Source organism: Cajanus cajan, chromosome 1 (genome assembly GCF_000230855.2).
Source record: "Cajanus cajan strain Asha chromosome 1, NIPB_CcT2T_4, whole genome shotgun sequence".
Classification (NCBI taxonomy): Eukaryota; Viridiplantae; Streptophyta; class Magnoliopsida; order Fabales; family Fabaceae; genus Cajanus; species Cajanus cajan.
This window is the reverse complement of record NC_138517.1, coordinates 84,944,994-85,049,884: the sequence shown is the minus strand read 5'-3', so window position 1 is coordinate 85,049,884 and position 104,891 is coordinate 84,944,994. Positions and strand designations below refer to the sequence as shown.

Genomic DNA, 104,891 nt, shown 5'->3' with positions numbered 1-104,891 from the left:
CGATCATAGCAGTCCAACCACATGGAAACAACAAAGGGTAAGCTAGTATAAAAAGGTCAACGTCTAGCAAGATTTTAAAAAAAATCAGAAACAACTTCAACTATCAACACAACATCAGTCTACATCTATCGGTTATACAACAAATCAGCCATTAGCAAAATAATGCGTTGTCACGCGTATCACCTCGGAGATCTCCTACAACAACTTAGCCTTTATGGCCTACAACAACACAGCCCTTATGGCCTACAACAACTCAGCCCTTATGGCCTACAACAACTCAGCCCTTATGGCCTACAAAAACTCAGCCCTTATGGCCTACAACAACTCATATCAACATTCAACACAACACAACTTTTACAACTCAACATATCAACTTGCAACACAACACAACTTTGCAACTCAACATATCAACTTACAACAATATACACCTGATACAACTCAACATCAATCAACCAACATCATCTACTAGTCATCACATTATATTTATCCATTTCAACTCAACTCAGCATAAAACAACATTAACCAACATATAGAAAAATCTCATTTCCGCGCCCGGCGCACTCGTGGTTGCGCCCAACGCAGTGCAACAGAGAGCACCAGGGGGCCAGCGTGCCCAGCGCAAGCATGCCCGCGCCTGGCGGGACTCAGCCAGAGAGTCCAAGGCTCTCTCGCGCTTGGCGCAATACCAATTGCGCCCAGCGCAGGTGAGGCAGAGACTCCAAGGAGTCTCGTGTAACGCCCGATTTATATAATAATAATTATATATTTCCTTATAACATATTCTCGCAATTATATCATTAATAATATTTTTTTTAAAGGTAAAGATAAAGAAAAAGAATATTTTGTAAAATTATACATGACATATCGTTCTAAAATAGTTACAATAATTTACTATTTTACACGTTATTTATTTCTTCCACTTCTATTACAATAATTACATTGATAGTGAAAATAATTTTACAATCAAATAAAATTATAATAGATTCATCAAATCGCCTCCATATTCCAATTTCTCCCAAGTAGGACAGCAGTAATAACAACTGTAAAAGAACCTGGTATGGCCGGTAGATCCATCTATGTTATAATATATTAAATTTTAAAAACAAAGAAAAAAGAGGAGTAAGAACAATATCCAATAAATACAATAATTCAAAAGAATACACAGAATTATATATAATCAATACTAAACACACACACACACACACATATATATATAAATATATATACAGATCATATATTAGATTTTCATGATACAATAAAATTCGAATTATATTTGTAGTGACTAGTCAGGATAAATGAGCATCATCATAATACCAACCAACAAAAGGATATTTCACCTTAACCCACAATAGGATATTTCACCTCCATTTCTTACTCATTTAAATCCCCAAGGTCAAACCTCCAGCTACAAATAATTCAAACTTTATCTTCTATGGCCATAGAACAATATTTATCTTCATAAATACGTGAAGAAATAATAACAAGACAAGTCCAAAATATCATAACTATATCATAGTTGATTATAAATATATTTACAATAAATATATTTACGTAAAAAGAATATATTAAGAGTACCAATGATATAAATAAATATGACAATCATTATAAAATAATTAAACAATATAAAATATGCACCTTAATAATTATTATAGATAAAAATAATCATAAGTTAAGCAAATAGATGAGGTTAGAGACACCTCACTAAATAAATATATATATAAAATAACATAAATAAATATACACAATAGTATATAAAATTTTAAAGAGATAAGGTTCTCCTCCTCCTTATCTTAATAAATTTGACAATAATACAGAGAAAAGAGTCGCTAGTCTGCTTATGCTTCAATTCAGAAACCGTTGTTTTCTACGTAGTGTGTCTCTCATTTCTCAATTCTTGCATCTATTTATAGGCGAATTCTCACGCGTAACGTTATGAAAATTATCATATATTTTTTTTATTACTGTCATGATTACCTAGTTCATTTCTAAAACTTAGTTAGCTTGGTTTAGTTTACTTCATTTAATATTGGCATGTGCTTCCGCAGATAGATAAGATTTTCATCTCATCCATACATCAACTTTCTGTGCAAGTTTATCAAATTGAGTTTAATTTTGTTTTTCTTTTCCTTTAATTCTCATACGAAGTAACGTAATGCCTATCTAAAGTACATTGCTACAGGATATATATATATATATATATATATATATATATATATATATATATATCTTTATGATTAATTACGTAGTTTGTTATATATATATATATATATATATATATATATATATATTAATATATAGGTATATATAGATATATAAATTTATATTTATAACTGATCATGATAAAATATGTATATATTTAATACATAAGAAAATATAAATTCAACTAAATACTAATATTAAAACTTCATATCATACTATATACAATTTTACTAAAAAATAATAGTCTTAACTATAAAAGTAAGAATTTAAAATTGAGAATTTAGAATGTTATAAATATCATACTTTTTTTATTGGTTCTTAAAATATAATAAAAAAAATTGATTACTATTTTAAGAATAATAATATTATACCTGAATTTTAGGATGTTACAATTCTAATTTTCATAAATAAAATAATTAACCATTGTGTAAAATTTGGGATGTTACATCTCGCGCGCCCGGCGTACCTAACCCAGCGCCTAGCGCGGGAAAGGCAGAGACCTCCCCTTGGTCTCGTGCCCTGCGCAATTCAAATTGCGCCCAGCGCCCACAAGGCAGAAACTCCTAAGGAGTCTCACGCCCAGCGCGACAAGGGTCGCGCTCAGCGCAGAACCAAAAACCCCAAAACATGTTTCAACTGGTATCGCGCCCAGTGCAGTCCAAGTCACGCCCAGCGCGAGCCAGTCAGAGACCCACATTCTCAATCGCGCCCAACGCATTCATCATTGTGCCCGGCGAGCTTGGCTAAATGGGGTCTCCTGGTGGTCACGCGCTCGGCACGAAGAACTGGGCTCAGCGCGAGGCTCGGCAACAACACTCCATTTTCGAAAAACTTAACCAAATCCTGCAAAAATCCACCATTTCAACACATGCAAACCATTCAAGATGCCACATTTCCAACCAACAGCTCAAAAACACCAACCTTTTTCACATGCAACCATAAAACAATCAAAAGACCCAAAATTTGTCAAACCCACAAAACCCCCCAAAACTTCCATTTTCAGCAATTCAACAAAAATCATCAAACGTCAACCAACTTCAACAGCTAATGAGTTTACAACAACTCATTCTCAACCAAAATCAACCACAAAAACTAACTTCCCTTACCTCGGTGAAGAATCTGAGCTCCGAAAAGAAGACAAGCTCAAAGGAGAAGAAGAAAACGGACGGAGAGAAAGAAGGGCGGGGAAGGAAGGAACTTCAGCTAGCTTCCGACTCCAAGATCAGCACCTACACCCAAGAATCCCGAAGGAAAACCGAGACCAAGGCAGCAAGGGTAGAAAGAGTGAGTAAAAGAGTGAAAGGGAGCTGAGTGAGAAAAGAGTGCGAAAGAGAAAAGGGAAAATAGGGGTCTCACAAATAATAGTTTGTCAAAAATTTGATCTGTAAAAAATATTTAATATTCTATGAAAAATTACATTCATCAGAAATGTTTAATATTCTGTTCAGTAACAATAAAGATGATTAAAATTGACAATCATATATTAAAAAAATCAATAAAATTTTAAGTGTATATATATATATATATATATATATATATAAAGAGAGAGAGTGGAGAAATCAAATGACTCACAATGTAACTCTCGCTAAAGTTATTACGCTCAATAACTCATAATGTATTCATTAATTCAACTGCTAAATTAAAAGTTATTAAATTTTACTAATAATTAATATAGAGAAAAATTGATTAACCTTGAAATAAATTATTTACCAACAATATATTTAAAAAATTAATTATTTTAAATTATTTAACTAGAATCTTATTGACAATTTACTGTATGATCTTGATATTTTTGTATAACTAATATCTGATTTTAAATTTGATATGAAAATATTATGATATAATTAGATAAGATTTTAAATTAGTATTTTATTAATAGAGTATAATTAGAAAATAAAACAAGGATAAATACATTTTTTGAATTTTATATCTTAGATTTAAGATAAATAAATATATTAAGTTAATTAATAATTTATTTAAAATATTAAAAATTAATTTATAAATATGTAATAAATAAATATTTATAATTTTATAAATTATATTATCATTATAAATTTTAAAATAATATTTTGAAATATAAAAATTATTATTTAAACTTTTAAATTTATAATAAATAATTTAAATTGCATCATAATATTAATTTTAAATAGAAATAAGTAGATCGTTAATTATAAAAGTAAGTATATATACAAATAAAGATTAATTAAATATAATATAGCTATTATTATTATTATTGGTTAATATAATTAAATATAATATAATTATTATATATTATAATATTTTTATAACAGTTCAGACATAATGGAATGAGAGGGATTCACAAATACTAAAAATATGAGATTGTATAGTTGAGGATAATTCAAATGAATTAATTTGTACTACCTTTACTAACAAGATGCTTCTACTTTTTTTGTAACTTGTTTCATTAGAACTTCACAATTAAGCGTGTTTGACTTTGAGTAATTTGGAGATGGGTGACCTTCTAGAAAGTTTCCTAGAAAGTGTGCGAGTAAGGACAAAACATGTTGAAAAGTGAAGTGTTGTGAAATGGAGCCCTTGAAACAAAGCAAAACACATTGAAAAGTGAAATGTCGTGAAATGAAACCCTTGAGAGGTCAAATATGACAGGTGTTACATTAATAAGTTTATTAAAATTAAACAAAAAAATTTTGACAGATTTATCCGTCAGAACCACATAAAGATTTTCAAACAATATCGGTAGAATATATGTCAGTTATCAAAAATTTCTGACGGATATTTACCACAAAATCATCCGTTGGAAATTTTCGATGGGTTAAATTGTTTTTGACTGTGTTTTTTTTCAAACGTCTTTTTTTTTACGGATTTGCATCCGTAAAAAAAATTCGACGGATATTCCTTTTTACCGATGGATTATGTTCGTCTGAAATTTATAATTTTCTTATAGTGTTATATCTGGTAACTAATTATAAAATATAAATTATTAATAAACTATAATACCCTCCCCCTCAAGGTGAGCATTATAGATCGAAAACTTCAAACTCAGATATTGTAGGTTAAAAAGTTTTAACTAACAGAGTTTTGGTTAAGTCATTTGCAAATTGGTGAGTTGATTCCACATGAACAAATTTCAACTTGGAAGATTGAACTAATTCATGTATGAAATGATAATCAATATCGAGATGTTTAGAACGATCACCATGAGCAGGGTTGGATGTCATGTGAATAGACGATTGATTATCACAAAAACCATAGTGGAAGAGATAGAGAGTTCAAGATAACAATCTTTGTAAACAAATGACTTCACTTGCTACAGTTACAAGTTCTCGGTATTGAGCCTCTGTTGATGATTTAGAAACATTGGATTGTTTCTTAGATTCCATAAAATCAAGGGATATCCTAAGAAAATACAAAATCTAGTGGTTGACCGCCTAGTATCAACACAACTTCCCCAATCAGTATTAGTAAATGCCGATAAACATAGTTGATTGTTGTAAAAAAAAAAATCCTTGGCCAAGAGAAATATTGAAATAGATGATGAATGGCTTGTAAATGTGATTTCCAAGGAATAGACATATACTGACTTAGACGATTGACAATATAAGTGATATTAGGCCTTGAAACTATGAGGTATATAAGTCTTCCAATTAGTATTCTATAAAGAGAAACATCCTCAAGTAATTCACCTTCAATTGAAGATAAACACATTTTGGGATCCATAGGAACTGATGTTGGTTTAGAACCCAAAAAACCAATATCATCAAACAATGATAATGTATACTTTATTTGGGATAAACAAATGCCTTTGCTTAACTTATTTATGTGAAGAATGCCCCAATAGTAAGTCCATATAAATTTCTTCAAATAAGTCTCCATGAAAAAGAAAATATATTATTTATGTCCAATTACAAAAAATTATACTTTCTAATAGCAAGTACAACAAGCAAAATTCAAAGAGTAGCTAACTTAACAATGAGAGATAAAATATAAAAAAAAAATCCTTTCCTATTAAGTATAGCCTTTGTAACCAATCTAACTTTATAATATTCTACAAAGTCATCTAACTTGTATTTGATTTTGTATACCCAATAACATCCACTTTTAGTAATCATGTAATGATTTTATAATTTTAAAAACTAATATAAAAAGACATTTTAAATTTAAGGAGGAAAGTTGATATTTATTGGATATATATAATTTAGATGTGAAAAGAATTGTAATATATAAATTATTCTAAAATGAGTGATGAGTGTGGAAGAGTAAAAGGATGAATCCCATCCATTAGTTGAGGAAAAGATGGGACCCAATGGAGAAAAGATTTGGTGATGGGACGTGACAGTGTACAGTAGAATGGTAGAGCAACAGCATTTTTCTTTTTTATTGGTCACTGTCAAACTTGTAGTACGTGTAGTGTTGTGAAGCAACTACCAAACCGTACACGCAATGCGTATTACCCATTACCCCACGCGTTTTATTACTATTGCTCCTACCATTTAAATCTATCAAATATTTCAATTTAAATTAACCCTGATTTGTTTTTTTGGTACAAACTAATATATCATAATATTTCCTATTTTAAAATGCATAATTTAATCATCAGCAGATAACAAACAACAATTGCCACTGGTGGTGGTATCCACTATCCATGCATTCACTTTGTCCAAATCATTAACGACAAAATATGTGCATCAGTGTAACCATCTTTTGCAGTTAATTTTTCTACCGCAAAGAGCACACGTCCTAATCTTAAAAAAAAAAATAGCATTAATATAAATCGCGATAATACTACAATCTTTTAAAAAAATTAACCACAAGATGCTCACCTAGGTACTTTGCAGTTGAACTAGATGGACCTTTTATTAAGTAAGGTAAATATTAAAATTAATTATATAAATGTGTCTCTTTTTGAAAATTTTCTACTTTGAAGTAATTAATGAGTCTTGTTGGTCAACACAATAATATCTAATTTTATATAATTTTTTTATTTTAAAAATCCGACTCAAGACGCATATTATTAAAATGATTTTATCGTGATTGTAAACGATATTATTATTGTCACACATAACTATAATAACATTATTTTTATATACATTTTGTCCAAGTGCACACGTACTTAATAACATCATTTTTTTAATATATTTTCTACAAGTATAATTGTACCCAACAATATCACTTTTTTTTTTTATATATATACATTTTGTATAAGTGTCGTTGTATATATCATATAATAACACTCTTTTACTCTCTCTTTTTTTTTTTCCTTCTTCTTCTATGTAGCTGGTGCCAATGCAATGGGTAACATCACTTGTTTTTTTACATAGCGTATATTCGCTAGTGATATTTGTTGTTATTTTTTTAATAGTTGGTGTGTCACTGTTCCCCAATGCAGGACTAAACTTGTACATTTCTTTTATTTTCTTTCTTTGAATGTGTTGTTATACTGGAATGAGGGGCTATTTAAATTATTATTTTTTTTATATTTATTCTCATGTGTGTATATATATCCATGAATAAATGTTAATTGCTTCGGTGTATAAGTTTGAATGGGTTATTTTAGTTTGTTTTGTAAAAAAAGAAAAATGAGTTTTATACTTTCTGTTATTTCTAACAAAAGAAAAATTACAAGTGATCCTAAAGAAATTACATATGAATGTAGTACTTCTAAGTTATTTCGGATTGATGAAGGCACTATAGAGACACCATCCAAAAAAAAATGTCACCTTTCAAGTGACTTTACCCACTATAGGGGTACTAGCTAAAAAAGGTATAAAAAAAAACCATGTGTTATCCACTATTCCACTACAATAATACCATCTATATATATATATATATATAAGTAAAAAACATATGGTGTTACACATAGGAGTGACCTCAGCTAAAAAAAGTATTAAAAAAATGTGGTGCTTTTCACTATAACGACATCAACTACATCGAAAAAAAAGAGAGTAAAAGAGTGTCGTTATATGGTACAACACTTGAACACCATATAAAAAATAAGTGGTGTTATCAGATATAACTGCACTTGACAACATGTATAAAAAAAACAAGTGGTGTTATTGGATACAACTAAACTTATACAAAATATAAATAAAAAAAAAAAAAAAAAGTGGTGTTGAGTACAAGTGCACTTGCACAAAATGTTAAAAAAAACAAGTGTTATTGTAGTCATACGCAATAATGGTAATCTCGCTTGCAATTACAAACTATTTCGGCATCATGTCTTCTTTGAGCGGATTAAAAATGATATTTTTACGTGGAATTGAGTGTCATTGCGTTAACCAACAATATCTATGTTGACTATTTCAAAGTGGAAAAAGTTTCAAAATTGTCCCATTTGTATAATTAGTTTTAATATCGATCTTACTTGAGTTAAAAAAATATTAGATGACCATGTTTGATATACACATTTTTTTTTACTCTAAATCAATTACTTTTATGAAAATTATTTTTTTTAAAAAGTAGGTTTTCTAAAATAATTTATTAAAATATTTATTTTGGTCAATTATTTCTTAAGTTTAGAAAGATTTGATAGTCCTTTTAAAATAATGTTTATTTCTAATGTTGGGACATGATTTTAAATTTTTTTGACTAATTTAAACTTGAAATTCATCTCATTAAATTGACTTCTATAAAAACTATTGAATGCATTTGAAATTTAAACCAATAAGTTCTATAAACATAATAAAAATTGTATAAAAATAAGTCTAAAGAACAATAAAAAAATTTAAAAAAAATCATATTATTTTATAGTTGATATATTTTTCATATGATTTTATGTTTGAAACCCTTTTAAATTCAAATGTGAATTGAATTTCATAATTTCTATATTGATGAATCTAAAATTAAAATATTCACATGTTGAATTAGTAAAAAAATTGATTCGAAATTATATCATAACATTAAAAATAATCATTATTTAAAAAAATTAAATTAATTCACATGTAAAAGATAATGAACCAAAATTAATTTCAAATAAAGAATCAAAATAAATTTTAAAAATAAGATAAAGTATGAAAAGTATATTTAGAAAAAAAAAATTATAATTGCCTATCACATAACCGACTATATCAATATAAAAATTAGAAGAAAAAGCTTCAAAATAAGTAAGGATAATTCGGTCAATTAAAACATACTTTAATTTTTCTTTCTTATTTTCTTACCTATACTATCACACTATTGTTATCTTTTATCAATTCATCACTTTCATCTCTTTTTACTTCTCTTAATTCATTTGTATATCAAATAATACTAATTTTCACCCTATACAACATAACTTAAGGTTAACCTAAAACTAATTGTATTCCTATGGATTGTTGTTTTCTTCAACAAAAACCTAAACATGCAGTTAAGGATAAAAAACATTTGATCTATCTATATATATATATATATCCAACAAGTACGTCAAATTAACAATAGTGAAGTATACAGTAAACTTTTAATTAAATTAATTCAATCGAAATGCACTGCACTATCGCAATCAAATAATTTCCCTCTTCGGATTTATTCAAGTACATTTGACATTTCTCCATGTCGGCTTAGAAAATTCATAAGATATATATATATAATTATATATCTTCTGGCAGTCCAGCAAAAAACTATATAATAATAACAAAGTAACTACAACTTTTTCAAAGGTGCACATACTTTTCATAACATGTTCCGACTATAATTTTCTTTATTACACCAGATATGATAACCCATGTACCACACGTCCACACGTACATGCGCGATTTTCTTAAGATTCGCTGCTTACGAGAATATTGAACAGAATAGATGCCAACAAAACCACACATTGTGGAGTCACCTTCATCATATCATGTACATGTGTATATATTAGCCACGAGGGAGGTTTGAATTATCACATATCAAGTACAAATTTCCACATTCAATTCAATCACTAGAAACTCAGAGGTGAAGGAGAACACAACCATTATTAGTTGAAACATCAATGTCCATTGCACAGCCCCGTTTGCCGTGGGAGATTTTTGGCGCATGCCACATATCACTACCAAGCACGTCTATCAATTAACGTAAATTATTTTAATTTAATCGATAGTTTTAAATTTGAATACTAAGTATGCATCTATGTTAAATGATCTGAATGTAAATTTTGTGAGTCATCACATGGTTTTACCGAATTCAAACATAACTATCTCTAATTAAAAATACACGTGATCTATATTAAAAATCAAAAGATAAGAAATGGTTTTTTTCCAACAGTGCAAAGCGAACATGAACTAATTGTAGAAGGCATAGGATTTGTCTAGGGCATAAGTGGCAAAGAAACTCGTTGGGAATATAGCAAAACACGAGGTACTGGAAAAGCTTGGCTAGGGCTTCGTATATAATTCAGTTTTTGCAAGCAACATATGGCCTGTCTTGATGGAAGAACACTTAGTACACGGAATTTGAGAGTGTGTTGTAATTTATGGTGAACACCGGAAAAGTGGAGATAGAGTATGTGTCAAGCGTGTGGTTGGGACATTGCCCATGATCTACTGTGTACATTTTCCTCATTTGTATATAACGTGGTCCATTTTTGATGGCAACTTTACAATACAGATAGAGAATGTATCAGAAACCCAAGATTGAAGATTCATGTTTGGAATACTCCTTCACGGTAACTGAATCAACTTCTAAACCTATGAAAATGGTTCAATCATTCTTTAACGTGTGATATTGTCGCTATACCACATGGAAGACAAAAAGGGGACAAAAAATGTGACTGACTGACTTACAAAAGAAAAATCAAATTTTTACTTGCATACTATATATATATATATAAGATGTTATCATATTAGTTTTTAATTAATGGTTTATTGTATTATTTTGATTTAACATATGGAATATATTATTTAAATATGAATCAATTTTTATAATTGAATTAAATATTTATAGATATTTAACTTATCTACATGACGACCATTTTCCATTTGTGCAACATTAAGGAAGAGGCCGGAGGGTACCCGATCGAACATGGCTAGGCGAATAAATGTGGCATGGGGACTTCCATATACATGCCCTTAAAAACGACTATTCTAATTTGATAGTCATAAACTTAGTGGGGAAGATTAGATAATAATTAAAATTTGGAAGTTGGAAGGGGTGGGGTCAAGGATTCAGATTCATATTTATAAATGGTTCCACACCCTAGGGTCGGCTTCTTCTGGATAACATCTAAATATTTAAGGCTGTGTATAATATTGTATATATACTCCGTGGATCCCACAAGTTTATTTAATTATTACACATATGATTATTCTTATATTATAAAAACTTAGAAAATATAATTTAGGTGTGTTTGAATCACAATATTGAATTTGATAAACATAATTATTATTTCACGTTTAATTATAAAAATAAAAATACGAGACAAGACAAATCAGATAAAGAAAAATATTGAGAGAGTTTGGAAAGATATATGGCCTTGTTTATTATAATTGGAGAGAATTTGCACAATACTTGCTACTCATATCATATGCACGTTGATTCGGTTTTAATGTGGATATGGAAATATACAGTATACAAAGTTACACTTGATTTAGACCAAACCACTAAAAATATAGTATTAAAAGGTGTGATATGTATTCAAAAGGCTAATAATAATAGACCCATAGTTCGTGCGTGTGAAATACATATTAAACCGTACGTGCTTTAATGGTCCATTTTGATGAAAGTATGATTAGCAATTCTAATATTCTATGAAACAAGTAGCCAGGCATATTTATTTTTCACTTTTTATAAAATAAAAAAAGTATCTCCTTTTACCTCGAAAGGTACGGCTTGATTTAAAAGTATTATTATTTTCTTTGTTTTTGGTTAAGAGTCAAAAAGCCTCATTCAACGATATGTATAACTAGGTGCATACCTACCTATTATTACCTATCTCAGATAGAGAAGTTCAGAAGAGACAAAATAAGATGTATATCTTTGTATGATACAGATACAATTAGGCTTAAACATGATGAGGAAAGTACTACAAGCCAAGGTGGCAAGGTTATTTATATTTTAATATAAAACATGCCTAAGTTAGAAACACCGCAAAAATAAAACATGCCTAAGTTAGAAACACTGCAAAATGCGAATATCTCGTCTCCCTTTGTATAGAATCTAGTAGTATATATGTAGTGCAAACTCTTATTTTCTAAACCAAAAAAAGTATTAAAAAAAACTTTTTTTCTTCTTTTACAGCAAAATCTATGTTATAATCACGTACAAACCATTGTTATAGCATGGTCTTATTAAAAATTAACGTTTTAAACTGTCTAATTAAAGTGATCGCTTAAAATCAAGTATAGTAATTATAATTAAAGTCATTTTTCTAAAAGTATTTTGATACTCCAGACAAACTAAGAAAATGATGTCTTGAAAGGAATTAGGAATAAAGGGATAGAGAAAAAGACACCCTTATTTGTTAATACCAAAAGAAGTTTAAGGTAAGAGAAATAGAAAAAAAAAAAAGTCAAATAATATATCATGTTTTTCTCATTATATTTAAAATTACTGATTTATTTTTCTAAAATCATGTGTACTTTTTTTTTCAAAATTATGACTAGGTTTTTGTTGAAAAATAAAAATGTCATCTATTAATTGATTAAGTTTTTTTTTGTGATTATTTATTTTTTATATTAATTTTCTTATATAATTTAATTATGTAAATTTTATTTTAATATTAATATAGACAAAAAAAAATGGCATCCCATTAAAAATAAAATCCTAAATGTCTATCTTAACCGTACTTAACACTGCTATTGATTATAACACTTATTATGAGATATGAGATCGATTTGATACTATTAAATTTAATTTTTGTTTATATTATAATATTTATTGAGCAAAATCACATCCTCACCGCACAAATAACATAATCTTGTACTTATTCAAAATTAAGTTTTGAACTTTCAAAGATATACAAGCCATTACACACAGAGCTTGATGCATGTTGAGTGGAAATATTAATTGAATCGCACAAGAAAACACAGCCTTTAGTCCTAAAAAGGCATATTATGTATATCATGGATTCTGGAAAACTCCTCAGACAAAGATGCAGGGCCTTCACTTTGATGAGAAAATTTGTGCATCCATCCCTTGATTGTGACAGTTGCTACATAAGAGTGCCAAGCTAGTACCAGACAGCCTTTAAGCCGCTGTGGTCCTGTGGATCTACAAAGAATAAACTTTGAAACCTCATACATTCACTATTTTAGGTGCTGTATAATGTTGCAACAGATTCATCGCATACCACTATTAAATGTGCCAATCTTCATCAATCACGAGGAAAAGCAGCAAAAAGATTATCATATAGCGGCTAACCAACCTTTATTAATTTAATCTCGTACATTATTTGCCTCCACATCATAGAAATGTGGTCTCTCATTAATTATAATTGTTTGAATGTTCAAACTCTGAAAACAAGTGGTTAGTGTCCTATAGATTTTTTGATCTTCAATTATTAATATTGCTCTCTGATTAAGTCCCCTTAGCATGTGACAAGATATCAATTCAATGAAAACTTAAATTCCACAATAAGCCATATTACTAATACAATTATATATATCTATCTATCTATCTCCTAAGTCTAACTCAATTATAATATCAGGTGCCTCTGGAGGTGTCTTTCAAAATCCGATTGGAGTTATCTTACTCAACAATCACAATATCACATCAGAAGGATGGAGCTTATCTTATGCACTATTCTCAAGGAAATGCGAACCATTCACACGTGCAAACAAATAGACAGATTCTGACTGGATTCTGCAGATATATATGAATATATGGGGCTGGATGTAGGTCCGTGGAGTTCAGTAGACAATCTTAATTCTTGTATGGGCCAATATTAATTTAAGAAATGAAGCAAGTAGATTGAAACTCACCAACTAGTGGGTCCTTAATAATTAACGATGACGAAGACCACCCACTAGACTACCATGCATCCATCCATCTCAATTTTAATTTTCCCTCTCCTTTAAATTTTCTCATAATATATTTTTATTCATAGTAGTATTCATTAACTAATGAACAAAGCGAATAAAATAATTAGTCACAATTAATACAAGGAAAAATTAATTAATAATTAACATTTTCATTCTCAAACAAAGAAAGTTGGAGGAGACAAGGGCATTGAAGTTAAACGAATGCTTTTGCATGAATGATGAAGATGATTATTTTTTAATTAAAGATTGTGATAGATTTAGTTCTTATATATAATTCAAACTCTAGAATAGTTAATTAAAAGAATAGAAATGGTGACTAGTTTTATGAGGTGTTAATTGAAGGATGAAGAGAGTGCATAGAAAGAGAAAGAGAGTGTGGAAAGGAAAAGAAAAGTGAGAAATGTAGAAAAGCAACAGGTGAGGTCAAGGCTTAGATTTGAGGGTCCCACCAAATTGGTCTCTCTGGATTTGGTAGTTTCCCTTTTTGACGCGAAGCCTTGGCTTGGAATTGGATCACTCGCTTATGCCTTATGCCTTATGCCTCGCTTTTGGAGGAATTTAATATATCACACCTCATGTCTACTTCACCAATACATTCACTTTATCTCCTTAAATGTTCCACTAAACTCATTTATTTATTCAATAAATAAATTCATACGAAATTCAATTTCAGATTATATATTTTTAATCAAATTTTACTTACCCATCAACTCAAATTAATTTAAAATAAAACCATATAACATTTCTGTGAAATAATAAAATAAACCAACAACTAACCAATGAATAAACTTTATAAAAAAGTACCTTAAATCAAAATAAATCTTTTTTACCCGGCTTGCTTAGTTCGAGAGACCGAATAGACTTAACCAAATTGATTCATATTCTTCAACTTGGCCCAACCAAATTGTTTTTTAAAAAAATGTTAGCAATAATATTGTAATATTAAGTAATAGACGCTAGACAATAATATATATATATTAAAATCGATACACCATACTAAACAAGGTGATTGACAAAAAATCACTACTCACACTCAACAAGACCTATTGCTAACCCCAATTATGATAGTATCATGTGTATTACCACTTTAACATCATTAAATCAAGTTTGTTCAAAAACACTATTAAATTAAAAACAATAAATGATGATAGATGTACAACTAGCATTGGGACAAAAATTACAATTTTTATGTCTTAAGTTAAAATGCACGAAAAAAGAATTTAAGCAAAATGACAATTTTTTTATAAATTAAAAAGTACAATTAAACCTTAAGAAATATAATAGTAACTCTCATTCAATTGTTCCTTATCCTCTTTGTAGATACAAGAGTGCGTTTGCGGATCCACACACACACACAACAAATCTAACTTAAATCTCTTGTAAGCAACACATTGTAAAAAGTTCCATCGTGGTTTTGCAGCTCATTTACATTTATTTATGTAATATCCACACGATGAGTACTACTACTATACTTGGTTGGATTGAAATGGATCAAGATCTAGTAGTATCTTGTGATAGATCAAAAGTCATATATCTCATAGGAGAAAAGGAGTCACATCTTTAGGCTCATGGTTTTCAATAAATGAAGCTGAAAATACGAATGTACAATCTAATGTACAACCCTTTTAAGGGGAAATAATGCAAATGAAGATGCTGGCAAAGAGACAAGGGATGTAAAGAAACTAAACAGAAAACATCAGAGTCACGATAATCGCCTAATTTTAATTTTGGAAGACATTGATTGTTGTGCAGATGAGGAAAAAAAGGACATGTTATAATAGTGGGGGAGGGGTGGCTTTCAATATGCAATAATTTCGAGGATCTTGCGGAATTTGTGACTCCAATATGTCCACTAAGATACCTTCTTTTCCACTCGTGAATTCTTGTCAGGTAGCAAACGTAGGTATCATACGTCAAACTACACTTAAAACCTTTACCTTCTCAAAACATAAAATATCAACACAATTAATATTCAATGTATTTAAATCCTATTATTTCTGAAATAAAAAATATCCATCACTTGTGTTTTCAGAATATTCAATATATTTATTTTTAAGAGAGAAAAAAAATTATAGGATGGTTTTCACTTTGTTCTACGCAGTATATCATACCACCACATGCAATATTTTTTGGTCATCGTGTTATAAATATAAAATATTTTATCAATTTTGAGATGTTTAATATCTATAAATGGCTGTAACCGATCATTTTTAGGGACATTTTTCTTTTCTTTTAATTATATTTTTCTATTTACATATTTTATTTTAAAACCTTATTTACGGTGGCAGAACTTGAATAAAAAATTTGAAAGTGTCAAATTAATTTTTTTATATATGAATTAAATTTTTTTACTAATTATAAAAATAATAAAAATGTTAATTTTTTATTCAATTTTTTTTAATTTTATTACAATTAATAATATAATAATATACAAATATAATATATATATATATATAAGAGAATTTTGAAAAGTTTGGGAGAGCACCCAGCCACAACAAAGTTCTGCCCCTACTTATTTACAAAATTCAAGTAGTACGTGAAACATCTCTATAAACATGGTGTAACGTGATCCTACATTATCATTTTTTGAGTAAAAAACAATATACAGTTAATGACACACTGTCCTTCTAAGATCGAAAGATTATAAATACTTATTTTCGGTTTTATTATGCACATATAGTAAAACATGATTCAAGCAATCTGCTAATTTGTTTGGGAGTGTTACATGTCAGTATAAGTAAACTGTGATTTTCTATGAATTTTATTTATATATTTAAAATTTAGCGTCGTGATTCTGAAAAGGAATTTACTTAATTAATTACTATCACTAGTTTGAGAGTTAGGCTTATAAATAGATATATACTCATTAGATAAAAAAAATTAATACATTACTATGTCCTTAAAATTTTTAAGAATTTTTAATTAAGTCTTTAAATTAAAAAATTGTAACTAAATACATGATCGTTTACAATTTTTTAAATTAGTTCCTGGAGATGATAAAATTATCATAAATTATTATTTTTGTGACAGTTTCAAATTAACCAGAGACTCAATTATAAGAAATATAAAACATCAAAGATCCAATTATAAAATCCTTAAATTTAGAGGCCTAATTAAAATTTTTCGAAAAATTCAGGTACCAATTAATGTATTAAAATTAAAAAAAAATAAAAATATATATATATATATATATATATATTGGATTTTTCTTTTTAAATTCTATAACTTAAACAAAATAGAAGTGTACTATTGGCTGTGTTAACATATACAAGGTTTTTGATCAATTTAACAACAAATTACTAATTAAGCTAGTTTTGAGAGTTGGTCTTATTAAAAGATGTCATGAAATAAATTAAAAAAAATTCCTCTATTAGTTTTCTTTTTAAATTTTATAACTCGAACAAAATAAGAAGAAAAAAAGTGTATTACTCAATGAGTCTATCGATTAATGAGGTTTAATTGTTTTAATTTAATTAATAATATCAAATTTAAGTCCTTAAGTTTATCACCCATACTATTTTTATTTTGTTTAAAAAATATATCTTTAAAATATACCTATGATATGTGTATGAAAAAAATAGAAGAAAATGTGTTGAGGTAATATGTACAAAATTTTAGGATGGAACATAATAATGTATAGGCTAAAATATATTTTTTTGTCTCTTTATAATGTCTAATATGCAAAACTGGTCTCTTAATTTTTAAATTTATAATTTTGGTCTCTTTTATTGAATTTTCTTCAATTGATATTTAGAATTAACATATTGGATATAAGTCGATATTAAGCAAATGATATAATAATTAATATTTAATAATTTAGATTAAATTACACTTTTAATTATTATTATTTTTATCTTATTATACCACTTTTATCAGATAAAAAAGATGAATTAAGAGTAAAATTTAGCTTTAATATTATTAAATATTAGTTATCATATCATTTATTTAAATTTAAATTATTATTAACGTTACATTTTAATAATTGACGAATAAATATTTAGTTAGATGGTCAAAATTTGTGAATTTTGTAAATTATGATTATGGATTAAAAAATTAGAAGATTGAAATTGTGGATAAAACATTATAGAGAGACTAAAAGAACAATAAATATATATATATATATATATATATATATATATATATATATATATATATATGAGGAGAGTTCAAACGACACCGGTATAATTTTAACTAAGTGTTACACCGCTCAATAACTTTATATTAAATGTGAAGTTTGTAAATCCAACCGTTAGATTAAAAGTTCATATATATATATATATATATATATATATATATATATATATATATGAAGAGGGTTCAAACGACACCGGTATAACTTTAACTAAGTGTTACACCGCTCAATAACTTTATATTAAATGTGAAGTTTGTAAATCCAACCGTTAGATTAAAAGTTCATATCTCTTAGATCATATATGTCAAATTTTATTAAAATTGAACAACAACTTGAAGGTAATCAAAACGTTCATATTTTAGTATATTTTGAAATGTATATATTACGTCAATTTTATTTTATGAGAATGAAGTATCAAATCATCTTAGATTAATATAAAATTTGACATATATGATCTAAGAGATATGAACTTTCAATCTAACGGTTGGATTTTCAAAATTCACATTTAATATAAAGTTATTGAGCGGTGTAACACTTTGTAAAAGTTACACCGGTGTCGTTTGAACCCTCCTATATATATATATATATATATATATATATATATATATATATATATATATATATATATATATATATATATTTATTTATTTATTTATTGTGTGGAAATTATTCAAGCTAATTAGTGTGGCAACCATACGTTTCATACGGCCTAAAAAACAGCTGTCTAATTATTGCCAAATTCTTCATATTTGCACTGATATATTATGATAAAAATATGGGAAAATCTAAATTAACTTTAGCAAGTTGAGGTTTTTTGTTTTTTTTAATGCAAAATTTTACACTTTGAGTTGAGAATGGGACGTGTAGGGATGAGATTTTGCTCAAGCCATCCCTGACCCTACAATAAAAACAATAAAATCCACATTTTATCCCGTTTCAGTATGTGCTTAAGGATTTTAAAATTATTTTATACAATAGTGATTCATAATTTTAAATCATGAAAGCAATCTTTATTAAATTATTTGGAAAATAAAAAAATACATCTTCATTTGATATTTTTTGGTCTCTATCAAGTCTTTCATAGGTGTATGGCATGTTTGTTGCTCCTTTGGGGGCAAGGTTGTTAGACTAGCATACATTTGAGGATTTTAGGTTTTGAATTGGCCAAAATAATTGTGACATTGAGTGAAGACTGAAGAGTGAGATTTCTGATAACTCCTACGAGGGTTCGTATCACAAAGTAAGGTGATGATACAATGATTCCTGTAGTGACGCTCTCAAACTCTAGTGGTGCTACATGCAAAAACTCTATGTTTATTTTAGATGTTTTATGTTTATATCATAAATGAGAAATGAATGTGTATCTTTGCAAATGAGTCTTCTTAAATAGGATTCTTTGACGAGAAAGTTAGTTACATTATTTTGTTATGTCACGTAGGATGCTTGATAAGCAAGAAAATCGTTAGGTTGCCAAATAATTTTATTTTATTTAAAGCTATTTCATTTGTTATCCAAGTTCCCAATTTAGAGCTTCTTTTTATAAGTATCAAACTTGATGTAGGCCCTCTAAGGTTTATTAAAGGATAGTTCAATTATTATTGTTGATTTTATTTTGGGTAATAAATATCTTTAGAATAATTGTCCCAAAATGGTATTACTCAACAAAATTAATATTGATTTAAGAGTCAGAAAATCGAGATGACCCTCTAGAACATGTATTATGTTTATAATACGTATTGATTAGAAAATATTAACAATTATAATAAAAACCCTAAACTAAAATAAATTAATTTTTACTTCAATAAAAGGTATAGAGTAGAATTACATTCATTAATCCCTTTTTTTTTTTAGTAAATCCATAATACCTTTGGTTAAGATTAATGAACTAATTTCACATAATATTAAGATCTATTCAATGGGCTAATTTTTTTTAACAAATATATATATATATATTTTTATACACAAGCATAAGATCAAATTTATGACCACATACGTAATCTTTTGTTTGAATATGGTGAAATAGAGAAGATGGAGTTAAATAGGAGAAAAACGAAGAAGTAGAATGTTTCATTATTTAATTTAAGTGCCAACCATTTAAATTAAATAGGCAAATACTTTATTATTTTGGAAATATGACACATTGGTTTATGTCTATAAATTAATGTCATATATTTATAAAGTTATTTCTACTAGGATAAGTTTTGTCTAATAGAATTATGAAACTACTAATGTAAATATTGAAAAGAGATGCTAAGAGTACAATACATTATATCGACAAACTTTTTTGTTAGCATTGAAAATTAATTTACTATTATTGTAAAGTTTTTATATTATCTTTCAATTATTTTAAAATCACATATTTAAATAATTTTTAATTAGTTGATAATAATATATGAAAACTAATGATATATCATATACCATTAGTGTAAATCTATAATATCTATGCTAATATTTTAGTTCCCGTTATGCTGAATTTATATCAATGAATACATATGAAATGACATACCATTATTATAATATATGCTTTTTTTCTTCTTCTAGTATATCTTCATTTTCAACATTAGAAAGGAAAAAAAAAACTCTAAGCAGATAAACAGAAACGTCAAAACCCAATGAATTATCAATTGAAAAAGAAGAAATTAAAAAACGTGCACGAGCCATCTACAAGAAATAATAACAATAATGAAGGTGGACAAATTGGTGGGTTTTCAAGGGATTATGTAACTGAATAATCGTGGCCATTGGGAACAATACCGTAATATATATTTTGAACTTCAATATAAGATGGAGTCAACATGAGTGCTTAGTTGAATTTAAAATAAAGTTGCAAATGAACGAAGATATTAAAATAAATCAATTATAATGATTCTTATTATAGTAATTATGATAATTAAAAAGTAGGAAAGTTGTGATTACAGCACTAAAGAGGGGAGGCAAAGAGAAGAGAATAATAATAATAATAATAATAATAATAATGCGGGGCCCATCACTTAATCATTTTGGTCTGTAGCATGAATGCGACTAATTAATGATAAAGAAAGGTTGAGAGTGTCACTAACTAACCATAATTATTAGTAATCAAAAGAGGTTTAGCCATAAGTGTCTCTTTTCAAACATAGCATAACCCCCCAAAGAAGAGCATAAACATTGCTAGAGAGAGAGAGAGAGAGGAACACAGACTGAAACATGTTGACCAAATGTTTGTGTTTTTCACCCTCTTTGTTTGCCATTTCTCAAAGCAAGAAAGCAAGCCAGCAACCCTTTGGATTTTTTCTTGGCCATGTTTTGGGTGACATAGATCAAACATAACCCATTAACAGTTTTTGTTTTAATTATAATACATGTTTGCTCCTAATCATTTCTATATCATCTGGGTTAGTGAAAATGGACCTACAACTCCTACAATAAACATTCTGTCTTCCAAGTCAAATCTCAAATTCCTTGTCATTAGATTAATATTTCACCTCTAATATATTTCTCTCTCTTACACACATCTACAGGTGGCAAATTTTCATTGAATCAACAATATTATCTACATGACCATGCACCACATGAGTCCCCTTGAACAGTGAAATATATAGTGGGGAAAATTTTGGAGCACCTGTGCTGAAGATTTTTGGGTAGTGTTATAAACATTAAAAAATAAAAATTGTACACCACTTGAGATGGGATGGTCAAACATTTTTTTTTCTCCTTTGAATATAGCTTCGAGGATATGGGTATTCTACAAGGGATTAATTTAAAACTACTGGAGTATCCCTTAAGATACATTTGAAAGGTTTCATGTTCTTAAAAATGTGTCAAAGATGCATTTGAAAATGAAGCCCAAGTAGGAATCCATCTATTATTAATGGGACCACATTCCAAGCAAGGCAAGTGGGTTGGACACATTTCTTGGTATAGAAAATGTTAGACATCAATGATGCTATTAATTCTGTAGAGAATTATGACTATAAAAGTTCATTATAATATTGATAGTAGTATTTTTTTAATAGAATACCAATTGGCCATGCTGGGAATTTAATAATACTAGAAGGGATGATATTTTAATTTATAGGGCACTTTTAAGATCTAGGAGAAGAATCAGTTGGATAGTGTAGGGCATAGAGAATAAATTATTGCGATCTAGGGGTAGAGAAGAACACACCTGGGCTTTTGAATAGATTTGGTTTTAACTAGACTAGATTTCACTCAAATATGCTCTGGAAGTCACTAAGATCCAAAAAGAAAAGAAAAAGCTGTGCTTATTCTTGATGATAATAAATAAAATTATTAATGTGATCCTAAAACAAAGTTGAAGTGAAGGTAGGTTGAGAAAAGCTCAATAGCTGCAATGCAATCTCCTTAAGCTGGAAGCACTTTTTGAGGGTGTAAAATTTTTCAGTGATAGTTCATATTGGCCTCTATTATTGGGTTGATTGTGACAAGGTTTTATATTGTGATGAACAGTGCTTCGTACAACGCAATAAGAGCACATGGTTCAGTCAAACATGAAATTATCACAAGTGAGCCAAAATAGTTATTTGCCGGTGTATGCAAAAAGCGAAATACACGCGCAAACAGTGCTTCCTAGGTGATCTATGACATTTGTAAAATAAGTTCCATTAGGACCCGGAATTAGCATCTTTTATATTTGTGCATCTTTCAAATATGGAACTATAAAAATATTATAAAAAATGGTCATGGCGTCTGTCTTTTATAGATCACTGTCAGATTTGTAAATAATAATTTACGGACAGAATAAACTATGCAATTAAAGAAATTTTCAAACATTAAAGGATGGTTCGACATGGGATTTTCAAATTTGAGGATATGCACCCAATACCTAACCTAACCCTCGGATTGAGTTAAGAGTAATCGAGATTCCTTTCTTCAATTTAGGGAACTTAATTACTTCTTTTTCATTTTTTAATTATGAATCAGTGGGATGCTGATACTTCAATTTCTTTGTATATATATTTGCCTAGGCAAGCCAAGGACATCATTGGATAATTTGGATTTGGCTCTTGCAAAATATACACCTTACACTATTTACCAAAACGAGCTTTGAGAGAGTACAACTTAGATAGGCCCAATAACATGTTTCAAACGTTACAATTTTCCACCCTTTACCTCCTTCGGCCCATGTACATTTTTTTACCATTGAAAAGTTTATCAGCAAAAATTTCTTCTTTTTTATTTTTCGACACTCCTGATGGTCCAGGCAACCCTTTTGGGGCTGTTTGAGTCCAATTACTGTATGATGTTTTGGGAAAATAAACTGTAGAAAAGGCCTGAAATGAATATTAAAAGGGGTAATATGCATTACAAAGATATACGAATACCCTTTTCCCCTAAAAATATTGTCCACATTTATCATCTTTCCAACGGTTCTACTTCCTAAACCTTGATTTTAATTCCTAACAGATTTGTTACTTGAAATATACCTCATCTAATGACCACGAAAAAAATCAAACTTCAATCTTACGTGTTCCAAACCTAAGCAAACTTTGTAGTAAGAACGTTGAAAACATGATTGATCAAGTTCATATTTATACGTAAAAAAAAATTAATTGTATGCATAGTAAAAATTTCAAGTACAACAACAACTGATCCATTTTTCCAAACTAAAGTTAACAATTGCATCTAAAGTCTTCCACATGCCTTAAGCAAAATCTGCGGGAGTTTGTAAATCACAATAAACGAGGACATCGTTACTTGAACGACTTGAGAAAGAAGATACGTGACATAATATAGTAAATTCTAGTTTACACCAAGATTACAATATGCACCAATATATTACATATTGGAATGGTCACTCTCCTAGTTAGTTTATCTTCTAAGCTCCGTTTGAAGACTGAGATATCAAAATTGTTTATGTAGACAGGTGTTGGAAACAACTACTTAACTGAGTATTAAAGGGAATAGCTCATGTGGAACCTTAACTAAGTTAATATAATAGAACCCTTGACCACCCCATCCATCGAGGAAAATGCCAAAAGAAGTTACTGAGAGTTCAAGAAATTTGATAAGGAAGACTAACAACGAAACCTTCTATTCTTCTGTCTACAATGCAATACATCACTTGACATGGAATGCTTCACAAGGCGACATGTCATTCTTCTTCTTCAAAGTCCATGAGGAAATCAGTCAAGTTCTCTGAATCTTCTATGGCATCATCCAGTGACAGAGAACCGTCTTTCTTTGGTTTTGGCTGCATGATCAAGGAGAGGAAGGGGTGTTTTGTTGATTACACATCGTTACAGATGAAGTATGAAACATGCGGAAATATAAAATTATATATCAAAGACTTCCATTTGGATAGTTGTCCCAATAGGAGATACCTGAAAGCCTTTGATCCACCTAGGACTACTGTCTTTAAAAGGAAAACTGAAGAAAGCTTGATTGTTTCAAAACCTACTAAATGAGAAAATTTCAGATTTACATGAATACCTTTGACTTGCGAAGCTCAGGAGTACTTTTCAACACACTCCAATAATCAGAAAGCTTTTCTTCCTCTACCTCTTCCTCTCCCTCATCAAGATCACTGTCCTCTTCATCCTGCTTTAAAAAGTAAGAAACAAAGGGGGAGGGGGGGGAGATGTTAATTACAACAATCATTTAGGAATGGAACTCACTAGTCACTATACAACCACTAGCAGACTGCAGAGGGTGGTAAATGAAATTCTATAAAGATGGTGAATTGAAGCTCACGTCATTTTCTCCAATATCAACAGCTTTGGCCATAGCATCATCCATGTCTGTCATCTATCATATAGCAAAATAAAGGGTATCAGACTATGACAAATCAAAGGTAGTGTTTGAATGAAGGCTGAGGGTGCAAAAGAGAAAGTAATTGTTATGAGATTCATTATGTATAACTTGACACTTGAGTAAAGTATGAAGTTCAAGGGAAAACCAACATGGGAAAGAGAAAACACTTAAGTAATTCCATAAGAATTCTGTTGTCAATGAATTATAAAACCATGTCCTCATTCCAATTGCTTTTCATCAGCTTCAATGGAAGCTGGAAGAGAAGCTAGGCTAGCAATGTAATAGCAGGCAAAGGAAAACAAAACAGAAGTTTCACGTAAAGGTAATGGATGGTTGATGATACATGTTAGATTGAATTATTATTTATGAAAGACATTACTCCAATTTTTATATAAAGAGGACACATCATTCCTTCAGTTCATTCATTAAGGCAGTCTACATATCAGGACGTAGAAGATTAAGATACTAAGCCTTCCAACTGATAATCTTATATTCATAAATCAATAGACTTCATCCAAAAAGGCTAGCACCTGACAAATTAATACAGGTATAAAACAATGCTTGTCTGCAATTAACCTTCCAACACCCAATGCAAATCATATAAAACTAATCAATAAATCACTTCAAGAAATTAATTCCCTATATGCAACTCATGTTTTTGCAAAATAATACACAATTAGTATTATAAAGTTCAAACCTTCTTACCTCAATTTGTTCAGTCTTTTCCTTAGCCATAATCTTGTCAAATTCCTCCCTTGAAATGAGTTTTCCTTGCTGATCATATAATGAAAAAAGTTCAGAAATTGTACACAATTCACAATCGTTATAAATTTGGTGTGGGCGTGTATATATATATATATATATATATATATTTGAGGATAAAATTTAGCCACTGTAACTGCAGTACAACACTTGTAAAAGGCTGTCAACTATCAAGTGCTTTGAGGATTATCCTCATAGAAGCAGCGAGCAACAGTGAAATTTTCGAACACAAAAAAATTAACTGGCAACAATTCAATGTTATAACCAACAGGAAGAATTGTCTTTCTTCTTTTTATTTTCTTTGAGAAAGAGAGAAAATGTGAGACAAGATATCTTAGAAGTTAGAGAGATGATATTATTTTGTAATAAATAATAATGAAGTTATGAGATGGATAAAAAAAACCATCAATTACCCTATGAAGCTTTTATTCTGGAGACAGGATAAGCAGTATTCAAGCACATCATTTATATAGAGAGAAAATTTATCCCCAAATTATTTTGAGCACTTCATCCTGGAAATACGTTCATATTCTGTACTCATTTAAAAAGAAAACAAGGAAGAAGAGCTTAGTGTGATTAACCTCCTTCAGATAAGCCACCATATTTGGCGTTGGTTCATGAAAATCTGCCCCCCTGTAGTCAATCACTTCATTTGGATCTTGAATATAGTTCACAGTTGGGTAAACTGGATCTCCACCCCATACTGCAAGAAAGAGAATTTTTTCAACTACTATTCTGGGTTAAAATATTTAAGTAGAGTGAGCAAAACTATTTGAAAAGTAGACGCCTATGCATAAATTATGATGACATATGGGCAATTAATGAATAGTTTCATAATACTTGGGAGTTACATTAAATAAAGTAACAGGAAATAAATGTATGTCAGGAGTTTCCAGGACAAAATGAAATGTAACAAGCTGAAGACTTCTTCTAGTTATTATTATGAAATTGATATAGAATAATAAAAGAAAGTAAAAGAAAAACAGATGATCAGTAAGTTGATATAATAACAAATGGAAGTCAATATATCCTTTTTTTCTTTCCTAAATACATTCAGAAACTAGGTCCAAATAACAGCACAATAATATTTATAAATACAGACTATAATTGTTTCCTTGGAAAAAAGTTACAATTAAATTAAATTAAATATTAGAAGAAAGTAGTGTTGATTCTCAACTATGTAACTATTCACACCTAGTGGATTTTCATGTTTTTTTTGGGGCCCTTGTCTGACAGTATAAACTAAAAAGTTTAGGTTGAGTGGTTCTTTAATAAACAATGCTAATAAAGTGGAATAAATTTAGAATCATAAAAAATAAGAGCAATATGATGTGAGATAACTAAAAAGTTAAATAAGATACAATTATGAAACAAAAATATTTAATTTTTGAAGTCAATACTTTGCTTTATCTGATCCTCCCTCATTCGCATTGCTAAAGGATCCCTTTGGATACGAAGATCAGTCCCCATCATTATACGATACTCCCGATCAGTTTGATGGCAAAACATTTCAATTAGTTGAGCATTTTCATCTTCCCCTGTCTCTTCAAAATACTTCTGAATAGCTTCACGAGATGTGTCCCTTTTCCATGCTTTCACCCATTCTGAATAGTATGCAATTGGACCATCTCTTTCCAGTCTATCTTGCTCAGCCTGAAGCCTGCAAAAATCAGGAGTTTTTTCAGTTTCAATTGCGAGTCAAAATGCTACAGTAAGCTTTAGTAATCAACATTTTGCTGGTTTAAAGCAACTATTACAAAAAAAATGAAGCAGGAATTTCTCGTGACTATTTATGTGCAAGTGATTTTGAGTTTTAAAATTAATTTTGATATATGAATTTTACAATTATGGGTAATTAAATTTAACTCTATACAATCATGCTTAAGCACACTAAAACCCAACAAAGCTAGAGTAGGTTTTCTCTTTCTTTTTTCTTGAATCTGACTCTGCTTTTATTATTAGAGGGGGAAGAGGCACTATGTGCCTCCACATATTTATTTAGAAAGTAAAAAATAAAAAATAAAAGAAAAAGAGTTCATTTTTCTGTTGAGTGGTTAAGGAATAAAAAAAAAAGTTACAACTTACGTTTTTTTTAATGGGTGGTTAAAGTTCATAGTTCATTATTTAAGTTCATAGTTCATTATTAAAAAAGTGGAAACCAAAAGAGGGAATATCTCCTTTATATATTTTTATAGATTACCTTTTAAAAATAAAAATACAGCAAATCCTGTATTCTCTTTACCTTTTGAAAAAATACATCTCGAAAGAGTCTAACATTCACATAACTGGATAATTCTATCGCTATCTTTTGAGTGCCCTGAATACTGTCACTCACCCAGTAGACCTGTTTTAACAAGGAAGCAGAAATCAAGCTTCCACCTTTTAAATAGATGAAGCATATTGACTGTTTTTTAAGTCAGTTTATTACATAATGCACCCTTAAATGAAAAGGCTTAAACAAACTTGTAGCAGCATGTGTTTGGTAAGGACCGCAAAAACTTTTTCAGGTTACTCTCCTTAAAGTTAATTCAAGGTGTGTATTGTGTCAGGTAGTCTTCTTAGCATACAAAGGTTATTCTCATGCATTTTCTCAGTCCTTTCAGAACTTTGTCAATCTTCAAGCGACTGTTGTTTAACCTTTCTATTTAGTTTATTGCTTGCAGTTCTTATACATCATACATTCAGAATGCACCAAAAATAACACCCCTTTTATTTTTAGGCTTATCAGACCTATCAGCATTAGGCAAGAATACCTTTCTTCTTTATAAATTTCACGCCTTGCTCTGTAAAGAGCAGTTTCAGCTAATGTTGGGTGTTCACCGTGAAGCTTTATTTGCCCAGTTTCTGCCATAGCTTTCAGGAAAACCTGAAAAATGGTAGAAAAGTTCAGACTCAAGAAGTAAGACTTAATTATCAAAAATGGAATTTCTGACTTCAAATAAAACTATCAGAGATGGGGACTGAGTGCATCTTACAAGAAAAATGATTTTACAGCCCAAATTCCTGAGCCTATTTAGTTGTTATTGTTAACCAGATTTCCAAAAAGGAAAAGAAAAAATGAACTGGCCACATGACCCTTTAATCCGTAAATTTATCATGGTGAATTAATCCATATATAAAACAAATTCCAGTCATAAGCCATAAAACCAACAAACACACTAACCGTTTCAACATCCGGTTTCCTCCTCTGCCACCTGGACCATTGTTCTTTCTCCGGCTGTCTCCAATTCCACCACAGCTCGTCATTCGAAAGCGTTCCCTCTATCGGCTTATTAACCTTTGGATCAACAAAGGGATGAGGAAGTCCAAGTCTCTTATCCATCTCATATTCACTCAACACTTCCTCCTCAGGTTCAGACTGATAAACAACAAAGTCAGACAAATCATCCTGAGAGTCTTCCACAGAGTCAACCAAAACCTCAGTGGAACCGGAGGCAGTGGATTCAACAACTGGCTGAGAGGAAGCAGCAGCAGCAGCAGCATGAACTGATGTCTTGTAATTCTTCCTCCTACTTCCAGGCTTGGCTCCATAAGATGGAGAGGTTGATGATTCAGCAGTTGGAGCAGGTGCCCTAGCAGCCCTCACACGGCTAGCAGTTCCCTCAGGCCAATACTCCTGACTAGGAATACTCGCTCGGGCGCCGGAAGCCGGCTCCAGCTGCCCGGAGGTGGAGTCCATGTAACTGTAATAGGGTGGACGCTCAACTGATACATGCTCAATGTGTTCATCATCTTTCTTTTCACACTTTATGCAGCTATATGAAGGAACCCTCTTTCTACAACTGCTCAAACTAACTCCACGTTGCAAAATACCAGCACCAACCAGATATGATGATGGTGTCTACAAGGTTTCAAGTTTCAACCAATGTATGATGCAAATTAGCTCCATTTCACATACAATAAAGGCATATAATGTAAATGGGACAAAGAAAAATGTGTAATTCGTCACCTCAATCACTTAAAAATTGATTTTTTTTGTTTTTTTGTTTCAATAGTATAAAAAGTAAAGTGGAGATAAGGTATGAAGTTGAAGTTAGAAGGATAACCTGGAAGTGATTGAAGGACAAGTTGGGGAGGAAATTGGAGTGAATGGAAGCCATAATCTCCCACCGAAATCTGGGTTTCGACCAAATTCAAACGGCGTCGTAATGATAAGAATAAAATTGGGAAAACAGAACTGAGACAGTGTCTCGCTTATGCTACCACTGACACTGTCATAGTGATCGAGTTCCTTATCATTTTTCCTCGTCTTCCGTCGTATCACGTTTCTTCTAAAATGCTACATTTTATTGTGTTATGTTTTGGTACTAAATAAGAAGTTAAAACGTTAAAATTGTGACTAAATTTTGGGGATTAGTCTCGAAATCTTCTAGGGATATATCAAAATTTCACCGTAGAACCAAAGTTCGAACAACAATGATACATAAAATACAATAAAATTGTAAAGCTTTTATGATAAAATATTATTAATACATTTTTCTGATTTTTATAAATTTTAATGTAAGTTTTAATAAGAATATGTTATTTATTCATACCCTAATTAGTAGTTTTTATACAATCTTAACTTAAAATAATTCTTAATTATTTTTCTTTGTTTAGAATATTAGACTTATTTTTAAATCACTAAATGAATAGGAGAATAAAGTAATATGACTTCATCTCTCAGATTTTTAGTTTTTACAAATTCGTATAAGTGTTGAACTATTTAAATTAATAAATTTGAATCATACTATGTAAAAAAAAAAAATATCACAACAACAAATTATAAAAAAAATATAATATAAATCACAAGTTTGTGTTAAATAACTATGATATAACCCTAATATAAAAGTTATATTGTATTGTTGAATTTATTGTGAACATTTGTATTTTTATTAAAAATTTAAAATTATCATAACTTGTGTTTTATAATTTAGATTGAGGTGTGATTTATCATTATATTTAATATTATATTTATTTTGTATTTGGATTTTATTTAATTTAAGGGTTTAATTAAAATACATTATTAGTAATGATATTATCCAATTATAGATTGTTATATATATATATATATATATATATATAATTTTATTTTTTTTACAAGTATCGTTTTTGAATGCAATCTTGTTCAGATAATTATGAACTTATCTATGTAACAGATTAAATTTAAAGTGCAAAAGATAATTTATTTATTTTTTCAAAAAAGTGCAAAAGATTAGATAAGTTCCTAATTGATAATATTTTCAAATCAGTTATATATATATATATATATATATATATATATATATAATTAGATAAGATAAATAAAATAAAAAAAAGTACCTCAAACCGGTAGAAAAGTTATCATCTTGTTGATTTGAGTTGATAGTATATGAGAATTTGTGAAGAATGTCTTGCATGTAAAATTTCATTCAAATAAGATATATTATTATTATTATGCATGCTATTGCTAACTAATTATCGGATGAAAGATAGATAGAGAGAGAGAGAAACACAACATAAGCGGAATTTGGAGATAGCTACGTTAACCGTTTTCGTCGCTCCTTCAGTTACTACTCGCTTCTTGTGTGTGTGGAGCATCATCACTATTCTTTTTTTCTTTCTCTTCCTTTTCCTCTTCACCCTCCTCCACCTTTTGTTTCCCATGTCTCAATCTATGAATCTTCAAACAGCAATATCCTATATCAATTAAATATATATCATGACATTCATGAAGTTGGGATCAAAGTCTGAACCTTTTCGTCGAGAAGGCCAAACGTGGTGATCATTCATCTGTCTCTAGATCAATTTTCTAATGGGTCCTCATACCCTTTTTCTTATTCTTTATTTGTTTATGTTCCCACATAAAAAATGTAACCTTTAATACATTTTATTTGCAAATGCCCCTGATTTTTGGATTATTGGTCCTAATCTTGTTTTACATTCAGGGTTTGCACAACAGGACTTCCAAGTGATGTTACCATTGAAGTTGGCGAAATCTCTTTTCTCCTACACAAGGTGACTGTTTTGATTCAGCATAATACATGCATTTTGTTTCATTTTCTTCCCATATATGTATTTGCCTCTTTTTTTTTATGTTGGTCCTCAGTTTGTTTCTACCTTTGTGATTTTGATGCAGTTTCCATTGCTTTCTAGAAGTGGCCTACTGAAGAAACTCATTGCGGAGTCCTCAAATGAGGATGGATCAAGTTGTGTTTTGCAACTTCATGATGTTCCTGGTGGAGCCATAACATTTGAGAATATAACCAGGTTTTGCTATGGTGTAAAAATAGATATCACATCATTGAATGTAGTCAGTCTCAGATGTGCAGCTGAGTACCTCCAAATGACTGAAAACTATGGTGAAGGGAATCTTGTTGCACAGACTGAGGCTTTTCTCAATGAGGTTTTCAGCAATTGGCCAGATTCCATAAAAGCTCTTGAAACATGTGAGGAAGTGCAACCCTTTGCAGAAGACCTTCATATAGTTTCAAGATGCATTGATTCCTTGGCTATGAAGGCATGTTCAGATCCAAGCTTATTCAAGAGGCCTATGTCTAAACGTAGTTTCAAGAAGAATCAATCAGACAATGAGTTATGGAATGGAATTTCTTCTGAGATGAAACCATCTCAATGTGATGATTGGTGGTTTTATGATGTGTCTTTGTTAAGCCTGCCCCTCTATAAACGACTGATTATAGCCATCGAAGCAAAAGGAATGAAATCTGAGGCTGTTGCTGCATCTCTCATATATTATCTTAGGAGGTTTCTCCCATTGATGAATAGGCAATCAAGCTTCACTGATACAAGCCATGCTACCATTCCTAATACTTCTGAAGCAGATCAAAGGGCACTATTGGAGGAAATTGTGGAGTTGATTCCTAATAAGAGAGGGGTGACATCCTCAAAGCACCTGCTTAGGATGCTCCGCACAGCCATGATATTGAGTGCAAGTCCATCATGTAGAGAAAACTTGGAGAAAAGGGTAGGAGCTCAACTAGACCAGGCTTCACTTGTGGATCTTCTCATACCAAATATGGGATACTCGGTGGAGACACTCTATGATATAGACTGCATTCAGAGGGTTCTTGATCATTTTTTGTCTATATACATGCCTGCATCTGTAGCAGCTTCTCCATGTATAATTGAACAGGGAGCATTAATAGCTGGAGCTGATGCATTGACACCTATGACAATGGTGGCGAATTTGGTTGATGGATATCTTGCTGAGGTGGCTTCAGATACTAATTTGAACTTGACCAAGTTTCAAACACTTGCTGTTGCAATTCCAGATTATTCTAGGCCACTTGATGATGGTATATACCATGCAATAGATGTATACCTTAAGGTTAGATCATTTTGGATACCCTAGCTTGCCCTAGAAATGAGTTTATACTTTATACACCCGTTTTATGTTTCTGGTTTACTAGATGTTTTGGTATATAAATAGATAGATATTACAACTTCTGAAAAAGAACTGAAATTGAGGAAGACATAATGGACCATAATAGTATTGGCGATATTTGAAAGCTACAGTAGCTATATTGAGAAAGAATATAAAATTGAATTCATAACAAAGAAAAAAAGAATGCTTAACAAGCCTATTTGGTGAATGAATCTCTCAAAGAATAGAGCATAATGGAATAGAACATAAATAGGTTTTATGGTTCAGACTATTTAAAATGTGATGGAATGCATTAAATTCCATTTCATCCGGTATCTTTCTTTTTCTTTCCCTCTAATTTGGAGGGTAGGGAATAGATCCGACTTTTTCTTTCATTCCGTCATAAATCTAAATAATGGAATGGTGATTTTGTTTTAGAAAAAATGGATTATGCACAGTTTTACACTCATCCAATCACAGATTCACAAATAATAATATGTAGTAAATTTATTGACTTATATAATGTCTTAAAAATCATAACAATTTTTTGATTGGTTAACAATGTAAAATTATTTTAGGCAGGTAATAAATGATCATTAAGCCCTTTGTTTTATCTCTTTATGTTTGACTTCACTTTATTTCACTGACTTCTTACTAGATATCCTAACACCATAGATTTAGCACAAAGATCTTACAATAAAGTACCATTTCAACTTTATTTTGTTTTCTTTTGTGCCAAACTGTTTCAAATATGATAATTCTAACGTGAAACTCTTACAACTACAGGTACATCCGTGGCTGATAGATTCTGAACGGGAGCAACTTTGCAGATTGATGAACTGCCAAAAGCTCTCATTGGAAGCGAGCACTCATGCAGCACAAAATGAAAGATTGCCTCTACGAGTAATCGTTCAAGTCCTGTTCTTTGAACAGCTTAGACTCCGCACATCAATATCAGGCTGGTTCTTTGTTTCTGAAAACCTTGAGAACGCACAAAACCAAGGAAATCTTGGCCTCCCAAATAATGATACTTGTCAACGGGACTCAGCAGAGGGAACTGAAAACTTGAGGGAACGTCTTTTGGAGCTGGAGAAGGAATGCTCAAGCATTAGAAATGATCTGCAAAAGTTGACAAAGACAAAGAAAAGTTGGAATATTTTCCCAAAAAGGTTTGGCTTTAGAAAAAAGTCAGAGCGTCGCAATCAAAAAGAATCAAATAGCAATGATACAAAGACATCATCGTCCACTACGAATGGAAAACCAGATCATGAAAATGCTTGAGAGGGTTCAATAAACTTCATAGCTCAAGTAAGTGGACATAATTTAATTTCTTCTACCATGCATTTATCTGTTTTTCTTTCCAAATGTGTTTGTAACTTCCCAATCAAATTTGTGGGTAGAATAACGTGTTAGTACAAAAAAAAAATTAAAATTCAGGGAATTCTATTCTCACATTTCTACATTACTCTGTGTGACAGGAGAAATTGTGGCCATCACTCCTTATGGTGTTGAAGATTTCTGAATTCTTATAGCATCATATGCTCTTCCTGCTTTCTCTGACCACTTTAGTTGTAAGATGGTTGTATACAGTCAATGTTTTAGATCTATTTATTCATTAGCTTGGTACATACAAACGTGAGATCGTGTTAGATTTGAAACTCTAGGGTGACCATGATGCACTTTCTAATTGAGGCTCTCAGGGGTGGCCACTCCTATTTATTCCTTAGCTTGTTACCTGTCTAGATTAACTTATGAGGTTTTTTCTTGTTTGAAGGACACTTGGCTCACTAATGACAAAGTACTAACGTATATATCCATTCACTCCCGAAGGCTGTATCTGACCATGTTGTTAATGAATACTAGGATATGGCAGCCTGCAGAAGTTGTGTTTTGATTAGGTAGATGATATAGACACTGTAAATACAAAACTACATGCACATGCTATAGAGCAGAGAAACAAAAATAATCTTTATTTTACATTTAGTATAATGACCAACCAATTTTAGATTTTTGCGCATGAAGACAGAGAATTGCAATCGTGAAGATGAAAATGAGTTTATAATTCATTAGGTATATGCAGAAAATTTATTTATTTTAATTAATCTTTATTTTAACCGAACAATGTGGTAACCACCGGGATATATGATACTAATACTAATACAATTCCGCTTTGAATAAAATAAGATTCTGCTGATTGTATTCTGTCCAGTCCACGCACGAGTATCCTGAAAACGTGTAACATGAGAATTGAATACTTGGATATTACCTAATGTAAAAATCACCAAATAATAATCTTAGTTATTTTAAAAAAATAGTTTTCAAAATTATTTTCCGAAGAAGCTAAGTATTTTTTTATGAGAAATTGACATTTTGAACATTGTGAAGTGGTAAAGTGTGCACAACAACTAATCATGTGCCAACCCTACCAAATACAAAGCCAACTTGTCACCTACCCTCTTCCCCGCCACCTCTGATCTCGTGTGGAATGTCATGATTGCTGGTTATGCACAGAATGAGCGATGTGGTGGTGCCATTTGATTTGTTGACAGATGCAACAGTGTGTAGCCTGCTTGTGCACTTGATCTGGAGAAGTGGATATATATAGGTTTATAAGACAAAAGCAAGAGGAGTAAGGGCTGTTTTGCGGGAATGCTTTAGCGGATATGTATGCAAGTATGGGTACATAGTTGATGCTAGGGTGGCCTTCGATACAATGCGGAAGAAAGATGTGATCTCTCCAAATATTACTAATTTATTATCATTGACTTGGCGATGCCTCGCATGCTAATGAAGATTTTAATTGTTTTAGAGAAATGTTTAACATGAAATGAGCTAGATAATATTTTTAGGCTTAATATATTTATAATTCTCTAAATTTGAGTGAATTTGTTTTATCTGTCAAATTAAAAATTGATATTTTGATCTTTTAAAATTGATTAGGCCAGCTTAAGTTTAATATGATGATTTTAAACAAGTGTTTAATGTAATGTTTTAAAACAATGACGCTTCTAAATAAGTTTTATTTCACAAATTCATTAACAAATTTTCAATATAGGAATTACGATAAAAAAAAATATAAAATTAAAAAATTACATTTGAGAACAAAATTGAATATATTTGTAAAGAACTAAAAACATATTTAAACAGTTGTTTTTATGAGATTGGAAACAGCATGTACTCATTTTGGAATGAGGGATAAGGGGCTTGAGTAGTTAGATATGGTAAGTGTATGGAATTTCTTCCAACAAGGTTATGTGGTGGATTTTCTAAGTAGCATTGCTCGTCTGGATGAAGCAGAGAAACTAAAAATGTGTTTAGAAACTAGTTGAATTAAGTTTAATTGGAGTTTAAAAAACTATACTCAAACTTTTTTTTTATCAAAACATGTGTTTTTGCATTGAACGTAACTTTAAATTGGTATCCAAACAAATATTAATTAGCTCAATGTCCATGAAGCATAATTACTTGACTGTCGAATACAAAGTTGCAGAGGGAAACGTGTGGAGCAATACATTTTTTAATTTGAGACATCCCATTCTGGGGCTTTGTTTAAAGCGCCAATATTTATGGTTCAATGGGAATTCTAGGTGAAGCAGCAGCGTGCATATTGAAAATGCGATTTTTTTTTGGTATACAAATGCAATAATAGATTGATTGAAACACCTGGCAGCAGTTGGGTAGAGATGGATAACACAGTTCATGAGCTCTTCATGGATGATATCTCGAACCATAAAATATATTCAATGGTTAGAGAAACAAGACCCAGGACTGAAGCTCGCCGGTTACAAACCAACGGCAGATCTTGCGTACACATGCGGATAATGAAAGGGGGAAGTTTTATCCACTCAAGGTGAGAAGTTGGCAATCTGGTTTGACCTAATTTGTATTAGTCAAGGTATCTCAATTAGAGTAGTAAAGAGCCTGCGAGTCTCTAATGATATCGCTATGATGCAATAAAGGTCATCTCTGAGCTTTGATCGAAAAAGAAATCATTGTTGAAGACAAGGTCGCTTCCATCATTTCAAAAACGGAAAATGTTCTCGAAGATGAATTTCAGTAGGCAAATACAAAATTATCGGTTAACTTTTTAATAGAATCATTGGTCACGTTGTACATTTTGTGCATTCAAGAGTCAAATATCAGTATAAAGAATAAAGAATCACTCAACCACGAACTTCATGAATAGAATGAAATGTCACTTTAAACACCTGATTCCATCGAGTTAACATACTAATCTTGATTCCAGATTAACTACTATGAGAAAAAGTAAAACTAAAACGCAAGTCAAATATCAATTTTCAACATGTATGTTTCTATTATATCAGTGGTTTCCAATGGGTGGCCAAAACAATACAACTACAATTAGAATTACCCAAGGCAATTTTATACAGTGTATTTATACCGCGAACCATGAATCTAATGCAAATTAAACCACGTAGAAGAAACTATTTTCTCACGGCCTTTTCATTAATTATCGAAACAGCATATATATTAAACACATAGAGCACTGTCAATTTGCCAACCATTATGTCAAATATCCATTGTCCAGTGAATTGAAGTAGGCAAAGTAGTTGATTGATGACCAAGCAATTGGTAAAATCAAACACTTGATAGATTGAATAGATAGACATAGACTCTACAGGAAGAAATAGCGCACCCAAATGAAGCTAGAAACAAGTCATCAGATATAAGTTATAAGAAAGCATCGTAAGGTGTCAACGGTATATAAACCCAATGTCATGGGGATGTACATTATTCAAAGCAAGGGGTTTTTCGCAAGTCAAAATTACATTCGGCGCTTTTCCCATTCTCAGCGCATAGTATATTCTGCATAAAACACACCTGAAACAAAAACCAAAATTCAATACTATTGTTACAAAAGTAAACGAAACCTCTACGTTAGGATTGAATACCACTCAGACATCGGTAGATAATATAAGATTGTGACAGCAAATTGCAGAAATCAAAAGTGGGAAACCCTAATAGCATGTCTTTAGAAAAATGAAAAGGACGAATGATTGAGAAGGGAATGGACCTTGAATTTAGTTGTAGTAGAGTTCGAGACCCATGCCGTCGTGGATCTCGTAATCCTTGAGAGTGATGTGATCTTTGTAGATGGTGTACCACTTCTGGATGCGGATCTTGTCGGCCCTCGTGCCCGTCTGAGCCGCCACCAGTTTCTTCAGGTCGCCGATGGTGTCATCGTCGTTGCACTTCACGCGCACCTTCTTCCCCAATCGATCGTTCAACACAACCTCGATCATCTTCGCTCTGAACCCTAATCCCCAATTCCAAACCCACAGGGGTCTTTCAATATCAAAAATCCAATTTATAGTTATATTATATTCACCGCCACGTATACAATGCGTGCCAAGCAAGTTTGACTTCTCATAACTAAATTATTCGCATGTTATAAATATTTTAAAGGTTTAAATATCTTTTTTAATATTGTAAAATAGAGATAGTTTTTTTTATTTTTGGAATTTGTAAAAAAAAAATATTTGTTTTTATTTTTAAAAACTTTATAAACATTGTTTTTTATATTCGTAAAGTATTTGACTTTTTAAAATAAGTGATTTTTAATTTTAATTTTTATAAATTTCTATTTATTTAAAATCTAAAATTATTATTTTTCATCTTTAAATTTTTTTAATTAGATAAATATTATCTTTGATCCTAATTATAAGTAATTATTATAAATTAAGATAAAAAAAAAGTAATTAAAATGATTGTTTTAAAACAAATATTATAAATTTAAATTTTATTTTTAATGTATCATTTATTTTAATTTGTTGTTATATTTAATATTGGTTATAAATGAATGCATATAAAGTAGAATTAAAAAAAAATTAAGGGTATAAAAGGACAAGAGGTAGTAATATTTATTTTAAAAACCTATAAAAAAATTTAGAGGTAACTCACATTGATATGATGTTACTAACTACTGTAGATAACACGTGAGATGGTCATTTGATCTTTTAAGAAATAAATTAGTGAAAAATAATTATATAATAACATGAATTAAAGATAATACTTCTAAATTTTAGATGATGAAAAACAAAAAATATTTTTTGTAAAGACTAAAATCAAAATTTGTTCATTTTGTAAGGATTAAAAACATGTTTAAGCATATTTTAAATTTGTATGACATTAATATTTTAGCATGTTCAATACACATGTTAGAGGTTTATTATATGTAATTAAGATTTTTTTTAAATTATGCATGTAAAAAATATAAATTATATTTAAAATCTGAATAAATAAATATTTTTAAATATATAAATTATACTTTAAATTTATGATGAATGATTTATATTGTAAAATAATATTATTTTTAATTATTAATAATTTATTTTAAAATTAATATAGTAGAAGTTGTAAACAATGGAGATTGAAAACAAAAGTCACCACTATAAAGTTAAGGGTCATTAAGAATTGTTGTTTATAAATAAATATTATTACTTTTGTTCTTGTATATATATTTTTTCACTTTTTTTTGTTTCTTCTTTTTATAGAATCTTAGATGGATTACAATTATAAGTTATACATATATGTATATACAGTAATAATGGATAGGTAGCATAAATCTAGGTTGTCAATCAAACAACTACAATAAATATATATAGCTACACTAGGTTAGCTCAACAATACCACCATCCTCTAGCATGACTCTCAACATGTACTCCTCAAGCATGTTCCTACCCTGCTTCTATAATGAATATGATCATTGTAGTCCAACCATGTAGGGGTAAACTTAGATTCAAAAGAAACAACATAGTATAAAAGCATAAAACTAACAATACACAACTCCAACAAACTCCATAGCCATCACAACACAAGGTTCCACTTAATCAACATAGATTAACATATCAACAAAAGTTTATAACTTGGCAACACAACATTTTGAATTACTACACAATAATACAACTTCTCAACATAATCACCTAACATATGTACAACACAACATATCAACACTACAACATATGCACAACATGACAATTATATGTGTTATCACATATTTCAACTAAGAAATCTCCTACAATACAAGTGAACAATTTAAGTAACTTGACTCTATCAAACTAACTTAACAACACGATCTTTTTGAACTTGCTATATCAGCAACAAATTTGGATAGAAATTCACAACTCAACACGATTTCTCATATTTTGCTACTTAATTAGGGAAGTTCAATATTTTTGTCAGAGTAAGATAACTTGAGTCCGAGCTTATCACAATCTTAACATGCATAACTAAGTCTATTATAGAATTAGTTCGTTGACTACCCTCTAAATCTATGTGTGGCCTTTGACCTTGTACCTTACTCGATTTTGGTCACTTCATACATGTATGACCATGCCCTTATGCAGATTTATATTTGGTTGCTTACAATCAATGTGGTTTGATCTGACCCCATATTGTATCAACTAATATTTTATAGGAAATTCAACATCCCACTTCAAGAGTTAAATTTTTAAGAAGGATTTTTAACAACTAAACTTATAAAGTATCACAACATTATATCCTTGTAATGGGATATTCAAATTTTAAAAATATATCTTCTTTAACCTTAAGTTAATCAATACAACTCAACTACATGCCTTAGGCATTGTCAGCACAATTACTATAACACTACATAACATATAACTTTACTATTGACCATAAATACTAAAATAAGTCTTCTTTTTTTTTAAATTACAATGACTAAAATAACTAATTTTAAATTTGAGGAGAAAAATAAATTTAGCTTAGTTTTAATAGACTTAAAAACATATTCAAACTTTTCTTTTTAATTATATGATGGTGGTGCAAGTAACTTGAAAAAATAAGTTGAAGACTGATAAAGGTTGATCCAATTGGTAAAAAATAAACTCATATCTCAAAAGAATATGACCTCAACTTCTTGCTACTGATATGAAGATCTTATTGATAAGTAATCTATAAATATTTTTATAAGTATTCATAGAGTTTTGAGGTTTATCTTATCCTAAAGAGCCTCTAGAATCTAAACTCATTTAAACCCTTTTTTACTTGAAAAAAAGTAAGTTGAAGATCTTAATATACCTTTTTACTAAGGTTTTGTAAGAGATTTTTTTTTTCAAACTAACAAAATTATAATGATGATATTAGATTCAAACCTTTGACTCTATATATATTATCTCAACCCCTACCACGAGATCAACTCTAACGATTCCAAAAGTAAAAAAGAAAAAAAAATTCATGAAAATAAGACAAATCCTAATCCCAAAATAAATTAAAAAAATTCTAATAACAATTAGATGTTTAAACATTTTTCCTTTCAACGAAAGAAATTTGAGAAATTATATAAATAAGTGAGGGCTCATTTATTTTATATTTTGATATAATTATTGTTTTAGAAATTCTTATGTTTAAATAATGTTAAAAAATTAAAAAGTAAATTTACAAAAAAAAACTGATTTCCATAATATTATAAAATTAGTTTCAAAATATAAAAGGTATGTTTTAACTTTTTAACCTTAATAAAATGGATTTAATATAAAGATATTATTATATTTTTGAAGGCTAATTTATCCTTGCAAAATGAATTTTATAAAACTATGACCCCTTACTCAAACGGCCTTAATTGCAACTTTCCAAGTGTATAAAAATTATTTGACTTGTTGTGGCATTCCAGCCAAACTTATCTATCCACGCTGCGCCTGCCCCTTTCATTCCCTTCATTCAAAGCAAGTTATCATGTACTTGTGTAAAACGCTAACAATATTAATAATAAGTGAAAATTGGATCTTTATTATGACTATTTTTATAATATTTTTTATTTTAGTAAAAAATTGGTGTGTCTAAAAATTAATTGAGTTGAAAAAAGAATTTACGTGTTTTTCTCTTGATTTTAAACAGATATTAAAATATGTAGTAAGTGTATATTTGTAAACTCGTTAGACCGTAACATGAATCTATTTACTTTCTACGTGTATCCATTGAAACGTGTGCATCTTCCATTTGAAGGATTATAAACGGATATCCAAATACAATAATAAATTATGAAAGTATTGTATTGAACGGTTGGTTTAATTATGGATGCAGTTTTTATAAACTCGTTACTTTTAACGTTTATCCATGGGAACGTGTGTAACTTGTATTTAAAGGCTTAAAAAACCACAAAACTAAATCATGAAACCATCGTATGGAATTCAGTTCTTATAAGATGTAACAGGGACGAAGAGTTAAAATTTATTTGTTTATTTATTTTCTTGGACAGTACCTTCCTTGAAGTATCGAATGAGGTAGAGAGGGTGACATGATTCCACCCCAACACTGAAGACCAATTCCAAGATCTAGGCAGTACCTTCACCATTACCATTACCATCTTCTGCAGATGCTGCTTCCCACACTGCGCCTCCCACGCCAATGCCCTGAAATGAACTATTGTGGCATTGGTTGATTTCTTTTCATTTACATGCAACTTTGATTCTTTTCCTCAACCCACCAACCGTTGTTTTCCTACATGTCGTTTTCCTTCGATTGGTGGGTTTGCCTTCAGCTTTTGGGTTTTTTGAGGGGCTTGTTGTAGACTACATTGTACTCTTGGTTTTAAAAAAAAAAATTGTTTTTTGGAAGATGAAGAGATTGAAAAGCGAACCTCCCAATTCGAGGAGGTTTAGATTGTCACATTTTTTGTTCGGTGTTGGGGTGTTGTACTTGGTTTTTATATCGTGTAACTTTTCACACTTTATGAAAGTTGTGTCATCGTTGAGTGGGGATGAGAGTTACGATGGAATTGGATTGGATAGGGTGGCAGCTATTGGGGACACTGAAGATGCAGATTTGAGCAAACCTTTTGTTAGTTCTGTTTATAAAGATGTATTTCAATGGAGGTTAGTGGATAACAGGGATAAAGATGCTCCCTTGAGGCCATACAAGGAACCAATGAAGGAGGAAGATCATGGCCATGAATCTGTGAAGAAAAACCCTCAAGGATATGGTAGGATTACCGGGGAAATCTTGCGGTATAGGAATAGGACTGGTGATTCATCTGTGTTTCAGAGAATGGCAGATGAGGCTTGGACATTGGGGTTGAAGGCCTGGAAAGATTTGGACCAGGTTGATGATAAGGAGGCTGTAGAAAGCTCTGTAATTGAGGGAAAGGCTGAGACGTGTCCTTCTTGGATATCGATGAGTAGGGAAGATTTGTTGAAGGGGGACGGGTTGATGTTTCTTCCTTGTGGTCTTGCTGCTGGTTCTTCAATCACTGTGGTGGGGACACCCCATTATGCTCACAAGGAGTATGCTCCTATGCTTGCTAGGAAGAGGAAAGGGGATGGATTGGTATTGGTTTCGGTTTCGCAGTTTGTGATTGAATTACAAGGGCTGAAGTCGGTGGAGGGGGAAGATCCTCCTAAGATTCTTCACTTGAATCCTAGGTTGAGAGGGGATTGGAGCAAAAGTCCAGTTATTGAGCATAATACTTGTTACCGGATGCACTGGGGAAAAGCTCAAAGATGTGATGGTCTGCCATCTGAGAGTTCTGAAGAAATGCTTGGTATGATTTTATCATGTTTTTTATTCATAAGCTTCTTTACTCTCATCGTGATGTAGAATGGGAAGAAAATAGGAAAGTAGATAGGTTTAGAGCCTCTTTAGATAAGCTTCTTTAGAAGTACTTAGACGAGAGAAAAATAGGAAAGAAAATGAAGATAAGTTTCTCCATAAGTTAAAGCTCACATATGCATGACTTAAAAATGAGATTTTGGAAAAGTTAATAGGAGAGAATTTCTACAGATTAGTTTATGCATAAGTTAATTTTAACTTATGAAGAAACTTATTTCATTTTTTCTTCATATTTTGTTCTCACAGAAGTGGTTTTAGAAAAGTTTATCCAAACAAACCCTTAGTAATCTCAAAATTGATGGAATAAGGAGAAAAAGGTGACAAATGAGCATGAAAATAAGGAGTATTTTGTTGCTTAAATTATTAGCAAAAGAAAACTTATTGTTTGTTTGCTGTGTGCTGCTAATGGAAACACAGCAGATGTAATGCTTATTCTTGTTATAAGTTATATGGTTAATATAGTAGTGAAAGTTTGGATTAGCTTGTTTTGTATTCTGAAAAGCTTTTGATCAAAATTTTGTAGTGAGTTTGCGACTCAAAAGCTGGTTTTGGGTAAACATTGATCAAATCCAAACATACATTAAGAATCAGATTAGATGCAAGATTGTTGTGGCATGAACAGATTTTATAGATATAAGGTCCCGTTTCCAGATTTCGTTGATGTAAAATCCGAGGATGTTAAGACTATACCATAATGACAACATATTTTGGCTGGCAGTGTATATCCATAATTTTGCAGCTATGGATAATCAGTTTGTAGAATCTATAATTTATTTTTAACAATATATAAAGGGCATACCCCTTTTTGGTGGGTTATATTCTAATTTTTTTTTCATCAATATATATTTAAGGATAAAATAGGAAAAATGTATATATAAAAAATAACTACCCACTATCTTTTTAAAAAAACTTATTTATTTTTTTCATGAAGGCTACCTTTTTCCCTGATAATCACAAGAAAGTATATGACTAAAGAGACAAGGATGATAAATTAATATAACTCCTTTAGTTTTGTGATATGGGGATTCATTTGATCTTTATTTTTATTTGATAAATAACAGAATGGAAGCTCTGAGAAAATAATTCTTGACTGTTCGACTATTTTACAATGTAGTGGGATAATAGCTTTATATAGAATAGCATTACGTCTAATATAATGATAAAGGTGTTCCATAATCCTTTAATTTATTTTTCTGCAGAATTCGTTGATCTTCTTTGAGAGTGTTAATTTAATGTACAAGTAAACCTTTTGATCATGCTTGGCAGTTGATGGGTATAGGCGATGTGAAAAATGGATGCGGAATGACATTGTAGACTCGAAAGAATCCAAGACCACATCATGGTTCAAGCGGTTTATAGGGCGTAAGCAGAAGCCAGAAATGACCTGGCCATTTCCTTTTGCAGAGGGTAGAATGTTTGTCCTTACATTACGTGCTGGTGTTGATGGATACCATATTAACGTTGGGGGACGCCACATGACTTCATTTCCATATCGTACAGTAAGTAAATTGAGAGATGACAGATGTTTTCATGTTATGTTTGCACTAAATATCTCGATGGAGTGAAATTGTGTGATTAAGTTATTCATGACAATCATTATTCAAGGGGATGGGCTTCTTTGTGTTGTTCATTTTATTTTACATATTGTACATGGTTGAAAGAGAATTATTGAGAGAAGTTTGTGCTAACGGACTACACTTGATCTCTTATTCATAGCTTGATTACAATCAATCACCGGAGTAATCAAGGAGGTAATTAGGAGTTAACTAGAAACTAAGTTACAGCCTAATTATTAGCGACTAACTTGTGTGGCCTAATTACCAGCTAATGAACATGATACATAGCATAAATATACATTCTAGCATAAATAGCATGATTTAATATTCAAACAGACTTCAATAACATGAAATTATGAATTTCCTGGCGGCAAATTCCTCTTGCATTTTATGTGGTGTTCTATAGACAGAATTTGGTCTATGGTGTACATCAGCCATATTATAATTTATACTGGTGATATCTCTCTTACCATTTGTAGAAGGATCATGCTTAGATTAACATCAAGAATAATTGGAATTAATTGTTGTATTCTATAATGCATGCTACTATGGTTACAAAGTTTGTCTAGCTGACTTTTCTTTTCCACTTTATCATCAGGGTTTTACACTTGAAGATGCTACAGGATTGGTAGTTAAAGGGGACCTAGATGTTCATTCAGTTTTTTCTACTTCTCTCCCTACTTCACATCAAAGTTTCTCACCTCAGAGAGTACTGGAAATGTCAGAGACCTGGAAAGCCAATGCTCTACCTAAACATGCCATTAGACTTTTTATTGGAGTTCTTTCTGCTTCAAATCACTTTGCAGAACGTATGGCAGTTCGGAAAACTTGGATGCAAGCAGCTGCAGTCAAGTCCTCAGATGTGGTAGTACGATTTTTTGTTGCCTTGGTAAGGCTTCTGGCTTTATTTTTATTTGGCGTAGAAGCGTATAGTGACTCATGAACACAACCTTTATTTTAATCTGGTGTGTGAGTGAAATTTTCGTAATACCATGATGCAGATTGGATTTTGTAGTTTTATTATTTTATTTAGGCTTTGATTGTCACAATAAGAGTTGTTGATTGGGATAATTTGTTATGTCTTATTTAGGCATTGTATTCTATTTTGAATTATCTTATTCCAGCTTAGAATAGGAGTAACCTATTACTAAGATAGATCTTTAATGTAAACATTTGAGAAACTTTTTGATAATTACATAATATTGGGTTTCCTTCATTCAAAAGAGAAATTGAGTTTCTGATATTTGAGTTGGAGAACAATCTGCCAAGATGAGTAATTTTGGTTTGTTTATAAGGGAGAACCCTGTCAAGAGATCGCCCTTGGATTGTTCTACATCATACCAAGCATGCCATAGAAGTAGAACTGATTTTATAATTTCATGGAGAAGAGAATCACAAGCTTTTTTGCGAGGTCATTCACTTCAAAATTTAAAATACAATAAACAGAAAAGTCTGTGACACAGAAGATAACTTCAGCTTTTTATACATTTCTCACATAACAAAAAATGCTAATAATGATTTACTGGTTGTCTTGCTATAATTTATTGCCAATATTTGTTGAAATAAATTTAGATACGACAGTCATACCTCCTTGTTGGCTGCTGAAATTGATTATAGAAAGTAAAAGAGAAGATGAAATGTGCTCTAGGATCAGGGTTTCTTAGGCATTAAATGCATAGTTTATATGGGAATGAGATTGCTGTTTTGGGTTACATTGGTTGGTTTAACGAAACCTTTATTGCTTGTGCAAATTACTTCCTATATTTTTAATCCTCCTGAATCAGTGAAGAATAATTTTCCCTTTGGACTGAGTAACATAATAATGTAAATAAATGCAAGTATATCAGAGTTCTATGAAATATAATGCAATTTGTGAAGAGAAAATCATTTTTTCAATTCAACCACAACTAGTTAACCACTAGGGTTGACCTAATGGTAGGTAAGTGGAGTAGATGCATGAAGACTTAAGTTTGATCCTCATTGCCATCATTAGATTCTACTGATTAAAAAAAAAACAGTTATGTAATTGTTTGGGATTGAAGGGCATTCTATGTATTTTAAAATTTTCTCTTCTTCACTATTATTATTCTTGTTGATATGATATGGCTGATTTTTCTGTGTTTTTACCTGTTCTAATTTCTAAACATCAACATGAAGAATCCAAGGAAGGAAGTTAATGCAGTGCTGAGAAAGGAAGCTGCTTACTTTGGTGATATCATCATTTTGCCGTTTATGGACCGCTACGAGCTTGTTGTGCTTAAAACCATGGCTATATGTGAGTTTGGGGTGAGTTCATTTTTAAATTTTTAGTCAGATATTGCGTTTCTTCTATTTTTGTACACATGTTGGGGGGGTAGTTGAATTGCATTTGTCCAGTCACATCCCTCAAAATGTGCAACTCTTGTGGCTCCGAAGTCTTTTTTCTGTTCTCTGCAGTTATACAAACCAATTTTCTTTCATGCAGGTTCAGAATGTGACTGCCGCATATGTCATGAAATGTGATGACGACACTTTTGTCAGGGTGGATACTGTCTTGAAAGAAATTGAAGCTGTACCCCGGAAAAAGCCCCTTTATATGGGCAATCTCAATCTCTTGCATCGGCCTCTAAGAAATGGCAAATGGGCCGTTACTTTTGAGGTATGATAGTAGTTACATTTAGTTGAACTTGCAGGTAATGAGCAAGGGTGCACATTTCTGATTGATTTTTGAAATGATAGTTCTCCAGCGCTTAGAAGCTTATAAATATAGATTATGTTTAGTTACATGTGTATTCCAACAGATCCTTCTATGCAAGTGAAACTCGTTTTGCCCAAAATAGGGTCATAAACAAAGGCGGGGCAAAAAAATGTAGGCTTTTAGCTATCAACAAAGTCACTATACATGGTTGTTTATGATTAGCTTTATATTGTGGGTTCATAACTTATTTTGTCATTTATATTTACCACCTCCCTTGTCATATTAATTGGTGCAGGAGTGGCCTGAAGAAGTATATCCTCCTTACGCAAATGGCCCTGCATACATAATTTCCAGAGACATTGTTACTTTCATCATATCTCAACACAAGGAGAGGAGGCTGCGGGTTTGTTACCACAATCTTTGTCCTTTAACATTGCATCTTTATACATATTCTATAACTAGTTCCAGTTCCAGTTAGTTATTGAATATTGATTGGTGAAACATTTGTTTGTGGTGGCAGCTCTTTAAAATGGAGGATGTAAGCTTGGGAATGTGGGTTGAGAGATTTAACAAAACGGTGGCCGCCGTTCAGTACTCCCACAACTGGAAGTTTTGTCAGTACGGATGCATGGAGGGCTACTTCACTGCACATTATCAATCACCAAGGCAAATGCTCTGTCTATGGGACAAGTTGTCAAGAGGTCGTGCAAGATGCTGCAACTTCAGATGATTTCCCATTCTATCATTGTTACCTACTTCACAAAGACTAGTATTGGAGAAAGTTACAAAACGAATGATGCATTCAATTTTAAAGAAATAGAATTTAGCAATGTGTTCATATGCCCATCAATTTTGCTTGTCAATACCAAACCGTATTTTACAATCAAATGAATTTTACAAATCAGATGAAACCACGAGGCTTCAAGGACTCAATTAAATTGAATTTACTCCTTCATTCGGTTTGATGTTATGATTTATTGATGCCTTAAATTTGGTTTTGGAGTATCAATATTGACTTGGTGTATTCAAAAATAAAAGAAATTAAAACTATTAATTTATGCGATTTCATGTGAGTCGTTTACTTGCTCCAAGCTTATAAACTATTAATTCGTTAGAAGCGGTAAGACTTTGTTATTTATGAATGCATTTGAATTTTTTTCCTAAAATTTCATACTGAGTTTAATGTTGATACATTATCTTTATTAATATATAATTACTTTTTATCTCTATTTTTTAAGTAAATTATTATATTTCTCAGATATAAATTATATATATATATATATATTATTTAAATAATTATCCGTAATATTATAATTTTATATTTATGTATAATTATTAGAGACACGAGTGAATATAAAGAATTTTACATTATGAATGTTTTTTAATTAAAACTTTCATACTATTGCCATTTGTTCCTTTTATTTTAAATAATCATTGGGCTTTAGAAAACGTATTCGGCCCACCTTGATAAAATAAAATAAAAGAAATGTGAGAAAAGTTGTTTAGTTGAGTGTTCATAATCAGTCCGCGTCGAAGAGATCATTGCGCCAGCATTCCACCATCTTGGACTTATTAGAGTCATCATCTCACTGATTTTTTTATCAGTAGAATTCCTGTGATGTTTTAAAATAATGGTTAAAATATTTTTTTTAATCTTTATAATTTTACTTATTTTATTTTTTAGTTTATATAATTTAAGATAATTTTTTAAGTTTTTATATTTATAATTTTTTTAATATTTTTATTTCTTCTTATTAAATTTTTTATAACATTAAAAATAAATTAAAAATAAACACATAAATTATAAGAGTTAAAAAAAAAATAAGTAAAATTATAAAGACTTAAAAAATATTTGAATTTTAACTAATTTGAAAGGTAGAAAATATAATATTAAAGAAAATACTGGAGACGATTTTTGTTATTATACATTATACATGTGTTACTGTGTTCTTAAAACGTGACATGAAAGCTAACTAAAAACAGGTAATGTTTAATGTTGAACTTTTACGTGTTTTTTTTTAATACAAGATTTGAACTCGTGAGTGTTATTGTTGATTGAACACCTTTAATTAGTAAATAAAATAAAAAGCAGAGCTGATGAGCTGCAAATAAGAGAAATGTTGTGTTGATGAATCTATCTGTCATGAAAATGGGTCCACTAAAGTAAAGATAATCCACAAAAGAAAGGGATTGGATGTTTTATCTGTTATCTGTTATCCTTTGAGCCGTGTCCACCGCGTGTTTGAGTTCCAATAACTCTACGCACACTCCACTAATGTTGCTTTTAATGAATTTCAACAAATATTTTTCACAAATCGTAATTAGATGTTTGAATAAGAAAAAAAGAATCTATGAAGCATATGAAATGATGACTTTGGGAGCTGGCTGATTCTATTTATTCAGTATGTGGTTGGGTCCTGTTCCGTGTCCAGTGTCCCTCTGTCGGCAGAACAGCCATGTGCCACCTGTCTCATGTGCCACTCACACGTGTCCGCTAACACATGCCGTTTCCTCATTCCTGAGTGTTTGGGTAAAGGATACCTACGTCCACAGCAACATGCGTGTGTCAGAACAAATCGTCAATTCACCAAATTAAATTACTTCAATGCCCTTTCCGATAATCACTCTCTTTCTCTCTTCTCGGTTCTGGTTCTAGCCCCACTTATTCTCTGCTATTCATAACCCATCAATTTGCTCAAATTTCTAAAGTTTCCTATATCTTACTTACGAAATGGGAAGAATCACATTGATTAGGCTTGGAACAAAAGTAAAAGTCTGGTAAAGATCATTTGAACGTCAATTTACATATATATTTTTCAGAAGAGAAATAAAAAAATGCTGCCTAATGTACTACTTTACGCAACCCTAAATAAAATGCTGTACGCGTACTTACGCCGTTTTGGTGATTTTGAAAAAAGTATATTCAATTCGTTCAAAAAATAAAAATAATAATAAATTGGCAGCCCTAGTCGACATATTTATATTTAGGGTTATTATGGAGAAAGGTAGGTGTAATAGAATCACACAATAAAATATCTTTTGACTTACTTCAGAATCGCACGGAGAACACGTGACTAGGCTCCGTCTCTTCCCCATATTATTTGAATTTTAACAATTATTTTGACCTTTTTTTCCTACTATTTATTAGTTACTATGCCAACTGCAATAGACATACTCTAGACTAAAAATTTGTTGAGATGAGGTTTTAGATATATTATATTGAGTTTTGTCCAAAAAAAAAAGAAGAAGAAAGAAAGATATGTTATAGTGAGGGAGAAGAGTAGTGAATTACTAATGATATATTGAATATCTTTAATCTCAATCTAAAATTATATAACAAGAGTAAAGGTAGTCCGAAGCAACTTTTAATTATATAGGTAATTAAAAATTATATTTAAAAACGAAGTTTTTTTTTTTGAAGATTTGAAACGAAGGGTTAATAGTGTACAAATCAAGGTAACTTAGTAATAATTTATTTTTTTGTTGACAAAACTTAGTAATAACTAATGAGAAAAGGAAAGAGATGACATTGATTTGTATTTATTTTTTTATTTTATTATGTATTGAACAAGTTTTTTTTATCAATGTATTAAATAAGTTAAATACTAATTATTAACGAAATTTTAATGATACTACTACTTTTTACGTATTTTATGTATGAATTTGAATATAATTTTTAAAATCAAATATTTACTTTTACATGTATTGGAATTGGAGCACCTGTGAATTCCAACAACAATGGTAATTGGTAATTTGAAGTAACTTTTGGCACTTGACCGTTGAGAAGAAAGAGAGAAAAATAACGAATATGATTTGGTTTTTGACAAGAAAAGTAGAATGACAGATTTATCCTTGAATGAAAAGCAAAAAATAATAAAATAAGAGAGAAGAATAATTAATAAGAATATAGTTGCTATAATTAGGTGATTTAAAAGTGGATCAAGAGAAGCAGGGGATCCGAATTATTGAGGGGTAATATAGGTATTTAGATGAATGATAGTAAGTTTTTGTTGACAGAGGGAACAGGGAGATGACAAAGTTTTGTCCTTTTCAAGAGCCATAATGCCTCGCATCAGCGTTTTCCATTATTTCCGTTCTCACACACACACTCATCCCACTCTTTCTTTCCACGCAACGCATTCTTCAAACCCAAAACAAAACCTTCTTTACATTAATTCACCCAAAGCGTTACAAGGGTACCCCACAACAACTACCACCTTCGCCATTCGCTATTCAAAATATCTCCTTTCATCTTCTTATTAACGGAAACCACCACCCGTAACTGTTGCTTTGAATGAGGGAAGTAGTAACGGTTGGGGGGGCATTGCATTGATGTGTCACAACAAGTGAGGGACTTTTGTGATTGTAGTAGAGAGAAGAAGAAGAAGAAGAGGCCAAGATGGAATTTTCTTCGTTCTTGACGTCTTTGGGAACTTCGTTTGTGATATTCTTGGTTTTGATGATTGTGTTTGCGTTGCTATCGAGTAGGCCTGGGAACAATGTGGTGTACTACCCCAACAGGATCCTCAAGGGGTTGGAGCCCTTGGAGGGAGGCTACAAGACCCGCAACCCTTTCTCTTGGATCAAGGAGGCCGTCTCTTCTTCAGAAAAAGATGTTATTGCCATGTCAGGGGTCGACACTGCCGTTTACTTTGTTTTTCTCACCACTGGTTTGTCCTTTCTTCCTTTTCTTTTTTCCTATCTATGTATCTGCAATTGCATAGTGCATAGTGCATACCACCTTCTTTGTCCAAGCTCATGAGACAGGACAAAACGTAGATGCAGTTTTATGAGAGTGTTTTTGGTGTTGTTCTTGTATTAAGATTGGAGTTTTTCTTAGATAATAATTAATGTTTACATTAAACAGCAACTGTTTCTATGGTGAATTTTCAATTTTGATCAAAGAATAGCACCACAAGCACATAAGGAGTTGCCTCTAAGTTTTATTTAAGCTTTGATGTATTTTTTTTTCTTGGGTGAGGGGGTGGATTAGGGACAGTTTACAAAATGATATTGATAACATGGAAATAATCTTGGTAACATTACCTTTTTTGTTTTTATTTCCTTCTTTCACTAATAATTACAATAACAGTGTCTTTCTTCACTTTGTTTTCTGTTTTTGATGGCTTGTATGTACAGAAAACAACAGCATTTCATTGTATCACTATTAACGGTTTAGATGCTAAGATTTTCATGTTGGTTAAGCCTTTAAGGGGGTCAGACAGGATTCTTGAGAATCACGAATACTCAGGAATGGGTTTTCAATAAATTTGGGGAGCTGTTTTAAGTCATACTTGAAATCTCAAGCTTGGGTTTTTATCTCACGTTCTTACAAAATGTAAAGGACAAGTTCCTGGTTCTATTTGCTAGATTGGTCTATTAGAAAACCAGGAAAGAAATTTTGAATTATAATAAGGAAGTCCTATGTTATTCAGTTTGCTTTTGTAGTGATTGTGAGTTGTTTCCTGATTCTAAGGAACATAAGGTTATCTTGCAACTCCGGTTATCTTTTTGTAAAATTTTATTCTGAAAGAGTGTATTTTTTCTGCTATGCCTTCAGCATGCTCCAGTTTTAAATGGTTTGGTTATGACAATTTGATTCTTACTCTTACTTGTTTGGACAAAATGCTACACTATGTAGTTTGCTTACTTGTGATCTTTGTTGCTTGTAGACTATCACATTGCATTTTCGTTCTCAAAATATGTTTTCACATCACATGACATTGAAAGAAAAGAGAAACATTTTCCAGTAAAATGTTTTTTTCCCTATAAATATGTTTGTCTGGTTGTAAACTTTCATATTTTCCAGTTGTTTGTTGTATCACACGTTTATGGGATCTTTAATGAATCCAGCATTCAGTTTTTAATTATTAGTCTTCCTGTTCTCGTCTAGTGTTGGGTATCCTAGTTTTATCTGGAGTTATTCTGCTACCGGTTCTTCTGCCCCTTTCTATTACTGACAATGGTGGGAAGAAACAAACAACTAGTGAAGGAACTTTCAATGAGCTTGACAAGTTATCAATGGCTAACATCACGGTAAGATCAGTGTTGGGTAGCATTTTTTCAATAGTATAATAGTAAACTTTCCTTTTATTCAACTAATTAAATGTGTGTATGTGTGTGAAAGTAATGACCCATATTTTTTGAGTTAAACAGCTAATCAGTTTCTTTAATACCTTCAAATGATAACAATGTAAGAGACTGAATGACTTTTTGTGTGTGCAGGCAAAGAGTTCAAGGTTGTGGGGATTTCTCATTGCCTGCTATTGGGTTTCAGTTGTTACGTATGTTCTCCTATGGAGGGCTTACAAACATGTGTCATGGCTGCGATCTGAAGCTTTTAAGTCTCCTGATGCAAAGCCTGAACAGTTTGCTATAGTTGTGAGAGACATACCTCCTGTTCCTCAAGGTCAGACTAGGAAGGAACTAGTTGACACTTATTTTAAAGCCATCTATCCTGAGACATTTTACAGGTCTATGATTGTAACAGACAACAAAGAGGTATGGGATTGTTCCATTTCCTTTTCCCGTACCCTCTTGATTAACTTCAATATTTCTTATTCCTTATCAGAGTTTCGATAGGTGATGCATGCAACACCCATTTGATATGGTCATACATCATAGATATGAATAGAGATGAAAGGACACGAGGGAAGCTCCACAAAAGTAGCCCGTTATATTGATTAATATGAAAAGAAGCAAATGACTGTGATATACATGCTCTATTTATAGAGCTTATTGGATTAGTTACTAACAATCAGCAAGCTAATTAACCAACTAACTTACAATCTATGACCAACTAACATAACTGATCCTATAGCACAAGCCTTGCATTGGAGTGCATCTTTCCTTTTTCTGATTTCTGTGGCATTTAAGAACCTAAGAGAGAATGCAGAATGTCTAATGATTTTGACCCTTTAATGTAAATGTATTATTAGTCTATGATGCTTCTTTCTAGTTTTTCCTTCTTTTTAATTTAATTGCTCTAAGTTTATTACGAACAGGTGAACAAGATTTGGGAGGAGTTAGAAGGGTATAAGAAGAAGCTTGCCCGCACTGAAGCAATATATGCAGGGTCTAAAACAACTGCCAAACCAGAAGGAACAAGACCTACAAACAAGACTGGATTCCTTGGACTGATTGGTAAAAAGGTGGATAGCATAGAGTATTACAATGAGAAGATTAATGAACTTGTTGCCAAATTGGAATCTGAGCAAAAGGTCACGCTCAGAGAGAAGCAGCAAGATGCTGCTCTGGTATTTTTTTCAAATAGGGTGGTTGCAGCATCTGCAGCTCAGAATTTGCATGCACAAATGGTTGACACTTGGTCAGTCTGTGATGCTCCTGAATCCCGTCAACTAATATGGCCTAATTTGAAAATCAAGTTTTATCAGAGAGAGTTAAGGCAGTATTTGGTGTATGTCATTGTGGCACTGACTGTATTCTTCTACATGATTCCAATTACCTTTATATCTGCAGTGACTACTTTGGATAATTTGGTGAAACTTCTTCCATTCATAAAGCCAATTGTTAAGATAAAGGTTTTGAAGACAGTGTTGGAAGCATACCTCCCTCAACTTGCGCTGATTATTTTCTTGGCTTTGTTGCCCAAGTTGCTTCTGTTTTTGTCTAAATTTGAAGGCATTCCAACTGAAAGTCATGCAGTTAGGGCTGCATCTGGAAAATATTTTTATTTTACCGTGCTGAATGTTTTCATTGGAGTTACTATAGGTGGAACCTTGTTCAAAGCATTCAAGACAATTGAGAAGAATCCAAACGAAACTGTATCCTTGCTAGCTGAAAGCCTCCCAGGCAATGCTACTTTTTTCTTGACCTATGTGGCCCTGAAGTAAGATAACTTCCAAACTTTATTTTATTTAGTTTATCAGTGTATTTATCTCTGGTGATACTTTGTTGTTTATTTTCAACTTAAAGGTGGATAACCACTTTCTGGTGATGGTAAAAGGAAAAGTAGAAGGCACACTTCATCTATAAATGGTGTTCCACATTATATCTTGTTATTATCTTTTCCTAGATTCTTTTGAAGTAGGAGTTACTTGGCATTCCAAAAGCATATCTATAACAAATATTTCGTCGCATGATTTTGTGTAAAGTGTAAACTATAAAAATTGGACTATTCCTACTAAACATATATAGAGGAAAAGATTTCACCTTTTTATTTTCAAATACTTGACATGACACAAATTAAATTTTTTTTTTATCTCAGATTTTTCGTTGGCTATGGCCTTGAACTGTCCCGACTAGTTCCTCTGATCATATACCATTTGAAGAGAAAGTATCTTTGCAAAACTGAAGCCGAGTTGAAAGATGCTTGGTCCCCTGGAGACCTTGGTTATGGAACTAGAGTTCCTGGTGATATGCTGATTGTCACAATTGTCTTATGTTACTCTGTCATTGCTCCTGTGATAATCCCATTTGGTGCTCTATATTTTGGCTTAGGATGGCTTATACTGCGAAATCAGGTTAAGCTCTTCGAATTTTGTTTAATGAACCCAGTTTTATGTATTTTGTGAACTTTTTTATGGCTAAATTTTACTTTGTATCAACAGGCACTCAAAGTCTATGTACCATCTTATGAAAGTTATGGAAGAATGTGGCCCCACATACACAACCGTATACTAGCATCTTTGATATTGTACCAAATTACCATGTTCGGCTACTTTGGGGTGCAGAAATTCTACTATACACCACTTTTGATTCCTCTTCCCATATTGTCATTGGTCTTTGGTTTTGTCTGTGCAAAGAAGTTTTATCCCGCTTTTCAACATCAGGCACTTGAGGTTGTAGCTCATGCGCTTAAGGAAGCTCCTAATATGGAATTGATTTTCAGATCTTTCATTCCACCAAGCTTGAGTTCTGAGAAGATAGATGATGACCAGTTTGAAGATGCATTGTCTCAAGTTTCGAGGTCAACATCATTTGTTTAATGTAATTATCCGAATTTCAACTGCTTTTTACGTGTTAGATGATGTAGTCTTGTAGGGATACTTTTATTAGTTGTTCATAATACGTCTTAGGAACCAGGGGTGTTGAGTGTTGTGAATGTGTTCATGTAAGAAAATGTTGTGTGGGTCTGGTATATTATCATGTAATGTTATGTTTGTTCCACTTGTAATAATAGTTGCCATCAGTGTTCTCGTGTTCTCTGTAATTCAAGATTTTTTTTATTGATGCTAAGTGAGAAGTGAGAATTGATAATGACTTTTTATTTTGCATCAAATTAACAATGTCGAATGATTCTTTTTATAGAAGTTTGTGGTAGGTCTTACCACGTTATGCCATGTGCTCTGCCAGCGGGGATGGTCCCAAATGTGAAGGGAAAATGGAAGGAATAAAAGTGGGGAAGTAAGATGTGACTAGAGAGACTAGAGAGAATGAAAAAGATGATTTTTTTTTTCTTTTTCTTGGTACAACATAATATCAGTTGAAAGAATATAAGTGCCACAATATGTACACAGCTTTTTACAATTGCACGGATTCACAGTGTACTATTTTTGTACAATTGTTAACAATCTCTACTTCCATGAAAAAGTTTGATTCTATAGCGGAAAGAAATATGTAACAAGAAAATCATTAAATATGTACTACTGGCCAGGTAGTTCGTTTTTGAACTGCAGCAATAATGTAACTGGCAATTCTGTTAGACCACCAATAAAAATGTAAAGTAGGAGAAATGATATTGGGCTCGGTTCTTGTGGACCTACCTCTGCTAATTGAGGCTTTTTAAAAGGTAGAAATAGCATGGTACAACTTTTTTTCTTCTTAAAAAAATTATTAATTATACTGATTTATATGATAAAATGATTTTGTTTGATAAAATTATCCTTATGAAAAAGTTACAACGTAGTTATGAATTTATTTATACATTTAGATGAGACACCAATAGATTAGTTTTATTAAAATATCCTGTTAGTTTTCTAAAGTGACAGACATTTTAAAGCAAAATAAAACACATAAAGAGACATATAATGAGATGAGACAGGGAGTATAAATAAGGAAGTGGGAGAAAGAAAGTCAATTTTGGAAATTCATAGAAGTGAGAACAGGCTCTCTGAAAGTTCCGAAATACTTGCATCTTATTACCTTTAATCTCACATTCCCACCTACATGTTTTTTCTTGGAATTCTCCAACAGACTGCGAGTGAGGGTTCCATTCTTATATTTTTACAGTATTAGTTTTTTGTCCAATTCTTAACGAGATCCTTTTTAGAATGGAGACAAGTTACAGTGATAAAAATGTAAAATAGGGTTAACTTGAAGAAATCTTCCGGTTCCAGCTATATAAGCATTTTTCGTGCATCACTCTAGCATGACAAATTGGCATTGGTATTTGCAATCAAGTGTTATAGTTCTCCTTGAGAAAGACATTGAAAGAAACAAGGGTCTTTAATTACCTTGAGGAGCTGGGCCATCATATTCGTCTCCATGTGGAAACTGGAAATGGCCTTGCAATTTGATGGTAGATGGAGCTAGGTAGAAATCCTCTAAGGTTGTCCCTGAAGTGGCAATGAATATTAAGAGAAAAACTGATTTTTCTAATGTGTGAAATGTATTTTAAACCAGTGTTTGGTGGAGAGGAAGTAGATAGAATGAGGGGAAGTTGAAATTTTTAGTGTGCTAAGTAGAAGAGAATTGAGTGGAATGGTCTTTTTTTACCCATAATTGAATGGAAATGTAGGACTGTAGGGAATATTTTTTACACATTTGTATTTATTTTATCATTATCTTGATGATAAATTTTCAATTATCAATTACCATTTTGTATTTTATTTTCTTAAAGACAATTGCTATTTGCACCTCCCTTTATTTATACACTCTTCTTAAAAATATTCTCTTTCAGAAAACCTAGTTTCAGAATTTATTTTGGTAATGGTACAATGTTCAGAAAATTAATTTCTGAAAATTTTGAAAGTACTTAAATTTTAACACATTCTGAAAAAGCATTCTTTAAAGATCAGGAAGTTGAATCACTTTGAGTTGCGGTCCAATGACTAGGTTCCCCAGTTAGCTGAGGAGAAGGAAACTGGTGTACAATCAAAAGTTTTATGAACGAGATCATGAGGCTAAGAAGTGGTTTGGTGAAATTGTAAACTCTGATTGTGATACTGATGAGGCCACCTACGCTACTCTAGTTCTGTTCCCATACCAGAAGTGTTATTTGAAGACGACCATTGAGATGTGCAAGGACAAGGAACCATTCAGTAACCGGCGCGAGGGAAAACCAATAGGTACTATCCCTAAGAGCAAAATTTGCAAGTAGAATAGTAGAATTACTACTTACTACACTACTCGGTCACGCTTTTTTTCTTAATGGTGAACTGGCAGTTGCCACCAAGAATGGATTTTGTTTGCCATTGTGAGCTTCAAAATGGCTTATGCCATCTGGTCTTTGACTCAGTTGAGCTTTTGGAAAAAATAATAAAAAGAGGGCACTTAGAAAAAGATGGAAGGGGATATATAAATAAAAAAGACGCAAAAACTGCAAATAGCAATTGCTTTTCAAAAATACATTCTACACTTTGAAGGATGTAAATCCACCAAGAAGTTATTTCCTTGTTTATCACCGAGAGAAAAAAAAAAAAAAAAAAAAAAAAGGAATCCCTCTCTTAAAGGATGCAAGGAGTAAAACTAAAAGGAGAAGATCCATGATAATTTTGTCAACTATGTATAGCTTAGCCTTTGGCTATTGTCATTTAAGATAAAAACACGAAACTACAATCATTAGTTAAAAATTCAGTAATTGAAATTTCAACAATTGCCTAATTTGATTACACTTGCATCCATTGTATGGCGAGTTAACTTTTCAATCAAGAATTATACTTTTTTTCCCTTTAAATTGCAATCCCTTATTTTTAAAGAAGCCAAATCATCATTAATTATCACATAGTGACTCCATGAATCAACATTTAGATCTACAAAAAAAAGAGGGGGGGAGGACAAGTTGGAGCTCAAGAAAATAATGCATTGACCTCAACCTCAGCTTAATCGGGCATCGCCAATTGCCAAAGCTCTAGAATTATTCCGGATAATTAATCAGTCTCCCATATTCGCCTCATAAATTAAACAAGTGGCAACCTACACAAACTTCTCTCAATTTATATAAGAATAAAACATTATATATCCTTCTCGTTAATACAAACCTTCCCTGATTTTTAATGCAATTATATAAATTAAAGAAGATCAAACTATGAAACTAATGGCATAAACAGAGAGATGTTGATTGTAATTGCCCTTTTATTTATGTTAACAAATGAAAAGATTTCTTAAACACTATATAACCTATAAGCTAATGGAACCCACAATACATGTAGCTAAATGCCAACAGATTAACATTATAAAGATTAACACAATTGCATAATAGAAAATATGATCATCATTGTACATACATTGAGTAATTCTGTTTTATTCAGAAGATACAAGATCTTACACAATGTAATTTCCCCCATGTACCAGCAAGACTAGTTGGGATATTCGAAACCATGGAGGATTAGGGTTAAAAGATAAATTTTTGTAACTAATACAGACAAAAGATAAATGCTAGCAACTGTAAAACTGTCAGTAACCTCTATTTCAGATGAATTCATGGAGCAAAAATATGGACAAGGAGCAAGATGCCACCAACAAATAACAATCAGCCAAATCTTAGGTAGCTGTAGTTGTTTACAAAAAACCATAGGATCCCCATCAATTCCAATAAACTATCCATAAGCAAATTTTGCAAGGTTGCATCACAATGGCATTAGATGGAAATTGCACACCAGTATTTGCTCCCCCTGAAGTATCATGTGGCCCTGCAGTCAGCAGCATACATCCATGCTCATATTTTTGCCATTAGCTGGCCCCACTTCAATAGAAAATGACCTTTTGCCAGTTGCCACCATACCATCCATATCAGCAGCAACAGAGAGTTAACACCAAATCAGGTGCCCCCTCCATTGACAATGCAAATTAAATTAGTCCGCCAGAAGTTGAGAGCAATTCTCCAAGCACAATGCAACTATTTATCTGCATTCAAAAGAATCAGCTGTCTCATACAGTAGTATATCACATGTTCAATACAATTCAGAAGCCTCCATATTTATCCGTCCAAAACAAGTCGAGAGCAATTGTTCAAGCAAGATGCCTGGACTCATCTCTTTCAAAGGAAGCAGCCATCTCCAATGAAGCTCCAGAAGCAGGACAACAACCAAGTTTGGCTCCAACAAATCAAACATTTCCTGCATCCTGAAGCAAATGCACCACCACAGAACCTACTCGCGACACACAACGTACAATTCATTCAACAAAGCCTTGTACATCTTCTCACCCATGGAAGCATCCCTCTTCTTGCATTCATCAAGCAGTTCAAAGGCTTCGTCGGCCCTCCCCTCCCGGCACAAGCCTTCCAAAACCGTCTTGTAAGTGAGATGATCAGGCGACCTATGCTTGCCCAACATATCAAACATAACCTCAATCGCATCCTCAAACCTTCGCTCCAGGGCAAGACTAGAAACAATTATCACATAAGTACTAGTACTAGGCACAAGACCCTTCCCTCTCATCTCTTTATAAAACCTCAACCCCTGGTCCACCCTCCCTTTCTCACACAAGCCTCTAGCAATGTAGCCATAACTATAAGCATTAGGCTCACATCCATACAACCCCATTTCGCGAAAAACCCTAATGGCCTCATCCACTTCTAAACACTTAGCATAAGCCTTGATAATCATGTTCAACACAAAGGTATCGGGGATTACACCGGAAGCCTTCATTTGTTTAGTCAAAGACCTAACCGCGTGCAAATAGACGTAGCAGACGTTCAACTTGTTGAACCTTCTGAGGAGGGAATTGAACAAGAGGGAATAGGTTTCGAGGTTGGGTTTGGAATCGGGGGAAGAGAGCATTTTTTTGTAAACGTCGAAGGCGCGGTTGAAGAGGAACTTGCGGCCGCAGCAGAATCGGATGATGGAGTTGTAGAGGGGGAGGGAGACGTCGCAGGCGCCGGCGATGACCTCCTCGACGAGGGTTTCGGCGTGGCGGTAGCGGCGGCCGGCGATGAGTTGCTTGATGAGGGTGAGGTAGGTGAGGGAGGTGTGGGAGTAGTTTCGCTGCTGCGCGGTCCAGCGGAAGATGTCGAGGGCGAGGTCGGGGTCGGATTGGGCCTGCAGGGCCTGGGCCACGTCGGAGGGGGTGAAGCCCGGTTTCAGGCTGTGGACCCATGTCTCGAATTGTTTCTCGGATGGGGTTTTGCTGCGGCTGGTGGTGGTGGAGGGTTGCGTCTGCGTGGGTGCGGTGGAGGAGGGTCGCGCGTGGAGGAGGGGGCGCGTGAGTGCAGAGGAGAAGATGAAGAAGCGTTTGGGGATGAGGGCCATTTCATTCACACAAGCACACAAGGCAGATGCAGTATTTGTGAGTAGCATCCACGAACCACACTAACTCGTGAATAGAGTGAGCCAAAAACTAATAATAAGGGTAAGTTTATCATTTATACTCCTGATGATATTTCTTAAAATATACTAGTTCTGATCAATTGTTCTCGGTAAATAAAACTAATAATAAGGGTAAGTTTATATAATTTTTATTTCCTTTCATTTTTAATTAGTTACTTTTGTATGTATAAAAAAATTTAACTCTTATTCAATAATGAAGAAAGTATAACAAAAAAAAACTACTTTGAATGTTGAGACGTAAAAATCTGTTTTTTTTTTTATTTAATGTGACAATGTTTTCTAAATGCCAATAAAAATTAACTAAGGTCGTTGAAAATTAACCCCTTAATGTTTATGCTTGTTAATTCATTTTTGTCACAAATTTTTTTGGATATATTTTTATTCTTCATCTTTTAACATGTTTTTCCTTTTAATTTTATCTAATGTAATTGATACTTTGATTACATGTTTTCATTCATTGTTGAAAAATCTTTATTGACTACAATTAACAAACTCTAAATTTTTATTATTATTTTAATTTTTATTGTGGTGATTGATTATCTTTAGTATCATCCTGATTGGTTGTTGCATTTCCATTACAAAAATTGTCCGCAGCCAAGCGGGAATGGGATGAGAAGTGAGAAGTGAGAAGTGAGAATGAGTATTAAAATAAAAAAAGAGAAAAATAGAATAATAAAAAATGTTTAAAATTTAAAAAGTGACCTAACAATAACAAAGGATCTGGCTTACTGGTAGGTGCGTTGGAAGAAAGAAATAGGCGACAGAAGAAGGGGGGGAAGGGTGTGAGCACTGAGCACTGAGCACTGAGCAGAGAAAACGTAGAGGCGAAGGCATGTCTGGTGGGAGCAGGAGCAGGAGCAGGGTTGAGCTGGTGCTCAAGAACAGATTCCTGAGATACTTAATATGGCAATCCATCCCTTCCTCACTAATCTTCATCACTCTTCTCTCTCTCTCCTCACCTCACTACCCTCTCTGCTCCTTCCTCCTCTTCCTCTCCTCCAACCTCCTCTTCTCCCTCACCCTCTCCTCCATCGCCACCCCCCACCCCCGCCCCCGCCTCCCCCTCTCCCTCTCCCTCTCCCTCTCCCTCCTCTTCGCCGCCGCCGCCGCCTCCTCCTCCGCCCTCTCCCTCGCCTCCCTCGCCCGCGCCTCCCCTCACTCTGCTCGATTAGGGTTTAGGGGTTTCCTCCTCGGCTCCCTCTTCTCTCTGCACTACCTCTTCAACCGCCGATGCCTTCTCCATTTCCCCATCATCCAGGTCCCATTTCTCTCTTCTCAAATGCATTCATCGTTTCCAATCCTTTTTCTTCTTCTCATTCTGCCTGCTTCTGTCTCTGTCAACAGCGTCCTCCCTTTTTCAGCTTCAAGATGGGGCTTCCTTCCGCTGCCAGACGCGCTCTCAAGCTTTCCGTCGTTGCTTTCGTTTCTTCCGGGATTTTCTTGGAGCTTCTGCCGCATCCCTTTAAGTACAGCGTTGCCACCACGAGATTCTTCGCCGACCAGATTACCTCCTTTGCTGCTTCTTTTGCTATCTTCCTCTCTTGGGAACTGACTCATCATTTGCATTGGGTTCCTTTTTCTATTCTGCCACTTCTAATAAGTTCCAACCTGTTTACTTTGTTTTTCGTGTTTTGCTTTCTTATAACTACTGTTACATGTCATGCTTCATTTCTTGTATGCTAATCCCAAAATGAAATGCTCGTCATCTTCTCTAATGATCCTACTTGTTTGTTGCCTGTTTTAGGTTCTGTTCATATTTTTGTCACGAATTAGTCGTTGTTCAGTGATCTTTGGGATTTCATGTACCTATTTGTTGGAGATTCTATGCTAACTAGTGATATGGTTTAAATAATATATACATATATAAGTGGGGAACAATTCTTGCATCATGAGCTAACTTCTGGGGTTGAGTAAGGCTTATACACAATTCTTAAAACATTACAATTTGGTTCTATGTACACAGAGTACTTTAGTATAATGCTCAGGAATCAGGATATGTACCAGAACTGATAATCTAAGTCCACATGTTAGTCGTGTTTTCTTCATTATAATATTGTGTAAGACTTGCAGAAAAATGTAAAATTCATCTTGTCTGCATGTACATGCTACATTATATAAGAAGCACCTGTGCAAACAACTGATTCACAATTTTATCTTAGCTATCCGTTATGAACCCTGTATATTTGTCACCTTTGTACTAGTTTTAGATATATATATATATATACAACAATATGTATATTCCCCAGCCTTTAGAGGGGCAGCATTGTTATCGGCTGCTGAAGTCTATGTTGGTTGAATATGGTACATAGGTTTTGCATACTAAGAGGTCCATATTTGCACCCCCAAAAGGATCAGCAGCTGCAGAAACAAATCCAAGTGAGCATCTCCTTTCCGCTTTGGAGGAGAGCAATCCTACATCTCTTCTTCGGTATCTTGCATATCTTGATCTCAGTATGGTTTGTGAGAACAATGTTGACAATTGGCGGCGTGCGGGGTTTTTTGAAGAAACTGGTGAGACTTACAAAAGAGTAGTTGCTGTGTGCTTGAGGCCATTGGAGCATCTTGCCACAAAATTAAGTGAAGGCTCAGGAAACACTGTTGACAAAGCCACACAATTGTCAAATCAGCTGTTGTCCCCAACAGAGGCAAGGCCAGATGTGAAGTACGTTGAAGAACTGTACAACTTCCAGGTACATGCATAATTTCATTCTTTGTATATTGTTTATCTTAGCAAACATACATTTTTTTTTTTTTGTTTTGTAAAATTGGAATAAATTTTAACTACACTAAACTCTACAAAAAAATCCTGATTGTTATACAATGGACCAGGGAAATGGATAATTTAATGAAGTTCTTGTAAGTTGTAACATTGATCAAGAATCATCCATAAGCCTCATCCTGATTTTGTTTTAACCACTAACTCCTGCCTTCAAAATGGGGTGTGTGCACATTGAATGTCGAGACTAGTGAGGAAATGTCTTATGTTCCCTGTGAGGAAAGAACATATTTAAGTAATGGGATTCTAAGTAATAATTACAATGTGTTGATGTGATGTACTAACCTTAATTTTAGGCCTATTAGAATTGTAGGATAACTACTAACTAACTAGTCCAAGTCCATTCCACTAGCACATTAAACAGAACGATTATGATAATTATAATATCCTAATGTTATATTGAATTTGATCTGTAGTGAATGTAAAAATTGCTCCCTCAACCAATCTTTCTGTGGTTGATATTTAAGCCTTCCCTATTAACTTGTAAGGAAAAAAAATGAGAGGATTAATTTGACCATTTTACTCCTGTTAAAACTCCCATTTTTTTGTTCTAGTGAGGATAATGTTGCTCTTTAGATAATGCAATAAATATAGTTGGATGCACTTACAGAGGGAAAAGCCAACCCATGAATCCTTTGGGCTGCATAAATATCTACGTGGGTCATTGACATGAATTGCCAGCATTATGAAATTGTAGATACATATTAAATGCATTTGTTTGGTTAAATGCAGCTATATGCATGGTGTTCTAGGACTGTTGCCTCACTAACTGCCTGCTCACGCAAAGAAGACAAGTTTGGGGTTGCCCAGCTTTCTGGGAGTAATGCTGCCGTGGTTTCGACACTGTTATCCTGCCTTCTTGCTGTTGAAAATTTCATGGGCAAGAAAACAAACCTGCAATCCCCAAATCAGTTGTTAGGACCCGCTGGTATCAAATGGGCAACCGTTAATAGTGGAAGAGTTGATGTTGCAGCTGGCAAAAGAAGAAGTGGCCCAGTAAATTCAAAGGCTTATGCTATTGCTGACGTTCTCAAGACTTCAATCTACCAAATAGTCTTTGCATTCCATGATGAGATGTTGGCTGGTGCTAAAGCAAGTCTTCTGGAGAAGGACTGGGTCACAAGTGAGAAACCACTTTTTGGTACTCGTGAAATGCTTATACAAAAACTACGTCTTTTCCTTGATTTTCGAGCTACCTAACGGATGCATTGTACCGAGGCTTGAATGCTACTTGTCTGAATTAAGCATTCTTGTAAGACATTTTACACACAGGATGTTGTCAAGTGAAGATATAGATGGAATGGAAGGAAAAAGTTCGGTTTTGATGTCACAAATTTGAGATGGATATTAATGAGATTTTGTTGAATATATCTGCATTGGCAGGTAAGCGATCATTTGGATGTGCTTTTTGTTGACAATTTTCTTAGGGTACTTCAATTATATCGAGTTTGGACTTTGGATGAGCAATTTCAGTGATGCACAAATTCGTTTTCTATGTTAGATTTTTGTGCTCATAAAAAGTTGTTCATATTTTGTACATTTGCATGCAGCTACATACAGATATCGGTTTATTGCCATTGCATAAGGGGTAATAGTTCAAAAATGATTAAATTATACTTTTGGTGATTTATTTTAGTTTTTTATCTTTTAAAAGATTTTTTTGGTTCTGTATTTTTTAAATTTGGGTCAATGTGGTCCTTCTATAACAATGATTTTTTATTTTGAGCTACTATTTTGAATAGTTTTTTGACTAATGTAAATTTTGATACATGTTCCATTAGATTTATTTACATGAAGATTATTTAACTTAAACTCATGTTTGTGCCAAAAGAGATTATAAATATAATGAAAATCATATAAAAATGAGTTTAACTAACTAGTAAATTAACAACAAAAAAAACTCCTATTAGATTCTTTTTTGGCCGCTTTTGAGACTTATTTTCATGTGATTCTAGTCATGTTTGTAACTCTTTTATTTAAACTACTAGGCTAAATTGTTTTGATGTTGGAGAATTTAGTGAGACAAGTTTTATATCTTAAAGTAATAAAAAAAAATGATTCAAAATTGTTTTTTTTTAATCTGAAACAATCATTGTTATAAAGGGATTAAATTTATCACGATTTAAAAGATAAAGAATTAAATTTTTTTTTTTTAAAGATATGAATCTTCAAGATAATAAGATTAAAAGTATAATTTAATTTTTTAAAAATAATTTTGTTGGAAATAACACGGAAATGTATTGATAGTGAAAACAACCTTAAGGGCGGGCTCATATAAACAAGTTTAGGCCGAACTGTGTTGCAGACTTGCAGTTCAAATAGTCAAACATTTCCCTCCTAGCATGCATGACATATTGGATCTGACATCTTGTTGCTTTCTTTAAGATTATTTTATGTTGAATTAAAAAAGTTTAGCTTATCTGAAAAGTGAAAACCATTGAATTTTAAGATATTTTACTTGATCAAATTTATATTTTGTCGACACATGTTTTTGTTGAAATTGAACTTTAATTTTTTTAATGTTACATTGGTCATCTACTGTTGTTTCACCCATGGTAATGACTAAATATTATCCTAATCTTAATGCTGCTTTTTTAATCATTATAACGTTATTTTTTAAATGGAGTAACTTCACTAATTGTCTTTTTATTCTTCTTCTCAGTGTGATGTAACAAATTATTCTTTGTTGTTCTGTTTCTTAGGCCCATCCCAAAAGAGTAAGTTAAATTTTAGGAAGAATTTTACGATATTAAATCCATCATGTAGCGGAATGTATCTTTAAGGACAATATTTTTATTATATTATATATGAAGAGAGATCCTTTTATTCCAAGAGTAAGTCTACTTATACTTATTCTGTTCAATAATTCATGTTTTACATCAAATTTCAATGATCTAACCGTTCAATTTAAAGGTTTTAATGTATAGATCAAATCTGCAAATTTTTAGAAAATTTAAAAATCATTTGATACTTCATGTCATTAATTCAAATTAATGGATAATCATAAAATCATTTTATACATTGATTCGAATTAATGAAACAAAGTATCAAATGATTTTTAAATTTTTTAAAAATTTGTAGATTTAATCTATACATTAAGAACTTTAAATTGAACGGTTAGATTATTAAAATTTGATGTAAAATATGAGTTATTGAACGGAATAAGTCCATGTAGACTTATTCCTAGAGTAAAAAGATCCCTCCTCATTATATATATATATATATATATAAAGATAGAAGGTATCCTTAATAATAAGGGTGATAAAATGGGTCATGTTCTGCAGATAGGCTTGCTGACCCACCAAATTTTTTTGGATCGGACCAGGTATTTTGGTCCACTAGTCTGCCTAGTTCGTCAGCCTGTTGGATCAAATGACAGGTTGCGATGGATGACCCGTTAGTCTTTTTTTAAAATTATTTATTTATTAATTATTTTTAATATAAATTTAATTAAGTTATTTTAGATTTATTTTGTGTATAATTTTTAATTTATTGTATAACAAATTTGTTGTGCATTTCATTTATTTTATTATATGTAATTTGAGATTTTTTTTATTATTTAGGTACACTAATTTATGTAAGTCATTTAGATATCGAAAAAAAATATGTTAAAAGAATAACTCAAAATAAATATATATTTTTTTTTCCTATTTTTTGACGGGCCAACAAACTAATAGGGTAGACCTAAATTTTTGGCCCATTTTTTTGGTAGGTTTGTTCGACTCGACCTAATTTTGCTGGGTTGACGACAAGCTAAGTCTAAATAGATTGAACTAATTCATTTTGTCGTTCTTACTTAATAGAACTCAAAATATATTTTACAATTATTCTCTCAACAATCTTAAGAATTTATTGAAGACCACAATGTTGTTGTCAACATGGTCTTGCAAGTAACTATGGTGGCAACGATTCAAACACAAATGCAATGTGTGTTGACCTCCGGCCAATTATTATCGTTGTCTATGCACGGCCATATTTAGACATCTCCAAAGTTTGGGTCTTTTTTGGTTACACTAACATTTTTTGTTTTTCTAAGGCAATGTGTCAAAACTGTGGTGTAAAACAAAACAAAACAAAAAAAAACCTTGGAGCATTGCCTATCCTTCCTATAACAATTTTATTAAACATAGGCAAACTAAGAAAAGGCCATAGTCGTTGTTATGATGATACACAACTGTTTTCAAATTGCACTAGTATAACGGTTTTTTTAACTATTGTTGTTCATTACAGCATAGTAAATTGTTGCACATGATTATTAAAGAGTATGCAGATAAAACAGTTGTTAATTGTTATTAACTTTAGAACACAATTTTTTTTTAAAACTTTGGCATAGACGTTTTTATACGTTAAGGCAACACTTTTGTTGGTAAGACAACACTTTTACATATTAGTATAGATTGACTGATGACTGATGAACCGACAAACCAGCCAAGTATCTGGTTTGGTTGACGCATGAAATTACAAATGCTTGCAACTTGATAATTGACTCAATTGTTTTGTGAAAATAATAATAAATTTGGTTGCGCCCGAGTTGCACAAACTGAATTGAGAGGATTTAGAGAGTGACTATCGTGCTTGGTGCTTCAAATCTCAAACTATTTGATCTATATTTGATCAAAGAAGTGTGCTAAGAAGCCGAGTAATGAGTTTCAGAAAGTTATTAGATTGACCAGCTTTAGCAAAAAGCCAAAAGACACGTTATTTTTGGTACATTATTTTATATCAATAGTTTTGAAAGGAATATAGTAAAATGCATTTTGACACCTTTAAAAATGAATTTTCAATTTATATTAATTATACGTACAGTTTGATGAACTCGACCAATAATTCCCTTGTTAGGCTAGTAAATCAATAATCTACTGTCTTGATTGAATGGATGACTAATTGAAGTTTAATATGATTATTTCACATCACCACCTAGCTATCCTTATCATATGACAACCATGATCCATTTGGCAAGTAAGCCTCATTTAGTCCAAGTGTTATTCAAGTTCCCTAATCATGTAATAAACTTTTGCAATCCAATCCTTACTCTTATATATAACCTAACAGCAAGTTGTTAAACCTTATCTTTCTATATTAAATAATTGTACATTAGTCTACAAGCAAACCCACAAAAAGTCCAGAAGACAGCGAGCTATCCAACAGCGTGCGATGGATTGACTTGGACTGGAATCAACGGCCAAGATGCAAAATGACTACTTTTAAGGTAATGTCACTTTTGGCCTTTTTCCCTGCCTACTCATGAAAACGAAACTAATGAAACACAAACCACCACATAAAACGAAATCATTCAACATAAACCAACCATGAGAGATGGCTGAAACCGCAATGATAAGAACTCAAAAACCCTAGTCCAACGGGAACCGTCCACCTGTCCGATTTGACCTCAATACGCTCATTGACACGGTTCCTTCAACTGTCGGCAATCTTAGCTGTCACTACACACAAGCTTACTGACCCGGACACGTGGCACGCCTCTGATTGGTCCAAGGTTCTCGCGTTCTAACCCGCATGAGCACCATAATTTTATTTCCACTCCTCATCCCTTCCTTTCGTACCGTATAAAACCCCCACACCCGCAAACATTACACCCTATTTGTGTCGGCAGAGACTAAACCGTTTTTTTTTCCTCACTCCTTCTCCTCATGAGTTAGATATTTTCTTTTCCCTCATTTTCTCCGTTTTTTTTTGCCGGGAAAACTCAGTTCAAAATGATGAAGAAGAAACCGAGCGCGACGGAGAATTCTTCGTCCTCGTCGTCGACGGCGAGAGAAGAAGAGACGGAGTGGGAGATGAGGCCCGGAGGAATGTTGGTGCAGAAGAGGACCGCCAAAACGGAGGCTGTGACACGCAATTTGCGCCTCCGAATCGCGTACGGCGCTCTCCGTTACGAGATCCACGTCGGTTCAATGGCCACCTTCGGTAACACAAATTCTGGATCTAAACTGTTATACCGTTCGTTGTTAATTAATTTTCCTACGCTCTGTTTCGCTACTCAGAAAATCACTATTATTATGTTGAGTAATGTTGGTAAAACTGAGTTAGGTAGGTGTTTTCAGTGCAGCACTATAAATCATCATTGCTGTTGCTACGTCCCTACGTAGCATGGCATGAACCGTCGGAGTTTTTTTTTTTTTTTTTTTATAACAATTTAATTAAAATGCAGAATACAATGTATTGTAATAATAAATTCATATCTAAGAGTGCATGAATTAAACAGTTATTTCGGCGTAATCTTGAATTTAAGTTTTAGGTTTTTTTTTTTTTTTTTTTCCGATTGAATCTGAGTTATTATGTAGCTATTCCAGACTCTTTGACACTGAGTCGACTCTAATATTTAAATATATGTTAGAAATGCTCAGAAATTTTATCCGTTTTGTGTAAAATTATCTTCCGGCGAAAGAAATATATATTCTGTAGAAAAAAAAAATTGATATCTATATTAATATTATTGAGTTTTTAAATTATTATTTTAAGAATTATATTTAAGTGGTTTTTAACTAGTTGTGAGTGCAATAATTTGTACGCTAATGATGCATAAGTATGAAACTCATTTTGCAAACGAGACGAGTGATGTTGATAATGATAGTGGAAGGAAGGAAGGTGTGGTGATTGGGTGTGATTCGGTGATTATTGAAATAGTTATATGACTAATTAGCCCCGCTGTAGTGGAATTGAGATGAAAATTCTGAGGGTGTAAGTGTGAAAATGACATGACAGGGGAAGTGAAGAAGATTCTGAGTGGTGAAACGGGTTTACAGGTGGATGAGCAGAGGCTGGTGTACAGAGGCAAAGAGCGTGAGAATGGAGAGTACTTGGACGTGTGCGGAGTGAAAGACAGATCAAAAGTTGTGCTAATCCAAGACCCTTCCAGCATTGAACGACGCTTCATCCAGATGCGTATCAACGCTAAGATCCAAACCGCACATCGCGCAATCAACAACGTCGCAGTCCAACTTGATCAGCTTGCAGACCAGGTATGCAATGCAACCTTTTCAAGGAACAAATCTCATATACACTCATTATATGAATTAGATAATTTAAACAATATTTACTAGTGATAATTATAATAGGAATTGTAATTAGAAGCTCCTAAATACCTAATGAATTTGAATTAGGAGCAATTCTTTGATGATTGGTCAAAGAGCGCATCTGTGCATGACAGTGTTTTACTTATTGTCATGACCAGTGATACTTTGTCTTTGTCACACAGCTGGAATGACGTGGGTCAGTGCCAGACAGTGTGTGTTCTGTATTTTAGTACTCCATATTGGGAAAAGCACAAACATACAAACCGCTTTAGTAACCTCTTAGCTTAGTGCAGTGGACCAAGTTTACTTATATTAGAATTTGTCGGGTATATCACATCAAATTATGTCATCATGGAGCGTCTCAGATTTCAATTTAATCCCAGTGATAATTGGGTAGGAGCCGTGGGGCTCTTGTAATTAACTAATTATGCATTTCTTTTCAGTCGAGCCAAACATGTCTAGTTAATATTTGTACAAGTGAATATATGCGTTTAGAAATTTTGCGTATACATCGTTTGCACGGAGTAAGTGTGTGTTTGGCAGTTGGCAAGCTGATTAAAGTTAATGATTTCGTGTAAATTTTGAAGCAAATTATCATTGATTTAATCTCAATGTTACTGTTTGCACACTAAGTCAATTAATATTACATAAAGATGATTTTTGGTTTCTAAATATTTTATAAATTGAAAATAATGTACTTTTATAGTTAATTGTCATTATTTACGCACCACTGCCTCATGACGGATAAAGAAACCCTACCCAAAGTCAAACTATCTAATTCTCAACATGATCGTAACATTTAAGAAGCTTCACTATTAAACCTCGGTATAAAGATTATATAATCATTGTATATAATAGACATTATTCAAATCGTTATATAATAAAAATACTATTTATGTAATTTCAATTTTGCAAATTACAATATATAACTAATTAGTACTAATATATTATTTTATATTATTTTTTGAAAATATATTTTGGAGAGTGCAAGCATCGGATGTATATACAGATTATATAAGTTATTTTTTTATATAAATTTGTTAGTTTGATTTAAATTATTTTATTTGCTATAAACACCGGATTTACTTACATTTTGTAATTAAATTATTATATTACATTAGACTTGAGCTCAGTTAAACAATTTGTTAGTTGTATTTTATATTTAAATATAAAATAACACTTTGTAGTTTGTTTAATTAAAATGCGAGTAAAAAAATTGTTAATGAATATCTAGATACCACAGGATAAGGAACATGAATATTAAAATTGCTACTGTTGTAAGTACAGGTTTGAGAACGAATATTACTTTAAATTAGAACACATAAAAATGGGTATTATAGACCCTACTTAAAACCTGCTCATTGCCATTACTAGACACGAATGAATCAAGTGGTTCAAAACATGATCAACATTTTAAACATCCAACCTTTGTCTGAATTAACTTGACCAATTAATGTTTACGTGATTGTTCTGAATAAGCGCTGGTTGATATTCTTCCGTATCATGCTTCATGCTTGGACTAAATGAAACCATAATAGGATGAATCCATTTCTGAAACTTAATGCTTGATATAAAATAAATAAGCAATTGAGTTTGGAGTGATCACTTATATAAGTATTATGCAACGTTACCCGAAATATTGTCCGTTCATAACATACGACCCATTTTCTTTTCAATAGGTCTCTGCCATTGAAAAGTCTATTTCCAACGGAGTCAAAGTACCAGAAGTTCAAATCACAACACTAATTGAGATGCTTATGAGACAAGCAATCAAATTGGAAAGCATTTCTGCAGAAGGCGATGCTTCTGCACAGAAAAATTTGCAGGTATTTTTCGAAAGAACTCCAGTTCGCTGTCAAGTAGTACTTATTTTGGGATTTGACTGGTTTCATTAATTTGGAAGGTAAATCTGTAGCTATTGATTGATAATGCTTCTAAATATTTTGGTATGGGTCAACATCATCTTTAAATAAATTTATTGTTTCTTTAATCCTATAATAAAATTGAAGAGGACTTAACGTGCATTAGAAATTAATGAAAGAAAATAAATAACCCAAAAATAAAGGAAAAATTCTTTGTTTATTTAGAGTAGCTTTATTATGCATGGAAAATATTGCTGGATATAAAGTCTACAGTCTTTTATCGACCATACAAAAGAAGTTGAATAGGAGCATAATGTAGATTTTGTCCTGATAGGGAATAATTGGTTATATGCGTAATCTGATGATTACTTTTTTCAGGGAAAGAGAGTGCAAAAATGTGTTGAAAAACTGGATCAACTTAAGGTAACTAATGCTAGTATAAAGCCTGTTGTTGTTACAACCAAGTGGGAGACATTTGATCATCCACCATCCTCAACCACGTGGGAATTATTCGATTGAGTTTAATCTTTTTTTACTCCAATGTCTTCTCTTTGTCTATACGTTCTTGCTTCTTGTTTCGGAACTCTGTTAATAAGTCTTGCTATCCCACTAGTAGCTAAGTTTTTCTCCAAAATACTTCTTCAAATGGCAATTGAAATAGAAATCGGAAATGTTAATAATATATCCATATTTATTATTTGATGGTGAATTTATTAGTCGTTTCTTTCACGTTTGAATTTATGATCTTGTACAATTTATCATTGATTATTTTTAACTGTTTACATTTATTAATAAGGTGCCTTTTGAACATTATTTAATGCGTGGGGGGGCTTTCCATTGTGGTACAGTGCGCTGGTACCTTGCGTTTTCAAGTTCAAATCACGTGTTATAACTTATCACCCTTTACCATTAATTCTAATCACTTTTTAGGTTATGCTTGAAAGCGAGTAGGTTTTAGGGGAGAGTTGAGGAAATGACAATTTTTTTTCATATGTATGAATTACAATCGTGTCACCAAATTTAGAATACAGGACTACGAGTCTACTCCAAGTTTCTTTTACTACAATGATTCTAGTGGTTCAAAAATGTAAAAAATAATAAATCACTTTTGATAAATATATTTTAATTTTAAAATTAAAATAAATTGATATATTAGCATGAAGTTAATGTATTATTCTTCATTTATTTTTATAAGTATTATTTCTGATCCTAATCATAAGAAACAAATTAATTTTTTCCTTGATCCTAATTATAAATAACAATCAACAATATTTTGAATTACTTGTAAATAAATTTCTTTTATATTTTAAATTTATTGTTAATTCTATTTTTTTATGCATTCATTTATTCTATATTAATCGAATTGTAAGTACCGGTATTAAAGGTATAAAAAAGTACTGAAATTAAATATTACAAATTAACAATCTCTTAAAACATGTAATATGTTTACAAAAAAATCGAATTTATGGTAGAATAATTAAAAATAATTAATTTACTTATTTTGCTTGTTTGTGATAATTTATTATGTTGTTTATAATTAAAATCAAATATAGTATTAAATAACACAATTTAAAATCAAAGTATTGTTCTCCTCTCTTCTTTATAACCTAATTTCCAGTCGTCTCTTTAGGGCGTTAAGGAATTTATAATTTTTTTTATTGAATAATATGTTAGTATATAATAATAATAATTATTTTCAATAATTCTTTTGTTGTGTTTTAATTACGCTGGCTAACACTTACCTTAATTAAAATATAATAATATTTATTTATTGTTGAATATTTAATGTCTACAAGTGTATTGTGTCACTGTGTCTTATAAAACGAGGAAGGTCAATTATACCTTTTTTTTTAAATACTAATATTCTTTCTTGATAATTCTTTTTATTTTGTTTTTCTTTAGGTTTTTTTTATGTGGTTTAAGTAAAACTCTCTCCGCTTTTATTTTACTTATTGGTTTTTTTAAGTAGATTTTTATTTTATTTATTTTATCAGTTTCACACCGAATTTACACTTATAAAGATAAAATAATACTTTTAATCATAATTTTTATACCTAAATCAGAGATTGAATTCTAATTTTAATTAAAGAACTCTATAAAATAATACTTTTAATCAGAATTTTTATACCTAAATCAGAGATTGAATTCTAATTTTAATTAAAGAACTCAAATGTTAAGCTAGTAATATTTGATATTTAGTTATATATTTTCTATGAATGTAATTGGTTTTTATATAAATTTGAAAAACATATATTGCAATAAGATTCAATCCCATAACATTATCGGTTAAATATTTCGAGTCTCATGTGTCAATTGACATATACCATTTTCGTTTTAAAAAAAAATAAAAATACATGATTCATCTTTGAAATTGCTTTTAGTTCTTTAGAAGTTATGTTAAAATTCTTGAAGAAAAAAAACAATTTCAACCAAACAAAAATTAAATACAACACATACAAACATAACAACTACCCGTAAAATAATAGAATACACTAATGACAAAGGACATTCTAAGTTATTTAAAATAGATATTTTACATTTATCGCACAATTTATACAAATGTCGCTGACATTGAATAAAGTTATCAGGTGTTGGTGATGATGATGGATGAACATAAGAATAACATAATGAATCCAAGTCTTGATAAACATAAATGTTAGTTTGGCATTGGCATTGGCGAGGCAAATGAAATACTCAAACCTTTGTTCATTGGTAGAGAGAGAGTCATCCCCACTACCCTACCTTGTCACCAAATGCATTGCTCTATTGCAATCTTGTGGCTCTTCCCAATACAAACTAAGGCAAATCCATGCATTTTCCCTAAGGCACGGTGTCCCACTCAACAACCCTGACATGGGTAAATACCTCATCTTCACAGTTGTATCCCTCTCTGCACCCATGTCCTATGCTTACAACGTCTTCACCGCGTTGCACAACCCCAACATCTTCACGTGGAACACCATCATCAGAGGCTACGCTCAAAGCCAAAGCCCCAACCTTGCAATTCATTTCTATCGCCAAATGATACTCTCTCGTGTTCAACCCGACACTCACACCTACCCTTTTCTTTTAAAGGCTGTTTCCAAGTCCCTGAACGTTAGAGAGGGGGAGGCAATACATTCCGTTACCATCAGAAACGGGTTTCACTCGTTGCTTTTTGTTCAGAACAGCTTGCTTCATGTATATGCTGCTTGTGGCGACACGGAGAGCGCATACAAGGTGTTTGAGTTAATGGAGGACAGAGATCTCGTGGCTTGGAACACTCTGATTAATGGGTTTGCTCTTAATGGAAGGCCCAATGAAGCTTTGACTCTCTTTAGAGAGATGGGTGTGGAGCCTGATGGGTTCACCGTGGTTAGCTTGTTGTCTGCTTGTGCTGAGCTTGGTGCTCTAGAGTTAGGACGGAGGGTGCATGTGTACTTGTTGAAGCTTGGGTTGAGAGAGAATTCTCATGTTACTAATTCATTGTTAGATCTTTATGCAAAGTGTGGAGCCATCAGGGAGGCTCAGCAGGTGTTCGGTGAGATGAGTGAAAGGAACGCGGTTTCTTGGACGTCGTTGATCGTTGGTTTGGCTGTTAATGGGTTTGGAGAGGAAGCGCTTGAGCTTTTCAAGGAGATGGAGGGACAAGGACTGGTGCCCAGTGAGATCACTTTTGTTGGGGTTTTGTATGCTTGTAGCCACTGTGGGATGTTGGATGAAGGGTTTGGTTACTTTAGAAGAATGAAAGAGGAATATGGTATCATGCCTAGGATAGAACACTATGGTTGCATGGTGGATCTATTGAGTAGGGCTGGTTTAGTGAAACAAGCGTATGAGTATATTCAGAATATGCCAGTGCAGCCAAATGCTGTTATTTGGAGGACCTTGTTAGGGGCATGTACAATACATGGACATTTGGGTTTGGGAGAGATAGCAAGATCCCACCTATTGAAGTTAGAGCCTAAACATAGTGGGGATTATGTGCTTCTTTCAAATCTTTATGCCTCTGAACGTCGTTGGTCAGATGTACAAGTAGTAAGGAGGTCAATGCTGAAGGATGGTGTTAAGAAAACCCCTGGCTATAGTCTAGTTGAGTTGGGCAACCGTGTTTATGAATTTACTATGGGCGATAGGTCTCATCCGCAAAGTCAGGATGTGTATGCACTACTGGAGAAGATCTCAGAATTGTTGAAGCTAGAAGGTTATGTGCCTCATACTGCAAATGTGCTTGCAGACATAGAGGAAGAGGAGAAGGAACAAGCTTTGTCTTATCATAGTGAGAAAGTTGCAGTTGCTTTTATGCTTTTAAATACAGCACCAGGGACCCCAATCAGGGTTATGAAGAATTTAAGAGTTTGTGCAGACTGTCATATGGCCATCAAACTCATATCAAAGATTTATGATAGAGAGATTGTTATCCGGGACCGTAGTCGGTTTCACCATTTTAGAGGTGGTTCATGTTCCTGTAAAGATTACTGGTAACATGGCAATCATCAGGATTTGATAATGGCATCTGGATAGTAAAGTTCTGCATTGATTTTGAATTACAATGTGGTTCTTTGAAATAGAGGCCGTGAGACATAACTATATATGTTGCAATCATTCTCAATAATGCTTTCTGCTGCAAGTGTCAACCAATTCAAGCATCTGACACATGGATAAGTTAGTGAACATGCCTAAGATTATGGAAGTTTGTTTCAAATTCCATATAGAATGTCCCGTTTTGACCAAATACCCTGACATTTGTGCCAAAGTATAAATAACGATATATTTTTTCTGTTGGCCGTGCTAAAACTTGTCTAGTTTGGCATATTTGTACATCAGTAATATTACATGTATAATAAAAATTGTATAACATTACTTTTTTTTTTTTTTTTTTCTATCTCTTTATAATAAATAAAGTGATGAAGTGAAATAGATATAAAGTGGCGGAGAAAAATAGATATAAAAATAATGTTATATAAGTTATTATATAATTTTTATTATATATGTAATATTCCTCTTTTGTACATCATATACCCTCAAGCTTTTGTGCTTTATTCGGCTGGGTTTTCTATTATTGTTTCACTGCTCGGTGAGCCATGATAATTGCAAGATAGAGCAGCCTTAAATTGAATATTTGTTCAGGGAAAAATGTAAATACACCGATTCAACTTTAGCACCTTTGCCAGTGAATGTGAAAATTGTAATGAAGTGTTGCAAACAGCACTAATGATGAATATTTTGTTAAAGTAAGCAAGCAATTACCAAAAAATCAGCTTGTTTGCAACTGCACTTCAGTCACTGAAGAAAACTGTTTTCTGCAAAGATAGCATTAATATTAAGAAATAAAAAGATTTACTATTTTTCTTTTAATAAATACATAAAATATATTTTCTTTTACATTACTTTAATGCTTTTTGACTTTTGTCCTTTAAAATACAAAAATATGATAGGGTAATCAATAAGTTCTTATAACAACAATAAACAATCATCAAACCTTTTTACTATATAAGAAAAAAAATTCTTGTAAATTTAAATTAAAAACATAGCACGTACAGGGATAAAAATTTTCATATTAAAAAATATAGTAAATATGAATTAAATTAAAATAAAAATATATATAATTTTTTTATATTATATTTCAATAAGAGATTGTTATATATAATAAAATAATAAAATTATAGACTTTAAATAATTTCAAAATTTAGTGTGAAAATCTGAAAATCATTATACCGTCAATATGAAAATTAATCGCATAACGTATTTATGACTTATGAGTTGATTTTTTATTCTTTCTGAAAATAAAATACTTGCAAAAGTAAGTAATTAAACTAGAAACTAGTAAAATAAAAAGAATTAGAATTGGCGCGTGAGAAGCGCGCGGCTTTTAAATTCAAAATAAAAGTTAAAAGGTGTGTTGTGTTTGTGTTGTTGTTGGTGGTGAGATATCGCAATGGGGGATTTGGAGCGAATGGGAAGAGAACTGAAATGTCCGATCTGGTACCAACTTGTATTCCATCAATCGTTTCTTTCCTCTCTCTGTTTCCGTTTTTATTCACTTGGCTTTGTTCACACAGTTGGAGTTTGCTCGATTCCGCGGTTTCGCTTACCTGCAACCATCTTTTCTGCAAGTAAGCGCACTCTCCACGTGCTTTACGATTCACGATTCCTCTTTCCATATCATCGCTAATTAAACCTAATTTTATTTCTCATTCAGCTCCTGTATATTCAAGTCCATGAAATCAGCCTCTGCGTGTCCCGTCTGTAAAATTCCTTTCACGCGCCGAGGTACGTTCCGTCTTCTTTCTTTCTTATATAACCCTAATTTTGCATTCACATCGCCGATTTCTTTTATTTTCTTTTAATTTTAAATTACATATTAAAATGGATTTCGTGTTAATTGTTGAACTCAATTTTTTCTGTCTGCGACACATTTTTCTTAATAATGCAATTCATTCGGTGGAAACTGGAAAGCGTTGATAGGGTCCATTTAGTAATTTTGGCTAAAGAACACGTTATATGTTTTTGGTAGAGGTTCGTCCTGCGCCTCACATGGACAACTTGGTCAGCATATATAAAAACATGGAAGCTGCTTCGGGAATTAATATATTTGTCACCCAGAATGCACCTGTTACTAAATTATCAGGTGTGGGATTGTGCCTTTTATCTTCATATATATGTTGCTATGCCACATACTGCTTTTTGATTAATTATATTTGTGTGTCTAGCGTTGTGAGTTTATGCATTGCTTAGATTTGAGGGACCTGCCTTTGTGAATGGACTGCACCTTTTTTTTTTTAGTTATGGTTAAAATTATATTGCAGATGAAGAAAAGCAATGTGAAGGTGGTGCTGACAACTCTGACAACGTGGAAGCTGGTGAGACTCATAAAAGTCATGCACGGGGGAAGAAAACCGTTAAGAGAAAGAAGTCGAAGACAGTTCAGACCAGCACGGAAGGTTCAGGCTCTGGTTATGACTTTGCAAAACCTTCTTTTCCTGCAAAGAAAAGGGTGCAGGTGCCGCAAAATATTCTTTCAGAAACTCCGTTAAAGAATGTGAAGGTTGGAGACTCTGTTGGTGACATTAACAAAGAGGGAACTGAAAAGGTGTCAGTTATGGAAGATGAAAGGCCTCTCCAAAGTGAAAAATGTGATCCTGTTCTTTCACCATTCTTTTGGTTGAGAGAGGAAAAAGATGGTGAAAAGTTGAGTCAACCAACTGATGAGGATCAAGTTATTGACGGCTTAACACCAAACCCTCCCTCATTCAGTGATCTCAAGGACTCTGATGATGAAAATCCCCCGTCGGTAAGTACTGGATTAACTGACAAGTAGATTATAAAAAATAATGGAATTGCTGATTTGTGTTTTGGTAGTTGTGCATTTTATATGTCTGAAGGGAAATCAGTTGACATTTAGCTTTCCTATATTTTAACATGTTTTTATATAACTTGTTTTTGCTTGAATGACTACTTGATTATTGGGAAAAGCAAGCCTCATTGATTTGCTTATTTTTTAAGTTATACTCTGGCTAGTTAGACATTAAAACAGGTTGCATTGCTCAAGCTGACTAATACAGGTGATATTAATATTAAATTACATTGCTAACACTGTTTCTTGCCATTGTCGTGTAGGATGAGGTGCTAAATAAAAGTGCTGTTAATTTATTTGATAGTGATATGTTTGAATGGACACAGAGGCCTTGCTCTCCTGAATTGTTTTCAAGTCCCTCCAAAATGCAGGTAGTGAGAATCGAAGCGACTGGATATTAACACATAATTTGGAATTGTATGTATTACCTACTTATTAAAGTTTTAATAAGTTGTATGTTAGCAGGTCAAAGATACTTATGAGGATGATGAAAATCAAGAGGAATTGGTGGCTGCCACAATGGAGCTGGATGCAAATCAGGCAAGTGCTGATTCTGACAACATAAAACTTGAGAATCTCAAAGAAGGAAACAGATTGGTTGATGCATTACCACCGAGTATGTCTCCTCCTCACATTAGAAGTATGGATGATCTAAATGGAAAGAAAAGGTCTACAAAAAGAGGCAGAAAGGCTAGGGAAAAAATTAGGCAAGACCAGATTGGGGAACCAAAGAATTCAATTGACAGAATGCATGTTGATTCAAATATATCAATAGAAGTCTCTCATGAACAAGCATTGAACTCTAATCACAAATCTTCTTATTTGGGGAAGGTTACTAGAATGGCCAAGAGGGTTTGTTTCAGTACCAGTTCCATTCCAACACCTATAACTGCTTGTACGGTTCCCAGCACATTAGGAGGTTTAGGCAATAGTGACATGAAGATCGCTAAGAATTCAAATACTTCACTATGTAAACAAGAAAATGAGAAGCAATGTCCTCAGGAGATTGCTCTAAAAGGCCATATGAAGAGGTCTGGAAAACAAAATATTGACCAAACCAATGAGTTTGCTGGTTCTGCTTCATCCATTTTTAGTCTGCAGACAGATCATAATGGGAAGACCTCATCTAATAGAAAGCAAAGCAAAAAGAAGTTTTCCAGAAAATCTATGTCCTGCAGTAAAGAATTCAGAACTACTAAAAAGCCAAAACTTTCCTCTGATTGTATCTCCAAGACTAAAAACGGTGTAGAAATTCTACCTAATGAAAGTATTCATCAAGGTCCGGAAGTTAGGAATTTGAATAATACATCAAAAGAAAAGCATTGTTCTTTGATGGATGAAACATTTTTAAAGAAATGTGGGAGTCATGTAAAAAAGTATCAATGTGTTTTCTGTCACTCATCAGAAGAATCAGAGGTAATCTTGCTTATTTTCTTGTGTTGTAATCACTATAATCGGTCTGGAACTTACAGTATGTAAACTAAAATACAGGTTTCTGGCCCTTTGGTGCATTACCTTGATGGCAAGCCTGTAACTGCAGATTATGAAGAGGGGTCTAAAGTAACTCATTGTCACAGGAACTGCACAGAATGGTAAAGATTTGTTGCATGGTTGATAATATATAGCTTTATTTTGCCAACATGGATTTTAGTTAGGTTGGTTTTGATTTGGTAATTGGCACTAGTTTGAATTCAAGATTGTAAATAATGTGTTTTAAATATGCATCAGGGCCCCCGATGTATACTTTGATGGTGATGATGCAATAAATCTTGAAGCTGAAATTTGTAGAAGTCGAAGAATTAAATGTAGTTTCTGTGGACTTAAAGGGGCTGCACTTGGTTGTTTTGAGAAAAGTTGTCGCCGGAGCTTTCATGTTCCTTGTGCCAAATGGACTTCTCAATGTCGATGGGATACGGTATGTGATAAAAATCGAACCCCATTTGAAATTTAATGCTATTTTCTGATAAAAATCTTTAATTAGATTCTGCTAATTTACTGTTTCAGCAAAATTTCGTCATGTTATGCCCTCTGCATTCTTCCTCCATGTTGCCCTGTGAAGGTTCTGGATCCCAAAAAAGGAGCAAGAAATGCACAGCTAGAGAGGGAAAAAACCATGGTCCTGAACATGACACTACAAGCCAAAGTCGGACTGCTCATAGATCATACAAGAAAATTGTACTATGTTGTTCTGCTCTATCCGTACAGGAGAGGGTAAAATAATTCCATTTAGTTTCTAAATATCTTATTATCATATTTCTCATTAAAGAACTCTGATTTATTGCTTTCCTTTTATGGTTGAAATTGTAGAAAGTTGTTTCTGAATTTGAAAGAGTATCCAAGGTTACAGTCTTAAAAGATTGGGACTCAAGTGTTACCCATGTTATAGCTTCCACGGATGAAAATGGGGCATGCAAAAGGACCCTCAAGGTATTGTTGGGTATCTTGGAGGGAAAGTGGATTCTCAATATTGAATGTAAGTTCAATCCTTTTTATTTTCTAATACCAAGTCCTTACATAAGATTAAATTAAATGTCAGAATTTCTTCCCTTTTCTTGTCTGGTAATTATTTTACTTCTGGGGTTGGTTGGTTTTTTTCTAAGCAGGGATCAAAGCTTGCTTGAAGGAAAAGGATCCCGTTGATGAAGAGTGGTATGAAATTAATGCTGACATCCATGGAATTAGGGATGGTCCTCGTCTTGGACGACTAAGAGTATTGAACAAGGTTGGATTTTTCATTATTGTCGCGTAGTCGTTGTTGTTATTATTATTATTATTATTGTTGTTGTTGTTGATGACGACAAAACAAAACATAACGGTAATGTCCTTCTGGCTGCCATTGTGCTGCGAAGATTTTTTTTTTTTCTGTAACTGCTCCAGCTAAGTACAGGTAAGAGAAATCATTCACACAAAAAGTATAAGAAGCATACACCTAAATATCTGCAAAGCATAATATAAGGAGTTAAGATCCTCTCCATTTCTCTTTTCCTCCATTTCTTCCGTGCATATCTATCCGTTTATGTTTTTAAATAGCAACGGTTACTTTAGGGACAAGAATTTAGATGCTAGCAGCTGTTATAGTATACTATGCCTCTGTTTGGCAGTAGAGAAAATAAGCGGCGAGAATTGGAGGAACGAAAGCGTGTCAATTTTCATTCTTCCATTTTCTACCTTTCCAGTTTGTCCTTAAATTCCTTATACACTTACGTTTGTCTTAGAATTGCCAATATCATTTAATGACAATTAGTTATGCATTGGATGATTTATAGCATGATTGGATTGCCGTTAGGTGTTGAAGGATGTTCTTTGTATCTTTTTATTTCTGAATGTACTTCTAAAACTTTACAATGGTTACAGAAACAGGTTATTAGTGCATTTCAGTTGAGTTAAGCTGGAGTAATTGCTGTCTATTTCACTAAATGCTTGATTGTAAGCTAATGGATTTGTGACTACAATTTCTTATGCAGCATCCAAAGCTTTTTGATGGCTACAAGTTTTACTTTATGGGAGATTTTATACCTTCATACAAGGGGTATCTGCAAGAACTTGTGGTTGCTGCTGGAGGGATAATTTTGCACAGAAAACCAGTGTCTGGTGACCAAGAGTCAATGTTACCAGATATGCATCCATACCAAACCGTCATAATTTACAGCCTCGAGATTCCTGATAAATGTAAGCCTTCGAAAGAGGATACAATTTGCAGCCAAAGGCGCCACGTTGCAGAGGTTCTAGCAAGTTCTACAGGTTCAAAGGTAGCAAGTAATACATGGATTCTGAATTCAATTGCAGCCTGCAAACTGCAATGCCTTGGTCAATGAAATGTGATTATTGAGGTCATTAATGAGTATGATCTCAAACTGAGTTTCCTCTGCATCTTTACTTATCATGGTAAAATAATATTGGCAATATTATGCAACAAAATTTTTTGTAGTCATAATATATACTTTGAATCATGTTTCATGTATTTCCCCTCTAGTGTGAGAATTGTGTTTGAACTTTCAAACCATCATTTATCAATGATAAAATCTCGATCTATTTTTTTAACGGCAAAACGCAAATGATAAAATCCCAATCTCTTTGCAACTATGCCTTTTTTACAGACAATGTCATGCGAATAGTCTGTAACATCCAAGAATTGGTGCCATGGGTAATGGTTTAGTATCACTTTTTATTGTGACCTGTGAGGTGAAAGGTGAATGTGGAACTATTTTCTCAATATAATTAAAATGAGTAGGTTAGTAACTTTCTTGAACAACTTTATCTTATAATTAGATTCATTTTCATCAATTTATAGTCCCGTCTTTCAACTCGTGATGTAACTATAATTTCCTTTCTTATTAGACAGTTTTCTTTAGTGTGAACTGTGAAGTCTTAATTGAGAGCTTCGTCATTCCCTATTTCCGTACCTTGCTATTTCCAAATAAGGATTGACTAAAGTTTCGTCAAGTAGCATGTGTTATGTGTTATGGTTAGAAAGATGCAAATCCAATATATATTTCCAAACGTTAACCATTAACAGATCTATAAAGTGAGCGATTGAGCATGGAGCATGGCCCAATTGGTTATGTTTGAAGTCGAAAATAAGCATTCACAAGTATAGTTCCAGGAAAAACTATTATGTAAATACACGAGTATAACATCTATCAAACTGATATATATGGTGATATACTTCCCTTGATTTTTCCGTGCAAGTCTACGTAATTGTTTATTACTAGACTAGACAGAGATCACATTCTTATGTTGTTTTCTGATGTGAATAATGTATTGAACTGAAGGAAAATTGAATTTAGGACAAGCTTATAAGGAATCTAGTTTATACAACTCTTTGGTCAGTGTACATCTGAACCAAAGTTCAAAAACATGTGCAATGTCACCATTATCTTCTTCGACCCTTTCTACTCACTCTCGTATTACACATATTTTACAGTCAACTGATTTGGTTAATGGCTCCCTTTCTGCTAATGGTCTAAGAGCATGCTTTCTAGATATGAGAATAGACGAGGTTGGCATGAAATGAAGAAGAGCATGCTGTAAATGGATGATGTGTTGATACAATGCCCATTCTCTTCTTTGCCTCTACCAATCACAGATTGCTGAGCGTTGGGCATATCACATCAAGTTCTCTTCTGTGTATGTTTAGAGATTTTCATCATAAGAGAATGAAGCATATGCTCCAAAGCTGAGATTCCCTCTTTGATGTCGTTTCCTAGTTTACTTGACCTTTTTCCTTCCTTGAAGCTACTTATCCTGTGAATGCCAGCTTGAAGTTCCTCCTCCATTTGCTCCATGGTGTCACGAATTTGCCTGTTTTCCTCTAGAACGTCTCTGAGTTTTCTCTTCATAGACCGATAACCATCAAGTGACTTCTGGAGTTGCTCCGAAAGCGCCTTGTTACGCTCTCGTAGAACTATGTTACATTCCATCTCCACTCCATTAGTATTACTCTTCTTCTCCTTCTGTTCGGAGCTGCACTCATGCAACTTCTCCATCAACATGTCATTCTGTGCCTTTAGATCACCAATGAAATCCTCCATTTCTGTCAACTCCTGAGCCTTTCTTGCAAGCTCAGCAGCCATAATTTGCTTCTCTTTTCCCAAACTTGAACACAATGCTTGAAGGCTCTGCCGTGCCACCAAGCTTGCATTAAGCTCTCTCTTTAGCCTCTCTTTCTCATCCATAGGCGCATCAGGAGGCCTTTTGTCCTTGGGAGTTGGAAGGTTTGGCCTAAGATCAGTGTTACACCGCCTAAGTTCAGCTTTTCTCATGGTAGAAGATTGAATCTTTTGAACCCTCGATCTAGCCTCATCTAGGATTAACATCATTCCATTCACCCTATGATACTTGCGCTCATCATTTTCTTTTGGGCTAGACCCATTATGATCTTGAATTAGCTTCAGTAATAGCTTCACATTCGTGGCAAGTCCTATACCAAAAATATGAAATATTGCATAAGGGTCACCACCATATGATATGCCTAACTTAATGTTGTGGAATGATTAATCAATTGAACGTTCTGTCATTCTAAGATGATGGAACATGTCAACAATCCTTTATGATATCACAAAAATTGGAAGGATCTGAAGTGTGTATAACATGAAATTTACCTTCCAAACCGCATTCTTCTTCTGGCTGTCCGTTGAAATTACTTGTTGAAGAAGAAAGAAAATGCGGAGATGAATATGCTCGGATGCGATCCATGCTATAGCCAGCAACAGGGAAATAACAAATATGGTAAAAGATGTGCTAAACAGCACTGTGTAATGGAAGAATGGAGGGTAAGAGATGAATAAATGTTTTTTTTTTGTTTTTCAATGTAATATGTGGTGAGAGATCCAAGAAAGAGAGATTACTTTTCCAGACTATCTTCTCCTTCTCCTCTTTCTGATCTCTTTGGAAAAAGTTTGTGATTTTCTTTCTTCGTTTCTAATATAGTATATTATGATGTTAGATCAAATGGGAGATGGGCTGGTTCATGGTTGATGCGCAATTATTGCTTAGAGTTTGACTTTTTCATTGGTTTTGTCTTTCTCTCAGGCCGCAAACACAAATCCGAGTAAATTCACTTCCTAAGATAGATTTTCAGTGAAATATTATGTAATCATGCAAAACGATAATTTCTCCTACTTTGTCTGCATAATTCATGTAAATTAATTTAACAATACAGTAATACTAACATAACACATCAATATTGTTAACATATACTAATACTTATTTAGCGGTCAACGGTATTTTATGCTTAACCGCTCAACCGGTTGATAAAATGCTATTCAGAATTTGGGTATGCTCGGTAAATTTAAGTCGGAAAATTAAAAGTTTAAAGTTTATAAACTCATTTATTCTATAATTGGAAATTACACTAACAACGATCAAACTAAAACACAATCTTGTATATATATTATTCTAACTTCCTGTCGATCGGAGTGGTTCAAAATTTATAAACTAATTGATTAAATTGAAACTATTTTGTAAGATTAAAGGATAAATGCAAAACAATGTAAAAGGTTATATTTATTTATTTATCTAACTAGATTATCTTATTATAAGTGATGAAAGGTTAAATACCTTTTTATTATAAATAAAAATAATTAATAGTTGAAATTAAAATTTAATTATAAATATATTTTTTAGATTATTACTATTATCATTTTCATGATTTTCAGTATTATCATTACATATTGCTATTGATGCCATCAGTGGCGGACCTTTTCTATGACAGGGGGGAGCCACAGCTCCCCCAAACTTTTCCAAATTTTCATATATATATATATATATATATAATTTAGGGTTTAATCAAGTGAGAGGAAATTAATCTAAGGGTTATATTTTAACCCTCTCATCACTCATAATAAATTTTCCCTATATATACTCCTTCCTATTTTTTAGTTGAAGTATGTTAGTAATCTACACTAAAATTTTAGGAAAAAAAATCACTCATTTATTTTGATTTGGTTAATTTGTACAAAGGATATTATAATAATTTAATTTAATGTTAAATAAAAATAAAATATTTTCTCTCTCTTATTAAATTTATTCTCTAAGTCATTTATATTTTTTTATTTGTTCAGAGAGGGGAGACATCATGAGAGATGAGAGAGAAATGAGTTAAAAAAGGAATTTAATAAGAGAAATATAAATAAATTAGAGAAAAAATATAATATGAAAGAACGAAAGAATTTAATAGGAGAGAGATAAATAAGTTAGAGAAAAAATTTAATAAGAAAAAGAAGTGGGTTGGAGAAGGAATTTAATAAAAAATAGAAACAACTTAGAGAATGAAGTTAATAAGAAAGAAAAAATATTTTATTTTTATTTAAAATTAAATTAAATTATTATAATATCCTTTATATAAATTAACCAAATTAAAATAAATGAGTGGTTTTTTGTCCTAAAATTTTGGTGTAGGTTGCTAACATACTCCAACTAAAAAATAAGTAAGAGTATATTAGCATTCCTCACACACACATATATATATATATGAGGAGGGTTCAAACGACACCGGTATAACTTTTACTAAGTGTTACACCGCTTAATAACTTTATATTAAATGTGAATTTTGTAAATCCAACCGTTAGATTGAAAGTTCATATCTCTTAGATCATATATATCAAAATTTATATTAATCTAAGATGATTTGATACTTCATTCTCATAAAACAAAATTGACGTAATATATACATTTCAAAATATACTAAAATATGAACACTTTGATTACTTTCAAGTTGTTGTTCAATTTTAACAAAATTTGACATATATGATCTAAGAGATATGAACTTTCCATCTAACGGTTGGATTTACAAAATTCACATTTAATATAAAGTTATTGAGCGGTGTAACACTTAGTAAAAGTTACACCGGTGTCGTTTGAACCCTCCTCTATATATATATATATATATATATATATTAATATTATATTTATATATTATTATATTATTAATTATAATAAAATTAAAAAATTGAGTAAAAAAAAGAAAAATTCTATTTTTTTATTTAATAAAAAATTAATTTATAATTTTATATATAAAATAATAATTTGGCACCTCCAAACTTTTAATCCAAGTTCCGCCACTGGATGCCATCACAATTATTGTTACCACTCATATGATAGCGACAATTAGGGATATAATTAGAAAATAATCCTGAAGGAAGGAAAAAATTTATAACATAATAAACAACATCAAGAAAGACCAATTTATATTGTTAACAATTATTTAATTAAAATTTAAAAAAAAGTTTTAAATCTTTATACTTTTGGAAAATGTAAAATTGACAAACTTTGTCTTCAAACTTTAAAAATAATGTAAATTTAATTTTTCATAATTTAAAAATAATATGATGAATTTTTATCAATATTAATGAGTATTTAGAATTCGGAAAGAAAAAGTGCTTTTAGAATCTATATTTAGATAAATTTATTTGGAAGTAATTATAGAAAGAAAAAATGAAATAAAGTTTATGCATAAGTTTATTTATAATTTTTTTGGAGAAGTTATATGAAAAAATTTCTACAAATTAACGTATATATAATCTAATTTTAGCTTATGAAAAAATATATTTATTTTTTCCTTCATATTTTTTCTTCTTAAAAGTATGTTTATGGAAAAATTTGTCTAAAAAAAACTCTTGAACTTTGTACTTTCAATCAACTATAGTTAATATTTTTTATACTTTTATATATATGAATTTGGTGCTCAAACTTTAAAAAAACATGTATATTTAATGAAATATTAGAAAAGATGAAGTAAATCCATATGCTTTTTTTTTTAAGTTTAAGAACAAATTATATAAAAGTATATGGACATTGACTACATTTGACCATAAGTATATGAACTAAAAATACTTTTTTCTTCATAAAATTTAGTCTTGCGAAAGTAAGTATATAATTACTTTTGATGGCGGACAAAATACAATTAATAAAACATTTATTTTATAATAAAATAGTTTGAATATATATATATATATATATATATATATATATATATATATATATATTATTTTTTCTTCAAACACCTTAACATAAAATAAAATATATTAGTTAAGATAAAATGTATTTGATTTAATTAAAATAGTAGAAGTTGTGATTAAAAATATAAACTTACCGGTAACGAGTGGCCTTATAATTATGCAGATGAGCATTTTAATTTTTTTTTAGCCAAATATTAAATATATTAGGGGGGGTAACAATAGTATTTTTTTATGCAGGAATGCTCAAGTTATTAGAAATATTTTTTTGGGGCCTTGTGGGAGAGGGATGGTTGTCTATGTGTAGATATACCTAATTCCATCCTTGATAATAATAATGATAATAATGTTGGTGATTCCATATTAATAATAATATTAGTAATGATGATGATTTATCATCATCGTTACTGTCACTATAATTACTATCGTCATTATTTCACAATAATAATTATAATAGTAAAATTAGATAATGAAAATAGTCATAAAAATTATTATAATAATAATAACAAACTTATAATAAAATTTTAATTTTAACTATTAATTACTTTTATTTATAATTTATAGATTATTATTTATTTATTTCATCTATTATGATAAATGCATTCATTGATACACTCCTCGTAAATTTATGTATATATGTGTGAATTTTGGAAGGGAGTGTATGAGAGATATGAAAATTGACATCACCTCTCAAAATTGAGCTACCAAAATAGGTATTGGCTAGTTAATGAAATAAGACATTTGTAATTTGTGATGATGTTACGTGAATTTGCATAGACCGACAAGAAAGTTTCATTTTAATAATTAATTTATGAGTTAATCACATATATACGGCCAGTGTAAAGTTTTTTTTACACAGACAATCAATCATATATTTTAATAGTGTATGTCAGTTGTTTATTTAATAAAATAAAAATAAAATAAAATAATTTAAAAATTTTGATTAGTTATCGGTATAAAAAATTTTACACTAGCAGTGTATAGATGATTAACTCTTAATTTATATAAGTAGTCCAATTTGGTTGGTCAAAACACAACTAGTCTAAAAATGGTAGAACGAAGGGAAAGTGGTTTAGAGTCCTCAAGTTTGTTTTGCTTAATTAAGCGTCCCTTCCCAAATCACTCAACTCATGGTTAGCCTGCAAGTGGGCTAGCCCAATCCATATTGCAATGATTAAGAAAGTGGGCTGAGGCCCATATTGCATTCCCCCATTAAAGAAAGAAAAGGGGAAAACCTGAAAAGGAAAATCAATAAATTGGAGAGCGTCACCAACCAAACCTCGATTCTCCGATGGAATCGTCGTCGTCGTCGTTGTCGTTGAAGGCGGTGGAGGGTTGCGGCGAAGAAGAACGAAACTGGCTGGATCTTCCGCAAGACGTGGTGTGCGCAATTTTCCAGAAGCTGGACGCAATCGAAATCCTCACGCGCGCCGAGAGCGTGTGCTCCACATGGCGCAGCATCTCGAAGGACCCTCGCCTGTGGCGCACCATCGACCTCCGCAATTCGGGCGACATGGACTTGCAGTTAGGGGCTCTGTGCCGCCGCGCGATTGACTTCAGCTCCGGCCACTTGCTCCGTCTCAGCATCGAGAATTTCGGCACCGACGATCTCCTCCACTATGCCACTGACAAGTCAGTTCCTCTTTTTCAATGCTTTAATCGCGTTTAGCCCTAATTGGAACACCGTTACTTGCATGTCGTCTTGCCACACCAAATTAACAATATTTTCTTTATAATTAATCGAACCACGCGTTGCTTTGCTTACATTGAAATTACTGTGAAAATTGGACAAACACGGCTTGCTAATATTGCAACTAGGTCAATCAAATTCCGTCTTAGTGTGCAGTTTTACGCAATTATAGAGAAAATATAAAAAGAGTGTTGTTCTTAGCATACTTTCATGAAACCAATTGACGGAAATTTTCTATATGGTTTGTTTGTCAATGCAATGCCATATCTTTTGGTAGCATCTATATGTAATACTTCTCCCCTTGCCATTTCCCAGTACAAGTCATCTACGATGCCTGCGTCTTGCATATTGCTATGATATTTCAGATGAGGGATTGCGTGAAGTTGCAAAAAAGCTTCCTCAGTTGGAGGAACTTGATATATCAATCAGCAACTTAACCAAGTATTCTCTAGAAGCTATTGGCCGGTGTTGCCCTCAATTAAAATCATTGAAATTCAACAGGGAAGGTTACAGACGTCCACACATTGTGTGTGATGAGGAGGCATATGCTATTGCAGAAACCATGCCCAAGTTATGCCATCTCCAGCTTTTTGGAAACAAACTGACTAATGACGGCTTGCTTGCTATTCTTGATGGCTGTCCTCATCTTGAATCCCTCGACTTGCGACAGTGTTTCAATGTTAATTTGGTAGGAGGTTTAGGGAAGAGATGTGCTGAACAGATCAAAGATTTACGGCTTCCATATGATCCAACTGATGACTATCCATTTCAATCTGATATTGATTATGGATCATTTGATGGAGACTACCCATCTGGAATCTCAGACATAGATTTCTTGTCTGGTGATGATTATTATGATTATGACTATTATGGATTCTCGGGTGGGAGTGACTTTTCTGATTATGATTATGAATTTGAAAATTATTATGACCTTTGACAAATTTGAGACATTTCAGCCCGAGGAAAAATGGTAGTGCGAATATTTCAGTTACATTATATTATCTCTCTGCAAACATTTGAGTAGTAATGCTGTTTTAATGAAATTGGTAGGTGGAGACTGCATGATCGTCTTGTACATGGGTAGTAGATAGCTGATTTTCATCTGAAGCTGATGTGAAGCGCGCTCACATTTTGCAACTTGTATCTATCTGATATATGTAAGAAGCAATTTGATTGGCTTATGTTAGTAGTTTGTGACCCTGAACTTTGCTGTGTAGGGTTTTTTTCGTTTGAAATCCAAAACTATAAAGGTAAATTTTTATAAAAATTATAGTAAATGTTAAAATTCGTTACTGGTAGTAAATTTGAAACATTTATAATATTTTTCGATTGGTGTTATGATTGAATCCAAACCCAGGTTGCTCAACTCAACTTTTAACGTACGTTATGTTTTCTCCTGACTCAAGGTTTTGTTTCTTTTGGTGACCCTATTTGTATCAACCTCGTGCACATATTGGATATGTGATTTTGTTCATAAATACATGTCGAGCGAATAAAGTAAGACCAATGGTACCATACAAAATAAAAGTCAGATACAATGGCAAGTCGAAATGTTGGTTGGACGCACTTGGGCATGTCTGTGTATACCTATTACCTATCTCACTTCGTCTTTCCTGTACTTTAAATTTGACAAACGGTTTGACGACCTATTACTCATCATACATTTGTTTATCATTAGTGGCTTGACTTAAAAATATTTTCAGGACTTGTGATCATTAATGTCCCTCAAGAGTGGGATGACACCATACTTTTCAATCCCCTAAAAAAGTGGTTTCTGCAACTTTTTTGTTTATTTTAATCCCTTTTAAACGATTAATATTAAAAAAATATCATGACTACGCAAACTAAGATTTCGAAAGCATACAAGGTCGTTGATCTCTTACGTTTGAGAAACAAAGAGCAATACATGAAGATGATGTAGTCAATCATAAATGGAGCAACACGAATTTGGTTTTCATGCAGACAAAGATTGGTGAATTTGATGCAAAATTAGGGCTGCTGGATAAATATTGAATTTTTATCCAATTTTTGTTTGGTAGCTGTTTAAGGAAGATGTTACTTTTTTGGATGGTTTTTGTAAATAAGACGAGGTTTATTTGTTGAACTATTTGTTAGATATTTGAAAAGGTTAAAGTCTCATATTAATTGTTTTATGAAATCATTTTTAAAATTAAATAACTGTTTACCTAAAAAATGACGTTTTATTTTGTCACCTTAACTTGGTCTCACCTTTTCTTTAATCATAACTTAACGGGAAAGGTAGTTATGGAACACTTTGTAGAATAAGCATTTGGGAAACGTATATGCTGTGGAAAATTGCCCATGGACTCAATTGGTTGCTGGTGATTTGGTTCTCTCGTGTTATCTATTGGGAATACTGTGAACAAGGACTGAATAGATGGGTGAGGCAATTAGGTGCATAAGGATGATCTATTGAGCTCAACCATGGCACCTGCATATAAAGAGTCACTGGCTTATGCAAGAATGGAAGTCCAATTAGAACCTTTGAACAGATAGAGATGAATCTTTTAATTTCTAACATTAAGTCTCCATTCAGCAACAATTAGTAAACTTGTCATTTAAGGTAAAGGGAGCACTTGCTCGGTCACACTTTGTGCTCATTAGCCATCTTGTGAATAGTAGCTTTCCTATAGTCATACAAAGCTTTCTTGTTGACTAATGTAGTATAGCTTGCGTTCGTTAAGTAGGATTGCTTCAGATGCAAAAGGCTACCTAGCCAAAAGCATTTGTAAATCAATTTAGTTTAGTTTGGTTCTAGCCCTTTGAAAATAATGCCATCCTCCCTCTCCATCAACTATGGTCTCAAAATCATTATTTATATGGCTGCCAAACAGTTCTCAAAATGATAATTAAACTTGTAAGAATGAGAACACTTGCAACTATGAATGTCAAGTGTTCATAATTTTAGAAAAAACACATTTTATATGAAAATCCTAAAAATTACCGAACTATACTTTTTACTGTACAAGTTGATTTGAAGAAAGAAAGGCGAAACTAACAGGCCATTCGGAAGCCCTCTTTCTTAAATCTTGAGTCCTTGGTAGGGTCTTTGTCATGGGTTGGGCCTAAGAGAGTAGAGATGACATGTGACCTGCCCAAGAATGGGGAATTTCATTTTGTTTTAAAGTTTAAGATTTAGGGTCCACAATCGAATAAGCTTTTTGCATGTGTGTATCTGTTTTGTTACTTTAAAGACTCCAAATTTTCATTTAATATTTTAAAACTACAATAAAAGAGAAGCAACAATAACAGTAGATTAAAAAAAAGGTAGGTTACGTTATGAAAAAGCTAAAATGATAAAAAAAAATGTAGGTTTCTTTATTCTTCTTTTCAGAAATTATCATAATAAATATTTTGAGACATTTTTTTTATAATAATTATTTTGATACGGAGAAGTAAAGTTTTATTTCTCTCAAATATATAATCATGTTAGTAATTAATTTGGCACAATCTACATTGTTTATTAAACTTACTATGTCATTGACTATTGAACCACTATCAAATTATTCTTAGATGTCCAAATTATAAGTACGAGATGTTTGGTGTTTGAGCCTAAAAAAATATATTAATTTTTTTTTATTTTTAGTAATGAAAATTATAATAATATATATAAATAAAAATAATCATTATTTTATAAAATTTAATTAAATTCTAATCTATTTTCTTAAAATACATCTAATCTTACATATTTCACATTAAAAATAATGAAGATTTTAATAGTATATATAAATATAAATAAAAAAACAATTTTGATTGAAAGTAATGGTCGTAATGCATGTTCTTGTTTAGAAATGCTTGTGTTACCTTTGGGAGACGGTGGGGTGTAGACTTGTGCAAACTGCAAAACTTCATTCATCCCAATAACATATTTATGCCAAACTGTCACATCCATCCCATCAAAATTTATTACCTCTTCACTCACCTAATTAATTTCTTTTTTCCTATTACTGGATTACAGATTATTAAATTCTCATGTTAAAGTGCAGTTCACTTGATTCAAAAATGTGAATTATTGTAAAAATATATATATTAAATTTAATTTTAATGAACAAAATTCTTATAAATAAATAATATTAAATTTATTTCATATTCATTAAATTCAAGTATAATAAATTCAAATATCTTTAATAAAATTTTGAACTTGAATTTCATGTATAAAAATATATGATTGAAATGAAATGATAGATATTATTAAAAGTTATTAATTAAATTTCGTAATAAAAATTAATTATTAATTTAAAAAATTGAAATTAAATATTAAAAAGTAATAAATATGTTATATTTATAACATAGTAAAAAAAGTTATCAAGTACTAATGCATACACAATTTTTTGTTTATCTAAATCACATGTATCTTCTATAAATTAAAAATAATTTTATTTAATTTTAATAAGATTATTATTAATAATAAAACTCTTCCTTTAAATATTTACTTCAATTACATAAATAAAATAAATAAAGATTTATTTCTAAATTTGTGTAATATACTTCAATTTTTATTAGCACCTCATTAATGTCAATGCTAGCTTACAGACCAGCAAGAGCTGGTTATCAATTCCCATGTCCAAATAGTCGACTAAAATAAAGCGTTTTCAAGAGTTAGAAAAACATAAAAATATTATAAAAAAAAAATCATCAGTGTGCTATCATTAATGATTTAATTGTAATTTTTAATAACCTATTTTAACAAATATCTTTATTGATTCCTCGAGACAATAATTAAGATGAACTGAGATCCCCTCAAGTCAAATTACTCTCCAACCAATATCGTGCACAGTAAGCAAAGAAGAAAGCCTATGTAACATATGGTCTAAATTTTGACCGTAGAAAAATTTGAAGTTGAGGTAGACTAGATCACTCTCCAGTTTATAAAACCCTTAATATTTTGCTCTGAAGCTAACCTAGAGGGTTTTTTTTTTTTTTTTTTTTTTTTTTCCGTTATATTTATAACAATTGGGTAAGAAGAATAAGTGTTTTAGAAAGGAAAATGGGTAAGAAGAGACGAGAAATGCGAGAAAAAAAAAGTGGAGGAGATATTTTTGGATAGGTTTCTATAAAAAATAGGAGATATAAAAAATAGAATTTTAATGATTTGTTTGGATAAAGGAAAGAATTAAAGAAAATAGGTGAGAATTGATTTAATAAAAAATAATGTGAAATTTATAATTATTTGATAAAGTGAAATTAAGTGAGAAATATAATGAAATTGATATTTTAAAATTATATTTTATATAATTAAATTTTTATGTAAAAATATATTCTTTAAATAGTTACAATTTTACCATTTATTAACTAGTTAATTAGACAATAGTGTAAAGGTAGTTTTGTTCAATCATTTTTTTGTAGAAAATTTCACACAAAATTATTGTAACAATTTATTAGGTCACCACATTTAGTATAATACAACTATTCGTAGTGAAAAACATAAAACAACTACCTAAGGTTAACATATAAATAGTTCTTGAAAAATTACATTTAATAATATAAATATATGTATAAGGATAAAGCCAACAAAACAATAATTGCCCCGTAATGGAATTATAACCTATCTTGTACACATATACGTATATACAATAATCAAAAAACTAAAATGTATATAAGTCTAGGTTGTTGGTCAAACAACTCTACAAAATATCTATAACAATAGCACCAAGTTACACAATTATCTAGCACGACGCTCAATCAGACGTCTACTTCTAGCCTATCCCTATCCCGCTCCCATATAAATATGATAATCATTGTCCAACCACAAGGAAAACGTGAAAGGATAAACTAATATTCAAAAGAATAAACATATAACAAGTATAGAAGTAAAACAACTACTCCCTCCGTTTTTTTTTCATAGTCGTTTTGTCAGAGTTTGTTGTTTTTTTTTTTCATTGTCATATTACTAAAATCAATGAGTTATTAATTTTTTTCTTCCATTTTTACCCTTGATAATTAATACATATTTTCTGAACAATGTGTGTATTTATTTTAAATGTCTACCTAATTTTTCTCCAACTACTCATATAAAGTTAATGTGCATTTATAAGAGCAATATGTTCTCAACAAAATATTATAAAAAAACAAAAAAAGGGACAACTATTTAATGGAGTAGTTCAACAGTCTAAAAAATGCACAAAAAAAAATAAAGGGTAAAATAGGAAAGTAAGTAATAAATATTTTTGAAAACTAAAATATCAATGATTTTCTTAAGTCCCGTGCAAAACCTTAAACGACTATGAAATAAAAACGGAGGGAGTATAATGTAAACACCAACATGTAAACCACACAACCATAATGACATCATGGCTTACAACATAGCCACACAACCAAAGCACCTCAACATGGCATTCAACAACCTTAAAAAGGTAAACAACTTAACCACATCACAACATATCAACTTACACCACAATCATGTCATTCAACAACAATTCCACAAAGCATATGAACAACATCATAATCAACACATCATGTGCATAACACCTCAAACTACATGTGTCATCACGCCAATTAGAGAGATCTCTTACAACAACGGTAAACAGTCTAAGTGGTTTAATCTTATCGAACTAACATGATCTTTTTACACCTATTAGATCAACAACCAATTTGGATAGAAATCTTCAACAACATGATTCTCGAATTTTGTCACCTAATTTAGGAAAGTCTATAATTCCTATAAGAGTAGGACAACTTAGGTGTGGGTTTACCATGACATTAACATGCATAACTAAGTCTCATGAAATTATTTTTACCCTCCAAATACTATGTCCCTTCCAGTACTTAGCTAGGAGATTTGCCCCCTGACCTTGTACCTTACTCGTTTGGTCACTTTATACGTGTATGTTTTGACCTTGTCTACATACATATCAATATTGGTCATTTGTAATCAATATAGTTTGACTTGACTCCTATATTGTGGTCACTTATAGTTGGTATGCTTCGACCTTATCTACATACCACATCAACTAAAGTCTTATAGAAGATTCAACTTTCCACTTCAAGAGTCAACTACTCAAGAAGGATTTTCAACAATTAGGCTCATAGAGTACCACAACAATGTCCTCACAATGAGATATTTGACTTTTTAAAACACCTTATTCTCTTATCCTAAGTTAATCAACACAACGCACCCTAGTGCCTTAAGCATTCTCAACACCTTAACCTCAACATTCAATAATTTAATCTTTTATATACATTATCTTAGATCAATGTATATAAAATCAACAACATATATTAATATACAACATATGAGATATACAATTGCCACCTACAAGTTCATCATTTTGTCAATCAAACACATTTTCATCAGGCAAAGAACGCTTGATGCCATTCTACCCCACACTGACACCATTGAGGCAAAGAGCTCTTGAGCTTGGCCATGTCCGATGCCACTCAACATACACTCGACGTGGATGAGACAAACAACATTTGTTGCTCTTATGCATGGTTAGGCCAAACTCCATGCCCAACCCCATTTCAAGCAAAAAGTATACCTGACTCATGTTTGATGTCACTGAGCTAGTGTTCGACATTATCTAGGCAAAAAGCCTTTATCTTGATCACGCCTAGTGCCTCTCAACTAGGGTCAGTGTCACTAAGTGAAAGACATTTGTCTTTTATCACGTCTAATGTCATTCAACCCATCTTTAGAATGACTAAGTTAGAGACACATTTTTTTTTAATTCCTTAATAATCCCTCCATTTCTTCTCAATTTCCTACTAAATCACCTCCCCCAGACACAACATAAGAGTCAATGGATCTTTGAGAGTTAAGCTGTTAGTGAGGTAGTTTTAGTTAGAGTTAATTTAGCCTAGCTTAAGGAAGCTCTATAAGGTTTTTTCTAAGAAGTGAATCTCATAAACTCATATCTTAAGAAATAAAAAAGATGTTAGATAGAGAGACTCTAAAGTTAAAGAAATTCTTACTCCTCCTTCTGTTTCCACTGATTCCTTCTAAACCCTTCCTATAGTTGATTTGAGTTGATAGAGTTTGAGCTTCAAGCTTCCGAAATTGGGAATCTCAAGTTGAGAGAGTTGCATGACAAATCTCAAGAACTCTTGGATTTCTTCCTTTTTCTCTTGATTTTGAGTGATTTGAGGTAAGAAAAGTTTGTGATTGACAAATTGTTGAATTGTACTACTTGCTTTCTATTGAAATTCATCCAATATTGGTTGTTTTTTTTTAATTCAGAAGGAATGTGAGTTTCTTGGTTTTATGTTTTTGAAGGTGTTTTAAAGTGAATTTAATGATTTTTGATAATCCTTTTTGGATTGGTTTGAAGTTACTAATGTTGTATGTATATTGAATCCTGGAATGCATGTTGGTTTGGTTGTGTGTTTTATAGGTTTGAGCGTGTGTTTGCATCCGCGTCTTAACGTGGTTTTTCACGTTCATCTTGAAGCGATGAATAGTTGCTTCTACGTAAATATGTATGTTAACGTGGAGAGAGACGATACAATTGCGTTTCAAAATGAAAAGCAAACACACGCTGAACCAATTTAAGAATTCTATCCAGTGCAAAAATTCTCATTGAATTGAGTACGTCTTCATGACACTCACTCACTCAAGTTGAGAGTTTTTTTGTCTTAATCACATTAGGCGCAATATATCGAATAATCACGCTTTCATGACAATAATTAACTAAAGTTTTCTCATAAATAATTATTACAATTAAATATCATATTTGAAACTCGTAACTATTAATTAAATCAAAGTAATATATCAATTTATTCACGTGCTCATTGCTATTATACGAATTACGTGTACATTGCTTTTTTTTTTTTTTTTTTAAATAGTACTATTATAGTAGCACCATTAATTTGTACTTGTACCGGTAAAGAAAGTTAAAACATCAATTAAAAATATATGCATGGTAATAGCACTTATTGAACTAGGGTAGTAGAAGTCTTGTGAGAGGTGGTTTTATCGTAGAGTTGCAATAAATTTTGGACCTCTCATCTTAGCTTCAACTTTCAACCAAAGTACCATAGTCAAGACCGCCACCTCTCTTTCCCACTTACACATTTATGGAAACTTACTTCGACAATTGAACCAAAAATAACTTTTTTTTAATACTATATGGTACAATAATTCCTTTCCGTGCAATAATATACCATAAATTTCTGATGTAACGTTTGCCTAAATTTTGTCGAGAAAGGATCGGTATCGGGTGTTTTTGTTTTACTCTTCTCATAATTTATATAACAAATAAATAACTGTATACTTTTTCTAATCACTTGTTAAACTATCCTTCATGCTATTTTAATCTTATTTGAAATATATTTCAAATACGAATTCTCTATTTTGAAGGTTAGGTTATTAATATCAACTATTTCGTTGTTAACAAAAGTAATGCTATAATTACACTCTCGTATAACTTCTCCTACTTTATAAAGAAAAACAAAATATTAATAAAAAAATAATACAATTAATGACTTGTAAATATATATTTTTTTAATATTTATCATTAAAAAAGCTCAAAACTTATCACAAATGGTTCTATATTTGTTTTCTTTAATTAAAAACAAGCTTTAAACTTTGATTTAGGTATGAAATTATAATCAGATATATTATTTCAGTCTTAGATAATCCATCTAATAAGATAGAATCATACTTCTTAATTATTTTTAAAAAAAATATTCGAAAAGTTAAAGTATTTTTTTTATTCTCACTGAATCCACTTCATGTTTAAGATAAAAATAAAATTGTAATTGATGATTATAAAGAGTAAAAGTGTTAAAAAGATATTGGTTGAAAAGTGAATGGTTTTGTTTAAGGATGATTAGGTGTGTGATGGGTGTGGGGCTGTGATTGTGAAGAAGAGAGGAGACAATGGTGTTAAAGGAGGTGGGTAGTGGTGCCTGGTTGGCAGGAAATCACATGCAGAATGGCATTGATAATCTAAACTCAAAACATGTATGTGTTGTCAATTCACACTCACTCATTCATTCTCTAATATCCTTATCACTTATCACTCTTTTTTTCTCTTCCAAAATTCACACCACACACGTAACACATTCACAACCACTTGCCACTTTGTCACCTTCTTCACTGCTTTTCACCGCCTGCAATTTACATTCAAAAATGCAAACTCCAGCTTTTACTCAACCAAATATTTTAAGACTGTAAGAAAAAAAAAAGTATCTGTAATATGAAATCCATACATCGCGTGACGACAAATTAAGCAATTATAGTATAATAAACAGAGACAAGCTTCTGCAATAATCATGCATTCCACTAGTGCTTTACTTTTTTATTTTTTCAAAGACTTCATTAATTAATCATTCCAAAATTAATTTCAAGACATCTTAATTATCATTTTATAAGTTGTGTAAAAAGTAAAACTCCTCGAGTTTTTGCCACATCTGACCGGGATAATTACCGTCGAGTTAGGTGCAGTTTAACTAAATAAATTATTATTTTTATTTTGATAAGAAGAATTCTTTTTTATCGGATCAATTTCTATAAGAAAAATATTTAATTAATCAAAGTTGAAATAATTTAAACAAGTCCAATTTGAATGAGATTGATCGTTCGTCAGGTTGATATACTTGTGTTTGATAGGACTAACAAAAAAAAATAACTACTTTAAAATTGTAAAGTAAACTAAAAGCTAATTAAAAATAAAAAACTAATAAGTTAACTTAAAAAATTTAAAATAATTGATAAAAATTAGATGCTAAACTAGTTAATAAGTATATATAACATAAAATATCAATTATTTGGCTATACCTTAAAATTTGATAATTTATATATTCAAATTATTATTATTTTTATATTTTAATTAATTAATTTATTATCTTAAAAATGATTATATATATATATATATAATTTTATTCATAACTTTTTATATTTTAGCGGGTCAATGAGAACTTTTAGGACTAGGTGAGCTGAACATAGATTAAGAAGTGTGGAATATGATTAAGTTAGTGATTCTCTGCTTGAATGATGTCAGATATAAGACATAGGCCTTCTGCTTAGATGAAGCCAAACATAGGTTTATTTACGTCATACATGATTAGCACGGGCTCTCTGCCTCATGCACACTAGGTGCAGGTGGTTTGGCATCATGCGTGGATGAACTAGAGGTTCTCTAACTTAATAACGTTAGGTACTGAGAAAATGGCATTGAGCGTGAATTGTTGAATGAAAAACTTGTTGTTAATTGACTAAGTGTTGAGAATGAGTATAGTATATTGATTACTCACATGATGTATAATGTTATATGATTATGTTTCATTATGCATTGATCTAGGATGATGTATAATGGTGTTGTAAGTTACTAAGTTTTAACTTAATAAATTATTAGAGTTGATTATGTTGTAAGGTGTATGTTGTTTATAGTTGATCAAGTTATTCATATGTTTAGACATGTAGTGATGTGACACATGTCTCAATTGAGATACATAAAAACTAGGAAAGAGTAAACATTTTTTAGAAATTAAAATATCCCTTTGGTTATAAGTTGTGGTGCTTAGAGATGCCAAAGTTGAGAACCCTTAAGTGAGTTGGCTACTAAATGAGAAAGTGTTTGTAAGTTGTCTCTTCTAGATTTTATATGGAATCTTATGGGACTAGGTTGAGTCATATGTGTATGAAGTGATCAATTAAGTAAGGTATAAAGTTGAAGGTTGAAAATTTTAACTAGTTACTAGAAAGATGTGTAATATTTGAAAGATAGTTGATGGACTAATCCCATTGGAAGCTTAGTTAAGTATGCTAAGGTCGTGGTAGGCTCACATCCAAGTTATTCTACCCTAACATTAGTACTAGACTTTCCTAGTTTAAGTGAAAAATCTAATAAATCAAATATATTCAATGTGCCAACTGTTGTTTCTAGTTTGATAACTAGCCAATGTTTCTAGTTTTACACCAACCATTGTGGTTTAATAGGGTCAAGAAACTTGGATTGTTCACCGTTGTTGTAGGAAATCTCCATAAGTTGATATGTGTGACGATGCAGTAATTGTTTGTGTTGTTCAATTATGTTTGGAGTTGATCAATTGTTTGCCATGCATTATGAGTTGTTTATATGTTGGCCAATTGTCAGTTGATTATTACTAGTTGTTTCTATGAATTAGTGGTAGATGTTTTTAAGTTGATGTTATGCTATGAGCTAACTATTGAAGTTGTTTAAGTTGTGAAATTTATACTTGTTATGATGATTGATTCTTTCACAAATTTACCCTTTATTTTTCTTGCGATTGAATTGTAATGATTATACTTGACGTGAGAGTAGGGTAATGATTGGCTTGTGGGTGAAAGGTCATACTAGAGATCACTTATTTTGTTTATATTGTTTTGATACAATATTAATTATATAGAGACACTGATTGGAGATAAGGTTTATGTTTTCGGTACT

At 31.9% G+C, this 104,891-nt stretch overlaps 12 protein-coding genes across 16 annotated transcripts; 8 read left to right on the top strand and 4 right to left on the bottom strand.

The window, feature by feature from the left end:
- Positions 1-23,940: 23,940 nt before the first annotated feature.
- On the bottom strand, positions 23,941-30,048 carry PTAC12 (plastid transcriptionally active 12). 2 transcript variants are annotated; one of them, XM_020381438.3, is made up of 9 exons: positions 29,805-30,048; positions 28,922-29,599; positions 28,512-28,624; positions 27,159-27,418; positions 26,340-26,461; positions 25,702-25,770; positions 24,937-24,990; positions 24,676-24,783; positions 23,941-24,436 (listed from the first exon to the last, which is right to left on the bottom strand). In XM_020381438.3, the coding sequence occupies exons 1-9, from the start codon at positions 29,856-29,858 to the stop codon at positions 24,338-24,340; spliced, it is 1,557 nt and encodes a 518-aa protein (XP_020237027.1). In that variant the 5' UTR covers positions 29,859-30,048; the 3' UTR covers positions 23,941-24,337. The 2 variants fall into 2 exon arrangements, with proteins under 2 accessions (XP_020237027.1, XP_020237026.1); XM_020381437.3 differs by having other exon boundaries at positions 24,676-24,786; positions 29,805-30,047.
- Positions 30,049-31,353: 1,305 nt separating this feature from the next.
- On the top strand, positions 31,354-35,013 carry LOC109816428 (BTB/POZ domain-containing protein At5g03250-like). Of its 3 annotated transcripts, XR_014430255.1 has the most exons (6): positions 31,359-31,497; positions 31,665-31,734; positions 31,856-33,064; positions 33,887-34,408; positions 34,579-34,671; positions 34,875-35,013. XR_014430255.1 is itself a non-coding variant. In XM_083065743.1 (5 exons), the coding sequence occupies exons 1-4, from the start codon at positions 31,439-31,441 to the stop codon at positions 34,379-34,381; spliced, it is 1,830 nt and encodes a 609-aa protein (XP_082921869.1). In that variant the 5' UTR covers positions 31,354-31,438; the 3' UTR covers positions 34,382-34,408; positions 34,579-34,826. The 3 variants fall into 3 exon arrangements, 2 of the variants coding, with proteins under 2 accessions (XP_082921869.1, XP_020237031.1); XM_083065743.1 differs by lacking the exon at positions 34,875-35,013 and having other exon boundaries at positions 31,354-31,494; positions 34,579-34,826; XM_020381442.3 differs by lacking the exon at positions 34,875-35,013 and having other exon boundaries at positions 34,579-34,826.
- A 2,749-nt stretch (positions 35,014-37,762) lies between these two features.
- Positions 37,763-38,419, bottom strand: LOC109816418 (ubiquitin-like protein 5). The gene is made up of 2 exons (XM_020381430.3): positions 38,136-38,419; positions 37,763-37,942 (listed from the first exon to the last, which is right to left on the bottom strand). Exon 1 carries the CDS (start codon positions 38,362-38,364, stop codon positions 38,143-38,145), a length of 222 nt encoding a protein of 73 aa, XP_020237019.1. The 5' UTR covers positions 38,365-38,419; the 3' UTR covers positions 37,763-37,942; positions 38,136-38,142.
- A 3,819-nt stretch (positions 38,420-42,238) lies between these two features.
- LOC109816413 (hydroxyproline O-galactosyltransferase GALT2) lies at positions 42,239-48,821 on the top strand. Its single transcript, XM_020381426.3, has 7 exons — positions 42,239-43,619; positions 44,954-45,186; positions 45,842-46,132; positions 47,401-47,529; positions 47,708-47,881; positions 48,216-48,323; positions 48,441-48,821. Exons 1-7 carry the CDS (start codon positions 42,698-42,700, stop codon positions 48,648-48,650), a joined length of 2,067 nt encoding a protein of 688 aa, XP_020237015.1. The 5' UTR covers positions 42,239-42,697; the 3' UTR covers positions 48,651-48,821.
- Positions 48,822-51,998: 3,177 nt separating this feature from the next.
- Positions 51,999-57,142, top strand: ERD4 (Early-responsive to dehydration stress protein (ERD4)). Its single transcript, XM_020381418.3, has 6 exons — positions 51,999-52,590; positions 53,814-53,956; positions 54,146-54,421; positions 54,925-55,769; positions 56,148-56,403; positions 56,491-57,142. The coding sequence occupies exons 1-6, from the start codon at positions 52,320-52,322 to the stop codon at positions 56,866-56,868; spliced, it is 2,169 nt and encodes a 722-aa protein (XP_020237007.1). The 5' UTR covers positions 51,999-52,319; the 3' UTR covers positions 56,869-57,142.
- A 3,154-nt stretch (positions 57,143-60,296) lies between these two features.
- LOC109816406 (Tetratricopeptide repeat (TPR)-like superfamily protein) lies at positions 60,297-62,364 on the bottom strand. Its single transcript, XM_020381417.3, has one exon. The coding sequence runs from the start codon at positions 62,338-62,340 to the stop codon at positions 61,192-61,194; it is 1,149 nt and encodes a 382-aa protein (XP_020237006.1). The 5' UTR covers positions 62,341-62,364; the 3' UTR covers positions 60,297-61,191.
- Positions 62,365-63,084: 720 nt separating this feature from the next.
- Positions 63,085-66,731, top strand: LOC109816411 (nucleoporin protein Ndc1-Nup protein). Its single transcript, XM_083065729.1, has 4 exons — positions 63,085-63,628; positions 63,715-63,939; positions 64,680-65,060; positions 65,879-66,731. Exons 1-4 carry the CDS (start codon positions 63,203-63,205, stop codon positions 66,344-66,346), a joined length of 1,500 nt encoding a protein of 499 aa, XP_082921855.1. The 5' UTR covers positions 63,085-63,202; the 3' UTR covers positions 66,347-66,731.
- Positions 66,732-70,729: 3,998 nt separating this feature from the next.
- Positions 70,730-74,751, top strand: LOC109816429 (BAG family molecular chaperone regulator 2). Its single transcript, XM_020381443.2, has 4 exons — positions 70,730-71,071; positions 71,870-72,126; positions 73,860-74,006; positions 74,421-74,751. The coding sequence occupies exons 1-4, from the start codon at positions 70,861-70,863 to the stop codon at positions 74,559-74,561; spliced, it is 756 nt and encodes a 251-aa protein (XP_020237032.1). The 5' UTR covers positions 70,730-70,860; the 3' UTR covers positions 74,562-74,751.
- Positions 74,752-76,270: 1,519 nt separating this feature from the next.
- LOC109816419 (Tetratricopeptide repeat (TPR)-like superfamily protein) lies at positions 76,271-78,895 on the top strand. The gene has a single exon (XM_020381431.3). It carries the CDS (start codon positions 76,728-76,730, stop codon positions 78,504-78,506), a length of 1,779 nt encoding a protein of 592 aa, XP_020237020.1. The 5' UTR covers positions 76,271-76,727; the 3' UTR covers positions 78,507-78,895.
- Positions 78,896-79,880: 985 nt separating this feature from the next.
- Positions 79,881-85,419, top strand: BRCA1 (breast cancer susceptibility1). Its single transcript, XM_020381410.3, has 13 exons — positions 79,881-80,006; positions 80,084-80,137; positions 80,224-80,294; positions 80,539-80,652; positions 80,831-81,315; positions 81,642-81,749; positions 81,844-82,794; positions 82,870-82,970; positions 83,107-83,293; positions 83,383-83,589; positions 83,686-83,851; positions 83,982-84,100; positions 84,843-85,419. The coding sequence occupies exons 1-13, from the start codon at positions 79,960-79,962 to the stop codon at positions 85,191-85,193; spliced, it is 2,961 nt and encodes a 986-aa protein (XP_020236999.1). The 5' UTR covers positions 79,881-79,959; the 3' UTR covers positions 85,194-85,419.
- Positions 85,420-86,029: 610 nt separating this feature from the next.
- On the bottom strand, positions 86,030-87,795 carry LOC109816422 (myosin heavy chain-like protein). The gene is made up of 2 exons (XM_020381436.3): positions 87,480-87,795; positions 86,030-87,298 (listed from the first exon to the last, which is right to left on the bottom strand). The coding sequence occupies exons 1-2, from the start codon at positions 87,571-87,573 to the stop codon at positions 86,490-86,492; spliced, it is 903 nt and encodes a 300-aa protein (XP_020237025.1). The 5' UTR covers positions 87,574-87,795; the 3' UTR covers positions 86,030-86,489.
- Positions 87,796-92,058: 4,263 nt separating this feature from the next.
- On the top strand, positions 92,059-93,869 carry LOC109816414 (F-box protein SKIP19). Of its 2 annotated transcripts, XM_020381427.3 has the most exons (3): positions 92,059-92,465; positions 92,839-93,493; positions 93,574-93,869. In XM_020381427.3, the coding sequence occupies exons 1-2, from the start codon at positions 92,125-92,127 to the stop codon at positions 93,458-93,460; spliced, it is 963 nt and encodes a 320-aa protein (XP_020237016.1). In that variant the 5' UTR covers positions 92,059-92,124; the 3' UTR covers positions 93,461-93,493; positions 93,574-93,869. The 2 variants fall into 2 exon arrangements, with proteins under 2 accessions (XP_020237016.1, XP_029130848.1); XM_029275015.2 differs by having other exon boundaries at positions 92,839-93,869.
- Positions 93,870-104,891: the final 11,022 nt, after the last annotated feature.

Bases quoted from the DNA above. Each gene is read 5' to 3' on its own strand.
- LOC109816419 (XM_020381431.3), top strand. From the start codon at position 76,728: ATGAAATACTCAAACCTTTGTTCATTGGTAGAGAGAGAGTCATCCCCA.
- LOC109816411 (XM_083065729.1), top strand. From the start codon at position 63,203: ATGTCTGGTGGGAGCAGGAGCAGGAGCAGGGTTGAGCTGGTGCTCAAG. The intron at 63,629-63,714 runs GTCCCATTTCTC...CTCTGTCAACAG, and splicing joins TCCATTTCCCCATCATCCAG to CGTCCTCCCTTTTTCAGCTT. The intron at 65,061-65,878 runs GTACATGCATAA...GGTTAAATGCAG, and splicing joins AAGAACTGTACAACTTCCAG to CTATATGCATGGTGTTCTAG.
- LOC109816428 (XM_020381442.3), top strand. From the start codon at position 31,439: ATGACATTCATGAAGTTGGGATCAAAGTCTGAACCTTTTCGTCGAGAA. The intron at 31,735-31,855 runs GTGACTGTTTTG...ATTTTGATGCAG, and splicing joins TCTCTTTTCTCCTACACAAG to TTTCCATTGCTTTCTAGAAG. The intron at 33,065-33,886 runs GTTAGATCATTT...TTACAACTACAG, and splicing joins CAATAGATGTATACCTTAAG to GTACATCCGTGGCTGATAGA.
- LOC109816422 (XM_020381436.3), bottom strand. From the start codon at position 87,573: ATGGATCGCATCCGAGCATATTCATCTCCGCATTTTCTTTCTTCTTCA. The intron at 87,299-87,479 runs GTAAATTTCATG...TTTTTGGTATAG, and splicing joins AGAAGAATGCGGTTTGGAAG to GACTTGCCACGAATGTGAAG.
- ERD4 (XM_020381418.3), top strand. From the start codon at position 52,320: ATGGAATTTTCTTCGTTCTTGACGTCTTTGGGAACTTCGTTTGTGATA. The intron at 53,957-54,145 runs GTAAGATCAGTG...TTGTGTGTGCAG, and splicing joins TATCAATGGCTAACATCACG to GCAAAGAGTTCAAGGTTGTG. The intron at 54,422-54,924 runs GTATGGGATTGT...TATTACGAACAG, and splicing joins TTGTAACAGACAACAAAGAG to GTGAACAAGATTTGGGAGGA.
- PTAC12 (XM_020381437.3), bottom strand. From the start codon at position 29,858: ATGGCTTCCATTCACTCCAATTTCCTCCCCAACTTGTCCTTCAATCAC. The intron at 26,462-27,158 runs GTATTGACTTCA...TCTTTCTTGCAG, and splicing joins GGAGGATCAGATAAAGCAAA to TATGGGGTGGAGATCCAGTT. The intron at 24,787-24,936 runs GTGAGCTTCAAT...TACTTTTTAAAG, and splicing joins TTGATATTGGAGAAAATGAC to CAGGATGAAGAGGACAGTGA.
- LOC109816418 (XM_020381430.3), bottom strand. From the start codon at position 38,364: ATGATCGAGGTTGTGTTGAACGATCGATTGGGGAAGAAGGTGCGCGTG.
- LOC109816406 (XM_020381417.3), bottom strand. From the start codon at position 62,340: ATGCTACTCACAAATACTGCATCTGCCTTGTGTGCTTGTGTGAATGAA.
- LOC109816429 (XM_020381443.2), top strand. From the start codon at position 70,861: ATGATGAAGAAGAAACCGAGCGCGACGGAGAATTCTTCGTCCTCGTCG. The intron at 72,127-73,859 runs GTATGCAATGCA...TCTTTTCAATAG, and splicing joins TTGATCAGCTTGCAGACCAG to GTCTCTGCCATTGAAAAGTC. The intron at 74,007-74,420 runs GTATTTTTCGAA...TACTTTTTTCAG, and splicing joins CTGCACAGAAAAATTTGCAG to GGAAAGAGAGTGCAAAAATG.
- LOC109816414 (XM_020381427.3), top strand. From the start codon at position 92,125: ATGGAATCGTCGTCGTCGTCGTTGTCGTTGAAGGCGGTGGAGGGTTGC. The intron at 92,466-92,838 runs GTCAGTTCCTCT...GCCATTTCCCAG, and splicing joins CTCCACTATGCCACTGACAA to TACAAGTCATCTACGATGCC.
- LOC109816413 (XM_020381426.3), top strand. From the start codon at position 42,698: ATGAAGAGATTGAAAAGCGAACCTCCCAATTCGAGGAGGTTTAGATTG. The intron at 43,620-44,953 runs GTATGATTTTAT...CATGCTTGGCAG, and splicing joins GAGTTCTGAAGAAATGCTTG to TTGATGGGTATAGGCGATGT. The intron at 45,187-45,841 runs GTAAGTAAATTG...CTTTATCATCAG, and splicing joins CTTCATTTCCATATCGTACA to GGTTTTACACTTGAAGATGC.
- BRCA1 (XM_020381410.3), top strand. From the start codon at position 79,960: ATGGGGGATTTGGAGCGAATGGGAAGAGAACTGAAATGTCCGATCTG. The intron at 81,750-81,843 runs GTAGTGAGAATC...GTATGTTAGCAG, and splicing joins CAAGTCCCTCCAAAATGCAG to GTCAAAGATACTTATGAGGA. The intron at 83,294-83,382 runs GTATGTGATAAA...TTACTGTTTCAG, and splicing joins CTCAATGTCGATGGGATACG to CAAAATTTCGTCATGTTATG.